This window comes from Takifugu rubripes, chromosome 8 (assembly GCF_901000725.2).
Source record: "Takifugu rubripes chromosome 8, fTakRub1.2, whole genome shotgun sequence".
In the NCBI taxonomy this organism is placed as follows: domain Eukaryota; kingdom Metazoa; phylum Chordata; class Actinopteri; order Tetraodontiformes; family Tetraodontidae; genus Takifugu; species Takifugu rubripes.
The window spans coordinates 11919936-12057184 of record NC_042292.1 but is presented as its reverse complement, the minus strand read 5'-3'; the positions used below and the strand labels follow the sequence as shown (position 1 = coordinate 12057184).

Below are 137249 nucleotides of genomic sequence, written 5' to 3'. Positions count from 1 at the left end.
TCTGTTTGGAAATGGAACCAAGCTGGTGTTTGAGGGTGAGTGTGTTTGAAATCATTTTATTCAAAAGGTTTATACAAGTTGTTAAAGTGCTAAATATTTTTGTGCAGATTATTTTATATATATTGTAGAAATAATTTACATAATATCCAGTTTTTAAAAAAATTAAGCCAGAATCCACTAATTTATTTTATTGTCCATAAAAAGGTTACCCCAGTTAGCTCTGTTCAGTTGGTTTCAAAATATATAGCGATTGATAGAAAAATTAACCTTATGTTTAAACAGATATGGCCTAAATATCCCCTGATTCTCTGTTATATGGAGCTTTTAGTTTCTAAAATGTGGAGGAAATGTAACATTTATAGCCCATTTAAAATTTTACATGGAGATGGAACCAAACAGTAGTGATGGGACGAGCGACACTGGTGCGTCAGCACTGTGCTGAGAGCTCAAGAGTGAAACCCCGTATCGGTGCGTGTATTGCTTTAAGAAAGAATCACGTGACCGATACAGGAATTGTATCATTTGGATGTGCCGCGTCAAAGTGTGTTCATAAGGAAACAAACTGTGTCGACATGTCGTGGGTTTGTTGGATGGAGTTTTGCAGTTGCGCAATTATGGATCGTTCTAAGAAGTTTTCCCCAATGTGGAATAATTTTGATCTTGTGACTCCAAACAAGGGAAATCTTTTTCTCCTTTGAGCATTGTTTACTGTTATATACAATTTTTAACGGTGGTGCATTGCACTCACTTTATCAAGTGAATGACCTGTGATACATATGATAGTCAGTTAAAGAGCCTTACAGTTGCTTTATTCATTTTATCTCATAATAACGAGATCCTGATCTCGAAATCACGAGATAGGGTGTCTATTTTTTTAACAAGTGAATGCAATGCGCCACCTTAGTTTTTACTCTGTTCTGGTAAGAGGTTTGAATTGTTTTCAGATAAATTCACTTTTTATTTTATTGTAGGTGTCTTACATCAAAAAGAGCACTTCATCAATGCTGAGGCATTATAGAACTCGGCATGGCAATGAAGAATTGGCAGATACTCGTGAGAGCACCAGAAAACATATCCACATCTGCATCAACTTGCACTTAAAGCTCTCTGCTCCTCATCGTCATCTGCACCGTGTGAAAGAGTATTTTCTAAGGCTGGGGAGCTGGTGTTTAAGAGGAGAAATCGCCTTGGAGCAAAGACACTCCAAAAACTTTTGTTCCTCAATAAAAATTCATAAGTTTTTTGTCTTTTATTTCATATGATTTAACAGTTAACAAATGTGTGTACATAAGTAAAAAATTGTAACTCAAATTTGCTATATTTTACAGACCAACTCAATTTAGCAAACAAGGAATTCCTTTACCTGCAATCATTTTATAACTACTGCAGGGGTCACTATCAGGTGACCAACACAGTATCAATACAGTGCCGACAGTTTGTGTAGTGTGTCATTACACTCCTTGAGGTATCATCGTCCCATCACTACCAAACAGGTCTTTGTGGGTGAATTACCTTCTATGTTCATGACTCCGGTATTCTGAGTTTCGACTGTTATGACTTGGAAAGAAATGAGCATGGCAAGCCATCTGGCTTTCTCGGTGTGCATGATGAACAGTCACAGCTGCAATTATAAAGGTGTGATTAATTACACTTCTGGGCTTATTTTAGGGAGTAATTTTACATTTCTAACATTCCATTTTATTTTTCAAAATCACAAGTAAGACTCTCACCTCTGTCCAAACCAAAGGTATTTTCTATTAGTCAGAATAAAGTCGTTCATTAAATATTCGAAAGGCACTGAGTTCATTGTTGTCATTTACAGGATCGTCCAGATGCAGATGGTTCTGTTTTGTGGAAGAAGAAGAAGATGAACAGAGAACATACCTGGACTGAATGTGTTTACTTCAGTGTAAAGCAGTAGAATAGAAAAATGACCATTTTCAACAATTTTAGATATCTTGTAGTTTCAGAAAACTCACAAAATAGAAAAAGGCTCTTCTGTGGTTGATTTATAGATATTTGATTCATTGTGTACATTCTACATTGTTCAGGATGATCAGGATCCTTGGTACAATAAAGGAGGAAATAACCAACACACACTTGATTGTCTTGTCCTCCAACAGTCAGTATCTGCCACAGGCTGTATCTGCCAGGGCTTTATTTCCCCAGGTTTTTGATTGGTGCAACAACTGACTGGAGCTAAATGTCACTAAAACCAAAGAGATTGGTGGTGACTTTTCCAACAAGCACTTGCAGCTGTTGCATGTTTCTTATTTAACAAAAAAATATCCTTAAAGTAAAGACTGTAAATAATCCAGAATGTGCAGCTGTTAATTTAGTGTGGCATATAAATTTTAGAACTTGTCTATCTGAATAAGACACACAGGGTATGATGAGAACTTATGTAGACACCCTAGGTGTTAGCTTACACACCCCCACACATGTGACGCTGTGCAGTAGAAACAAAACCACAACATCAGTTACTGCTCGACCTGTTTGCTGTCTGTTTTTGCATTTGCAATCATATTTATTTTCTTTCTTTCTTCTTCTTCTTGGAATGAAACATTACATAATTATATACACATCATGTAAAGAAATACCAAGTAATATACCATACCATTCATACGTTACCATACGTACAGCCATGGTTTTAGACTATGATGCAAAACACTTAAAGTTTTGACATGTTTAAAAATAATCCTGTACTTATATATTTTGTCCTGCAGTCAATCTTCTTCTAAAATAAGATTCAAATAAAGTTGCAGCCCTTTATTGTCTAAAATGTCCAAATGTGTTTTTTGTAACACAATCAGAATCTTTTTTTTTTAATTGTGCTGCAGCTATGACAGCAATACTTGTACATACTTGCATGGTGGGCTTGACTTTTCCCCTTCTGTCTTGGTGGTTTCAAACAGGAAGTCTTTGCTGTGTCTTAACACACAGCAGTCAAACTACATCGCTTCACTGTCTTGACTTTGGCATTCAAATACAAGAACTATTGTAAGGAAAATGACATTGCTGTAATGTTAATGTGATCCCCATTGGAGTAACATCAATACATGTTCTTGTCAATCGTGTTATTTCTGTTTGTATTAAGCACATTTATCCATCGAATTGTCTGTATGCAAACATTTTTAGATTAGATTATATTTTAGATTATAATGACACATTCACTTGAGTACATACATTTTGTTTAATATGTAGGTTAATAAGTGGACTAATTCATGATTTTATAGGCTTACAAAAACACAATATTCCAGTTCCTCTGATATACTCCGTGTTGATTCTATCCATGTGCAACAGAGAGTGCTTACATCTTCATCAGTTCCTCCTCCAGCTTCTCTTGCTGTCTTCTCCTCAGGGCCACTGTCTATGGGCCAGGGCCACCTATGCGGTGTTGCTCTGACTTTCCTGTTTTGAATTGTACCTATCTGGGCATTCATTCAGGGTGTCGTGGCATGATCAACTTTTGGCTCATCACTAGTTCCATATACGCAACATTGCTCAGGCAACATTGCTCAGGCAAATCATCCCATGGTCTCCCATGGTGTTTTATACCACTGCTTTCCACATGGCACCCAGTTCTGCGTCTCATTTTCCCCAGACTAACCCTCAGGCTCAGACTAGATCTCACCATGTCTCTCAGACATATCCGCATGGATGCAGGGCCACCACCTTCAACTTAACCATGGTGAAAATGAGCTCCTTCTTTCCTTGGCAAAACTATCCATTCATCAAAACATAGATCACAAAATTGGCCCCTGCCTGTTATCGAGGCTGTTTGAAACCTTGGAGTCATGATTGTTGACCATCTGAGGTTTTGTGATCATGTAGCATCAGTCTCCCTGTCATCCCGTCACTTTGCCATATCCAACCTCAGAAAAACCAGGCCATTAAACCTACAAATGCTGATACAAGTCATGGTGATCTCCCATATTTCCACTAATTCAGATAGTCCAACGAAAGCAGGCCCATGCCACCTCACTGCTGATAGAGGTCTACTGTACCTGCCCACATTAAGATCATGTCATTCATGCTGACCGACAGACTAATACCTGAATCTGCTCCCTCTTACGTGAACAATCTTGTTTGAGCCCATGCTACCCCTCTTTGCTGCATCATTTTCCAAAAGCTGTCTGTCATAATAATTAGTGAGCATTCACTGGATGCATTACTGCAACATGAAAAAAATAAAAAAGAATGATTGCTGGTTGGTTGGTTGGTTGGTTGTTGTTGATTGGTTAGAAATGATGCACATTATAACTCAACTCAAATTGAATTCTATTTATATATGATGCAAAATCCTATTCTTAAGGTAATCCAAACAATTTTCTTGTGGGTTTTTTTAACCTTTAAATCTTCCTTTGATTTTTCCAACATCAATTTTATCAAGCAAATCTGACATTACAAGTGATCGTGTTTCCTGTATCTCACAGCCTCGATTCATCTCCGGCTGCCCAATCAGATACGAGTGCAGCATTTATCAGTTTAAAAAGGACCAGTCTTCTCTTCACTCAGCCCAAAACTTGGAGCAAGATGACATCTGCAAAGTTGATCTTCTGGCTGATATGTTTGGAGAAATTTGGTGAGGATTTCTTTTTTGTTTGTATTTTGTTTATTTATGGCATCATTTGCAAAATTCTAGATTTAAACATTAAACGGTGTTCATTTCTAATTATATTTTGTTTTTAGCTCAGACAGCTACAATGGAATTTTCTCCATCTTTGAATTGGAAGACCAATTATATCTTAGTCAAACCTGGACAGAACCTGACTTTGCCGTGTCTTCACAGAGATTATTTTTCTACCAGGATCTCTTGGTTTAAAGAAACTCTGGGAGAGAAGCCGATTCTGATCTGTATGTACTGGATATCAAGTAAATTTTGTAGCTGTGCTAATGACTTCAAAACCAATCCACGTTTCCAAATACATCCTGGTAACAATGGAACTAATCTGACAATAACAGATTTGAGGTTATCAGACTCAGCGACGTATTACTGTGTAAATCGGTATTTAAATGTATTTGACTTTACAGAAGGTCATAATGTCATTATAGAGGGTTCAGGGTTGACTATAGATCAGTCAGCATCACAGTCTATCCAAGCAGAAGGTTCTGTGACGCTGAATTGTACAGTCCATACTGGGTGGACTTGTGATGGGGATCACACTGTTTACTGGTTCAGAAACTCTGGACCATCTCAACTGGGACTCATGTACAGCCATACAGGCGGGAATAAGCAGTGTGAGAGGAAAACCAACACCTGTTTCTACAGCTTCTCCATGAAGAACCTGAACACTTCTCAGACTGGGACCTACTATTGTGCTGTTGCAGCATGTGGACACATTCTGTTTGGAAATGGAACCAAGCTGGTGTGTGGGGGTGAGTGCTCTAATTTTGTGCAGATTATTTTCTGTATATTGTAGAAATAATTTACATATTATCTCATTTTAAAAATACTAAGCCAGCATCCAGTAATTTATTTAAATGTCCATGAAAAGGTTATCCTAATTAGCTCTGTTCAGTTGGTTTATATCTAGTGTTTTATCGAAACATTTACCAGTTCAAACAGATATGGCCTAAATAACCCCCAATTCTCTGTTTACACAGAGCTTTCAGTATCTAAAATGAGGAGAAATTGTAACATTTAAAGCCTGGTTTGAATTGTACATGGACACCGTGACAGTCCTTTAAAAACATAATATTTGTAGTCAAAGTATCACTTTAACTCATTACTTTTTATGTCAGTATAGGTTCTGTTTCTATATTGTTACTTTATAAAATAATTTGTGACTGGCGATGTCTATTGTCTCCCTGAATTACACAGTAATGACATCATAACTAGCTTAATATAAGAGAGAGGACAAATTTGTTGAAATACTTAAATGATTGTTTGAAACGGCATCGCGGATATCACAATTTCTGATGCATCTCGTTACAGATGAAGGAAACCATCTTGTTTTGGTGTATTTCCTCAGTGCGGCCTGGATATTTACCATCATCGTGGTTGTTTTATTATCCATTTCAGTTTTTATGACAAAAAGGAAAAACAGTCATCACTCTCTGGGTAACTGATGTAATATATTTTGAAGATTCTTAAAGGTAAACTGGGAAAATTACTTTAAAGAAATCTCTTCCTGTGTTTTAAAACAGACTCTCAATCAAGAGTCCAAGCTTCATCCAGAGCAAATGCAGAGGTGGAGACAATTTTATATGTATAAATAATCCTTATTTACACACACTAACTTACCCTTTATCACATATCTCCAGGGCTACCAAGAGGAAAACAACCTCCATTATGCAGCTTTGAGGAACAACCAGCCCAACAGATCAATGCAGAACAGACAGAATGAATGTGTGTACTCTGCTGTGAGGCTGTAGATGTCTTGTTGTCATTGCAGCTTAACACAGGACCTAATTAAGTATTTTGTATTTACTCATACCGGTTTCTACATTTTCAATTGTATCATTTATCAATCTCGATGAAACAAAGTTTTCCTAATAAAGTTGTTTTTTCTGGCCATGTCGACAAATGATAGATTACCTCCATATATTTATATTCATTTTATGAAGACAAAGCTTGTATCGTGCTGTTGCAGTCCTTAATTTGTGAAGTCAAAAGCTCCAACAATCGTTTTCACAAGCATTCATATCCATCGGACTATTAAGTTGACCAAAACACCCACTGGATGAGACAAATGCTCCATTATGTGATCATGACCATGTAAACAGCAGCAGGCTATGTCTTGGATACATAGAAATGCTAAGGCAGGGGTAGTATTATCCAAAGGGTTGGCGTACTCCTGCTGTGGCCACCGTGGTCTCTCCTTCCCGGAACGATTTTTCCCAGGAACGATTTTTGCTTATTTGGGATCCAATTTGCCAGCAGCTTAGAAAACGTTTAGCTATCTTTGTTGACCTCTTTTTTGTAAAACTTGGGGCATAAAGTCTAAAAAAACAGATAACAAAATTGAACACAATACAAATATTAATTGTTGATTTAATTAAAAATTACTACCTGCTCAAGATTCCCAATACAACTGAAACCTTGACATCTGTCTGCTGCTTTTTGAATCTGCAGACCTTGGTTAGCTTCCTAATTGGTGCATCAGCATTCAGCATGATGAAAAGCAGTCACAGCTGCCATTGTTAAGATATAATCAATTAAAATTTGATTTTGCAACAAAAGACCTTCAGCAGTTTTATTAGAATTATGAAAAAACTGGCCAAGGGATTTTTGTCCATCCCTCTATCAGTCTTCGACTTCTTTATCTCTTTTAGGGGACAGGTGGCCGCTTATCCCACTTCTAACTCACAAAGACAAACAACTGTTCATGCCCTCATTCACTTCTAATGTCAATGCACATGGACACGGGGAGAACAGGCAAACTCTGCACAAAAAACCCCCCTGACTGCAGGAACCTTCTTGCTTTGTGGCAGCCATTTTAGCCCCTACATAACCGTGCCACCCCTGTGTCAGTTCACCTCATGTGTGTCTCACCTTGTGTTGTGCCACTTTCATCATGTTGTGATTACTGATCACAAAGTGCCATAATCATAAAGCAAAATCTTTACAAATATTATGGTTATGGCATAATCATAATCTTTGAAAATATTATGATTATGGCACTTTTGAACTACCGTATTTTCACTGTAATAAAAGGCGCAGTCTCAGTTACGGGTGCTATTTCTGTATTTAAAACATACATAAGGTGCACCGTATTGTTAGGCGTGTGAGAAGAATTATTGTTGTTATTACTATTATCGTTTCAATGCTATAGTAAGTATAGTAAGTAGATTTAGAATGTTTAATCAAAAGGAATGTATGAGTGTTTGACTCAAGTATTGTAGCTGTTATGTTCCCAGCACTGGGAGGTATCATGTTCAAGGACACGAGGAAGTCGTAGAGATAGGAGGAGAAGGAATCATGAAGTTGTTTTGATACCAATGTTGTGTGAACCAAATAAAAGAGGAGAGCGAGCAGCAGACGGACGGAGTTGAGAGAGGAAGCTTGAACTGCTCGTCAGCTCTCCCTTGCAAGGCCACCTGTTGTCTGTGTGGTTGATCTGAGTCTAGTAAACGAACAGCGCGGGTGACCAAACATCACCCTCACAAAAATTGGTCCTTCGAGCCGGATCCCAAGACCTGGAGAGGAGCGCCGTGGGACGACCGAACGCCGAAGTCTGTGCACAGCCGGAGTCAAAAGGACGTCCGAAGTGAAAGACCTTTCATCACGAGTTGACGGAAGGCCGGTCTTCGTCCCTCCCAGGGCGACCATCTCCAGTGACGGGAGGAAGGCACTAAAACAACTCAGAGAGAAACCATAGCGACAACGGAGTGAGTATAAGACACAAAAAGCGCTACACAGAAAATACCGCGGTATTGCCTGCCTGGTCATCGGGAGAGAAGCAGAGGCAAGATACACCCGCCTCCTCGGAGGTAGAAGCCTGGTGTATACTCTCCTGATCGAGAACGATTGACTATAAGGCCACGGCAGGGGGGCTGAACTAGATATCCTGTATGGATTGAGGGTTGTTCAGTCGGGAGATCAGGCGTCTCCATTCAAATACATAAAAACTGATGAAATAAAGTGCAAACATGGGCAACCAACATTCCACAAAAGGTGCTGAATTCAAAAACCCAGCATCATGTAAACACATGGAAGACAAATATCCAGGTTCATGCTCATATGTTCAGCTGTGGATGACTAAGTTCGATTGGGATGGTAACTTAGACAGGCCAGGCAATATTATAAAATTAAAAGAAGTTACCATACTGAAACCCAGCAAGTCCTCATGTGCGTTAATGGCAAGAAATGGGGCACTGTTAGAGGAGATTGGGTCCCAGTGGATCCAGCCACTCAACAACCATGGCAGCCTAACAGCCAAGAACTAAATGACAGACTTGACAGACTGTACGAGCGCATGCGAACTACTTTTACCAGACGAGCTGACTACAGCGCCATTACGGCCACAAGACAAAAGACTGACGAAAGTTTTGAAGACTATAGCATGAGAATGAAAGATGTGTTCCGGAAAAATAGTGGAATTCCGTATGCGGAAGAACCAGAAGGTCCCTACCAACAGCAATTAAAGCAAGCTATACATGGGGGATCAAAATCAGAGATAAAAATCATGGGTAGAGAGACAATTAGTTGATTTCGGAACTAGTAACCTAAACCGCTATGAACAACATGCTATGCATGCTGAAAGACAATGCCAAAAAAGTAAGAATCAATCAACAGGCATGTTTTTCAATGCCAACCCTCTCCCAAGCCGAGGCCGCGGACGTGGGCGAGGCCGAGGCGGAAGGGGAGGAGGAGGCAATTCCCGTGAAAATGATCGGTGTCATTATTGTAAAATTATGGACACTGGGAACGTGATTGCAGAAAGAAACAACGTGACCAGAGATACAATAGAGGACAGCAGCAAGGTTCTAATCCACCTCAACAATGACTAGAACCGGAAAAAGATGTCACAAAAATTAAAACAAATCGGGGCACAAAAATTGACCAATTTGAAAAAGATGACTTAGAAGATGTTTTAGACTTAGAAACCATCTTCCTGTTTGCTGAAGGCAAACCAGAAGTACAACTGACCGTGTTAGGTAATTCTTTAACATTCTTAGTAGACACGGGTGCAGGTAAATCAGTAATTAGAGATCCAATAGCCCTGGCACCAACTTCTACACAGATTTTTGTGAGATCAGCAAATGGTCTCATAACTAAAGAAAGAATGTCAGTTCCTGTAGATGTTTGTGACCCTGTAAGTGGAATCACACTTAAAGCCCCTTTCGTGATCTCCACCACATGTCCCGTAAATCTGTTAGGAAGAGATCTTATCTCTCAGCTTTAGTTGATGATTCGTACCACAGCCGAAGGAGTGTGGTCTGTAGATAGAATGGTTAATCTGTGGGTAAGAGAAGCAGATGATGTCATTCTTAGGACTTGTGAATTTTTGCAGATCATGGATCTTAGATTATGCGAAAATAACTGCCCCTTTACAAGCATTGATGTATGATAATCCCTTAGCAATGACTGATGTGTTAACTTGGACCCCTGAAGCTGAAAAAGCATTTACACACACAAAGCAGGCCCTTGTAGGTGCTGGAGTGTTAAAGCTGCCAGACTATCAGAAGCCTTTTGAGCAGGTCGTAGATTGCAAAAGTAATTTTATGACTTCAGTTTTGTTGCAAAAACACGGAGATAAGAGGCAGCCAGTGGCCTATTACTCCCACAAGCTAGATTCCGTAGCTTGTGCACTCCCACCATGCGTTAAAGCAGTGGTGGCAGCATCTGAGGCAGTAAAAGCCTCCGCAGGAGTGGTGCTATATCATGAGCTAACTTTGCTAGTTCCACATGCAGTGTCAATACTGCTGCTACAAAGTAAGATAGCATTCCTGTCGCCCGCACGTCATCTTTCCTGCATGGCAGTGTTGCTCTCTCAGCCGAATCTGACGATTCGACGCTGTACGACCTTAAACCCAGCGACGCTGCTACCCACCGCAGAAGAGGGACACCAGCACAACTGCTTGGATGAGGTCTCCATTACGGTCCTGCCGCGACCAGATCTCAGTGATGTCGCGTTGACTACAGGACAGACACTCTTTGTGGATGGATCATCGAGAAAGGATGACTGTGGACGCACTAGAACTGCCTATGCAGTAGTCACAGCAACCGAGGTGGTGGAGGCGAAATCACTTCCCTCCTCCTATTCTGCTCAAGCTGCAGAACTCGTCGCACTCACACGTGCCTGTGAACTAAGCAAAGGACAAGATGTTACCATTTATACAGATAGTCAATATGTTTTTTCCACGCTGTTTGTGTTTGCTCAACAATGGAATTTAAGAGGGATGAAAACGTCGACCGGCAAACCGGTCATGCATGCAGAACTGTTAAAAAAGTTATTGGCAGCAGTACAGCAGCCACGTAAAATAGCTGTATGTAAATGCACTGCACACACTAACAACACAGACGCAGTCTCACAAGGCAATGCCTTTGCTGACAGAGCCGCAAAGGCTGCAGCAAATAACAACACACTTCTTGATAATATAGAATCATTTACCTTAGAACCTGCAGATAATGATATTCTAAAAGAAATGCAACAAAGTGCTCCAGAAAAAGAAAAGGCCACGTGGAAGAAGCGAGGAGCCAAACTGGATGATAAAGGACTATTAACCATAGGAAACAAGCCAATCCTTCCCCGGAATATGCATAAATGGGCAGCATTAGTGAGCCATGGGCCATGCCATGTCTCAACAGGAGGGATGGTACAGATGGTTAATGAACATTATTATACTATAGGATTTCATACATACTCAAAAAATTTTGTTCACAATGTGCTATTTGTGTAAAACACAGCCCACAGGGAGCCCTTAAGGCCCCTGCAGGCACTACACCATTACCAAATCATCCATTTCACACAGTTTTTCTAGATTTTATTCAGCTAACACCATGTGAAGGTAAACAATATTGTCTAGTAGTGTTAGATGGATTTACTAGGTGGGTAGAAATTTTCCCCACAGCAAAAGCAGATGCACTGACAGTAGCAAAAGTTTTATGTAGAGAAATCATTCCCAGGTTTGGCATCCCGAAGGTCATCTGGAGCGACAATGGAAGCCATTTTGTAAATGAGATAGTGACTTTGGGCATTGATTTGAAGAATCACTGCGCATACCACCCTCAGAGTGCAGGGTTGGTTGAAAGAGTCAACGGTACTATTAAGAACAGACTGAAGAAATGTATGGACGAGACAGGAAAGAACTGGATGTTTTGTCTCGACCTGGTGAAATTATGGATGCACATAACACCACACAAGAAAACAGGCATCACACCCTTTGAAGCATTATATGGGCAGCCTTATTGCCTACCATACTTTGCAACAACAAATGAGCTAAAACATGTTGAAGAAACAATAGCAGATTATCTGAAAAAAGTGTTACTTAACCGATGTGTGAATACTGTAAATGTTCTGCCTAGTCCTGTGTCTTCCACAGATTCCACCCCCCAGGAACCCATTCAACCGGGCGACTACGTGTGGGTGAAGAAGTTTGTGCGGAAGAGGTGGAACACGCCTAGATGGGAAGGCCCTTATCAAGTACAGCTGACCACAAAGACTGCAGTTCGAGTGGACGGAAAACTGTCGTGGATACACCTTTCCCATTGTAAGAAACAGAAAATTCTTCCAGGTGAAGGCGAGGGAGCAGTGGCGGACTCTCCGTAAACGGCTGACGGCCTGTATAGGTCCAGCAACGGCTGAACCCCGTCGGAACCTGTGAAGAGGATCTAAAAGGAAATGAAGTTGTTCTTCCTAATTGTGGTGAGTGCTGTGACGGCAGGACTTGTGAGTTTTGGTCTTTGGAACTTCCGACAGGAGGGAGGTAATCAGGGACAGAAAGATGCTCTGAGACAGGATGAGAGCTACGCGCGCGCTAAACGCACCGCAGTTAGCCATTTAGAACATTCATGGTTAGAACAAAATCCAGAGTCCTCACACACTTACAGTTTGAATACATGGTGGCGCTATGCTACTTTCACAGCTTGGACACAGAATCATTCAACACAGAGGTGTCCAGAAGGTTATAACTGTACATGTAACTATCCCGCTTTCGCGCCAGGAGACAAAGGCACGCAATTAGTGGATAAGGGATGGTGGTTATGTGGACACAATGCGTATGCAGACCTACCAGCAAACTGGTCAGGAGTGTGTGCTCCAGTACATCTCAAGGATCACACAGTCATAATTTATGCTGCTAATGCTAGATCTGCACCACAGTTGCGTTCCAGGAGAGATTTGAATGACGAGTTCAAACCACATGACTCAGTGTGGGGCACAGATGTACCACGAGAGTTTAAGCATTGGTCAACCGGAAATAAAGTGATCATGACTCTCTTTCCGTGGCTAGGAATAGGAAAGAACATATTGAGATTGGAAACAGTTGATTACAGGTTGAAAGTATTTGCTAATTTGCTCTCACAGGAGTCAAGGAAGAAATGACAGCGCTAAGACTGATGACCATGCAGAATAGGATGGCCTTAGATCTCATAACGGCCCCCCAGGGAGGAGTGTGTGCAATGGTAGGAGATTACTGTTGTACGTTCATCCCAGAGAATGATGCGGACGGTCACCTGATAGATAGCACATTGAAAAATTTAACTAAGCTACAGAGAGCTATGATTGATGATGGTAGTCCCCCACCAGACTGGCTTACAGGAATGTTGTCAAGGTGGAGGGAACTGTTGTTCAAGATAGGAATGATGATAGGGATAGTGCTGCTAGTATTAGCCATACTAGCTTGCTGTGTAGTACCTCTTGTTCGGGGTTGCATTGGCCGGCTCGTGGGATCAGCTGTTACTAGTACTTTGCTGCAGGTGGAAGAACGATCTCTACTGGACAACGATGAAGAGGAATCAGAAGAAGAATGGACAAATGTGATGCACGATGTAAATGAAATGTTTAAGATGTCTTAAGCTGTACACATGTTGAACTCTGAGTGTAAGAAATGTGTTTCTAGGAAAATGACGTAATGCATTTAAATTTCATGAAATGAAATGATGTAATACTGACAATGAGAATCTAGACGCATTTAACGATAAACAGGAGGGAAATGTGAGAAGAATTATTGTTGTTATTACTATTATCGTTTCAATGCTATAGTAAGTATAGTAAGTAGATTTAGAATGTTTAATCAAAAGGAATGTATGAGTGTTTGACTCAAGTATTGTAGCTGTTATGTTCCCAGCACTGGGAGGTATCATGTTCAAGGACACGAGGAAGTCGTAGAGATAGGAGGAGAAGGAATCATGAAGTTGTTTTGATACCAATGTTGTGTGAACCAAATAAAAGAGGAGAGCGAGCAGCAGACGGACGGAGTTGAGAGAGGAAGCTTGAACTGCTCGTCAGCTCTCCCTTGCAAGGCCACCTGTTGTCTGTGTGGTTGATCTGAGTCTAGTAAACGAACAGCGCGGGTGACCAAACATCACCCTCACAGGCGCATGCTAAAACATACAGTAAAAAATGACAACGGAAGTAAAATGGTGAGTTTCGTCACATTTATTGAACAAAATATTCATTCTTCCGCCACAAAACCATCAAAATTTTCATCTTCTATATCTGAATTAAACAGCTGCACTATTTCAATGTCCAACATCCCAAATTCCTCTTCTTCATCATCTGAATCAGACTCACCAACCGGTTCCGCTTCAGCGTTGATTTTGTGAAAGCTCTTCCAATACATGAAGACGGTATCATAGCCCATGTGTCTACAATCCACCCGCATATGGTGGCATAACCTGCCCGCCGCTGCCTCATAGTCTTTGTGAAGGAGTGTTCGCCTACCGTCATCCAGCGCTCTGTCCGTTTCCGTGGCAGCCGAGAACCACGGTGAACGACGACTTCTCGTGCCCCGTTGTGCGTATCGCCACCGTGCTGGTCCCTTTTTCTCCACTTTGTGGGTCAAAGGGATGTCAAAAGTCAGAGGGGTCTCATCCATGTTGGTGATGTGGCTGGGCGCGGTTATCTTGTCGCGGCAGTAGGTGCGGAAGATGGCCACCCTCTCCTGGTAATCCGCGGGCAGCCGCTGCGCAACAGTTGTCCTTGCGTGTATGGAGAGATGCCGCCTCCTCATAAAGCGAAAACACCAAGACGGACCTCCTTGGAAGTGCTCAATGTCCATTTCTTCAGCTATCGCTTTGGCCTTTTGTCGAATGGGCACAGTAGAGACGCCCCTTCCAGCTGTTTGCTGTTCCACAACCAACTGTTTCACTCGGTTTTCCAGCTCGGGCCACCTTGCTTCGTTCCCACAGGACATTAAAATGTCTTGCAGCTGCTCGATTGCCATTTTCAGCCGCGTATTCGATGGCCTACAAATTGCTGCTTTATGTTGTGTCCATTTGATGAAATCCCTTCCACTTCCTTCCAATAAAGCCTCCATGGTCCTTGATGGACTTGTAATCATCTTTAGTATTTTCACCTTTTTGACATCACTTTTATATCCAATGGCTATCAGCTAAAAATCCTCATATTGAACCTCATTTTGGATCACCCATCTAACGTCCTATGTTTGTTCACCAGGATGAATGGCAGGTAGGCCCATAGCAAATTGCAGAAGTAAACTTCAATAATGAAAAATCACCAGGCAGGCAGCAGACAGTGGCCAGGGCTGGGACAGATGTTAAGTTATGCAAATGGAGGTGTGCTGTGCCAGATGCCGGATTGGTCATCCGAAGATCAAGTATCTGCCAATTGGTGGATTGTCCAGGAGGGACTAAATTTAAAGCAGAAGATTGCTGCCACCTGCAAGCTCCTCAACTTCCTCAATAATCCAGTGGGCCTCTGATGTGTTTTGAATCATTGTGATGTGTAAAAGTGCACAGCCACATTTTTTATATTGTTTTCTCCTGTTTTTGAAGTTAGGTAGATTAAGGAATGTATTTTGGTTATTGCCTGTTCGGGAACATTTTGGTTGTTTCTTTTCAATTAGACTGATTCTGATTGTTATTTTGGCTAAAAGTCACTCTGAGGATATTTGTGCTGATAAAACCTTTTGAATTTTGATTTTTGGAATGATCCTTGGTATAAATGATCACCCATGTTAACTTTTGATTAACTTTGTGTCATTGGTCACTTAGACCTTGAGGAAGCTGGGGGTTTGTGTTAGGCTCAGAGTTCCTAGACTGGTTGTAACATGGAACAGTAAGGGTCAGTAAAAGGAAATGAGTCCAGGAATGAGTGCTGGAAAGTCAGGCATGAGGCTGTGGAGAGAGTGACGGGAGTGGCAGCATTGTCCTGCTTATGGCAGAACAGATGGTGACAGGACTCAGTTATTGCTTTGCTTGCAGGATTTATTATTTCTTTTTTAGAACAAAGATACTTTCACTGCTGAAGGGTTTTTCAAATATGGCTTTTAGTTTTCTGAATCACAATGCTCTCGTGACTTGACAGTGACTTTAATTATCCAGCTAATCATATCATAACAAACTTGCATTAATATATTCTGATGTACACATGATTTTTAGTCTCTTTGCATTGCTCTACTGGACAAGCCTGGGAAATATATGAAGTTGAGAAGTAAAAGGATCATTAGAATTATGTTTTGTGAGTTTATGATCTGTGATTTTTGCTAATTATTGCCTGTGAAATGGCTCCTGACCATCCAGTCCTGATACAGATGCATTATGTTTTCCCAAACTGTTACTAAAAATTGACTGTTTAAGTTGCAAGGATCAATGCAAACCCAGATGTGTCATTCTTGGATTCAAACAGAAAGCCCTCGTATGTTTTTTTCATGTAGTTTTCCACAAGTGCGTCTAAAAAAATCAACACGTCACAAGGTCTCAGAGAAATTCATACCCTTGTTTCCTTAATAAGACATACAAAGAAACCGGGTCGGCCAATCACAGTCAGTCAGTAAACTCAGGCTTGAGTGGAGGAAAGGACAAAATTAGTTTCATTCAGCACAGCAACACAATGGTATTTACGTTTGTTTTCTATCTGGCATGTGTGATTGCTGGGAAGATGGGTGAGTGATTTATTATTCTTGTATTATCTATCTAATATGGCGACTCTTAGCACTGGAGCGCTCTCATTTATATTTTTAGTATGGAAAGAAACAAACAACCCTCAAAATAATTCAAAGCTTTGTTTGTTCTGTTTTTTCAGGTGAGATGACTGTTCTGATGGTTGATAAAGACAAAAACTTTACAGCAGCTATTGGTGACAGTGTAACTTTGGGATGTTTCATCAGATCTGATTTTGTAGCAAAGTATTATTGGTATAAAGAAATAATGGGAGACTTTCCAAGGCTTTTATCGAGCTTCTATACCTTTGATGAAAGTGCAAAGTTTTATGATGAATTTGGAAAACAATTCACGTTTTGCACTGGATGCAAAGAAAGAACAAAATCACTTGATGATTGCCAATTTACAGCACTCTGATACAGGAACGTACTACTGCGCTAGTAGCTTTTCAGAAAAACTTGAATTCAAAGATGGAATTACAATCATCATAAAGGGTTCAGGTTTGAACATCCCAGTCTTTATCCAGAGACCAGAATATCACTTGAATCAGTCAGAAGGTGCTGTTAGGTTCAACTGCACTGCACATGGCAGAGCCATTGACCAAGAACACGGTGTTTACCAGCTGAGAACATCTGAAAAATCTGATCCAGGAGCTCTTTACACATGGAAAAACAACACTTGTTTCTACAGTTTGCCAGCAAACAACCTGGCTGTTTCTGCTGTTGTAACATGTGGACACTTTCTAAAGCTACCCCAAAAGCCACCTGGAGCGGAGGGTGAGTCGGTTTCATCTAAGAAATTAAATATGAGACAATGCATCATCTAATCTCTCTGAATCTGCAGATGGTTATCTTAATCTGTATATTCTGAGTGGAGCGTTGGCGTTCACCACCATTCTGGCCAGTTTCATGGCTGTCTTACTGTGCAATATCTACAAGAGCCAAAGCGGCCGCAGTGGAGGTAAAAGTTTTTGTGAACTTAAAGTAAGTAAAACACAATGACATAATGACGGTTTGTTTTGTTTCAGGAAGTATCTTGAGATATTCAGATGATCCTACCACAAATGAAGAGGTACTTGTTATCTATATTAATAAAAACATCCTGATTGCTGTGCATCATATAGGTATTTCCCACTTTCTGTTTCAAGGGCCACACAAATGAGGATGTTCTCCACTATGCTGCCTTACGGACGAGTATGGCCGACAGACCAAAGAGACAGATGGGAGCCATAAACGAAGAATGTGTGTACAGAAGAGTAAAGCATCATCGCTAAACATGTTTCAGCTTTTGGTGAATGATTATGTACATTGTTGTGTGTAAGAGTTTATTACTTTGTTTCTTAATACTGTTCATATTCTTAATCTGTTCAATGTGTATAAAATACAGTAACTTTTTAAGTGATATGTAATGCTTGATCAACCTATACAAACCTGTCAAGATTGTATTTTTTTCTTAAACAAAGGAGAATATCTTTTTTTTAAAAACATGCCAACATAAAGTGATTTCAACTGCCAAGTTTGCATGAATAATATTTTTGCTGTTTAATGTACTTTGGTATACATCACCTGGGCCTGAGTCTCAGCAGCAAACCCGCAAATGTGAGACTCACAAGATAAGATTTCTGAAGAACCTCAGAGCTCTTATCTAAAACACTCGTGAGTGGAAACACATTGTAAGAGCAATTTTAATTTATCGAAACCTCTGAAATATCACTTTTATTTTGGAGACCATGCTACTCTGACTTTTTTTCAGATGATGGGTTTAGGGTTTATTATCTTCTCAACATTACTTGAAATATAAACGAGATGTTCATACAATTAAGATCTGATTCTGCATTCAGGCCTTTAGCTTTAAATGAATGAATCCTGAACAGTCATCATCTCAACAGACATCATCCCACCTGTGTGTGGTACAAATCTGGTAGTCCCATGAAAATGATGTCAGCCATATCTATTACTTAATCGTACACAAATGCAATTGTTAGTGTCTTTGGATATCCTTGTAATATTTGGTCTGTGCAGATTTTTTTTTTTTCAAACTTGGAAAAGGAACCTTTAAACATTCTAAAAGGTTCCTGATTAGTGGTTGAGGTGCATGTGGTGTCACATCACAACACATTTGGTGACTTTGGTGCAGAGCGATGTGAAAAGCAATTATAGAAAGTGGAGGTAAGAGTGTGCACTATTGCAGTTCCCACTTTAAGAAACACAACACACAAAAATGGACAATTTAACTCAAGAAGATTCTGTGATTCCAGCTGAGCTCAATAAAATCAATCAAAAACATACCTAATTAATGTTTTTGTTAAATCTCTTTTCTCTATTTCAAATGAAAAAAATAAAGATGAGTTGTTCCCCACCAACACCTGTGTTGATGTGTAAACATCCTGCAGCCAACTGAGTTGAAAGAAAATCATTTTCTCACTTTGTGTCTGAGCTCCTGCTCTGATCAAGCTCACTCGCATCGAGTTCATCATGGTGGTTTTATCGGCTCTTGTACAGGATGTCAAAACGGGTTTTGACCCAGATGGTCTTTGTTGGCTCTGACGTTTTCATGGCTTTTGTGTGTTACATGTCTCCCACAAAGGAAGAGGGCGGTGCAAGTGTTTGTAAGGTCACCTCATGAGTGTATTTACTTTTTGTATTTTTCTCAGTCTGTACAAAATAAATTAACTGGAAAAGTTCTTGTCTGTCATCGGTTTAGGGTAAGATGTCTCCTCAAATGTTTCTAATTCTGCCTGTAAGAAAATCCCATTTTTCCACAGTTACATGACATTGAATCTCCACCATACAACTTGAGTACAACAAGCAATCGTTGCTGCTGATACCTGCTGCAGTCTCTGTCTATTTAACTAATTTGTGGCTGCAGTAGACAACTGTTCAAACAGCATTTCCTTTGTAATGCAGGTCTTTGTTGCCACAGTTGCATGTCAGCCAACAAATCTGCATAACTGTTCTTTGAAAGGTAGCTAACTGCACACAAATATTGAGCATGTGGGCAAAGAGTGAAAATAATTCTGCAAATAAAGCGTAGAAGTGTACAAAGAAGTTAACAGACTAGTTTAAGCTGATCTCCTTTTCCTTTGTGCGACTAACCTCCTGCTGTCAAGCTGCATGACTCAGGAAGTGTGATCTGAACACATCTTTGACAATTCAAGCACATACAGACCACAATCACGGTGTGCTTCATTTGAACGCAGTAACTTCTCTGCTGGTGCTGCATCCAAAACGTAAACTGACAAATGTAACATATCGCTTCAAATGTGAATGCTGCACATATTCTGATCTTTTTACTGAATTCCCAATTAATTCTCTAGCCCACATATCAAACATGTTCAGAGTGAGCACATGCTCAGGCTGCGTCCTGAGCCCTCCTCTCATCAGTTTCTGCAGGTGCTGACACCACGGTAACTTATCGCTAGACTATTTTGAAAGAATCATATGACCTGGTAAATAAATTAATTATTATTAAACTAACCTTTTCTGCGGTTTTTTACTGTGTTATTAACAGAGCCATGATGGAGGTGACCTCTGTTATGCTGCTGTCGGGTTAAAAAAAAAATCCCATTAATGATGGAACTCAGTATCAATTATAAAACTAAGAGGAAATGTAAACTATATATCAAAGTTAAATCAAAGGAAATCCAGTTAATTTAACTTTTTGGATACATTTTTTCCGAGGATGTGGAAATGGGTCTCTTTAACAAAAACAACTCAGTGTCCATAAAGACAATCTATAAATATTCTGCATGTTGAGCATCAATGTTACGTCTCACATTTACTTTTCACTGCTGCGGTGAAGGTGGCGCAAACCTCAGAGTTAAAGTTTCCATTAGTGGAAAAACAAGTCAGAAGTTGAATACAGGAAGGGCAGCCTGCTCAAGTCTTGCTTGAAAATTGACAGAAATAAAAAAAGGTTTTTCAGTTTAGATCCACATCAAATGTACTCAACTCTAATAAGAGGCAATGTGGTTGTGGTTAGGTGTCGCAAACTACCACAAAGACAGACACTTTATCAGATCTGTACAAGGAAGGTTCAGGAATTTTGGTCTTTGGGAGTGGAGTTCCCGTGTCACCTTTGTTTTTTTCTGGATAGACGACTTTGTCCCACAGTCCAAAGGTTTTATGAGATTAATTTTGATGGGACAAAATTGGGCCTGGTGTCCATAGTTTGGGATCGACGTCAGCAGCTTTGCTATCTAAAGCTAGCAAAGTATGAGATAGTAAAGTATGTCATCAAAGATGGTGATGCTGATATTTCACCTACGCCTGTTATATTTAAATTCAAAAGCAAAGGTTCTACTGTATCCTTTCAACGGAACAGAATGGCTATGATTTCATTTGTGTTAAACAGTTAGTGTGAAATGTTTCCCAATCAGGACAAACAATACTATACTTTACTATATTTTTTAGCTGTTTCTTGTAAATGTACATATTGCATGACACAACCCCATCAGTGTGGCTACCAGTAAAAGATTAGCTCTCAGTCTAACGAGCTTTAACGTGTGCTTTGTCTGTGTGGCTGCTGACAGGAAGTCTATGCAGAGTTTCTGTTCAAAGCTGACCACAAAGAAGTAACAACCAAATATATTCCATTGTAGCGGCGTTCTCTTAAGAAAGGTTCTGTTGTGATCAGTCGAGTTAATTTCACAAGAGAAGAGGATCATGATCAACTACAACATAGCAGGATTCAACTGTTTCATCCAAATTTGTGCAGCAAGAGAGTGGTTTCATGCATGTTGGCTAATGTTGGCAAGATGAAATTTGGAGGATATATTATTATTGTAATGGTTCATGTGGAATTCATTGTTAAGAATATTCAGAGGATCCCATCAACCAGCAATTAAAGCAATGGGGACACAATTTTTTGTTGTAAGAGCAAAATCAACCCCTCTTTCAAACATTTTCCAGTTATGGTGAATAAAGGTGTGCTTATCTCTCTTGTGTTGCTAATTAAGTAGACCCCTCCCCCACTTTTAAGCCAAATTCAAGAACTTTAACCCAGAAGCCAGGTGGTTTAAGAAATTGTTCTTAAGAAATTGCTTTTGACGTAATCTTCATCGTGTGGACTTGAGCTTGTTCGACAAGGTGCGAGCCACTCAGCACGTGTTCATGGTTTCCAAACAAGGGCAGTCAGTGTCACTTCTTGCTAGCCAATCAAATGAACTTTTTTCATGAATCGTGAATATATGGAGGATCTCAGCATTCATCTACACATTTTATCACGATGGAATCACTGAAGTTGGCCTTATATATCCCTTGTTTTTGCTTGTGGAGTTTCGGTAAGATTTATCTTCTTGCGAATGTATTAATACCCTCATGCTAAACATCTACACAGTTTTTTCTAACTTTGTTGGTTTCTTTTTCCTTCAGTCCTAACAGATGAAACATCCTCATTTGTATATCCAGTGAATAGTTTATTATTTGCTAATGTTGGGGAAAATGTGACACTGCAGTGCTCCTGTAAAGACAAGTCTGTAAGCAGGTTGCAATGGTACAAGCAAACGCAGGGAGAGAAACCAAAACCCATCTCTATGTTTAAAGATCATGATAAAAATGTAGTCCTCGGTAAGGAATTCCAGATTCCAGATCGATTTTCAGTGAACATTACAGAGGGTGTCTCTCATTTGAAGATTGTAAATTTGAGGATTTCAGACTCAGGAACTTACTACTGCACAAGTAGTTTGATGTATGAATTTAAATTTGAAAAGATCTATCTCGTCCATGTAAAGAGCTCAGTTTTGAATATACCGGTAGAGGTCCATCAGTCACCATCAGGGTCTTTCCAGTCTGGAGGTTCTGTGACTCTGAACTGCAGAGTACATACTGGGATCTGTGATAAGGAACACACAGTTTACTGGTTCTGGAACTCAGGAGACTCTGCACCAGAGCTCATTTACACCCATGGAGGCAAGAAAGAACAGTGTGAGAGGAGAACCAACACCTGTTTCTACAATTTGTCAATGAAGAACCAAAATATTTCCGATGCTGGGATCTACTATTGTGTTGTTGAATCATGTGGACGCATTCTCTTTGGAGATCCAACCAAGCTGGAAATTGGACAGAGTAAGCCGAACAAAGCTCAATTTTAAAAACATCACTACATAGTGTTGGAAAGAAACTTTTTTTTTTATATTAAACCACCCTCAAGAAATGTTTTATACTGTTTTAAGTAATGTTTTTGTTGTGTTATGCAGACAAAAGCTGGTTTTCTGACCATCTCGTGTATTACTTGACTGGGGCTTTGGTATTCACCACCATGCTGTGTGTTTTACTGGCAATACCAATGTTAAAACAGTGCGGGAGGATCAGCTCCCATCGTACAGGTAAATATCCTTCAGTCAGTTATTTTACATTTTAATTGACAGGTCCTTTTTTGGACAGTAAAAATGTGTTTGATGTTTTTAAACAGACACTCAAAATGATCCATCCTGTGATATGACTGAAAGGGTGAGTTTTCATATTCTGAACTGATTTTTCCCTTTTTGGGGTCACAGGGATGGTGCAAATATGGAATGTTGCACATATGGATAAGTTGCCAGTTCATTGCATGGCCCTATGTGAGCATTTTTGGAATCGTTACCTTGTCCAAGGGTACCTCAGCAGTGGTCTGAAAGTGTTCTGGTCGTAATGGTATTATGTCTGCACCTAACAAGTAACCCTCCGTTTCTCAGTGCAATCCCCCAACACCTTCAATTCAATGATGATGTACAGTGATGTTTTATATGAACTCTTGAAGGATGAGTCTTCTGTGATTAATGATATAAAAAATATATATCCATCTTCTACCCTCGTTCTTTTAACAGGAATTCTGTGGACAAAATACATATATTTCAAAATATAGCCTAATTTTGAGGAAATTAATTATCCTTTGCACTGTGTTTGATGGTTTTCTGAATGATACTGATGTGATTTTGACAATATTATTACTCTATGTCGGTTTATAATTTGATCTTATCAGTTTTTGTGGTCTAAAGTAGAGAGTGATTGTTTTTTTCTGTTTCCTCACCAGGTTCAAGAGGGAAATCTCCATTACGCCACTTTGAAGAAAAAAAAACTTAACAAATCAAGCAATGAAAATGAATGCGTTTACTCTTCTGTTGTTCAGTGATGCTTCAGCTGAAGTTGTTTTTTTGTTTTTTTTACTTTGTCACAATGATGCATACATGGTTTTTCACAAGTTGTTGAAAACAATATTTTTGCCCTCACATCTAGAATACAATGAGACAAAGAATATATTTTATTTGTTTTTACTCTCAAATAAGCTGTAAAACAAAAACACATTTTAAAATAAAACAAAATTAAACTCTACTACCTGCTCTGCCTTCACCATGGCCTGAAACCTTGACCTCTGTCTGCTGTTGTGTGCATCTACAGGCTGGTCTTGGTTGACTTCCTGTGTGGTGCATCAGCATTGGTAATTTCTCTGGTAGTTTGCCTGGCTTTCTCGGCGACCAATTTTACTTCAGTGTAAAACAGTAGAGTACAAACATGACAACAACCTGAATAATCCTGCTGCACTCAACTCTTATAATAAAAAAACAATTTAAAAAGAAATTTTTGAAAATTGTTTGATTTACACACTCTAAACTGCATGGGTTTCCTGTATGAGTTACAGGAAAGTTGGTGCAAAATGTAAAATGTGCTAACGAACGTAACTGAAGAAGCTCAATCTCCGACCTCTTATCTTCATCGAGAGCATCACCTCCTTCTCTATAACCTGCTGATTCCACTCATAAAGCCAAATAATGGGCACACCTCTCTGGGTGAACAGTTACTCCAGGTTTGCTGACTGAATTACCAAAGACTTTGCACTTGCTCTATTGTCTGTATTTGAGTGGCTCCCATTCAAACTCTTCTTTGTCCTGCTTGAAGAACTCAGAGGAAAACAGATACTGTACCAACGTGCCCAGAGATGTCCAGCTGCTCAGTATTTGATCCTTTCACCACTCCCTCCCCACTCACTCACACATGTACCCCCCAAACGATCGCTTCAAACACACTTTTGCCACCCCCATGCCTTTAAATTAAGAATAACCTTTATTGTTCGCTTTGGAAGGACCCGTCAGGTAAATTGGACTTCCAGCAACTCAATGTATCAACAGGAGTCTGTTACAGATTTTAAATGAGTTCAGCCACAGCTCAGTCCTTTCCTGTAATTGGAGTGTGTTGTCCAGTGCAGTTTGCTGTTCAGCCACAACCTGATGTACCGTATTTTCACGACCATAAGGCGCACTGTATTAAAAGGCACAGTCTCGGTTATGGGTGCTATTTCTGTATTTAAAACATACATAAGGCGCACCGTATTATTAGGCGCATGCTGAAACATACAGTAAAAAATGACAACGGAAGTAAAACAGTGAGTTTCGATACATTTATTGAACAAAATATTCATTCTTCTGCCACAAAACCATCAAAGTTTTTATCTTCTGTATCTGAATTAAACAGCTGCACTATTTCAATGTCCAACATCCCAAATTCCTCTTCTTCATCATCTGAATCAGACTCACCAACCGGTTCCGCTTCAGCGTTGATTTTGTGAAAGCTCTTCCAATACATGAAGACGGTATCATAGCCCATGTGTCTACAATCCACCCGCATATGGTGGCATAACTTGCCCACCGCTGCCTCATAGTCTTTGTGAAGTAGTGTTCGCCTACCGTCATCCAGCGCTCTGTCCGTTTCCGTGGCAGCCGAGAACCACGGTGAACGACGACTTCTCATGCCCCGTTGTGCATATCGCCACCGTGCTGGTCCCTTTTTCTCCACTTTGTGGGTCAAAGGGATGTTAAAAGTCAGAGGGATCTCATCCATGTTGGTGATGTGGCTGGGCGCGGTTATCTTGTCGCGGCAGTAGATGAGGAAGATGGCCGCCCTCTCCTGGTAGTCCGCGGGCAGCCGCTGCACAACAGTTGTCCTCGCGCGTATGCAGAGATCGCATATGCTACGCTAATCGATTGCCGGAGCGTTTACTGTAGTGCACTCACCAAAGGCGAACTGCAGATTTTGGAACTCAGTCCACACACAAGGCGCACCATATTATAAGGCGCACCGTCGATTTTTGAGAAAATCTCAGTGTTTTAGGTGCGCCATATAGTCGTGAAAATACGGTACTTGTAGAACTCCACAGCCTCCACCTCAACTCTTTCTCTAAGAGCTAGTCATAGTTTTGGTCTAGACATCCCAAAGTCAGTGACTAGTTACTTTGTCTTTGAGGCGTTGAGGTGTGGATGGTTCATGTGGCTCCAGGCATTCCATGACCAGGCTCCTATACTCCGTCTGATTGTTGTTACTCCATCTCTTTGTTGCCCCTGATGCATCCCACAATGGCTGCGTCATTGACAAACTTCTAAATTTGGCACAGCTCAAAGTTGTAGTAAAAGTCTAATGTGTACAGGGTTAATAGTAGAGGGCCCAGCACTGTGCCCTGGGGTGCTCTTGTGCTGCTAATCACAGTGTCTTTCAGCCTGGTATACCGTGGCCTGTCGGTGAGATACGGTAGCTGGAGAACCAGGAATCCAGGTCCACTACTATCATGCTGAGTTTGTCCCGTGCTGCGGTGTGAGGTGAGTGTCACTGGTCAGAAGACATTCAGCTCCCTGGGAGGATTCTTCTTAAGAACTGGGATGATGCATGTCTTCCACAATGTCTTTACACATTGACATACATATACCTGCATCCCCCCATGCACACAACCTCACAAAACAACAAACATTTGTATACTTGCACATACTCTCCACATACTTGAACAATCATTGTCTGTACCTTCCATTGCACCACATGATCAATTTGCCATTTAAATCTAATTGATCCAGTGGCCATATGTTTAGTCTGTTCCTAATAGACCCCCAGTTTACAACATTCAAAACAAGCAAAAGTTAGGCTTGATATTTAGCTGAAAATTAATTCAAACTGGCCACTCGGCCATGCTCAATTTATAATGTGTGTTCTGCTGTTGTAGTTTTATTTTATAGAGAAATATTTTAAAACTTGTAACAATACGAAAATGTTTTAGAATGTGTGCGTCAGAATAACACTCAAAGGTTATAAGAAATTAATCAGAAACCCAAGGGCTTAACTTGCAAGACCACAGAAGTCTAACACTGAGAAATACTGTATCTTGTATCCATTGGCTACCTCATCAGTATAATCTATACAGCCACATCATCAGACTACGGCATAGGATGTTGCACAACATAAAACTATTTAAGGCACACCTCAAATATTGACATACAGGAATGTGAAGTTATTGATTGATCTTTGTAAAAAATATGTTTCATAGATTAAAGACTTTTTTATTCATGTAGTGACACCAGTCTGAGTTTGGGGTGATGTTAATTTCACATGAAGTCAAACATAACTATACTATTGCAAACAGGTACCTCTATGATACCATCACGTCAGGACCAATGTAATCACTGTGGGTATACCATGCTGTTTATATAAGGTCACACACGAATCACATCGTAATTTAGTGTGAAAAAAGCTTGAAAAGTAAATGACATGTGGTTTTGAACAGGATGTAGAAGTGTCTGCAGAAGCAGGCATTTGAGATACAAAAAAAACAAAGGCACAGCATGGAGAAGGATGTATATATCAAGGCTTTCTACATTAATTTGAAGTAAAAACACAACAGCCCTCCTCCCATGACACAAGCAATTATAAACGCCTAAAGGAAAGTGGTCAAACAAGTGTTTCATGAAACTAATTACTGAGCATTTACTTGAACCACTGGATCTTTGTCTTGCCATGAACTAGTCCAGCGTGCACTTCCTGCCCAAATGTAGCAAGCCTATGCACCAGCACTCGCACCAATTAAGGGAGAAATGACAGAAAATGGATCGCTAAACGTATTAGTTCTCTCAAGCAAATCTTTCACCTTTATCGGCCAGATTACATGTGATCGTGTTTCCTGTATGTCACACCCTCAAGTCATCTCTGGCTGCCCAATCAGACACAAGCTCTGCATTTATCAGTGTACAAAGAACCAGTCTTCTCTTCACTCTGCCCAACACTTGGAGCAAGATGGCGTCTGCAAAGTTTGTTTTCTGTCTGATGTGCTTAGAGAAAATTGGTGAGGTGAATATATGTATATATTATTAATTGCAAATTTCTTAAGTTCCAAAGTTCAAGAATTAATCTTCCTCCTTTTGTGCTTGCTGTTTGATTTTCTCTTAAACAGCTACAAGGGAATTTTCTCCATCTTTGGATTGGAAGACCAATTTTATCTTGGTCAAACCTGGACAGAACCTGACTTTGCCGTGTCTTCACAGAGATGATGTTTCTACCAAGATCTCTTTGTTTAAACAAATTCTGGGAGAGGCCGAGGCTGATCTGTACGTACTGGATATCAAGTAAACATTGGATATTTGTTAATGACTTCAAAACCAATCCACGTTTCCAAATACATCCTGCTAACAAAGGAGCTTATCTGACAATATCAGATTTGGAGTTATCAGACTCAGCCACCTATTACTGTGTAAATCAGTATTTAACAGTATTTGACTTTCTAGAAGGCTATAAAGTCATTGTAGAGGGTTCAGGGTTGACCATAGATCAGTCAGCATCACAGTCTATCCAAGCAGAAGGTTCCGTGATGCTGAATTGTACAGTACATACTGGGTGGACTTGTGATGGGGATCACACTGTTTACTGGTTCAGAAACTCTGGACAATCTCAACTGGGACTCATGTACAGCCATACAGGCAGGAATAAGCAGTGTGAGAGGAAAACCAACACCTGTTTCTACAGCTTCTCCATGAAGAACCTGAACACTTCTCAGACTGGGACCTACTATTGTGCTGTTGCAGCATGTGGACACATTCTGTTTGGAAATGGAACCAAGCTGGTGTTTGAGGGTGAGCCAGTTTGAAATCATTTTATTCAAAATATTTATACAGGCTGTTAAAGTGCTATACAGATTTGAGCAGATTGTTTTGCATACTTTGCAAAATTAGTTACGCTGTCATGTTTCAAAACGCTAAAGCCAACATCCATTGATTGACCTCATTGTTCCAAAAAAAACAAAACACCCAAAGTGTATCTTAATTCCCTCCATTCATTTGGTTTAAACACAAAGTGATTTATAGCAGTGCAGTGATTTATAGTTAATACTGTAATATAATTTATTTCCAGTTTGAATTCTATATAGACACCACGGCAGCACTTCAACAAACATTTGTGGCCAAAGGTCAACTTTAACAAATATTCTTGTTATTTAAGTATCAGTTCTGTTTATATAGTGTTACTTTATAAAATAATCATAACTGGCATGATGTAAAGGGAGATGACAAATTTTTGAAACGACTTGAATAATTATCTGAAACTGCTTTGTGGATATCACAATTTTTGATGCATCTCGTTACAGATAAAGGAAACCATCTTGTTTTGGTGTATTTCCTGAGTGCGGCCTGGATATTTACCATAATCGTCGTTGTTTTCTTGTCCATTTCAGTATTTATGACAAAAGCAAGAAACAGTCATCACTCTCTGGGTAACTGATGTTATAGATTTTAAATATTCTTAAAAGTAAACTGTGAAGATAACTTAAAAATGTCCTTTTCTGTATTTCCAACAGACTCACAATCAAGGTTCCCAGCCTCATCCACAGCAAATGCAGAGGTGGAGACAATTTTGATTTTTTTTAAGAGTATCTTTGTTTGCACACACACACACACACTCACACTCACACTAATTTAATGTTTTCCACCTGTTGCCAGGGCTATCAAGAGGAAGACAACCTCCATTATGCAGCTTTCAGGGTCAACCAGCCCAACAGATTAAGGAAGGAGAACAGACAGAATAAATGTGTGTACTCTGCTTTGAGGCAGTAGATGTTTTCTTGTTCTTGTTGGCCATGTCAGCAAATGCTATCTTTATATTAGTTTCCTATGTATATTTTTTTTATGGAGGAAAGATTGTACTGTGTTGTTTGCAGTACTTAATTTGTACAGTAGAAAGTATCAGAGCCCAGACAGAGGTGGATCCGGTGACTCAATCGAGGCTAGGAGGTAAAGGACCAAAATTAAATTAAAAATGAATAATATACTACCTACATTGCTCTTTTTTCCCTAAAAAAAAACACTGTATATCAGGACATTGTCACAGCCCCTTTTCTCCAGTTCCCTCCTGTCCCAGTACTTTTCCACTGCCCTGCTCACACCACACCCTCTGATCACCACACCTGCTCTCAGTCACTGATCACACACCTGCCCTCACTCATCAATCAGCTCACCTACCAGTGCATATATTCTCCAGCCTCACACTCACTCAGTGCCAGATTGTTCTTCTGCTTTCATGCGAGACTTTCCAGCGTTGTTTCGCTGCCGGATTACCTGTTACCGACCCTGCCTGTTCCCCGGACAACCTACCTGACTTCTGCCTCAGCGTCTCTGGTTCCTGTCTGCTCACCTGGTTTAGACTTCGCTGCTGCTCGTCCCACTCCCCGAGCCTGCAATCCATAGACTTTGTGCGGGCCCAGAGCCTGAAGAACGGACTATTTCCTGTGTTTCCTGGTCTGCCTGAGTTCCTGTTTGCCCGTGTGTTAATAAAAGTCATTACTATGGTCCAGCTTTCCAGAGTGCTGCATTTGGGTCCTAACTGCACCTGTCACAGACATGTTCATTTTAATTTCACATCCACAGACCACTGATGGGTACAAAGTGTAAAATAACCCCAAAAAAAGTAGTTTGCTGCGATTACTGAAGATCAACCAAAAAGCCAACTGGATGAGACAAACACTCCATCATGTGTTAATGTTACGGTTGGGTTTTTACAGGACCTGAAAGCAGGCAAGAACGCAGTGATTAAAAAGTCCAAAAACTAGTCTTTATTTAACTAAACAAATCAAATTGGCAGTCCTCCTGGACCGCAGGGAAGCAGTCGTTCAATCTTCCGGGGAGCACAGACGGCTCCAGCGCAGAGCCAACATGGGAGTCAGGTTCTGCGCATTGAAAAATCCAGCAGGACAGCGTGGAGACCTCAAACAAGCAGGGAAGACACCAAAACACTCCGATACTGGTAGGCAGGTGCTCCCTCCTTAAATAGGTGGCCTGCCTTCATTTATGCGGGTTACTATAAATACATATGTTTTAGCATTTAAACCAAAGATCTTGTGGTGTTTTAATTTCAAAGGTTTCAGTGGCCAACAGACACCTCTCATCTCTGAAACTAATGAGGTTACAGCAGCACATGAGTGTACAGCAGCTCAAAGAGCAGCTCAAAAAGATTTTTTTAAAAAAGACAAAAGATTCACAATCAAAGATTGTTTAAACGCCACTTAATGATGCATTACCACAGATGGTTCTGATGATGTCATGATCCATTGCTGCAAACAGAAATGGAAGAACTTTAGCATTTCAAGTGTGTGGTTGCTTTGTTTGTGGCTTCTGTCTGTTGATCCACAAGGGCTTGCAGAAGCAGCTCTCAGTATACACCTGGCAGCACTAATGAACCAGCCGCTAATCGATGAGGCCCCACTCTGGGTGGTTAATCAAAAGGCCGGTGGGTCCTGATCATGAAGGATCTTCAGAAGGCTACAATTCTATCGAACTACCAGCTGAGTACAAAATGACAATATGGGAAGTGAAAACAACAGTGATCCAATTGAGTGCTCTGACCTGCAATGTCCAATGTCAAAGAGACAGATCCAAAGAAAAGTGTGTGTGTGTGTGTGTGTGTGTGTGTGTGTGTGTGTGTGTGTGTCTCAGTCTCATTACTGCAACAACCTTCTTTGTGCTTTACCAAACAGGTCCACCCATTCAATTTAGGCGGTTCCAAATTCTGCCACCAGCATCATTAACAGAATCCCCTGCACCAGCCACCTCACTAGTGTTCTACAACAAATTCACTTTCCTACAAATATCCTCCGATCATTTTTAATTTTCTGCTTCCAAAGTTTAAATCCAACAACAACCTAGGCACTCAGTATCTTATCCTTCATGCCAAAATACCTGCCTGTAGTCTCATACCCGCCTACTCCAATAAACTCCAACCTGCTCAGTTGACCACCATGGGGTCTACAGACTTCAGCGGAACACACTCCAGCATGACATACAAATTTTCCATGTCTCACCACATTTAAATCCTGCCTCAAAACTCACCTTTTTCCACCAAGCTTATAACATCTAATTGCCATATTTTCATTTGGGACTAAATGATTTCACTGACTTCACTTTATTTCATATCTCCTTCAAAAATGATCTGTTTTGTGCTTTTGTGTTCTTACTATATATTTATTTTTGCTTTATTGTTGTGTCCATTTATTTCTTTATATAGTTCATAATTGTTGAGAGGTGACCTTTGGTGTTCAGAAAAGGTGGTGTTAACTGAGATGGAAATTTTATGCTGCTGGTGTGAAACAACTTCACTCTTAAAGTACTGTCAAGGATGTAAGGTGAGACGTGAGGTTTACCAACTGGAAAATTTGTCACTGCCTTCCTGTCAACCGTGGTCTTAGATACGAGTTGATAAGTTGAACAATTTTTAAGTAGAATAGTTAAAAATGCACTCATGGCAGCATCCTCCAGGCCACATCTTCATCTAGGTCAAGCAGTTTTTGACAGATGGTCGAGTAAAACCCAACATTATTCATTTCCAATAAACATCAAGTTCTTTTTTTGTTTTGTTTTTAAGTAAAACTAGTACTATATGCAAAAATCTGTTCTGTTTAATCATCATATACTAACATCAGTTACAAATATCTTAAGTATGATGTACAACCTTCGTTGCATTAATATGATAATACCCCACCCATTTCCATCAACGGCCCGTTTGTCACTGATAAAAGTGGCCTGGCTGAGCCACAGTTGTAGAATCACAATGAAGAGGTTGGACTTGTTCACAGCTCTACTCTGCAGTCTGAGTGAGTACGGTCTAGCGATTGCAGTGTTAGCTTTTAAAATCAATCTTTATTTTCAACTCATTAATGGGTTTTCATAGATCTGATTTTGAAATATTGCTGCTTAATGTGACAGCCACTCACAATGAGCCTGTTTTCTGTTTCAGGCTGGATTTTCATCTCAGGCTCTGGCCCTGAGACTGTGGAGGTTCGCCAGGGTGAAGATGTCACCCTGGCCTGTTCCAATACTTCTACAGAGCAAAGTCAGAGCATTTGGTTCAGACTGGTCAACAGAACCAAGCCCAATGCCATCGCATCAATGTTCATCCCTACACAGAAAGCTCTAATCTGCCCTGGATTTGATAAAAGTAAATTTAATATGACTTCCAACATCTCAACTCTTTTTGTTCACATCATGCGAGCAGATTTATCTGATTCTGGACTCTATTTCTGTGGAATATACACACACAAATGTATTGAACTCTCTGCGGTGACATTTTTAAATGTTACACAATTTCAAGGTAAGATTATTATCTATTGTCTTAGTTGTTTTTCTAATAAGAGAAGAGAATTTTGATCACATCTTTTTTTGTTAAAGATGGTGAAGATGACAAGTTAAATGATCTCAACGAATCTCAGAGTAAGATTTGTTTTAGAGGTTCTCTTTTCAGATTTCTTTGGAGAAAGTAATTTTACTTGAAAACATTTAAAGGCCTTTTACCTTTTATTTAATTTCAGACCAGTGCAGTGACAGTTCACCAAAACTAAATATTATTTTGAGTGGTCTTTGCATTCTCCTCACAATAATCATCATCGCTCTGGCATTCAAAGTCAAAAACCTCAAGAGTGGTAGGTTACACCCTATAATTGTTTAATCCAAGCTAAAATACTTGCTTTTAAACACATTTTTATCTCTTGCCATAGCTGTGAGAAATGTCCCACAGCAAGAGGCAATCAAGGTAAGCCCATTTATCATTGAAAAACTTGCCATTGAAGTATGCAGTGCATTGGTTTTAAGAATCCACTCGACCTGATTTTGCAGCAAATAGTTTGTTTTTAAATCACCACAATGCAATTTGTTTTTGTTTTTTCCCCCGCTCAATAAGACAACTTCAGCCCATGCTGTTGCTTCTTGTTACAGTTAAATGAGTCCCAAAAAGTTGATATTTTAAACACAATAACTGACCTGCAAGTCAGTCATTGTGTTTAAAAACAGTTCGAGTAAAGTGACTTTATTTGAACACAGCCGTTACTGCACTCATTACTTATGTGTAAATAAAAATCCTGTGATTTACAGGATTTGGGCTTGGATAACATCAACTACGCAGCTCTTACATTTCGGCCAAAGCCGAAGAGAAACCTCACACGTGCATCAAAGAGTGAGCAGGAACCAACTGTCATTTATGCAGCCACCAGATGAACTGTAGCTTCAACTGGGATCAGTTTTCATGTCAATCTGAACATGATTTATAATGTATGTGCAAATGCTGTAGCGAGTCAAAAAGCTACCATGTTTATCTCGTTAGGTATGTTTCTTAGGTGGAATGTTTGTCTTTGCTTCTATAATGGCCGAGGGAGACGCACCACTAGTGTGTCACAGGAAGCGGCCAACTTTCATTTTTCTATTGCGACATTTTGTGTTTTACAATAAGGTCATCAACAAGAAACCTGCAGTGAATTAAATAATGGCATGCATGAGTGGAAAAAATGAACCATCTCATAGGAAGGACAACATGGAACACAAGTGACAGAATGCACCATGAAAACCTGAATAACTTCTAACAGTTATCCAGAGACTAGCCATCTGTGTGCCTAGATCAGGCCTGGCCGAGCCGCATGCGGCTTTTGCCTGGTTTCATGCGGCTCTAACGTTCATATCGAAGTTTGGGTTTGTGTTTTTTTAATGTGCGTGTTCGTTTGGCTTGAGTTCAATACGGTACGTTCGCCAAAAGCGCATGCGCGTTAGATGAAAATACCGCAAAGTTTCTCAGTAGGGACGAGATCTTTTGAGTAAATAATTAGTGTCAAGTTCGCCTTCAAAATGGCAGGAAAAAATGCACAGCCAAACGAGAAAACCTGCACGGAAGCTTCGTGACTCGCTTCCGTGATCTACAATTGAAAAGGGCACCGATTGCATTCCTCGCTGCCCCTTTTAATGTGGAGACGCACGGTTTGAAAGCCCCGCTAGTCACAGGTTAGGCTGCAGCTGAGTTGGAGATGATCAATCTTTGTGAGGAGCACCAACTGAAACCTGCTTTAAGGGAAGGGGCCACTGAGTTCTGGAAAAGTGTGCCAATGGAAAAATACCCCAATGTCAAACGGGCTGCGCTTTAGATACTGTCAATATTTGAGTCAACATACGTCTGCGAGTCTGTGTTTTCTACCCTGAAACACGTGAAATCAAAGCATCGATCTGTTCTGACTGCGTGGCAGCAACTGAATACAAGCCAGATTTGAAGAGGATTGTTCAAAGCAAGGAATGCCAGAAGTCCCACAAAGCAACATGCATAGTAAGAGAAAAAAAGATATTTTAATTATTATATTTTTGTTTGTGGACTTAGTTGAATTGAGAGTTTGTGTGTGTGAGGCAGTGCACACAATGTTCATTGTTGAAAATGACTGGCCCGTGGTCTGTAGAAGTCAAATTCTGTCATTATCATGTTTGTGTGTGACATTTACAATAAATCTGGCTAAGCAGAGGTCTGTGTGTGTGAGGAAGGGATGAGGTGATGTTCATGTGTGCCCACGTGTATGATGTGGCTCTTTGCGGTAACACAGTAAAAAATGACTGGTTGGCCACCCCTGGCCTAGATGTTCATTAGTTTCAGCTCCACTCTCACAATTTCCATGCAAGTGGGGAAAAATGCTTGAAAAACAGGGAGCATTAATTTTCCACAAAATTGGCATAATGATACTTTTCAGGGTGGCTTTAGCCTATATTCTAAGTATCAGTGATAACAGCAACTCAATAACTATAAACCTGAAATACATCTACTTCAATATAAGATAAGATAAAATTAAATTTGAAGAGATAAAAGTTTATTTATCCAATACTGGGAAAATTGTCTCCCCCTCTTCAAGCACGAGTCCCTACCAGAGGCCTGGAAGCTTGTGGGTGCTGCACAATATCTGAGCTGACTATTTGACTTGGTCTTGAAAATTGTATGATCAGAGACAAAGAGACCATAGCGCCTCCTGGAGATCAGCTAAAGGCCTCCATGCTACCATGAATGTTGAAGAACATGCTTGGTTTGCTACCCCACCCATTTCCATCAGCGGCTCCAGTGTCACTGATAAAAGTGGCCTGGCTGAGCCACAGTTGTAGAATCACAATGAAGAGGTTGGACTTGTTCACAGCTCTACTCTGCAGTCTGAGTGAGTACGGTCTAGCGATTGCAGTGTTAGCTTTTAAAATCAATCTTTATTTTCAACTCATTAATGGGTTTTCATAGATCTGATTTTGAAGTATTGCGGCTTAATGTGACAGCCACTCACAATGAGCCTGTTTTCTGTTTCAGGCTGGATTTTCATCTCAGGCTCTGGCCCTGAGACTGTGGAGGTTCGCCAGGGTGAAGATGTCACCCTGGCCTGTTCCAATACTTCTACAGAGCAAGGTCAGAGCATGTGGTTCAGACTGGTCAACAGAACCAAGCCCAATGCCATCGCATCAATGTTCATCCCTACACAGAAAGCTCTAATCTGCCCTGGATTTGATAAAACTAAATTTGAAATGACTTCCAACATCTCAACTCTTTTTGTTCACATCATGCGAGCAGATTTATCTGATTCCGGACTCTATTTCTGTGGAATATACACACACAAATGTATTGAACTCTCTGCGGTGACATTTTTAAATGTTACACAATTTCAAGGTAAGATTATTATCTATTGTCTTACTTGTTTTTGTAATAAGTGAAGAGTATTTTGATCACATCTTTTTTTGTTAAAGATGGTGAAGATGACAAGTTAAACGATCTCAACGAATCTCAGAGTAAGATTTGTTTGAGGTTCACTTTTCAGATTTCTTTGGAGAAAGTAATTTTACTTGAAAACATTTAAAGGCCTTTTACCTTTTATTTAATTTCAGACCAGTGCAGTGACACGTCACCAAAACTAAATATTATTTTGAGTGGTCTTTGCATTCTCCTCACAATAATCATCATCGCTCTGGCATTCAAAGTCAAAAACCCCAAGAGTGGTAGGTTACACCCTATAATTGTTTAATCCAAGCCAAGATACTTGCTTTTAAACACATTTTTATCTCTTGCCATAGCTGTGAGAAATGTCCCACAGCAAGAGGGCAATCAAGGTAAACCCATTATTCATTTAAATTGACTTCCAACATCTCAACTCTTTTTGTTCACATCATGCAAGCAGATTTATCTGATTCTGGACTCTAGACTATTTCTGTGGAATGTACACACACAAATGTATTGAATTCTCTACGGTGACATTTTTAAATGTTACACAATTTCGAGGTAAGATTATTATCTATTGTCTTAGTTGTTGGAGTATATGAAACATATTTTAATCCCATCTTTTTCTTTTCTGAAAGATGGTGAAGATGACAAGTTAAGCAGGACCAGAAGAATGATTCCCACCAAAGTAAGATCTTCTTCTCACTGAACCATTTCAGTTTCATTCATTTACAGTTTCTGCCTCTGCAATATGCTTAAACATTTACTATAGAATTATATCAGTGGCTTCTACAGTATAAATTATTTTTATGGTTGTATTACATTTTACAGAGCTTCTGTACTGTAATTTTGCCTAACTGTGATATCTAAATTGATGTAATGCTGTAAGATAATCAAAATTAAACCTCACTAGTTAACATTTTCTCTACATAGCCTACACCTCTTTCACAGTTACCTTCGACTGATTGTTCCAATTTCTTTTCAAGTCTGTTTAAATATGCAATTCAGCTAGTATCCTCAGTAACATATAATCTTTTAGTAGTCCTCCTTCAAGCCATACAGAACTACTACCGTCAGAGCCTGGCTGGTCTGACTGGGTTTTGGGAGATTTCCATAAGTTTTCTGATTTTGAAGTTATGCAGTTGTAACATGCCATTTCCTGCAGACTTTTACGGGATCTCAACCTTAATGATCTCAACTCTGGAATATCTGTTTTTTTCTGAAGCCTGTAAGGAACAAGACGGCTCTGTGAGACCAGTTGGAAATGCGCATCATTTATTTTCCTGCAAGAAGGGCTGTGAGCTACTGAACAACACCTTCATCATGCTGGTTTGCTGCCAAACTCAATCAAAGCGAAAATACCAAACTACTTCCTGTTTTCAAAGCAAGCGAGTACACTAACTGAGGAGTTGTGAACTTTGAATTGGAGTCATAATTAGTTGGAGACTGATGATGTTTCACAAGATGTTTCAAACCACAAGGCCCAAGAGGTATTCATTTTAAGAAATGGCCTATGTCTGTTTTTCTTGTCTTTCTATTTCCTCTCCTTCCCCAATTGTACTCACCTGTCACCTCCTATCAGCAGGGGTGTAAAAACCCACTTTCCCTTCCTTTTTGTGGAAGATTGTTTTAAAATCTACAAACTATTGCTCTCCAGGGTTATCCTTGATTTGGACTTGCCTGTCTGTTCTGAGTGATTACATGATAACAACCTTTGGCTTAATAAAGTTATTTTACAAACCACTCATTTTTTTCCATTGGAGTCCATCTTATCAGCAGAATTCATTCCTCCTATTAGATTTCACATCTGACCTAGTTTACAAGAGCTTTCTTTTTTCAATATCCCGCATGCCGATTTGGACTTGTCCATCTGTTCCGTCTGATCTCCTCAAAAGAACCTTTGGCTGAATAAAGCTTTTCTTTTCTTGAAATCAGTCATGTTTTCTACACTGCTCAAAAAAAATTAGAGGAACACTTTTTAATCAGAGTATAGCAACCTATCAGTCAAACTTCTGGGATATTGATCTGGTCAGTTAAGTGGCAGAGGGGGTTGTTAATCAGTTTCTGCTGCTTTGTTGTTAATGAAATCAACAACAGGTGCATCAGAGGGGTAACATGGAGACGGCCCCCAAAACAGGAATGGCTTTCCAGGTTGAGGTTGATACTTTTTTTCCCTCCTCATCTCTTTTGGCTGATTTTTTCTGACTCACTTACTACTGCTGTAGTTATTCATTTGGCTTGGATCAACATCTCTGTTGATAGCATGGTGCGGTACCTGGACGCTACAGAGGTTGCACAAGTAGTCCAACTCCTCCAGGGTGGCACATCAATACGTGCCGTTGCAAGAAGGTTTGCTGTGTCTCCCAGCACAGTCTCAAGAGCATGGAGGAGATTCCAGGAGACAGGTAGTTACTCCAGTAGAGCTGGACAGGGCCGTAGAAGGTCCTTAAACCTTCGGCAGGATCGGTATCTGCTCCTTTGTGCAAGGAGGAACAGGATGAACACTGCCAGAGCCCTACAAAATGACCTCCAGCAGGCCACTGGTGCGAATGTTTCTGACCAAACAATCAGAAAAAGGCTTCATGTGGGTGGCCTGAGGGCCCGACGTCCTGTAGTGGGCCCTTTGCTCACTGCCCAGCACCGTGGAACTCGATTGGCATTTGCCATAGACCACCAGAATTGGCAACTACGCCACTGGTGCCCTGTGCTCTTCACCGATGAGAGCAGGTTCAACCTGAGCACATGCAACAGATGTGAAAGCGTCTGCAGATGCCGTGGAGAACATTATGCTGCCTGCAACATCATTCAGCATGACCGGTTTGGTGGTGGGTCAGTGATGCTGGTGCAGTGGGACCTGGGTTCCTCCTGGTCCACGACAATGCCCGACCTCATGTGGCTAGAGTATGCAGGCAGTTCCTGGAGGATGAAGGAATTGATGCCAATGACTGGCCCCCACGTTCACCTGACCTAAACCCAATAGAACACCTCTGGGACATTATGTTTAGGTCCATCCGGCGCCACCAGGTTAATCTTCAGACTGTCCAGGAGCTCAGTGATGCCCTGGGTCAGATCTGGGAGGAGATCCCCCAGGACACCATTTGCCGTCTCATTAGGAGCCCCGACATTGTCAGGCATGCGTACAAGCACGTGGGGGCCACACAAACTACTGAGAATCATTGTGAGTTGCTACAATGACATTTTGGCAAAATGGACCACTCTGCTGCATCATTTTTTCACTTTTATTTTTGGGGTGTCTTTGATTTCCCCCCTCTATAGGGTGATCATTTTCATTTATATCAAATTATGTGGCATCATTTTGTTACTAATACATCACAATACATTACTCCTGCATTGACCTGCACTATTTCTTACTATTTATATATATACTGTATATATGTCTTATTTTATTTATCTTATTCTAGTGTTGTCTTCTTTATGTTGAATGTCGCAGCGTCACACCAAGACAAATTCCTAGCTTGTGTAATACTGTGTATTACATGAACAATGGCAATAAATCTGCTTCTGATTCTGATCTGATCTGACCTACTTTTTTTTTTATTATCAGGAAAGAGATTCAAGATCATTCCCCCATCCTTTAGATCTGATGTGTTTTCAAAGTGTTCCTCTAATTTTGGGAGCAATGTCTCTACCCCCCAGGGGGAGCCCAGACATCCTATGGAGGAAGCTTACAGATAAAAGCGGCGGTTTCACTTTTGATGAACAACTGATCCATAGTATCAGGAATTCATGAGCTAGTTTTTCCAGCTATCAATGTTAGCATGTATGGGTTAGGCAAGGGGCAGTCACCCTTGCATTTGTTCTTTAATAATGTCCTCTTGTGCATTTTGTTAAGCTTCACCTATGACCTGCACCTAAAAAAAACTTAAACGGCAGAGCTCCCAAATGAATTTGACCATGATAACTTCAACGAGAAGGGAGGGGGAAAAAAGCATAATCAAGACAGGCTTCAACTTAGCATGCTGTGCATGCTTGTGGAAAAAAACACAAACACAAATTTCCTCTGCACACTATCCACCACGTATTTTAGATGCATTCAAAAGAAAGTGTGTGTGGCAGTCTGCTTAAAAAAAAGTTGACAGCAACAGAAAATTTCTGATACCGTTTCTAAGCATGCATTGTCTTGGAAAAAGAAGGTGTGAAACTAAAGAGCAACCGATCAGAGACTGGTTTCCTGCTGTATCAGAGAGCTAGCCACCAATACCAATGTGGCTGGAAAAACATTAGCACCTTTCAGTGGTCTCTCTATAGCACCCTTCACTTTATATATACTGACTGCAGGTTTTGAACAAAACTAAACTGAAATTTTAAAGCTCGTTATTTATAATCCAATATGATTTAAATATGACATGGTAGAGCTGTGATTTTTCTGATCAAACTGAATTGCATTCAAAACAGCGATACGCCTAAAGGTGGAACCTTTGCAATCCTGATGTTCTCAGCTCACATGCGCAGTAATGTACAGCCATAGCTGCAGTCATATTGGATTACAGATGGGTTTCCTCAGTTCCTCTGTTAAATCTCTTCACATCTGAGGAGTGAAGCCTTCTGAGAATGCTGATGGTATATTGCAACAGCTTGCCTGGTTGTTATTTATTTAATTGTTATCATTTACGTTAAGTTAATGACTGCATTCTCCATGTTGTTTTTAAAGCAATTTTTATAATACAAGCACAATATCAATTATCTCATTTACGTTGTGGTGGTGGATTTTACTTGTAATGCCACACGATGTATTATTATGCACTGTTCACCTGTGTTCTACTCCCTTCTCTCAGATTAAAGGCAGTCACATGGCTCAACCACACAGCTCCTCCACTGCAGTTGCCTCTGTTCCCTACTCTGCGTGATAATTCTTTCTTTATAATACTGATAATTTTGAGATAGTAGCATGGCCAATGTGCTTCTTTTACTGTCTTGCCATTCTGTTCAACATCCTATATCTGGTTCTACCTACGGGATAAATAGGTTATTTCATTCAGAAAGTTCAAAAATGCATTATTACATGTATTTCAGAGTTGCTTATTTTGTTATTAAGGTCATTTTAAAAGATATGGTATGTGATTTTTTTATTATTTTTTTTAATTTGTATTCAATGTGTTGTATTTGACATGTTTGAAACAACAGCACCGCCTCCTCACACTGAAAGTGCATGAAGGGGCCACAGTTAAGTTGTTGGACATCGTTGAGCAACAGCATGAAGCGCCTGGTCGCCTTACTGAGTATCTGTGCCCTCGGTGAGTATTGATCTTGAATTTTGTTTAGACTATTTACTGATAAACGTGTTTACTGCCTGTGCTCGTGCTCCCGTCACTTCAGCCAGGGTTTCTGTCTCAGCGCTCCGCGTTAAGACCGTGGACTCACAGCCAGGAAAAGAAGCAACGCTAACCTGCTCCAGAATTTGTCAGCAGAGTTGCCTGACTTTCTGGTTCAAATGGGTCAGTGGAACCAATGCTGTCTGCGTCTCTGTCATGATCGAAGATGGGGCCAAACCTGGATACTGCGAAGGCTACAAAAGTGGAAAATTTGTAATGGGAGTTACAAATTCCTCCGTCTTTCTCAACATCACTCAAGTGGATGTGTCTGACTCAGGATCTTACTTCTGTGGGTTTTACACAGAAGGACTTCTGTATTTTACAGGAGTGCAATTGAATATTAAGGGTAAGATGATGTCTAAAGAATTCCCCAACTGATAAATTGGAAGCTGAATGTGTCTTCATTTATTTAAAAGGGGACAACGAATCATATGAAAAGGACAACCACACCCATGGTGGTAAGATTTCCATTAAGAAAAAAATCTTGCTAACGAATGGATTGTCAAGCACATGAATTATCAAATGGAAAGGAAAAGATTAATCATTTATCAACTGTCTTCCAGAAAAACTTGACAGTCTTCCAATGATATGTATGGGCTGTCTCTCCACCTTCCTTCTGATGATCATTATTGGCTTGATTGTGAAACTGAGGAAACTTCAGAGAGGTTTTTTTTTTTTTTGCTCTTGCTGAAAAGCATTTCAAATTCATTTTGCTAGCAATGTGCTAAACTCCAGTTGTGATGCTTCTGTAACAGCTCATAAACCCCAAAAGACTCCTACAACATTGGAGGTAAGTCAGAGTTTATTGTTTTTTTGGGCTCAATCAACCACCCAGAGATAATAATCATCAAGAACTATAACAATCCTCTCTTTTTGTAGAGGAACGATTTTGAGGAGATCGAGGAGTTAAAATATGCAACAGTAGCTTTTCAACCAAAACAAGGAAGACAAAGAAGAGATGCAGAACCAAATGTTATTTATTCGGCTACCAGACTCAACAGGAATTAATGCTGCATCATGTTTGCCTACAGTCTCTCTGACAGACTGGAAATTTCTCAATAAAGATGATTTGTTCATTCATTGAACAACATACTGGAAACATCTTGTCGTCCTGTAGTCCACTTGGCATTTATTGGCAACTTGATTGATCGTCCGGCACACCTTGGGCTGTTAAGGTGTCCTGAGGCCTACCTTACCATCTGAAGTTGGTCATGCTGAATGATGTTGAGACCAAGTTTCCACAAAGTGTCTTCTCTAATCTAACCCCAATGTTTTTCTTAATTTATTTCTCTATGCCTTTAGACCTTGGCTATTGTGTAAGCCAGGGGTGCCCAAACTACGGCCCGTGGGCCAAGTGCGGCCCTTGGTCCATTTTTAATTTTAATTTTTCCGCAAGACATTTTATAAATAGAATAGAATATGGCCCGCACTTCAACTTTTGCTTGTGTGTTGCACTTCTTAGTTTTAACACCAGAGGGAGCTACTGTTGACATCAAGGCAGTTGCTCTACCAGGGACAAACCCTGCTTTAGCGCACCACTTTCTTATTTGTTTTTCTTGCTAACCCAGAGTACACACCGCTGTCCAAAGCACACACACTGTACATGCAAAAGCAGCTCATCTCATCTGATGCAGATTTACTCCTTGATCAAGTGACATTTGTCCGGATTTTTGGCATGACCTGATTATTGAGAATCTACACAGACATCTTAAATAACAAGCTTGAAATTTACCAGTTACATTTTCCCCTTTGTTTTTTTCTCTGGACTGTAAATCCTCTGTCTAAGAAGAAATCTGAGGCCGCTGTTCTGGGAATGAGCTACCAAAGCTTTTTCTGAATAACTCATTAAAGAGCCATTTATGGAAAGCTGTGTTGAAGGCAGTTTTGTCTTTAATTATATTCAACAATAACATATTTGACCACTTTTAATTAATTATTCTAACTTTAGTACACTAAAGTTAAGGCGATATACCTAATTTCTAGTAAGTGGCCTAGCCCCTCTTATATTTTTATGTACTGTATGTGGCACGTTTGGACACCCCTGGTGTAAGCAATGCTTTCTGTCTCATATGTTAGATGCAGCTGCACCAGAAAGTTTTCTATCTGAAATTGTTTAAAATGACCTAAACAGCAAATAGGTATATATTGGGTAGTGCATGATACATTCAATAGACAGCTTCCGGAGTCATCCAGGGTGATGCTTCACTGGAGGTTCCAGAGTGTTTAAAAGTAGAATGGGTGCCTGCTGTGGAACCAGCTCCTTGTCCAAAGACACTGACACCTTCTCTACTTTAGATTAAGATTAAACTTTCCACTCTGATCCCACATGTGAATCTGGTCCTGTTTTTCTTCCTGTTATTATTGCTTGTTTGGGGGTCAGATATACAGGGTTTTTCTGTAAAGCACCGAGAGTCTGTAACAAATTCTGTAAACAAATAAAGCTGAATTGAACTGAAATGAATTGACATTTATGGCAAAAGGTTCCGATTTAGGGTTTGTCCTGCTTTTGGATGGGATTTCTCTCGTTTCACTGTGCAAGAGCGTTGAAAGGAGAGCACACACGGTTGGCAACAGGAAACATGAAAAGATCGCTATCAGTGTGGGATAACACGGTAAATAAAATAAACACAGAAACTAACTACAAAAAAAAAGCACTTGGAGAGGACAGACCTCCACCAAGCAGGTCATTTCCTCATTGCCAACATGTCCTGAAAATTTCATTAAAATGAAACTCTTTAGCAAGACAAACTGCTGCTATCATTTAACCTCCTTAGCAAAGTTAACAAATGGCACTGGGACGTTCACTAAATTATCAATTGCTTAATGAACACACTAAAATAACATGTCCCTGCACAGACCTACGCCTCTTAATTGTCATCACGAGACAAGCTCAACAGGGGGATCTGTTGTACTGCTGCATCAGCTAGTGAATGACCAGCCGGTTCTCTTAAGGCACCGTTGAACAACATCAGTTGAAGGAATAAGAGAGTTCAACAGCTGTTTCTCATTTTCTGACAAAAAAAAAATGACAGCAGCCTTTTCTTTTGCAAGTCATTAGGAAGATCTGCATGTTGTTTGGCTTCTTCTGGATCCTAGATGTCTGGGGAAGAGTGCCCAAAAAGGTAGATGAAACTAAATTAAAACAAAAGGTTAACAGCTTAGCCAGCAAGTGTGGTGGAGGTTGTAACCCAGGTTTTACCAGGATTTTGATGTTGTGATGGGAACCACTCGCCATTCTTTCAATCATGCCTTCCATCATTTCTACTGCTGAAGCTGGCTGAGGTGAAATGCATTGTGGGGTTCTTAGATGTCCCACAAGTCACGTCTGATGCAAACTTGATAATAAAGGGCAGAGCAATTACATTTCCAGGAAATTGTGAGTGTACTTGGCACCTTGCAGACTTAGCAACAGTAGTTTAATGGCTACTGATGGAGTTTTACAGGATTTATCTTGAGAAACAGCAAAAGTTCGAAGGTGGGATTGGCTTAACAGCCATCATGACTAATGGTAGCTACAAAAGATAACCTGCAGATGTTTAGTCCAGTTAAATTGTGCCCCTCTATACGTCAAAGCTGGCAGTGTTCCAAGTTCCAGATTGACTAAAATATAATATCAATAATGTGGTACAATAATAACATTTTCAGGGTTTCATAAAAGCATTTATATTGTCAGTCTGAGCAGATAGAAGAAAAGAACAGCCCAACCTCCTCATGACGCACAACCACTTTTACTGTAGCACCGTTCAGTTCCTGTATCACTTCAGTCCTCCTGGTAGAACAATGACCAACATCACTTTGATAACAGCTTTGATCTCAACATTCAGTAAGTTTAAATATTTGTTCTCTTGAATGTTCATTCTTATCCTTTTCTTTGCTTAATGTGGATCCAGTTGGATTACGGTGTTTTCTTTTCTCAGTGTCTTTCTCAGCCTGTACTTTTCACACTGCATGTGTTGAGGTCGGTGACGACATCAGTCTGCAGTGCACCAACTTCTCCATCGGACCATTAAATATTTTCTGGTTCAAATTGACCGACGGTTCCGACGCCAGCAACGTCGCCTCAATGAGCAGGCCCGATTCTGAAGTCAGACTCTATGAAAGGTTCCAAAATGGAAAATTTAACATGTCGTCCAATTCCACCACCCTTATACTCACGATCAAAGGAGTGGATTTCTCTGACTCGGGGTTGTACTTTTGTGGCTATAGAGAAAATAGATACCCAGTAATTTGCAGTGCAACATCTCTTATGGTTAAAGGTAAGATTGCTTTACATTGATTTTATCTTCCAATAGAATACCACACAGACGTGTGCTTTACAAGAGCTGTCAAAACAATTTTTTAAAAATCATTATATTTAATCACCTCTCGTAGAAAAATCTAATGGAGGAATAATGGTGATACCGCTTATTTTGGGCGCTCTGATAACTGCCCTGATTGGAGTCATCACTGGTCTAGTTGTCAAAATCTGGAAGCTTCAGATAGGTACTTAGGATCTTTTGGGTTGATTTGGTCTGTATTTCCTAATATTTTTTTAACCAATTTTCTGATTTCTTTCATGGTACTTCTAAAGACAGCACTGCCACGACAAATGAGGTAATTTCAGACAATTTAGTAATTTTTAAATGCTATCTGCTTCAATTAGACTACAATTTAAAGCAAAAATGTATTAATTGGTTTAAATGTAAACTTAATCATAAGTATTTCTCTTGGAAGGTAACTAAAAGATAACAAATCATTTGTAATTTTTTACTGATTAAGGTGTTATATTCACCGATTATATTAGTGCAGCTACACAATGTAGCATTGCTCAGATGTATCAGCTTTGGAAGGACTGCAACATCTGAAGATCTACTGTAGAACATTAGTCATTACAAAACTGTTATACAAAACTGTTTTTTGGTGGAAACAGACTTTAGTTACAAATAAACGTAGCCACCTTGTGTTTGTTTGTCTTGTCACGTGTCCCTTTACAACAGTACCAGTGGTTTGTTAAAGTTAGCTGAAACCCTTCAAATGTAAGAAGAAATCCATTTTACCTTGATCAGAGGTACTTCAACAGTGCTCTTAGACTGCACCTTGTCAGTTGACGATCCAAGTCACAGGGGATTTGAACCATAGAACCTCAAACGCCCAGCCTGGTCCCCTACAGTCTGAGCTACTCCTATAGTCCATTCTAAAATATTTTGTTCCATAATTCTGCATCATTTTGACCCCCCTAATTTTTTTTTCGCAGGACATGGGCCCTGATGCTTTGAACTATTCATCAATAGAATTGGGCCCTGACTATTCATCAGTAGAATTCCAGAGAGTGAAAAGACGCAGAAGGACTCCACCAAAAAAGGAGCCGGAGTCACACCCTGTGTACGCTGCCACCAGATAAAGCCTGGGACAATCACGCAACGTGGAGCTCTTTTGGGATATTGTTTTTGACGGTTCACAGCTCAAAACAATTTTGTTGTCTTGCGCGTCCTGAAATCTGTTTCAGCTCTGCTGTAAAGTGATAATTAAAAATGCATTTAAAACGAGTCGTCATTTTCCGTAATGGAGAGTTGCACTGCAACTGAAGTGTCAGCCACAGGAAGTTTGGCTTTTTCTGCTCTGCACTGAAGATCTACAACAAAGACCTTCATGTCAAAAAAAGCACAGCAGGTCACATTCAGATTCAGATTCAGATTCAGATTCAGGTCCTTTATTGTCCCACACAGGGAAATTTACAGTGCAACAACAGCAAGAGCACGCAGAGAAAAATAAGATAAAATCGAATAGACTTTGGAATATACAAAGAGGATGTAAACATAAAGAAATGAATACATGCTCAGAATATAAATGTTATGTACTCTGTCGCTTCAAGAATGATACTATAGTGCTACCATTAAGAACAAAAATGATAACGCATTGTTCTCACAGTTGACCCTCAAATCCCCATGTTACTAACCAGTAATAGTACATGGTAGTTAGAATAAAAATGTATACATCTACGCGTTCATGGCCTGATGGGAGTAGTTGCTCTTTTCTTCAGAAAAGAATCAAGTATTGGAGTTTGGGCACCCCTTGAGGATGCATCAAATTCAACTTCCTTCCTGGAAGTGTTTCTGGTATGATCTAGTTTTCCGAGGCCCCGGGCCTCCTCTCAGTATTTTCTCTTGAACATCGTGGATTACTTTTAAAACATTTCTTTCTCTGGCTCCACCGTTGAGACCAAAAACTCGCAACAACACATCTTTTGGCCAGGCACATAGACTACCTGGCAGACTATTCATTGTGTATTCAAAATAAAAAGAGAAAAAAGATTTTTTACAACCCTCAACTGTTCTCCAAGACTCAGAGCAGTCACATCATGGTTGTTTAAGCAATGCATCTACAGAAAGATTTGAGTTGATGTTTTCCTTCCTGAGAATGTGGTTGATGTGATCAAGTGTCCGTGCCTGATGTGTAGAAATGTAAAGAACAATGAATCAATTTTTAAAATCATTTCCTTTGTTTCAATGTGGAAGTCACACCCAAAGAAGTCTACAACCAGCTTCAGCTCAACTTTATTTCCTGCATTTAAAAGATTATTTTTGAATGATTTCAATTGAGAGCAGCAGACCAGAACCCAGACCACAGTGATGGAAAAGTCTGGCCTTCAGCTTTCTGCATCAACCACACACTGCAGATTCTCACGCTGCGGATGTTTTTTTTAAAAAAGCATCCGAGAGTAGAAAAGGCATAGACATGGTGCCCTATCGCTATAAAGCATGTAAAACAATATCTGTGGTTTTGTTTCATCTCAGTCAGACAGACAGACAAGCAGACAGACAGATGGGTGTTCCAAAGCTCTACTGACATCTTTCAAAAAAACAGGAACATGAGACTTGAGGGTAAATGAACAAGAGCCACACTAGTTGAGCAACGCTCAGTGATATCATCATTACCTGAATGAGGCTCATGATGATGCTAACAGCTTTAGCACACTGTGGGGTGGGTAGGTACTAAAAGTCCAGATTGCAATGAAAATATCAATGAAGAATTTTAATGATGTTCAGATTTAACTGGCGATTATCAAATGTTTGCATTTCAGGTGTGATCTCTGTCTCAGGTCTAAAAGTGAAGCCTGGTAAAAATGTCACAGTAAGTTGTTCCAATTTCTCCAATGCTCCCAGTATGATCAGCTGGTTCAGAATAGATCACCAGCTCAATTGCATGTTCCACTCTGAGGACTCGGTAATGTGGACTCAACACATGTAAATATTCCAGGTAAGATTGTTCATAACAACTAATTCAAATGCAAATCCTTGTTTAATAATCTTCAATGAATCATTCAGCTTTTCAATTCTTCCTTCCTCAAATGTGCCTTGTCAGATATGCAGTCTTCACTCAGTCTTCACTCTGATTTAATGATTTAAGCAATCCATCACAACAACCTGGTCTAGCGCTCAGTGTTTTATTCGGCTACCAGACTCAACAGGAATTAATGCTGCATCATGTTTGCCTACAGTCTCTCTGACAGACTGGAAATTTCTCAATAAAGATGATTTGTTCATTCATTGAACAACATACTGGAAACATCTTGTCGTCCTGTAGTCCACTTGGCATTTATTGGCAACTTGATTGATTGTCCGGCACACTTTGGGCTGTTAAGGTGTCCTGAGGCCTACCTTACCATCTGAAGTTGGTCATACTGAATGATGTTGAGACCAAGTTTCCACAAAGTGTCTTCTCTAATCTAACCCAAATGTTTTTCTTAATTTATTTCTCTATGCCTTTAGACCTTGGCTATTGTGTAAGCCAGGGGTGCCCAAACTATGGCCCGCGGTCCATTTTTAATTTTTCCACAAGACATTTTATAAATAGAATAGAATATGGCCCGCACTTCAACTTTTGCTTGTGTTGCACTTCTTAGTTTTAACACCAGGGGGAGCTACTGTTGACATCAAGGCAGTTGCTCTAACAAAAAGGACAAACCCTGTTTTCTTAGATGCTTTTTTCTTGCTAACCCAGAGTACACACCGCTGTGCAAAGCGCACACACTGTACATGCAAAAGCAGCTCATCTCATCTGATGCAGATTTACTCCTTGATCAAGTGACATTTGTCCAGATTTTTGGCATGACCTGATTATTGAGAATCTACACAGACATCTTAAATAACAAGCTTGAAATTTACCAGTTACATCTTCCCCTTTGTTTTTTTCTCTGTACTGTAAATCCTCTGTCTAAGAAGAAATCTGAGGCCGCTGTTCTGGGAATGAGCTACCAAAGCTTTTTCTGAATAACTCATTAAAGAGCCATTTATGGAAAGCTGTGTTGAAGGTAGTTTTGTCTTTACTTATATTCAAGAATATAACATATTTGACCACTTTTAATTAATTATTCTAACTTTAGTACACTAAAGTTAAGGCGATATACCTAATTTCTAGTAAGTGGCCTAGCCCCTCTTATATTTTTATGTACTGTATGTGGCACGTTTGGACACCCCTGGTGTAAGCAATGCTTTCTGTCTCATATGTTAGATGCAGCTGCACCAGAAAGTTTTCTATCTGAAATTGTTTAAAATGACCTAAACAGCAAATAGGTATATATTGGGTAGTGCATGATACATTCAATAGACAGCTTCCGGAGTCATCCAGGGTGATGCTTCACTGGAGGTTCCAGAGTGTTTAAAAGTAGAATGGGTGCCTGCTGTGGAACCAGCTCCTTGTCCAAAGACACTGACACCTTCTCTACTTTAGATTAAGATGAAAACTTTCCACTCTGATCCCACATGTGAATCTGGTCCTGTTTTTCTTCCTGTTATTATTGCTTGTTTGGGGGTCAGATATACAGGGTTTTTCTGTAAAGCACCGAGAGTCTGTAACAAATTCTGTAAACAAATAAAGCTGAATTGAACTGAAATGAATTGACATTTATGGCAAAAGGTTCCGATTTAGGGTTTGTCCTGCTTTTGGATGGGATTTCTCTCGTTTCACTGTGCAAGAGCGTTGAAAGGAGAGCACACACGGTTGGCAACAGGAAACATGAAAAGATCGCTATCAGTGTGGGATAACACGGTAAATAAAATCAACACAGAAACTAACTACAAAAAAAACCCTTGGAGAGGACAGACCTCCACCAAGCAGGTCATTTCCTCATTTCCAACATGTCCTGAAAATTTCATTAAAATGCAACTCTTTAGCAAGACAAACTGCTGCTATCATTTAACCTCCTTAGCAAAGTTAACAAATGGCACTGGGAAGTTCACTAAATTATCAATTGCTTAATGAACACACTAAAATAACATGTCCCTGCACAGACCTACGCCTCTTAATGGTCATCACGAGACAAGCTCAACAGGGGGATCTGTTGTACTGCTGCATCAGCGAGTGAATGACCAGCCGGTTCTCTTCAGGCACCGTTGAACATCAGGTGAAGGAATAAGAGAGTTAAACAGCTGTTTCTCATTTTCTGACAAAAAAAAAAATAAAAAAAAAATGACAGCAGCCTTTTCTTTTGCAAGTCATTAGGAGGATCTGCATGTTGTTTGGCTTCTTCTGGATCCTAGTTATCTGGGGAAGAGTGGCCAAAAAGGTAGATGAAACTAAATTAAAACAAAAGATTAACAGCTTAGCCAGCAAGTGTGGTGGAGGTTGTAACCCAGGTTTTACCAGGATTCTGATGTTGTGATGGGAACCACTAGCCAGGGTTCTTTCAATCATGCCTTCCATCATTTCTACTGCTGAAGCTGGCTGAGGTGAAATGCATTGTGAGGTTCTTAGATGTCCCACAAGTCACGTCTGATGCAAACTTGATAATAAAGGGCAGAGCAATTACATTTCCAGGAAATTGTGAGTGTACTTGGCACCTTGCAGACTTAGCAACAGTAGTTGAATGGCTACTGATGGAGTTTTACAGGACTCATCTTGAGAAACAGCAAAAGTTCGAAGGTGGGATTGGCTTAACAGCCATCATGACTAATGGTAGCTACAAAAGATAACCTGCAGATGTTTAGTGCAGTTAAATTGTGCCCCTCTATACGTTAAAGCTGGCAGTGTTCCAAGTTCCAGATTGACTAAAATCTAATATCAATAATAATAATGTGGTACAATAACAACATTTTCAGGTTTCATAAAGGCATTTATATTGTCAGTCTGAGCAGATAGAAGAACAGCCCAACCTCCTCATGACGCACAACCACTTTTACTGTAGCACCGTTCAGTTCCTGTATCACTTCAGTCCTCCTGGTAGAACAATGACCAACATCACTTTGATAACAGCTTTGATCTCAACATTCAGTAAGTTTAAATATTTGTTCTCTTGAATGTTAATTCTTATCCTTTTCTTTGCTTAATGTGGATCCAGTTGGATTACGGTGTTTTCTTTTCTCAGTGTCTTTCTCAGCCTGTACTTTTCACACTGCATGTGTTGAGGTCGGTGACGACATCAGTCTGCAGTGCACCAACGTCTCCATCTTACCATTAAATATTTTCTGGTTCAAACTGACCGACGGTTCCAACGCCAGCAACGTCGCCTCAATGAGCAGGCCCAATTCTGATGTCAGACTCTATGAAAGGTTCCAAAATGGAAAATTTAACTTGTCGTCCAATTCCACCACCCTTATACTCACGATCAAAGGAGTGGATTTCTCTGAATCGGGGTTGTACTTTTGTGGCTATAGAGAAAAAAGATACCTAGAAATTTACAGTGCAACATCTCTTATGGTTAAAGGTAAGATTGCTTTACATTTATTTTATCTTCCAATAGAATACCACACAGACGTGTGCTTTACAAGGGCTGTCAAAACAATTTTTAAAAAGAATCATTCTATTTAATCACCTCTCGTAGAAAAATCTAATGGAGGAATAATGGTGATACCGCTTATTTTGGGCGCTCTGATAACTGTCCTGATTGGAGTCATCGCTGGTCTAGTTGTCAAAATCTGGAAGCTTCAGATAGGTACTTAGGATCTTTTGGGTTGATTTGGTCTGTATTTCCTAATATTTTTTTAACTACTTTTCTGATTTCTTTCATGGTACTTCTAAAGACGGCACTGCCACGACAAATGAGGTAATTTCAGACAATCTAGTCATTTTTAAATGCTATCTGTGTTGTGACTCCTACTCTGGCCCCACCTCCTCCTGGGCAATCAGCTCAACCACCACCACCTGGGCCCTCTCCTGCAGCTGCACCCAATCCGCCCAAACGACTCTGCACCCATAAAAGGCCCCTATGCACTCAGGCCAGTGCTTGATCTTACTGATGTTTTTGGCAACACGTCCCGTGGACCCAGCATCTCTCCAGGCTCCCCAGCGACTCCCTGCGTCTTCCAGAGACTCCTCTGCAACCTTCCTAGCCCCTCTTCCTCTGACCTCTTCCCCTTCCTCGGACGGATTTCTCCTATCCTCTGGACACTTGGACTCCCCCACAGACTCTCGCCCCTGGATCTCGAACTTGGTTCGTCTGCCGCATCACGCACCTATAGTTTGTCTCGGCCTCTCTCATTTTGTTTCTTCCCTCCTGGTTGTTTTTGCTTCATTAAACCTTCAGAGTTTATTTTTTTTAATTCCCGTGTCTGTCTGCCTTCTTTGGGGTTCCGCCACACTTGACCGCCAGTCCTCTCGAGCGTAACAGAAAGATCAAGCCAAGATGAGTCAAGGTGGAACCCCGGGGCAGCCGGGCGACCCTAGGACCCCCACGTTACCCTCCCCCCTCGAAAGAAGAGTGGAGGCCCACTCTGCCCAGCTCTCCTCCCTTCAGTCGGAGCAAACCAAGGCCTTCCCCACAATCCAGGGGGAGATTTCCGAGCTCCAGAGCTCCTCCCAGACCACCTCCAGTACCCTGTCCGCCCTCTCCAACCAGATGTCCGCCATGGCAACCGTTTTGGCTTCCATTATTCAGAAGCTAGGCAGCGACCCCGGTGGGGCTGCTCCATCAGAACCATCTCTCCCGCTTTCTCCCCGAGCCGAGCCCAACCTTGCCAGCCCCCGTGTGTTCGGCGGGGATTTCGACCTGGGCAAGGGGTTCCTCCACCAATGTGAGCTGCTCTTCCGCCATCAGCCCTCCAGATTTGTTTCCGACGAGGCCAAGGTTGGATTTATAACCTCCCTCCTGGCCGACAAGGCATTGAGCTGGGCCATAGCTGCCGTCGACCTGGACCCCCGCCTCTCCTCAGACTACAGCGCCTTTCGACGGGAGTTCAAGGCTGTGTTCGAGCACCCCACCTACGGTGAAGACGCCGCGAGTCGTCTGCTCGCTCTCCAGCAGGGGTCACGGTCAGTTGCGGAGTACACCCTTGAGTTCCGCATCCTGGCTGCAGAGAGCCGCTGGGGCGAGACCGCGCTCCGTAGCGTCTATCGACGGGGCCTGAGTGAGGCAATCAAGGACCTGATTGTGAGAGACCACCCCTCGTCACTCAACGAGCTGATCACCCTCTCGCTCCAGATGGATGAACGACTACGGGAGCGCCGCCAGGAGCGCGCCCAACGTGCGGGCGGTTCTACCCGCCAACTCTCCCACCGCACTTCCTCTGTCCCTGACTTCTCCCTTACCAGCACTGCCGCCCCGCCTCCTCACATCCTCTTGCAATCCCCAGCTCACTCCTCCCCCAGAGTCGGAGAGGAACCCATGCAGATCGGCCGGTCCCGTCTCTCACGGCAGGAGCGGGAGCAAAGACTCCGAGACCAGTTGTGCCTGTACTGCGGAAACAACGGCCACTTCATCCAAGCCTGCCCCGTCCGACCAAAAGGGCCTGCTCACCAGTAGGGGGAGTACTGGTGAGCCGAGCTGTGATTCCCCAACCCACCGAGCAACACAACCGCCTCTTCCCCGCAACCCTCTCCTGGGATAAGGAGTCTATTCCGGTGAGTGTTCTCATTGACTCTGGGGCTGATGAGTCCCTGATGGACTTTTCTCTCGCGCGTCAAGCTGGCATTCCCCTGGTTCCTCTCGATCGCTCCCTGTCCCCCCAGGCGATCGATGGCCGCTCTCTGGGTAACATCACGCATCGCACCATCCCACTCACCCTAACACTCTCGGGTAATCACATAGAGAGTACACCTTTCCTGGTTTTGCACGCCCCCACCGCTCCACTCGTGTTAGGAAGACCGTGGTTGGAAAGGCACGACCCCCACATCTCATGGACTTCGGGTCGGATCCTGGGGTGGAGCGTGGCCTGTCACGCCAACTGCCTTCGCTCCGCCCCCTCTCCATCCAGTAATCCCAGGCCCGCGCTCACTCCCCCGGATCTCACTGGTGTTCCCCCTATCTACAATGATTTAGCCCCAGTGTTCAGTAAGGACAATGCTCTGTCCCTTCCCCCTCACCGGCCCTATGATTGCCCCATCGACCTCCTCCCCGGGGCTCCCTACCCCACGGGTCGACTTTACAATCTCTCCATCCCAGAGAAGGAGGTGATGCGCTCCTACATCACTGAATCCCTTGCCTCTGGGATCATAAGACCATCGTCATCCCCCTTAGCTGCAGGTTTCTTCTTTGTAGCCAAGAAGGATGGCGGCCTGAGGCCCTGCATCGACTTCCGCAAACTTAACAACATCACCGTTAAGAACAAGTACCCTCTTCCCCTTATGAGTTCCACGTTCGAGCCTCTCACTCATGCCCGGGTGTTCACTAAGTTAGACCTCCGCAACGCTTACCACTTGGTGCGGATCAGGAAAGGGGACGAATGGAAGACCGCCTTCAACACACACCTCGGGCACTTCGAATACCTGGTCATGCCCTTCGGCCTCTCCAACGCCCCCGCCGTCTTCCAGGAGTTGGTCAACGATGTGCTCCGGGACATGATCAACGTCTTTGTGGTGGTCTACTTGGACGACATCTTGATCTTCTCCCGCACCATGGAGGAGCACCACCAGCATGTTCGCCTGGTCCTACAACGGCTTTTGGAGAACCGACTATTCATCAAAGCCGAGAAGTGCGTCTTCCACTCCGCCTCAGTGGGGTACCTCGGCTACATCGTGGAGGAGGGGCGGGTGCGCGCAGATCCGGCCAAGATCCAGGCTGTGGTGGAGTGGCCACGCCCCACCGACCGCACTCAGCTTCGCCGGTTCCTTGGGTTCGCCGGGTTCATCCGGCGGTTCATCAAAGGGTTCAGTCAAGTGGCTGCCCCTCTCTCCGCTCTCACCTCCACCTCGCGCCCTTTCGCCTGGACACCGGAGGCTGAGACCGCCTTCTCGGCCCTCAAGGACAGGTTCACGACGGCTCCGGTGCTCGCCCATCCAGACCCCGCTCGGCAGTTCATCGTCGAGGTCGATGCTTCGGACGCGGGCATCGGGGCAGTCCTCTCCCAGCGGTCCGAGGCAGACCAGAAGATTCACCCATGTGCCTACTTTTCCCGCCGTTTTGATCCGGCTGAACGAAATTACGATGTGGGCAACAGGGAACTTCTGGCGGTCTATGGAGCCTTGGTGGAGTGGAGACACTGGCTGGAGGGAGCAAAGCACCCGTTCCTTGTGTGGTCGGACCATAAGAACTTGACCTATGTGAGAACGGCCAAGAGACTCAATCCCAGACAGGGCCGCTGGGCTCTCTTCTTCAGTCGGTTTGATTTCACCCTCACTTTCCATCCTGGTTCCAAGAATATCCGGGCTGATGCCCTCTCCCGCCAGTTTCCGGAGGAATTCCCCGGCGCCCCCAGGGACCCTGACACCATCGTTCCCCCGGCCCGGGTCATAGGGGTCATCTCCTGGCCGATCGAGACGGCCGTCGAGCAAGCCCAGAGAGACGAGCCAGATCCTGGGAACGGGCCTCAGGGCCGAATGTTCGTGCCTTCCTCCGTCCGGCCGCAGGTGCTAGAGTGGGGCCACTCCAGTTGTTTCGCCTGCCATCCGGGCGTGCGTCGGACGGCGGAGTTTGTGCAGCGGCGCTTCTGGTGGCCCAACCTCCAAGAGGATGTTCGGGAGTTTGTGGGCGCCTGCACGGTCTGTGCCCGCAGCAAGGCCTCCCATCGCTCGCCAGCAGGCCTTCTGCACCCCCTTCCCGTCCCCAGTCGACCCTGGTCTCACGTAGCCCTGGATTTTGTGACGGGCCTCCCCGTCTCGCAGGGGAACGACACCATCCTGACCATTGTGGACCGCTTCTCCAAGGGGGTCCACTTTGTCGCCCTCCCCAAACTCCCTTCTGCTGCAGAAACAGCTGAACTCCTGGTCTCCCACGTGGTACGTCTCCATGGGATCCCCCTTGACGTGGTCTCTGACCGTGGCCCCCAATTCACTTCTAGGGTGTGGCAGGCCTTCTGCAAGGGGATTGGGGCCACGGTCAGCCTGTCCTCTGGGTACCACCCCCAGTCCAACGGACAAGCCGAACGGGCCAACCAGGCTTTGGAGGCGGCCCTGCGCTGCGTGACCACCAGCAATCCTGCCTCCTGGTCCAAGTTCCTGCCGTGGGTGGAATACTCCCTCAACGCCATGGAGAGCTCTGCTACTGGTATGTCCCCCTTTCAATGTTTCCTGGGCTACCAACCCCCTCTGTTCCCCCAGCAGGAGCTGGAGATCGCAGTGCCGTCTACCAGGGCCCATCTCCGCCGATGTAGGCGCATCTGGAAGACTGCCCGCAAAGCCATCTTGCGGGCCACTGAGCAGTCCCGGCGTTCGGCCAACCGGCGAAGGAGGCCGGCCCCTGCTTACCGGCCTGGCCAGAAGGTCTGGCTGTTGGCCCGGGACCTGCCCCTCCAGACCTCGCAGACTTCCTCCAGAAAGCTGAACCCCCGCTACATTGGTCCATACACCATCTGCAGCATCGTCAACCCCTCTGCTGTCCGTTTGGATCTCCCTGCCGCCCTCAAGGTCCACCCGGTCTTCCACGTCTCGCTCATTAAACCCTTCTCCACCAGCCCCCTGTCCCCTCCTGCTCCGACTCCACCTCCCCCACAGGTCCTGTCGGACGGAGAGCCGGTGTGGAGCGTTAACAAGCTGCTGGCGGTCCGCCGACGGGGAAGGGGCTTCCAGTACCTGGTGGATTGGGTGGGTTACGGCCCCGAAGACCGGAGCTGGGTGCCCCCATCCTATCTCGCTGACCCCTCCCTCCTCGAAGACTTCTACCGGGAGCACCCGGATGCTCCTGGGCGGTCGTCCGGTGCCTCCCGTAAGGGGGGGGGTACTGTTGTGACTCCTACTCTGGCCCCACCTCCTCCTGGGCAATCAGCTCAACCACCACCACCTGGGCCCTCTCCTGCAGCTGCACCCAATCCGCCCAAACGACTCTGCACCCATAAAAGGCCCCTATGCACTCAGGCCAGTGCTTGATCTTACTGATGTTTTTGGCAACACGTCCCGTGGACCCAGCATCTCTCCAGGCTCCCCAGCGACTCCCTGCGTCTTCCAGAGACTCCTCTGCAACCTTCCTAGCCCCTCTTCCTCTGACCTCTTCCTCTTCCCCTTCCTCGGACGGATTTCTCCTATCCTCTGGACACTTGGACTCCCCCACAGACTCTCGCCCCTGGATCTCGAACTTGGTTCGTCTGCCGCATCACGCACCTATAGTTTGTCTCGGCCTCTCTCATTTTGTTTCTTCCCTCCTGGTTGTTTTTGCTTCATTAAACCTTCAGAGTTTATTTTTTTTAATTCCCGTGTCTGTCTGCCTTCTTTGGGGTTCCGCCACACTTGACCGCCAGTCCTCTCGAGCGTAACAATCTGCTTCAATTAGACTACAATTTAAAGCAAAAATGTATTAATTGGTTTAAATGTAAACTTAATCATAAGTATTTCTCTTGGAAGGCAACTAAAAGATAACAAATCATTTGTAATTTTTTACTGATTAAGGTGTTATATTCACCGATTATATTAGTGCAGCTACACAATGTAGCATTGCTCAGATGTATCAGCTTTGGAAGGAATGCAACATCTGAAGATCTACTGTAGAACATTAGTCATTACAAAACTGTTATACAAAACTATTTTTTGGTGGAAACAGACTTTAGTTACAAATAAACGTAGCCACCTTGTGTTTGTTTGTCTTGTCACGTGTCCCTTTACAACAGTACCAGTGGTTTGTTAAAGTTAGCTAAAACCCTTCAAATGTAAGAAGAAATATATTTTACCTTGCTCAGAGGTACTTCAACAGTGCTCTTAGACTGCACCTTGTCAGTTGATGATCCAAGTCACAGGGGATTTGAACCATAGAACCTCAAATGCCCAGCCTGGTCCCCTACAGTCTGAGCTACTCCTATAGTCCATTCTAAAATATTTTGTTCCATAATTCTGCATCATTTTGACACCCCTCTTTTTTTTTTTTCGCAGGACATGAGCCCTGATGATTTGAACTATTCATCAATAGACTTCCAAAGAGTGAAAAGAAGCAGAAGGACTCCACCAAAAAAGGAGCCGGAGTCACACCCTGTGTACGCTGCCACCAGATAAAGCCTGGGACAATCACGCAACGTGGAGCTCTTTTGGGATATTGTTTTTGACGGTTCACAGCTCAAAACAATTTTGTTGTCTCGCGCGTCCTGAAATCTGTTTCAGCTCTGCTGTAAAGTGATAATTAAAAATGCATTTAAAACGAGTCGTCATTTTCCGTAATGGAGAGTTGCACTGCAACTGAAGTGTCAGCCACAGGAAGTTTGGCTTTTTCTGCTCTGCACTGAAGATCTACAACAAAGACCTTCATGTCAAAAAAAGCACTGCAGGTCACATTCAGATTCAGATTCAGATTCAGGTCCTTTATTGTCCCACACAGGGAAATTTACAGTGCAACAACAGCAAGAGCACGCAGAGAAAAATAAGATAAAATCGAATAGAATAGACTTTGGAATATACAAAGAGGATGTAAACATAGAGAAATGAATACATGCTCAGAATATAAATGTTATGTACTCTGTCGCTTCAAGAATGATACTATAGTGCTACCATTAAGAACAAAAATGATAACGCATTGTTCTCACAGTTGACCCTCAAATCCCCATGTTACTAACCAGTAATAGTACATGGTAGTTAGAATAAAAATGTATACATCTACGCGTTTATGGCCTGATGGGAGTAGTTGCTCTTTTCTTCAGAAAAGAATCAAGTATTGGAGTTTGGGCACCCCTTGAGGATGCATCAAATTCAACTTCCTTCCTGGAAGTGTTTCTGGTATGATCTAGTTTTCCGAGGCCCCGGGCCTCCTCTCAGTATTTTCTCTTGAACATCGTGGATTACTTTTAAAACATTTCTTTCTCTGGCTCCACCGTTGAGACCAAAAACTCGCAACAACACATCTTTTGGCCAGGCACATAGACTACCTGGCAGACTATTCATTGTGTATTCAAAATAAAAAGAGAAAAAAGATTTTTTACAACCCTCAACTGCTCTCCAAGACTCAGAGCAGTCACATCATGGTTGTTTAAGCAATGCATCTACAGAAAGATTTGAGTTGATGTTTTCCTTCCTGAGAATGTGGTTGATGTGATCAAGTGTCCGTGCCTGCAGAAATGTAAAGAACAATGAATCAATTTTTAAAATCAATTCCTTTGTTTCAATGTGGAAGTCACACCCAAAGAAGTCTACAACCAGCTTCAGCTCAACTTTATTTCCTGCATTTAAAAGATTATTTTTAAATGATTTCAATTGAGAGCAGCAGACCAGAACCCAGACCACAGTGATGGAAAAGTCTGGCCTTCAGCTTTTTGCATCAACCGCACACTGCAGACTCTCACGCTGCAGATGTTTTTTTTTAAAAGGATCTGAGAGTAGAAAAGGCATAGACATGGTGCCCTATCGCTGTAAAGCATGTAAAACAATATCTGTGGTTTTGTTTCATCTCAGTCAGACAGACAGACAAGGTGACAGACAGATGGGTGTTCCAAAGCGCTACTGACATCTTTAAAAAAAAAAAAGGGGGGGAACATGAGACTTGAGGGTAAATGAACAAGAGCCACACTAGTTGAGCAACTCTCAGTGATATCATCATTACCTGAATGAGGCTCATGATGATGCTAACAGCTTTAGCACACTGTGGGGTCGGTAGGTACTAAAAGTCCAGATTGCAATGAAAATATCAATGAAGAATTTTAATGATGTTCAGATTTAACTGGCGATTATCAAATGTTTGCATTTCAGGTGTGATCTCTGTCTCAGGTCTGAAAGTGAAGTCTGGTAAAAATGTCACAGTAAGTTGTTCCAATTTCTCCAGTGCTCCCAGTATGATCAGCTGGTTCAGAATAGATCACCAGCTCAATTGCATGTTCCACTCTGAGGACTGTGAATTCAATATTCCATTTCATAATTTTACTTACAGATCAGTTGTCTGGACTACCAATAAGGGATATGATCCTTGGCGGGCTGGTCATTTTTTTTTCATGATCATCAATATCTGTCTCACTGTTAGAATCAATATATGAAGACATTTTTAAACTGCAATAACTGCCTATCTATTGTCTTGTAGCCCGGGCTGCTCAAGAACAGTGTGCACAGGATGAGGAACTGAAACCATGTTGTTTTGCAGACTCGGGTCACAGATGCGACTTAGGCGTCACTGTCTTTTCATCCGAAGACAAAAACGTGTCCAGCGTCCTCTGTCAGAAGGGCCAGACATGGATCTTGTCTATTCAAATGTCAGAGTGAATGTGGAGGCTCAGGCTGAAAATGGCAGCATTAGATAACTTCATTTTGTTTGTGTGTATTTGTTTTAATGCTTTAAAATATCATCATGCAGGACAAATGTATTTGGAAATGCAATAGACCAGCCCCTGTCCCGGTGCTTTTTTCAGTTTCTGTGAGCTTTTTAATACATTTTTAATAAATAAAACATTTTTGTGATTTATAGAGCTATAAAAGTCAGTTATACTGTTCAGCGTGTATGATAAGCATATTTTTGGCCTAGATCTCAGGTTTAAAAATGTAGAAATGAAAGACTCATATGAAAAAGAAGAGAGAAGCAATTATGTGATATAAGAGACTTTCTGGTGTTTATCCAGTTTTATGATGAAGCAGAAAAAGAGGAAGTGAAGAGAGGGAATAAAGCCGCATCAACTGCTGTGATCACTCCTGCCAGGATTTTTATTTTACATTGTTTGCAGCCAGGGTGGAGCTCTTGATATATGATTTTTGATGAATACCACAATTTAATGATTTAACATCTAGCTAACTTGGATTTCTCAGCATTTTTGGTAAAAGGCATTCCAAAGAAAACCATATAATTTCTGGAGTAATGGTTTGGAAATATCAAAGACTAGACAGAAAGGACTGCAAGTCTGTTCTTGCATCGCAGGGTATATTAATAAATAGTTTTATTTTAAGCTAACTTTAATTACCCCTATTGTTTTTTGTATTTGATGTGTTAGCCCCTTGTTAATTTACATTTGTTTAGGGCACAGCAGGATATTTTGCCCATATTTGATCAATACATTGTATCTATGTTTATCTGGTATATTTGTTCAGTACACAACTACATAACATGATGTTAAAACATCAGTAACTTTTCTACTACTCTCTTGTAGCTAACAAACTGTGTGCTGGTTAGCGTTAGCATCTTACCTTGGGACAGACACAGTGGATGGATTCGGCTGCAAGTGAGGACTTCCACTCTATTTAATCCACATTTCGGATCTCTCCAGTTTTGGTTTTGGGAAGGAAAAAACAACATCACCCAAACATTTTAGATATCGTTCTGGAAGTCATTTTTCATCAGAAGCTAAGCTTGCCAGGTGCGCCTTAGTTACCGTTGCTAACTTATGATTGGTCAGCGGCGTTTCTAGGCGGGATTTACCAAAGGGTAAAATAAAGATAACCGGTTCTTTCTTTTCTTAGAATCATGAAAAAATTCTCACTTCTGTACATTTTAAATAGTCATCTTTAGGAACATGTACAGGATCAAATATATTTAGGACATTTTTTCGTAGAAATCTGGTTTCGACTCAACGTTTCCACCTACTATACGAAATATATTCAAACCCCATCACTGATCATGATCAGCAATAAATGTAGCGATTCAAGCGTGGATAATTTTTATATTTTCTAGAATAAAAACAAAAGGCAGCAAAATAAGGAAAGTTTTTTTTAATTCATGAAAATTGAAAAATGTGGCAATACAATGCAAATACTAGATTATCTCTGCTGCTACAACTTCCCTTCAGTCATGTGAAAGAAATCATCCCCCTCTGAATTGTAGTTTTATCAGTGTATTTCCATTAGTTGTAATGAATTTAGTGTTTAACCCAAGTCCTACAATCAGGATCACCAATTTCGACAGCAGTGTCTGCAAAGAGCATTTTCTTGTCTCCAGACTATAAAAACACACTTTAAAGAGGGTGCCGTGTTTCATGTGACATTAATTTTTAAAACGTGTCCTTCGCACTTCAGCCTTTATAACCAGTCGACATCTTTACCCACTAAAGTTTTCCAAGCCATCTTTTCATAGCATGTGAACAATTTACAACTCTGCATTGGACAGTCTATACAGTTAAAAAGTAAGTTTCAAGTTATTAGAAAAACATTTGTTGAGCAAATGTTTGAGATAGTGTGTGTGTGTGTTGCCATCTCCTTCAGAAGTTCTGAAAGCCCTTAACTTACCTGACTTTGGAGACCTCCAGCAGTCATCTCCCCCAGACTTTATTCTCCTGAGATTGCAATCTCCCACTGTTTTAGTGGGACTCGAACGCGTCGTCACTCTGATGCAACTGTGCATGTTCCGTGCTTTAAGGAGGGATGGGGAAATATACGCCGGCTAATGTGTCAGGGGAGCCCAATGATCGTAACGTCGAGAAAGATATCGAGGGGGCGGGGGGGTGTTCTCGTATGATACCAGCGGATAACATCATCAATGCAGACGGCACACTGGATGAGGTACTTTAACGAGCGGCATGATTTTTAGTTACATTACTGAACATATCTGTTTATTTAAGGTTCATAATGGAAAACTACATGTGAGCGCGTTGTGTATTCAGTTTTTCCAAGGTTTAACAGTGAATTTTGAGATGAACGCCACGTTTTTTTTTCCTTTTAAACCGGTGGAACCCAACGTGCAGGTTAAATGTAATATCAGTTAAAGGTACATGGGTACAAGTCATCGCCTAGAAGCTAATTATTCAATTCTCTAAAGTCACACACAATATCAGAAGTAGTCCAGCAAAAAAGTCCAAATAAAAAAAATTAGAGTAATGGTCGCCACGACGTCAAGCATTAAAAATACAGCACAGTACAAACTAAAACAATCAGGATGGGGGGGGGGGTTGAGGTAAAAAAATAAGACGGCTGTAAAACAGTGCCAAATGAATAAAAATTGAAGGAGACGTGGACGTCGGCAATTCACGTCGTCCTGTGAACGTCGCAGGGGAACGTAACGCGCTCAGCCAGAGAAGAGGATAGCGTCACGTGCATCAGGAGGCGGCGTGTGGCGACGGAAGCGGGCGACGGTCCTGGAAAAAGAGCAAATGAACACAAATGAACTGTCGGCCATTTTTTAGAAAGCAACGCTGTTCCGTGTTAAGTGAGCCCGTTGCCAGTTCTGCATCACGAGTCCTGCTCTTTCACTAGTGATCGGTCTCTGCGATTTTATCGTTAGGTAAACGTGTTAGAGAGGTCGCGAGCTGCCTCCATCTTCAGTGCGACGAATGGAATTTGAGAAATACGTCCTACCACCTATTCTCACCTTCACGACGGGGGGGGGGCCTTGTTCAATAAGTATAACGTGCAGGCGGCGGCGGAGGCAACCGTTCTGTGAATGGGTCCCTGGCACGTGGAACTCCATACGCCGGGACACGGGAAACAGGTGAGAGTCGGGAGCGCTCGTAGGAATGGCCATTACTGGCAGGGGGCACCGGCGCAGGGGGCGCTCTCCTGAGGGGGCTGCGTTCTCGGGCGTAGTACGACGACGGCGGTGGGGGGATGGGCCGACGATCGTACGGGTCAATCGATGGGGTTATAAGGCGATCTCTGACAACGGCCGGGGGGGGAGGGGGAGGAGGAGGGACACCGGGACGCTGGGCATCGTAGGTCATGCCGTAAGGACGGGCTCTATACTTCTCGTAGTAGTCTACCACGCCATATCTATCCCTCTCGCCATCGTATGGTCGGTCAGGGTAAACAGCCCTTCGAGGAGGAGGGGGCGGCAAAGGAGGGGCAGGGTAACCAGGGGGCATATGGCTAATGCGGCCTCTCATGTAACCAGGTGGGGGGGGCTCTGGTCGGTCCCCTGGGTAATGAGGAGGCCAATAGCCACCGCAGTCTGGGGGAGGAGGAGGAGGAGGATAGGCATCCTGTTCTTCATGTCTGGGACGACTCTTTGAAATCTGGACATGGATACGTTTTCCTAGACACACACACAAACAGAAAAAATGTAATCAAAAGATGTCCATAATCAACATTTCTCATGTGATATCATGACGCGTTACCTTGAAATTCAGTGTTATCCAGTCCCTTAATTGCATCCATGGCCTCATCTGAATTTGACATGTGGACAAAAGCAAAATTCTTAACGACAGCACACTCTGTGACAGAGCCGTACTCTTCGAAGAGTGCGCGGAGCTCATCGTCAGCACCCTTTTCTACATTTGCAACGTGCAACTTGACGGCGCCGGGGTTCTTCCCGTGGCTGGCTTCTACGTTGATTGCTGTTCCGTGAAGCTTGTGCAGGTGGAGGCTCTTTATTGCCTTTGTGGCGGCCTTGCGGTCATCCATGTGAACAAAGGCGTAGTTCTTGATGATGGCACACTCTGTCACTGTGCCATATTCTGTGAAGAGTGCCTTGATTTCCTCCTGGTTTGCCTCTCGGGGCAGATTTCCGACAAAAATCTTCACCATGTTTGCAAATCTGCTCCACAACAAATCACAAAAGCGGATAAAGGTACAGGTGAGAATTGATCCGAAGCATTTTAATTGAATTCCATGCATCTGCCATCTAAACTGAAGACCTGAGGGTTCATTCCATTCATTGTGAAAATGGTCAACGATGGCCTAAATGACGGCTCACCGTGCTGTTCTTTGAGAGAGCTTATTGTGAAGCTCAAGTGTTTCATTTAAATGTAGAAGTGGAATTAACAATACCGAGAAAATAACGCCATTTTAAGCGCCCTTTGACACAATTTTAGCAATTGTGCTAGCGCAAATCACAGCTAGCTTGCTAATAACGCCACGCTCACAATTTACTGTGGTCCATAAAACAATACGTGCCTGCCAATATCATTGTCAATGGATCTCTCGTGTAAATTACTAAAAAAAAACATCGACTGATTTTTTTAAATAACATATAATTACCTTTAAACGTGGGACCACTTTGTCTGAACCAGTCTCGATTCCGCTGTGCCTTTTTTTTGTGTGTTTGTGTGCATGCCAACTTCTTCATGTGAGTGCAGGGTATGGGTAAAGCTGTAAACATCGCCCTCTAGGTGCCAGGCTGTGTAATGACATGCTTTAATTAAAAATAATAATAACTGCAGCGCATTCGTCCCGCTCATAGTATGACCACTTTATGGCCGTAACTTCGTGTTGAATAATTTCAGAACATTCTCGTTTCAAGAGTGTAATAAAAGGCTATGTGAAGAGTAATGTGATGGTAATTTCGAAAATCTCTTCCACTTTCACTTTGTACAACGGCAGCACTTATTAACCAGCGAGGTCATCGTTTTGAAAGACTTGATTATCTTCTTCCTCTAAACTTACGGGAAGGTTTCGACAGAGGAATTTTCGACATGACTCCTTCGTAAATCGACTGCAGGCGACTTCTGAAACTTGCATCATCGGGGAAATTTCGGGGGCAACCATGCTGAGTTCACGTGTTCCCCAACAAATAGTAAAAAAGCATTTTTAACCGCCCCATCTCATCAAAACACTTTGAACAGCACATTGCGTATGATTTTTAAACACAATGTGAGTAAAGATAAATTGTAATGTTTTGTTACTGTGTTTTGCCTTCTTTTATTACAAAAGACTACCTTTTGCATGGTTATTTATTTGTTTGTTTTTCTTTTCCATTATTCTTCTAGTGGAAAATACGCCTCCTATAACCTACTAAGGCCATTATTTTAACCTCCCTCACCGTCGAAGTAGCTAGTTTTAAACACGAAGGTCCGGGTTAATGACATAAACGTAGAGACTTTTGCGTGGACTGTTACTCAAAGACATTTTACGACTGCCAGTGAACGCAGCTGTTTAGTTTTGGTCTCGTGAGAGGAAAGAGCCGTAGCAGTCGGGAGCAGGCGGCGCTGGTTTAAGTAGGATTTGCAGACTTAAAAGACGACCAGTTTTCATAAAAAGTTCGTTTTACACCAGCAGGATTATAGAAATATCTTCCGTACATCTATTTCGATTTTCTGCAGTCCTCCAGAGATTGTTTTCCTTTTGGATCTGCCTCTTTTATCCATCATTTGGAGACTTTGTTTCTATGATGAGCGTGTCCAACACAATGGAGACGGAGGAAGACCTTCTGCCTTGTCTCCACATTAAGCTCTACCACCCACAGCAGCATTGTCAGGCTCTTTACCAGTTGCTTCCCCTTGGGTCCAGGTGCAAACATTCCGCAGACGATCCCCTCAGACTGGGCCGGGATGACCGTGCCTGCACCTTCGCCCTCTTCGACGCCCGGGTGTCCCGCAAACAGCTGTCCCTGCAAGCCTACCGGTCCCCGCACAGCGCGGACATGCTGTTCACCGTCCAAAACTTGAGTCAGAAGTCGCGGATGATCGTCAACGGCTTTGAGCTGGACTACCTGGAGAAGATGGACCTCCCAGACAAGGCGTTGGTTCGGTTCGGCCAGTACCAGCTGCTCATCGTTCGGGAGTCGGGTGAAGCGAAGGGGAGCTTTGAGGTGGAGTTCGAGGTGCTGACGGTGTCTCCAGCCAGAGAGACGTGTGCGCCCGCGGGTGCACCTGTGGTGGACTCAGGATCCTGGGACCCCAAGAGTTACTCGGCTGAGTTTGGATCACACGGACCTCTGGAGACTGACGAGACGCTGATATGTTATTCTTGAGTCTTTTTCTTTTTAAGATATCGTACTGAAGTTCATATTATTTCAGATTTGCATAGACAATATTAGTATTTTGTACTATATATGGACAAAGCTGTGAAAATTATAAATGTAAACAGGTTTTTGTGTGTATTTAATCCTTTATGCATTTCATGCCTACTTATATCATAAATGTGGTTTTATTCCTTAACATTTTTGTATGGTGAAGGTCAGGAATATAACAGATTTAAAAATAAAAACATTCAAACAGCCTTATTCCAGTATCAATAATCTATCACCTATAAACCGATTGTCAGTGAAATGTAACCAGGCAACCATCCCAAATATGAAATGTCACATCAAAGATGTAGTAAAGCACAAGTGGGAGTGTACAGGCAGTTTAAGCGTTATTGAGGCCATAAACAGGACGGTTTAGGATCTCTACGCTTGTAAATGAGCGGAATGTCACGTATGTAGGTTGATTGTGCAACTCCAGCGTGTTCACAAGACCTGATTTCCGAACAACGAAAACTCAAAATGGGAAGGCCGGAAAATGCTTTTAATTTCGAACATTAAAAGGAAATCTCATTTTGCCATAGAAATACAGTAAAACTGCAGAGGATAATCTATGATGCAGTCCATATAAAGTCAGGCCTTTTATATGTCATAAATTCAAGTGTCTCTTGTACAAGTATGTTGCATTATTTTGGCTTAGTGCTGGTTCCTCTGGGCTGGAAGCTCACGCCAGCTCGACAACCTGAAAGAATAGAAAATATATTGACGTAAATTCTGTATGAAATGTCGACTAAACTGAACTTGTGCCCTTTACCTGTCAGGTGGATTCCACCACTTCTGGAGATGATCGGGCCACAAACTGGACTGTAGAGCTGTTACGAAAAAAGACTAGAAGTCAATTTCTGAACCTAAATTCAAGCCTAAGTTCTACATAGAAGTTAGAATATCAATATAAAAATGCCTTTGAGTTTTTTTTTTCCAAATTTAAACAATTACAGAAGCATTAAAATACGAGCCACACAATTAACGCATCAATTTGGTTGGAAAGTAAATTCAACACTGCCAAATGGAGTTTGAAAAGTTTAAAACGACCTACCTGGTCTACACAGGGCGCTGGACATCCTCCAGAAAGACAACTTACCATCAAACTGCATCAGGAGTCTAAACACCTACAAAAAGCACAAATACTAAGAATACCGGTACAGTTTTTACTCAGTGGTGTAATTATGGAAATAACGAAACTGTCTGAATGAGCCGGAACAGAAATGAATGCTAGGGAACAACAAATCACTGACTCGGCACAAAGATGGCGAGCTCAGGGCTGTTGCGATAGGGCCAACACGGAGATGCTGCGGATGGACGCACTGCATTTAAAATTTAGAGCCACAGGACACTGTGGATAAGTGGCCAAAAGACGGGTGCAAATTTTTTTCCCCGATTCGTTCGCCAAATGTGGACGGAGCTGAGGAAAAACAAATAAATAGGTCACCTACCATGTGTCAAGCTTAGCGTGAACACTGAAACTGAAAAAGCAACTTAGTTAAACGGCTCGCAACGTTCAATGATTTCACAGTTAAAAGCGCCGGTTTTGGGTTTGATTCGTTTATTTAAAAGCCTCCAAATGAAAAAGAGAGGAAAAAAAAAAAAAATCAACCTGGAAATAGAAACTCATACATGAGTGGCGGTGTAGGTTCTACTGCCGCAAGAAAAGATCAACACAAAGTATAAAATAGAAAACCACAAACCACTGCGGCTACTGCGAGTCATGCTAATGGGTCGCAAATCGTACTGCAAAAAAAAAACACAAAAAAAACCAGAACTGCCACACGTCGTTTTGCATTTGATGCTTTGATCTGGTTTTTGTCGTCTGAAGCTTTCAAAGGCAATTCCATTCAAATGACTTTCTTTCTTGTGAGGCCGTCTATTTAGATAGCGCTGTGCATTTGGCTTTTACAGGGATGCACCACACTAAAATGGACTACGACCAGCAACGTATCCTGCAATACATCAAAGGACTTTTAACAGATCAGGCAGAGCAAAAAAAATCAGAAACAGCTCAGATTACATTGTTGTCATGTGTTTTTTTTTTTGTTTTTTTATGTACGGGGGGGGGGGCTGTCCGCAATAGAGTATCTTCCAGTAATTCTCAGGCGAACGCAACGCAATCCGCCGTAGACGAAGTGGGGGTGTGTGTATAGCGCCACGTGCATCAGCAGACGACGACGATCTTGTCATATTCTAAACCTGGAAAGAGAGCACACCACAAATGTCAAGGAGCGTGTTTTCCTCTGGATCGGCGCAAGTTTTATCTTTGTTTAGCAGAGTCTGAGTGTTGTTAGCCTAAAACCTTTAGATCAGCAAGATTTAAGCTCTGGTTGATGTTGGTGGTGTGACTGTCAGTGTCTTGTTTTTAGCTAAGGGTGGCATCAACTGCCTCTCTGTTCTCACCTTTTTATTAAACTTTCATAGGTCCTAATAGCCGGGATATCGGGGTGGCGGCGGAGGTGGCGGCAGCTGTACTCTCTCCGTAAAACTGTCCCTGGGGCGTGCGGCTGAATACAACTGTGGCCTAGCGACCGGGGAAAGCCGTGACCGCTCGTAGGAGTACCCATTACCAGTGGACGGAGCAGATGGAGCGGGCGCTCTCCTGATCGGGCTCCGGTCCCTCATCATGGAGGTCGGAGGAGGCGGCGGTGGGAGCGGGCGGCGCTCGTATGGGTCATGGGCTGCCATACCGAGGCGCTCTCTAACCAGCGCCGAGGGTGGCGGCGGCGGAGGGGGGATGGCGCGCCTGTCGTCGTAGCCCATCGGGCCGTACGGGCGGGTTCGGAATCTCTCATAGTAATCGACCACCCCATAGCCGTCCCGCTCGCCATAACCGCGGTCAGGGTACCCTGCCCGTCTTGGCGGAGGCGGCAATGGAGGCGGAGGAGGGTAACCAGGCATGCGGCCCCTAAAGGGAGGCTCGGGCCTCTCCATTGGATAGGGAGGTGGATAATAGCCTCCTCTGCCAGGTGGAGGTGGAGGATATTCCTCCTCCTCTGGTCCCCCTCTGGGCCTACTTTTAGATATCTGAACATGAATGCGCTTTCCTGAGAGGAAACAAAATGTAAAAGGCTGAACAAAAGTTAAACACCACCAAAAATGTCATTTTAAGAGAGGGTTCTCACCTTGAAACTCAGAGTTGTCCAAGCCCTGGATAGCGTCCATGGCCTCTTCAGAATTGGGCATGTGCACAAAGGCAAAATTCTTGACGATCGCACACTCGGAGACGGTGCCATACTCTTCAAAAAGCTCCCGGAGCTCTTTGTCAAAGCCTTTCTCCACGTTGGCGATGTGGATCTTCACGGGACCTTGGTGGCCCTTCCCTCGGCTGAGCTCTACATTAATGGGCCTGCCATTCAGCTTGTGAAGATGTAGCTCCCGTATGGCTTTAGTGGCCGATTTACGGTCTTCCATGTGAACAAAAGCATAGTTTTTGTACTTGGCACATTCCGTGACGGTGCCATACTGGACAAACAGAGCCTCGACTTCGTCTTTTTCCGTCTCTGGAGACAGGTTACCGATGAAAATTTTCACCATTTTGCTTACACGGGACTTTCCTGCAAACATTTGGTGCAATATTAGATTTAACAGACAATTGTGATATAAGGTTAACAACGAAAACTGGTGATTCGTCAGCTAACATGCCAAAGGATAAAGGCCTAGGCCTCATGTCAAACAATTTAAACAACCAAAGGCTTTAATAGTAAGCATAAATATCATTTCATTGTGTTATTACATTTGTGAACACACTTATTGTAATTCCAACTCCAAAACGCGATCAATTAATCGGTATAGATTCTCAATAATCTAGGATTAGCTTCAAACTGTTAGCCATTTTGTTTCTAATGAATAAGGTTATCACAAATCTACTACATAGCAGGTGGTGACTGTGTTGCATCCGGAAAACGTAATAAAACGAGCAAATGAAAATAAAGTCGACCATAAAGAACGGAATAATCACTAAAAGCAAACACTTACAACTTGCTAGATGTTACAGTACTCCCGGTTGTTCTTCTTCTTCGCGACTTCCGGTTTGGCGCTCGCTCGTTATCGCCACCTAACGCTCCGGAATAGGAACTAAACGCTTTCTTAATTTGTGCTTTGATAATACACTATATTAATTAGATACGTTTTCGGTCTCAGTGTTAATTTGAAGTGTGTCCCAGTTTGGCAAGTTTATCATTTAAAAAAAGAAAATTTTCTAGTGGGTCCCAGATAGGTATATTCATATAAATGAAACCCCTTCAGATTGTGCACAATAGGGAGAAGCAAATGGCAATAAAACCTAAACCACTCAAAATAAAAAGATCCCAATTTTCTTTCAAATATCCAAACCAACCAGTGTAAAGAGTTCCTACTTGGAATTAATCGACTAATTTTCAGATTTCCTACAATTTGAAACTTTCCCGTGTACATTTTCCATTAGAAAAGATGGAACCAAGATCACCCGTGCTTTTGTAAACCATGTCGTGTATAATTTTAGTTTGATTGTTTCTTTAATGTGGTCACTGATTATCACAGACTCAAATGTATAATCTAGCTGTCCTAAATTTTTGGAATTTTAGAATATTCTACATTTTACAACAATTTAAGTTGAATAAGAAATACAATCTAATCCCGACAAACCATGAGCACATTCTGTTAAATGCAGATGACCAGAGGGAGCAACAGATAACCCCTGAGTGATGCCTGATCTTTCAAAAAAAACAAAAAAATTAATCTTAGTATAAATGAATTGCTATCGATAATCACGCCTGCCAATCATAAACCCACAGAATTCCGTATTCTGGATAAAGCGTTCCTAGTAAAAAAGAACAAACAGTTCAGGGGGGAAAGTATACCAAACAATGAAAACTCCTTTATTGCCATCAGAACATGAGTGAGAAATCCAGACAAAGTCTGACAGAGCAGAATCGACCACACGCGCACACACACAGGCAACAGTCTTTCTACAAGACGTGAGGGATACAGATACATAAGGAAATACAGTACTCACACGATGAGGTATACAGGTATACACACACGCACACGCACACGCACACGCACACCACCCTCCACTTGCGCCCATGCAGCTGCACCGATGTACAAATAGTCTGTGTTTTATCGTTCACTCGTTTAAAAACGCAACGCACGGGCGAGCCGGAGCGTATAAGAGCAGCATCTGGAACCGTCTTCCACCCGCACACCCAGTCAGTGTTCCTGTCAGGACCTTTGGTCTCACCGACGCCCGCGTGTGACTCCGCCCACACCCACACATGACTCCACCCATGCCCACTCTTAACTCCGCCCACATCTTTTGACTCCGCCCGTGTCCTCTCAACACTGAGATTCTCGCGAAGGAATTAATTTTGGTGTGGGGGGGGTGGGGGTGGGTTTGCACCTGGGCAGGTGATCGTTAGGGGCTGGGTAAGTCACAAAATAGTTCCACTCTTCCCTAGGTTGTTGGGGGGGAGGGGTCCAGGATTACTTGGACATTCAATGTGTACATTAGCAGCAATTCTATTGGATGAAACAATGGAGTCAGATTAATAAACACCCTTATTTCTCCCCCCCTTCTCATGCAGGTCAGGCACCACCCGGCTGCTTGTGAACTAGATGCCATGCAAGTTAGAAAAATAGACTGCAAACCCACAAGACAGAGAAATCAGAGTTCGTCTCCAGAGAAGAGGTTGATTTAAATCGTTTCGTTTTATTATTTTTTTTCTTCGTTTTCTAAGATGTGGAAATAGCAACAGAAAAAAAAAATAATACTTGAGAGCGGTAACCAAGACAACAGTAACAACATGAGCAGAGAGCCACTGAGGTTATGAGGCTCTCCTTCTCTTTGATCCTGACTGCCAGGTACGATTACAGACCCCGATTCTACAATTTCTTGGTGCGGTCCTCCGGTTACCGTGACTACAGTGACCCGGCACGCCTAGTGTACCTATGTCCGCGCTTCTTGTCTCATTTTTTAAGGTGTCCTCAATACTCCCACAGTTGCGCAGTCTCCAGGCCCGCCTGTCCCACAGAGGCGGCCGCGCTCTCTCGTCTGGAGCTACCCGCTGACGCTACCGAGGCCAGAAACTAGCACCACCGACCTCTGCGACGGGACAGGCGTGGTGTGGTTCCCTTATGCTCATGTGTAGGGTGCCACCCTGGACCCTTGTAGGCTAAATGAAAAGATGCGTCACATTTACGACCTCGCCCACCCTTCTGCTAATTTCGTGGTTGCCAAATATCTAACACACGCACACTGCCGCCGTCTCGCACTAAGGACAAGTGCCCTGAAGTTTGGCACTAGACTTCCCCCTCATGTCGGCCAGACACTCTCCTCATCTCTACATCTTCCATATCACAGGTCTGTTCTCTTCTTGGAACCGAAAACAACAAAAAAAAAAAAAACCTGGAAGAAACCCCCTCCTATTTTTTTTTTTTTTTTTTTTTTAATTTTTTTCAAATTCAAGGCACAATGTCTATCAACGCTCCCGTCCGGTTGTCTGTCTCCGTTGTACAAGTGTGTGCCCATCGCATCACATAAGCTATTGGACCGTCTCGCCACCCCCTAACGGTTCGCGACACCTATCCGATGTTTTTTTTTCCCCCGGAAAAAAAAGAAAGAAAAATAAAATCAACCGTATGGGTCGAGTGAGGGCGACCGCCAAGTCCAAAACCAATGCTAAACAATGAACAAAGTAATCGGAACAACAAAAAAAGACAACCATTTCAAAAACAACAAAAAAAAAGAAAGTCTCGTCCTTTTTCTCATATCAGTATTTTTAAAAATCAAGTCATATCCACCAGCTGGTTTTGGCAAGCCAGTTTTTTTTTTTTTTTTTTTAAATAAGCACTAAGTACTGATAGATAGAATAGCATACACCGTTAACGCGTGTTTTAAGTAGATGCATTTGTCGATTTATTCGCTCTCATAGTATGAATTCAGGTATTTTGTCACTCATCTGTTTAATGTTTGTGTTAATGCAAGCAGGGACAGTTTGCCATGGAGTCTTGCTTTGAAAGGGTTTTGCAAGGGGGCGAGGGGTCGTGCCTTTAGGAGACCCCGTTGACCATGGTCAGGTTCTCGCTGGGAGTGGTCACGCCTTTGCTGGGGGAGTGCCTGGAAGGGTTTCGCTCAGCCTTCTGTGTGCCGGTCCCGTTCTCCTGGAGATACAAAACGGTGGCGCGATATAAACGCAAATACGGGAATAAAGGCGAGGCGGGGGCGGGGTTAATGGTTCCCGTCTGTACCTTGGGCTCGGGACCGCTGTGGTTTTCCTTCTGGGGCACGTTCTCCCTGCTCTCAGACTCGGCTCGAGATATGTAGTCGGCAATGGTCACTAAGGAGCATTACAATGTGTTACTGCTGGTGTTTCACCTCAACAATAAAAACTACAAGCGATCAGGCTGCCAAGCGAGGACACAGGTAAGAGGCCAAAATCTTCCTACCCAAAAGAAAAAAGAAATCACACCTTCTCTGTGCCAGGTGGGTGAACCGTCATCCTCATCTTCTTCAGTGCGTTTACCGCGGTTACGGCGGCGGCGACTTCGGTTGCGGCGCGGAGGCTGTGGCTGTTGGGTCTCGGCTAAAGACAAATGAGAAAAGCACGCTTATATTACCGTATTTTCTGGACTACAAGTTGCACCTTTTTTAGTTGGACCGTTGGTCCTGCCACTTGTCTTTTGAAGTGATTTATATATGAAAAATAAACGCCATATCATCTTCGGCCACAAGGTGGCTCCCTCTACACTCCTAACAAGTCGATGCTGCTTGGCACCAATGCAGCCAATATTCCCGCGTAACGTCTAGTCTAGAAAATGTGGTAACTATTTGTGTACATCATTACTTTACACTTGTGATCTATATTTCAGGCCACATAGAGGAAATTAAACAAATATGTCATCCTCACATAGTCCATTCTCACTGGGACCAGCCTGGTTGTCTGACTCAGTAGCAGCATCCATCAAGCTGGGTTCCTGGTCGTTCCGGCGGCGGCGGGATCGTTTACGATTGCGGCCTCCGGCGCCTTCGCTCAGGTCTGCATCGGGCAGCTCTCCCTTCCCCTCCAGCACTGAGTACGGGTTACTGTCTGGATCCCGTAGCACTGGATGAACCGCAGAAAATAAGCAATGTGAGAATGCCAAGCTAATGCTAGCTGTGCTTGAAAAGAAGTAGCCTAATACTCAAAGAATATTTATTAATTATTATTAACTGACAAAATTTCATAAGCTAATCACTGTTTCTGTCTCAGTCATTTCAAAATATTTTAAGAATTAAGGTTTTAGCTACCTGAGCTAATTGAATTTGAAGGCTTGGACCCAGGCCCGCCACGGCCTCGTCCTGTGTTGGCGCCTCGGCCCCTGTTGCCCCTTCGTGCGCCTCTCTCGTCGCCACTTGTGCCCCGGGGCCGCTGCTCTCGCTCGTTCGCGTCTTCGGGCTCAGAAGTATTCGACAGTTCTGAGTTTGTGACTGGATTGGGTAAAAACAAAAGGTAATTGTGAAACCAAGTGTTTCTCGCTTGTGCTAATCATGCATTTACTGTTTATCTCTCATTATCTTTATTTCAACGTGCGTTGTGGGTGAAAGGTGACATCATCATAGACTCTTACCAAATCCAGAGTGTTGGTTGTTAGGTCCCCTGTGCCCTCTGCCTCGGGGGGCGTAGTTGCGAGTGGTGTGGAGCGAGTTGTTGCTGTCGTCCGTCAAGTAGCCTCTGTCTCGTTCCCCACCGGGGCCTCTGCTGGAGGGTGCTCGGTAACCCACCCCGATCTGACGGAGCTGGTCATCGATCTGGAGTCGCTCCATGTAAAGCTGCTCCATCTCCTATAGACCATGACAAAGACACACATGCAAGTGTGTGGATATGCCTGGATGTGCTTGCGATTCCAGCATTCGACCACTGAGCGGCAGCAGAGAGCTTGTTGCCGTTAATAAACGCATAGATGAAAGAGATCTGTTGAAAGTTGATGTGAAAGTACCCCCAGGTCTAGAACCCCTCAGTTGTAAATTTTGGAATAGCAATAAGTCAGTGTCATAACTCTGTTACAGCACTTTGCCCAGATTTCACTTTGGCAACTATATTTCACCCGATAAATTGAAACTATAAAAAGTTTCTTCCGATTTGAAAAATCAGATCAAACTCATTCCCTTTTTAACAAGTGTACTATCGCGTTCTCCTGCCCGCTGCTCTGCTACATAAGGCATCCAGCCCACACGAGGGAGGGGGGGCAACGTCGTCCAATGGCAGTGGTGCATTGACAGCACTTTAAGTTGGGTGGGGGTCTCTCACTTTGTGACCCGACAGCTGCTTCCACAAATGACAGCTGAAACCCAGCAGAGGTGCGAAGGTAGTGGAGTGGATTTGTGAGAGGGTCTTTATTTTTGGAAGCTAAGGGTCCAGATAACTGGTAATCTAAACTCCGATGCTGGTCATCCCAGCCGGCAGTGAGGACCTATATATAAAAGTGCATGAGGTAAGGGCAAAATTATGTGCTCTCAGCAGACACCACCCCTGTGAGTTCAGGCAGAAGGGAGACAGGTGACCCACCATGGAGCCCCTTGGACCGGCTCCTCTGAAACACCGCTATTCTGGCTCAAATGTGAAAACCAGAAACGGAGCTAAAGTTAGCAAGAAACGTAAAGAAAGGACCGACCTGGAGATAAGACATGTGGTACTCCAACAGAGCCCAAGCGGTCTTGATGTTTTCTTTAGTACCCACAAACACAAAGGGAACCATGCCCTAATGAAAGACAAAAAAAGGAGAGATTGTGATTATTCTAAAATAAAGCAAAAATGAGCAACAATTCACCATGAAATGTGCACAAAACAATAATCACATTTCGATGTGGATTACTGAACAATCACAGAATGATGTGAACACTTAGAAACACCAAGCAGAAGTATAACAAAAAAAACCCAAACTCTAGTTTCTCCTACATGCCTGGCGCGGCCCACAAATGCTCCGCTTGTTGAGTGCGGTAAAAGCGACAAACGAAAAAAACAAGACAAGAAGCGGGATGGAACGATGTCAAAGCAGACGGGGTTTTAGTTTTTTTAAAGGAGCTGGGGGGGGGGGAATTGGCGAGTGGGAGACAGGCCGGACTGTCCATTCACCTCTTTGCTGCTGGCAGTGTCGTCCCCGCCTGCCCCCTGCCTGCCTACCTCCACCCGGGGAAGTTTTTTGTCGTTGTCTCCCTCGATCCGGACCCGAACCACACCTGACTTGTCTACGATCTCCTGGATGACTTTGCCGCTCTTGCCGATGACTTTGCCTTTACAGAAGAAAGGAGGCGGTTTAAAAACGGCTTAAATTTCCATAATAAGACAAAGGAGCAGTTAAAAGAAATTAACGATAAAGAAGTGGGACGTGGGAAAAGAGCTCTCTCGGGTAAAGTCACGACGCCAACTCACCGACGAGGTTCCTGGGTACCTGAAAATACTCTTCTCTGAATTCGAGATACTCTCTAGCCTGTCGTACGGCCTCTGGGCTCTGCAACGCAACAAACGACTCAGTTCGGGAAGCCCATCCGTGCACATCTGCGAAGCGCCATCGGCATACCTCTCCGTAGATTCTGAACGTGCAGCTCTCCTCCTCCAGCTCAATTGCCGTGACGCCAGGCACCTTCCTCGCCTGCTGAATGTTGGCACCGTGGGAGCCGATGGCGAGGCCCATCAGGTCCTCGCTGACTTTGACTTCCTCCTGGTACGCCGACGCCAACTGCTTACTTGTCTGGGATTGGCAGAAGCAGATGTGGCTCGTCAGCGATGGCTGCGGACAAGGACTCGGCGCAGCCGTCGAGATGTTGCTCACCTCCAGGTGCTTGGAAGCTTCTTCGTTGCGGGACATTAGCATTAGCTTGGTGCGGATGCTGCGGAAGTGCATGTCGCTCAGCAGAGTTGCGCGTTTTACCGTGGCTCCGTTTGTTGACTGGAGAGAACGTTTTGAGAGGGAGTTTAATCAAAACAACCAAACACAATGAGCTTTTTTAGCGTGTCGTACTGACCAGCACGATGAGCTCGTGGGACTGGGCGCTATACGAGATGCTGTTCGCTCCGATGGCCTTCCTCAAGTCCTTGTGAATGTTGTCATTTGAACAGCTGCGAACACGAAAAACAACCCGCAGTGATATTACAGCAAAGGTCCAACTGTTAAATGCAATTTAAAAACACACTCAAAGGGGTGGAAAAAACCGATCAATGTAAATGTGAGGGACTCACATGTCCCTCAGGTCTTCTGGGACGGGGATCTGGATCTTGTGAAAAGAGTTTGAAGTGCAAGGACAGTTGGGATTTAGGGGCCTGATGCGCTCTGCCGTGACGATCTCGTTGTACGTGGCGTCGCATGCTGCATATTCGATCACATAGAACTGGTGAAGAAGTAAGAAAAGAGACTGGTTCAAAAAATGAGATCATTAATTCTGCAAAGATGTGCTGCGTGCTTTCAGGGTGTGGGGTTAAAAAAAAAAAAACGGTTTGACAAAGAGATGTAGATAGTGGAACCGCGAGCGCGGCGCTGAAACAAGCGCATTCCACGCTCAAAAGGACGGAATTAAAGTCATCAGTCAATGCTAGACATTTCTACACGCTCTTATCGGCCTGCTCCAAATAACAGTGACGCCAGCAGCGGCTTCTGTGGCACGGCGGCGCTCTGAACCTGTCCCTTCTCCACCTCACTGACCCACGATTCCACCTACAGCTCGTGACAAAGTGCGTATGCGTACACAGGCACACACTTATAGCCAATATTGTCCTTTATTGATGTTTGAATTTGCCATGGAAACACATCGCCAAGGCAACCCGGCTTTAAAATAGAGTTTAGTTTTGTAAATGACCCCAGGTAATTTGCGACCGCAGGGTTACCTCTCCTTTGATCATTTTCACACGAGCGAGCCACCAGCCGCATGGTTCCTGTTCGTTGGCTCTGGAGTAAACCTGAAAGACGATAAACGGCACCTTAGGCTGAGTTCCAACTCCCAAGATTCAAATTTATTCGCATTCATATTGACTCACATCAACTATTTTAATTGAATTATTACATCTATACTGAACAGGAAACAGATAGAATTCCCATTTTATCGTCAAAGATGAAGCAAAAATGTCAGAAGTTGTAAACCAGTGATATCTTTAATGATGCAGTTTCAAGGAGTAGATGGTGCCCTGAAATGTCAGGAGGTTAAAGAAGTTTTAGGTGGACGCGCTTCTCACCTCCACCTCCTCTCCTTCGATAATATCCTTGTGGTAGTCGGCTGGAGGGGGCAACCGCACGTCGCTGAAAGGCAACTGTCGCTCTGGCTGCCAGCTGGGACACGGTGGAGGAGACAACTCAAAAGGGTCAATGATCGTGAGAAGAAAAGCTTTCCCCCCCTTTTCCAAAAAGCATAGGCAGCCCAGCCCCATCTCCTCTTTGCCCATTTATAGATAGCATGATGTCAATATTAGTTTAATATTTTCCCTATTTATTCTGTTGAAATTAAAAAAAAAAATACTTAAGATGCTCACATTTACTTTTCACTATTTTATGAAAGCACGGTGAAACTGGGCTCTACCAAGTCGCTTAACTCGGAAGCCTCCCGAGGTGCTAACTTGCTATCGTCTATTAAATAAAGTTGCTTTAGTCAGTAGTTGAACACTTACCTGACTAAACTGGTAATAAAATAATCCCTACAAAAACAACAACAAATAATGCTACACTGGCTGCGGCTAACACAATACTGACATCCGAGTTAAAACCATAATAGGAAACATTTACCAGCTAAGAACCGCTAAGCTCTTTTGCTGGCTCTGAATATGCCCCGACCTTTTATTAATAATCACTTTGCACCATAAGAGCAATATATTTCCCAAAGTTACCGATACTCGTCATGTTTACATCTTGCTTGTATTTGACATTATTTTACTTTTTTATATCCATAATGTATCAAAAGGCCCTTTTTTACAAAGTCTGGGTGGTAGAGAAGGGGTTTCTGAGAAATGTGCACAAAAACAACATAAATCTGGAGAAATATGCTTTATTGTATTTACTTTTAAGAAGATACCAAACTGTAATAGATGCAATCGCTGGTTTTCTTTTAAATTACTTATTTGAAAACCAGCACCTCCTATACTTCCATGTGCCCAGAGAAAGTAAAAAGAGACGAGGGGTTTGGGAGGAAGGGGGGGGGGTGAGGGTGGGGACAATCCCAAAAACGATCCAGGTCACCATTGCCCCCCCCTCCTTGCATACCTTGGGCAGACTATTTTTAGGGGCAGCCCGATTCTACGCAGCGGGCCAGATAAAGATAAGGACCGGAGGGATGGCGGGGTTGACAGGCACAGTTGGGGTTAGAGGAAAGCACGCTATCAAAGGGGATGAGGGGGAGAGCAGGAGGTAAAAAAAGGAGACGGGTGTGGACAGCTGCGTGCCGAGCTAAGGCGCTAACTACGAAGGTTTGCCTGGACGCGTGGTGGAGGTGGACGTACGACACTTACTTGTTTTCAAAAACAATTGTGAGCGAATCTTCGTGGACGTCCTTGATGTAACCCTAAAAGAAAACCAGGGAGCAAACCGTTATCAGCGTGAACACACGAGACGGGACAGATGACCGGTCTGCTCGTGAACGATCTAGCACGCGAAAACCGTGCAAAGTGAGACTGTGACTCTTAAAACAAAAAAGAGCGCGGAGGGCTTTTTGGGAGCTGGGACGTCACATGGATGTCACAACGCTCTGGCTGTGAATCCTGCGCGGGGCGAAGCGGAGGGGGAGGCTGACTTTTTCTGACGTGCCAGACAAGCCGAGAAATGGCTCTGTCTCCCAGACGCGCGCGAAGAATGAAAACGCACGAATGGGACGAGTTGGAAAAGTGGAGTTTTCCAAAGAGAGACGCGCTCATGGGGGGGGGGGTGTCGGGGGAAAACAGCCACCCTGGCCCGTGTGGACAGGTGGCGTTGGTTACAAGACAGCCGTTATGGGCAAACTTAAGCGCCGCGCTTGTCAATCATGTTACAGAAGCTCGGGGTTACCTCACGCCCGTCTGTGAACATTAAGCAATGGCCAGATATTCGGGATTCCTATCGTATTAAGACAGTCTAGGTTGAAGGCAAGGGATGAATCTAAATCCCTGCTAAAGCTAGCATCAACTGCTTCATATACACCTGGGGAAAAGGAAAAGAATCTCTCTGATCTGGAATATCAAATTCAAAGACAGCTTCATGCGTTATGTCACGGTGCACCGACACTGCTACTGGGTCAAGGGGCAGGCAACCCCCCCCCCTAATCACGACATGATAGACGGCGAGGTGGGGGGTCATTTCATCTCGAGACTGGCGGGCACATGTAGATCCACGCGGTGCCCAAAATGGGACGATCTTAGCCTTCTTTTCCCTCTTGGAAACAAACCCAGTGTACGAAATTGGACGGCGCGTGACGATATTGATGTTAGTTGATGAGAAAGATCCCTTAAACATGACCTGAACCTGCAGAGAAATGGGATCATAAAAACACTTTAGGCCCTGTGCCAATCACAAGATGGCAAAATAACGACGCTCTTGGACGCCGCAGTAAATATACATCCCGGAATACGAGATTTCGAACGTCATCTCTCTGGGTAAAACAAGAGCTGTGAGATGATGGGTGTAACGGAGATGAGTGGAAAGCGTCCATTCATGCCAGGGCCAAACTGACACCCTCTAAATCAGCACAACAGGTGAAGCAGCAAGAGGAGTAAATATAGGCTCCCCAAGGAAGCGCCATGTGGCCGGTGGAGCCACCCAACTACACACAGAAAAGAGGAATAAACGGGACATACTGCAAAATGTTAAACCCTTGGAGGGCATAAGAAAGGGGGTTTAACCTCCCAAATCATGGAATGTCTCATTAGCACTATGAATAATAACCGAAAGCAAAAGACAATTAAAAAAAAATGATAGAATCTCCTATAATGCACGTCAACCAATGCACCTGGATGAAATACAACCCCCCAAAATCAGTTTAAAGTTACAAAAAAGAACCCCGAAATCAGGAGGATGCGCATGGACGAGAGGCTTCGCTTTCGTTAGTAAACCAGGCGAAAACGAAACACAAACACTCCGCAGCTTCCTGAAAGCCAAAAGGGAAAAGAAAAACGTGTGATTAAAGGCTCATTGGTCTGGTTGTGGCGTTTGAAGGCAGGGGCTCTCCACAGCCAGTGGGGTAGCGATTCATCCCTGTGCTGCCCACAAAGAAACGCATTAGCATCAAAACGACATGATCGGGTTCCATACAAATGCGATGCATCGTGTGATCTTTTTGACACTTCCTAAATCCCGACGCACAAAGGTGATAACAAGTGGACCTAGCTGGAGGCTAACTGGAGTTAGCTACCCACCCCACAAACCATCCATTTAGGACGCTTAACTGTCCTTGTTTGTCCCAATTGGACCGCGGCTAGCGTTTGTCGCGTGTTTACTAGCTAGGCCGTGGCTAATTATACAGAAGAAGAAAACACTTTTGGAGTAAAATTAACTTTTAACTGGGCGGCCAGGCATTGCGACCGAGACCACCTTACCTTGTAGAAGGCCCCGTTCGAGCCGCGAACTTCCACGGCCAGCCCGTCCATACTTGTCGTTAAATCTCCACGGCTGGTCCCCACGCTAGCTGGTACCGTTACCACCCCCAGCTTCGTCGGCCCCTCGCCGCTCTCCGGCAGCTTGTGGAGTTCCAGTGTTTCGGGTGGTGGGAGAGGGGCAGATAAGGGGTTGGGAAGATGGGTGTGATGGTGTTAACTAATGCGCCGCAGACCTTGTTTCCAGCAGCAGCGAGCCAGGATCCTTCGCTCTCCGCTTTCTGTCTCAATGCTGGCGGCAAGACTTTAGAGGCGTAAGCCACCGCCACGGGTGATGACTAAGTCTCGGCCTACACGAGGGAGAAGAGCAAGCGAGTGTTGCTGTGGATGGAGGATGCCAGCTGATGGGTAATTAGCTGGGACGCTAGCCTCGATCCCCCGTCAGTTTTTTCAGGGATGCTAGCCAAATAGCGCCTGGTAGCCGAGTTGCGTTTGTTGTCTTTGCGTGTGGCGCAGTCGCCGCGTTGAGCGGTTTTCCAAGAAGTCGTTGCCGGGTTCGACTCCGTCAGACCGTGGAACAGTTTTTCAGCGGCGTTGCTTCCCTAAATTGCGTCAGGAGACGTTACACCACCCGGCGACTCCTTCTCCCAACTACACGCCGACGGAGACCAGTCGGAGGTGGATCAAAGAGGGACTGTGTGACGTTAGACGCCACGCCCCTTCCATGGCGAAGACACGCCCACCAGGAATTTCATTCTCAATTTGAAAGCAGAATTCCGAGCCACGTTTTTCCTCATTATTGCGCATATCGCCCTTTGCTGTCTACTAAACCGCATTATTACAAAGCTCACTCTACTGTGTAGTGTACGTATAGCTGTACGTTTATAACGTTCAGCATTACAGGCGCAGGCATCTTATTTTACCATTTACAAAATTGGCTTGAATTTATTTTAACGTCTCTTTTAAACTGATGAAAACAAACCCTATATGAAAAAATCTATCTCATTTTGATAGGATGTACATGAATTTCTGTTGGAAATGCGCGTTCCCGAGAATGCAACGCGAGCAGTTTTCGCCGCGCGCAGGATGGCTCACGTGGGTGTCTTTAGCCAATCGGGACATTTCTGCGACACGCGCGCAACATAACTGAGGAAGTGGGTGTTTTATTTTTGTATTAGCAAACTAAGCTTTCCCACATCTACGAACGATTTAAAAGTAATCCAAATAACAATGTCCACTGGTCTTGAGTCGTCACACGTACCAGTACTTGGGAAATATGACAGCTTACATCAACAAGGTAAACGATTTTACATCCGAAATGGTTATATCTGAAAGTAAACGTGCTAGTTGTGGAAGGCTACCGTAAACGTCTTTGCGACTGGACTTCTGTTGCTTTTCGTCCGCAGTTCTCGCCTCCGTCCCTTTGTGTGACATTACAGACGAGGATCTGACACAGAACCCTCAGTTTTGTAAACTACTGGCCACCTTGTCACAACATGTGGACCGAACCGGGCTGACTGTACCTTTGAAATCAGAGCTGGACAAGGTACCAGCAGACACTACTCACAACTCATTCACGCTATTTTGAATGACTGCTTTCTGCAAAGATTTCTGTGAGGCTTTGTGATGCTTGCAGGCTGAGCAGAAGCTGCAGAACCAGAGGCGCCAGTGGCTGCGTTCTGAGAGCCTCCACAAGTGTCTGCAGGAGATGTTACAAGATCACTGCATCAGAAAGCACCACACCACCGTCTCCCCGGAACAAAACATGGTACGTTCCTCCCTCCCTACTGCACAAACTGCTGGCAGTGGGTCGAGACCAGATATAGCCTTTTTGAGGTTGTTTTTGCATATTCCTGCTCCATAAATCAGCAATGAGATCAAACTTTCCTTATTGTAGAAAAAAATCCTAATGATACTCTTTCATTGTTGCGTATAGTTTTATGACACAATACAAAAGTCCATGCTGGTGTCCCAATGCATCAGACAGCTGGATCCCAGTAGCACTACCGACCAAGATCAGCCATCAATTTTGGGTCTGAATCCCCAACAGGTCATGGAGTTCATGCCATCAGAAAAGGTGAATAATAAAAAGAATGAAAGAAAATGACATTTATTTTAGTCAGTAGTCAGAGATATTTAGGAACTTTGCAGATTTTCTGGTTCAATATCACAAGGATGAACATTTTTACCCCCTCTCAATAACTCTATTTATATCAGAATTCTCAAAGAATGAAACAAGCTCTTCCCAGAGAGGTGGAGAAGCATCTGAAGAAAAAGTGCTTTGGTCTTCTCTCTTACTATCAGCCTGAATGTGGTAAAGTATCTAATTCTTCCATCCTGTGTAACTTAAATCCGACCACCCTGAGATGACATCATTGGACCCTGGTTGTCGCTTTGTTATCCTTTCTAGAGAGCGAGAGCGATGGTCTGAAGAATACCAAGCTGTCTCACCTATCAGCCCAGCTCGATAAAGACAAGAAAAGAGCTGAAAGTCTGAAAGAAGTGTGCCGGGAAAACACAGTTCTCCTGCAGAGACAGACCCGGCTCTACCTCAGTGTAGGAAAACTTTATTTCAACTACATGTTTGTAACATGCATGTAAACGCTCTAATGTTCTTCATTAAAATCAGCATTGATATGAATTCCAGACCTAATTTATTCTGCTTTCCTTCTGGTCTGCTTGTGTTCAGGAGCTGATTAAGTGCATCCAACTTCTCCAGTCTGTCATCTTGGATCACAGACTGAAGACCCAAACCGATTTGGACAGGAAGAAATTGGACTATTTTGAGGGAAAATGCCAATTAGTATTGCAAAAGATCAAGTAAGGCATTCTCCTTTTTTCCCCTTCATCCTATATACAGCACACATTCATATTTGCTTGTTTTAAAGAACAGAGATGGTGGAAATTCAGCTGGAGACGTACACGCCCGAGGCGATATCTGCTCATAGAAAAATAAGGCAGGATATACTTTGTTTATTGGCCTTACAGTATATCATCCACATGGTTTAATTTTGTGTCTCAGATGCCTTACATTAGCCATCTTATAGTTAATATGTACCTTGAGTTCACTTTGCCTAGCGTTTTTCCTAAAATCAACACTTTTTTTTCTCATTTCAGAGAGAAGCTGAATGCTGAGTTAAAGGCCTGTCAGGCAGAGAAGCAGTCCGTTGAGTCAAAACTGTCGTCATTTGAGATTTTGGGTAAAGAGTTTGAGGCCCTGGCAGAAGAGTACTGCAGACTGCGACGAGAGATAGAAATGAAAAAATGGGCTCTGAAGGAGTTCGCTCACTATAGTAACAAGCAAAACTGAAAAATGCAGAACATGTTGCGACGGTGGCACATTGTAGCATACAATTTACAATATATTTGATTCTCTGCTGAAATCCATTTTAGATGGTTGGGTAGTCAATGCTTTATTAAAATGTAGACATTTCATTTCACCTGCCATAAGATGAAGCCCTTGTTAAAAGCATATTCTTTGTAATAATACTTTTCCATAAATTTGGTTGTGAAGGAAATTATTAAAGCATTATAAACCCACAATGTCGTCATCATTCTTTGGAGGAATGTTCAATGTTTTATCCCATCTAATGGTCTAATCACTTGCATTTAAATAATAATCTTTGGCCGCTTTAACTTTGGTTGGGATCCTCACATGTATGTTGCTAGATCTCAGCAACTAAAAAACTTGTTGCTACATCTATAAAAATTAATGCGATGCATTTGAAGTGAAAAACAACCAGTCAAACCTACGCTCCTGCTGATTTTCGCTGGGGGGAAAAGCGGCAATTTTTCCTACAATTCGCTCCATGAGTCACAAGGTGGCGCTGCACGTCAGATTTTTAACGGTTCTCCATTCAAGCAATATAAGATTTATACCTTCAATATTCACCTTCAGAGGCATTTTAAACAAAAAAAAAAGCCACATGGCCGATTGTTTTTATGGTTGTGAAGCTATATGGGTATTTGTTTTTGGTTTTTTGACGACCATGGATTCGTCACAACGTCGAAGCCACCGCGGAGAAACGGAAGTGATTGACACTTATTATCTTGACTCATTAAACCCTCTTCGGTTTCCGCAGCGTAGAAGACACGGAAGTGACTTCGACTGAATCATCTCGCCCCGCCAATCTCTCTCTGGTCTCCTCACCATCATCCTTGCCATCATCACCAGCAGCGGCGGCGGCGGCGGCGGCCCCGCCTCACGACGCGCAACTGCAGAGCTCACGCACAACGCACATCTGGCTGTCACACAACAGCCGGCGCCGCGGCATGTTCGACGCACAGAGTGGATTTTAACCAGCGTGGCAGCATGTCGGAGGTGCGGAAATTCACCAAGAGGTTGAGCAAACCCGGGACGGCCGCGGAGGTCCGGCAGAGCGTGTCGGAGGCTGTGAAGACCACTGTGGACCTTGTGGTGAGTGGGGCTCGCAACGCTGCGGTCTTTCTTTTTTTTTTTTTTGAGCTAACGTGGAAAATGTAAGTTAGCCTGCTAACTCCCCTCACTTCCTTTCCGGGGTGGTGGTGGTGTGTGTATTTCTCCTCACCCCCCTTCCAACTGTGCGTCTTCCATCAACCCAATCGAATTCCACCGCATTGTTCTTCCACTTATCTCTAATTGTATCGGGGCGCCATCGCTGTAGAACATATTTCTGGAATTATTGTTGGCATTTGAAAAAAAAAAAAAAAAATCTACTATGACTTTGTGCGCGGGGACAGATGGGTTTTACTACTGGTGGGGCTCCTTTTGTGTGACGGGGGATGAGGAGCTGTGCCAGTTGGACAGCTGCAAGCATGGTTCCTCTGACCCTTCAGTGTCCAAGGCTCTGTTTCTCCCAGAAATGGCCACGTTGTGCATTCAAACCTCAATGAACGACATAATTAACTAGTGAATTAATTATAATCCACTAGTTAATTATCCTTAGATACAGGGGCAGTAAAGACCAGACTGCACTGATAAAGGATTAGGTGATGAATAACATTGAGAATCCTGCTGATCCAGCTTTGGTGAGGTTTGTGCCTGTGTGTGTGTCCGACCTTTACGCACCGACATGATAAACATCTGTCCTCAAACCTGTGCCGCAGCACCAACGATCCACACACGTTCCTCCTGTCTTGTGACTGTCACCTCGAGGAGGAACATGATGCGAAGAGATCTGGGAAAGCGTGTCATGTGAGGTTTTGATTTTGTGGATGCGAGAAGGGGATCTGGGTGTTTCTCCATGGAGTTCACAAGAGATGTGTGTGTTTTGCCGGGTGGAAGGCTTTTGGCTCCTGCAGTGATGAAGCAAATGAACGACCCGCTAAGCCTAAAAGACAAGCCTGGTTTTGTTGCCTGGCCCGGTTTCTCTCACATGGGGGATTCCCTTGGGCGCGCTGTGACCCTACTTCCTCAGTGGCCGTGTAGCGACTCTTTCTCCTCTTAAATTCTTTTCTTCAAAACGTGCCGACGCTCGAGCGAGATTGTGTGTTTTCAAGCACAACACCGAAGTGAAACTTAGCGGTTGAAAAAAAAAAAAAAAAAAGAAGGAAACGTAACAGTTCAGAAAATTTCTGCTACAGTGACTCAAACATCCGGAGAATGAGTTTTCATAAGAGGGCCTGTCAGCTGACGTACCAGCAATTACAATTCTTTTTTGTACAAGAATCGTCGAAGTTCTCGCCTTTATGGAAACCAGTCAAGCTGTTTATATTGTTAATGACTCCATCATACAGCGTCCCACAGTTCAAGCCTGTTTAAGGAGTTCCACTTGTGTCTCGTTTATGAAAACCATGAAAAGAAAGTGGGGACTCGTTTGCTTTGCGTTGGCTCATCATCCATACGGCGTCTTGGTCTATGATCGTTTGTGGTATCTTACGGATTTCTTTCTTTCCTCGTTTGAGTGAAACCTCATTTGATGACAATCGGTGGGGCGGTGGGGGGAGTAGCTTAACTCAGAGAGTCCCTCCAGGGTGTCTTGGGTATTCTCCAGGACCTCATTTGGGGATGCCAAAATAACCTCGCCAGGAAAATGCCCGAACAATTTTATCTGCTTCCTCCTAAATACACTCAAATTGTGGCAGTTACAGCATTTGCCTGTGTAATAAAGCCCCTCCGGACAGTTTAAAGGTGGTGAAACCCACTCGGATCATTAAGACAAAGGGATCAAGAATGAAAAACAACCTCCTTTTATTTTAATTCCTGACCCACTCAGTTTTAGTCTTACATCCTCTGTGTAATTACTATATATTTACTCTTTCTCTCTCCTGTCCTATCTCCCCTTATTCTCCTCTTTTAACCCTCCTGCCATCACCAGAATGTTCCCCCAAAGATTTTTGAAGGATTTTGATTGTAACAGATGCGGTACAAATTCAAAGTTCAACTGAATATGAAATCACTTTGTTTACCCTTTCTAAAACAAACCCCTGCCATCTTAACATAACTACCAACTAGAAGCAGTGCTGTTGCATGACTTGCACAGTTGACAAGAATTCGCCTCAAGCATTTATTGGAACCTTGCTGACACCGTTAGAAGCCACCAATACACTCCAGAGCGGTGGAGCCTTCTGCCGCAGCCTCGTATTTGGTCATTTATTGAAGCAGCGTTGAGGTGTCCACCAGAACAAATAGTGTCAAAACTAAAAACTGTGCAAGGGCAACTGTCACTGGGCTCTGTTTAGTCCTGTTACTGAGCTGATCTTGATGTTGTGAACGCAGCCTGGAACATTCAAAGGGGTCAGGCAGTTCGATCAAATGCACCCAGTTTGGTGTCCAGAGCGCCTTGCGTGACCCTCCAATGTCTGGAAGCGCACGGTGGGTGTCAACACCGTCAAGGCCTAAAAAAAAAATCACATTTTGTCTTTCTTGTTCAGCGACCGAGCGGTCCGAAAGAAAGTGTGAGACAGTGTAGTGTGGTCACCTCGCGCAGTTCCAACCTGTTGTTTTACCACATCCCTTGTTGATTTTGGTTTTTTTTTCTCTGTGTTTCTCACTCACTGCTCATGATTCGGTCTAATTGTGGTGAAGCAGAACTTATTCCGCACTGTCCCCACCCCCCTCCTCGCGCACAGTCCCCGGTCGAACAGTTGCTTCTGAGTCGTCGCGCTGCGGTCGCGCTCGTTCGCACATGACAGGAAGTGGAGCTGCTGGGTGCGGGGCGCCGACGTGCACACGGGTTCAATGCTTTCGACAGACTCATAGGTGTCAGGTTGAGCTGGTGACTTCCTGCTGGTTATCCATTTCAAAACCTATCATTGTATCATTGTTGAGTGTCAGTTTGGGCACATGTACTCAGTTTGCTTTATGGGCTCATGTTCAGAGAACATAAAGAGTGATAACTTCAGGAGTCCTATATATAGATCAGAAAAGATGGGAAGCTCATTTTCGCACCCCCTGCCCTCCTGGTCCTGCTCAAGGTTTACCTCTGTTAAAAGGGAGTTTCTCCTTGCTGCTGTTCTTTGTTTGGTTGTCAGGCTCTGGGCTTCTGTAAAGGGCCGAGGCGCTATCTTGCTTGTAACAGAGGCTATATTAATAAGTATATATAATATAATAAGTAATAAATGTGAATTGAACTGAATTTTGCCCTCCCTCTATTTGTTTTTAAGAAATTTATCGCTGACCCTGCTATACCATCTGAGGATTTGGGGAGTAGTAGTAGTAGGGGAAGATGCCAGAACACCTTCAGAGCACTGCAGAGGTACCCTTGAGCATGGTACCGAACCCACAAATGCTCATATATGGCCCTGCGATGAACTGGCAACTCATCCAGAAGTGAGCCCTGTCTTCGAGCATTGTGGACCCTCCACGTGACCCCAAAAGGGATAAAGTGGTTGAAGATGAGATGAGACTAACACAACTATATTGAACTTAAATGTGAGGACTGTGTTGAACTGAAAGAAGAAAATATTGACTGAGTACAAAAATGGTTCAATCATCAAGCTAATACCAATAAATTAGCTCAGTTTGTCTCTGGATTGATCTCAAAAATGTCTCAAAAACTGTCTGTGTTCATTGCTAAATCGCTGTTGATCAAAAAAACGGGATTAGCCGGATCGTCCTGAATGTCAGGGCCAGGCCACTTTAAAGGATTAAAGGACATACCTGTGTGGACCGTAGCATTCATTAACATGACTATAAACATTTCACATCTTCAGTAAATGTGGGAATGAAACGGGGGAGGGGAAGCGCAAACCAATGTTGGCGGCTTCCTAGTGCGGTCACAGGCGCACCAGGGGAAAATATGATGACGCGGAACCACATGATACGTAGCGCCACTTTGTAGACAGGAGTTTCCTCTGTGTTTGCCATGTGTATCCTACAAAAGGGTCCAAAAGGGACCAAAAGGTTCGGTGTTGCCCAGCCTCAGCTTATTGACTAAGCTATTCATCTCCCCGCGTTGACTGCTGAGTTTGAGCTTAAAGCAGCACTTTCTTGGACTTAATTCTCAATCTTTCCAAGTGGTTTAGGTTTCCCACTTGTGATCACATGGTGGCCTAGTTATGTCGGCCTGTTATTCCTGTAAAGCTTATATTTTACTGTTTTTGCCCATATCACTCACTTCTCTGTGAAACTGAAAACAGGAAATTTTAAAGTTCATCTTAGCTAGTCTGCTTTCTATTTTTGCATACACATAACCGAGTGTCTGACAACACTTTTTTGTTTCATGACTGATTTGTTCCAACTTCTTTCCTTTTTTCCCCTCTCCCTTATCTTTCACGTTATTTTGAAAGAACAAGGATGTGTTTCCTCACGGACCCGTAGTGAAGGCACAGTCACCAAACCAAGAATTCAAAATATTTTCTCCTTCACAGGAACGAAAAAGGTTTATCAGAATCTATCAGTATTTGAGGTCTTCTCCTTTTTTTCCCCTGCTCTCAGGAGCAGCCAAAGATCATTGAACCACTCGACTATGAGGCCGAGGTGTTCCAGAGAAAGGCTCAGATCCACAATGACCCCCACCGAGACCTGCTGCTCTGCCCGTTGGACGACGTCTCGGTGAGTACGTTCATCCGATCCAGCCGTGACTGTCCCAGAACATCTTTCACATGTGGATGGAGCTGCAGCCAAGGAAGTAGCCTACAATCCCACTGCTGACCTGCTATAAACCAATAAAAATGAGTCTGTTAGGGGTCAAAGACATAACCTACCATTACACTTTAGTGCGACTAGCTAAACTACGACTTGCTTTTGTGTGATTTTTGGACACGTGGTTATGTTTGTGTGTGCGTCATCCCCGGGTGTGGACAGGAGTCGCAGATCTCCCGGCAGAGGAGGACAATTGTTCCCTCGGTGCCTCAGGATGCAGAGAAGGAGGCGAGGAGTCTGTTTGCCAAAGAGGTACCGTCATAATTTAGCAGTCCCGTGTGTGTAATCTTTCCTCTGTGTTTTAGATGTCATGTCATGTAAATATGCAGCAAGATAAAACATGGTAATAAAAGGAGGTGATAAATGCAGGAAGTAGAGGACTAAACACTGGACCAGCGCTCTCTTCTGTTTTCGACTGTTTGCTGGTCCGCTGCCCCTGATTCCACCCTCTGCTGACTTGTGTTTGACAGTGCATCAAGATGTACAACACCGACTGGCATGTGATCAACTACAAATACGAGGCTTACTCCGGGGATTTTCGCCTGTTGCCAAGGTAAAGAAGATTAGCGAAGCGATATTCGGACCGGTGGAAATGATAAACCCAGTTTGTGCATGTAGGAGTAAGGGTTTGAACGCAATCCAAACGAGATTTAGTCCGCTCGCATGGGTCTGGAATAAATCCCTCTCGTAATGGGGCGGATTGCTGCCAGCAGGTTCAGCCCAGTTGTTTAAATCATCCCAACTGTCTTCTGTTTATTTTTAAGCTGAGGTATGTCGGATTTCACCTCCTGTCATCGAGGAGCCGCGATCCAACCGGGTTTTCTGACCTACCAGGTAGAGACCTCTTCTTACCTCAGTGAAAGCCGTATTCTTCCTGGGAGGAGAGAAAACCTGGCTGGATTGCTGCCCTCGAGGACTGGGTTCCAAAAGTGACCCTGCTGACCCCTCCCACCTCCTTAAGCCCCGCCCACCTCCTTCACTAACACACCTCATGCACGTGCCAGACCTCAGTGTACTGACCTTTCTGTGTGGGTACTGTACCCAGCATCCAATTCGGAGTTACGAAAAACTTTTGAGTTAGTAGACGTTTGAGGAGTAGGTTAGTATCATAACCACATTATTGGCTATAGCTGCATAGCCACTATGGGCGACTTAGTAACGAATAACAGACGACTCTTAATTATTGTGCGTTTGAAATCTTTTCAGATCCCAAAGTCTTCTTAACTTGTTCGCTTTTCAGCGAGAATTTGCTTCTTCTTTTTTTCTCCAAGCCAAACAAGGAATTGGAATATGCTCCAAGGTTGTTGGTATCCTCCGTTGCTTCTCAAACTTGGCGGACTTTAGACGCCTACAAGCCAAACACATGGGGAGGGCAGAGTAGGACCCTTAACCAATCAGGAACCCTTGGAGCAGAATAGATTTCATTAGTCAAAGATGTTGGGGAGGGGGGGGCTTTTAAAATGAAGAGATGGCCAGGGCGGTGTGTTCAATGACGTCTGTTTGTTTGCATTTCACAGCAAAGGCCTCAAAACGGACAAGCTGCCGACCCAAGTGTTTGAGATCGACGAAGACGCCAAAGATGAGGTGAGCAGGGCGGCCTTTGATCATTGCAGACGAGCGTTTCAGACTCACTCGTGCGCAGATTTCATCACAACCTGAGTTTGGATTGTTGCTCTGCAGAGGCCCGGGATGCTCTCTGTAATGAATGTCATGTCGCTCCTGCTGGTAGTGACCTCTGGAGAGCAAATCCAGTAGACGGGCTCGTTCTATAAATAGCTCTAATCGATCCTCCTCCCCCAGACCAAGTCCGGATGCAGATAAACGAAGGAGTGAAAGCTTAATTGAAAGACTAATGCTGTTGTGCTGCCAGTGGTGGGAGGGTCTTTCTTGAAATGCCTCTCTTATTAATTCTGCATGATCATTTTCTGGATGTGAAAGGACAAGAACAGACTGTTTTGTTGTGGATGCAAGCAAGTTGCTGGAGGACAACGGCCAGCAAATTCGATTACAGGTTAAAGCTGGAGAGGAGGACGGAGACATGAGGTCAAAAGGTCACTTTTGGACAAATGGACCTGTGTCAGTCGGGCTGTTTTTGTCCCAACTAAGGACGGCAAACGCCCGATTAGCTTATGTCTTATAAGATATAAGATTGTCCTGTGGTCTGAAGTTGTGTTGACAGTCAGTTTGTCCAGATGATTTTAAATGTTAAACTTGTTCAATATTTATGACCAAAAATCTTCACGCGTGTCGGAAAAAGCCGACGACTCCCGAGTCAGGACGCTGTAAACTGTGACGTGGAAAGAAATGTAGCCAATCAAGAAGAGAGCTGAATAAGAACAGTCCCAAGACCCTCTTGTGTCTCCTCTTCTGTGTTGCTTGTTGTGTTTTCCGGTTTTTGTTGTTTCTTCTTGGTTTGTGTTCCATCACTTGCGATTAGTGAGGCTTCTAGCATAGAGGAGCAGGTTCTAGATCGGCGGTGGGACCGAATCTCTATGCATGATGTGTTGGGTTGAGATCATCGGCACACACCACACGCAGCATCAACTGATCAATGTCGCATTTTATTAAATTGCCGGTTTTAAAAGCCTTTTGTGTGAACCCTAATTTCCACACTTCTCACCGCTTTTTTCTCCATTAGAAAAGGTACTTTAGAGCTCCTGCTGCTGCTGGACAGTGGGTTGTGTCTTACTTTTGCTGCCGGTCCGATTGCTATAAGCTGGGAGGGAGGCAGCAGAAAACCACAAAAATCCTCATGATTAATTAATACAGTGTGTGACTCTAAATACTTCTGTTATTTCAACGTCAGCTGATTTTTTTTTTTCACGTCGTCAGCATTGTAGTGCAGAACTTGCAACTTGGTTTAACCCCAGATTTCTCAACTTGTGTGACTTCATCCTACCTGTCAGGACTCGGCATCGCTGTGCTCGCAGAGAGGAGGCATCATGAAGCAGGGCTGGCTTCAGAAAGCTAACATCAACAGCAGCCTGTCCGTCTCCATGAGGGTGAGTCATCCCGGCGCTCGCCCTGTCATTCAATAGTCATTAAAACGGAAGCTGTGCAATACGTGACATCACTTCCTGCCACCGCGCAGCAAATGGGAACGTTTCTCCATTGTGTCCATCATGGTTCTTGGATCCAGGCATCAAATTCTGCATCCCTCGTCAACCACTGACTTGTCGTCCACTGCTGTATATTGCAGGTCTTCAAAAGGAGGTACTTCTATTTGTCTCAGCTCCCCGATGGCTCGTACATCCTCAACTCCTACAAGGACGAAAAGAACTGCAAGGAAACCAAAGGATCCATCTACCTTGACTCCTGCATCGATGTTGTGCAGGTACGGGGGTTGGGGAGACAGAGTTTGGCTCCCAGTTTGATTGATTTTAGGGGAGAAAAATCTCAGGCAAGTGCTAATTGGCGGCTCCTCATTTTGTGTGACTGGCTGGTTACTGACTCAGGTTTTAGGCAGGGGGCCAGGAGGCTTTCAGGCTGATGGAGCCATTTAGGCGATGACTCTCTGGAGAGCTCAGCACAGTGTTTGTAAAGCAAAAGTATGAGTACGAGACCATAATGTCAAAGAGAACATTATCAATTCTGGTGCATCTGTTTTATCACCGAGCATAAGCTCCTTCTACCCACTCTCACTCATTTGCACAGTAAAGAAGTCAACATATGACCGTTTTCCCTCCCTCCAGTGCCCTAAAATGCGCCGTAATGGCTTCGAGCTGAAGATGCAAGACCGCTACAGCCACTTCCTGGTTGCAGATACAGACGCAGAGATGGAGGAGTGGGTGGCCACTCTGAAACAGGCTTTACAGGGCAGCACCGAGGCCAGCCAGGACAGGAGGAACGGCTCTGAAGCGTTGGACTGCGGCCTGGGTGAGTCAACCCCTCGATGACAGTTTGGCAGCGATAATAACATGTTTGGATGTATTCCCTGAGTTCTTCAGATTGTCCGGAGTCAGAGCTCTCCACGTGTGAGGACGTCCTAATGAGTTACATTTCTGGCAATACCTAGGAAACACAGCGGTTTAACATTACACCCATAATCACTGCTGGGAGGGCGGAGGAATTGCTACATTTGCTTCCTCCTTTGCGTCCGTTTATGTCGGTCCCTCCAGGAATGCACCAACGGTTAAAAGCGGTGTCCCTCCATGTGTTATTCCCTTTTATTATTGCAACTCTTTAATTTTCCAGACACCATAGGTGATAAATCCAGTGGATCCCTCTAGTTTAATCCCACAATTTCTCCCAGCAAAAAAGTATATTCACTAAATTCCTGCACTAAATCCAGAATTTAGTGGTATTCCCGCGCTTATCTGTGGGAAACACCTCAAAACCTCTCAGCATTCGGATGCGTCACAGCCAAATGAGGAGTTTTGCCACGACGACGCCAGAAAAGATGCGTCAACGCAAGCTAGCATCTATGCACCCTGGTTTCCTCTCATAAACTGTGGCCTCTGCAGAATGTTCCAGTGAAACCCAATAGTCCTCAAGATTGGTTGCACATCTGCAATAAAGGAGGAGGGGGGTCTCACCTGTGAGTGTGGGGAATGGCTGCTTCCTAATAGCTGGCTGTTAAATATGCATTTAGCTTTGAGAGCCGCGATAAGGAAGCACCGTTGGACCAGAACTTTACTGTCACCTTCCTGCGTCATGTGATCAATGTACTGTTCCATCAGATGACGACGCCGCCAGCCAGGGAAAAGGTGACAGCCTCCCGGAGAGCCTCGGGAGGAGCCTACACCCCGATCCTATGAAGGTATGAAGGATGGTCAGGGGGATATTTGACAGGAGGTTTGCTTTGGTGACACCGTTGAATTCCTTGTATCTGTAAGACTTTGTTATTAAGAAACATCTTGTCCGTGTATATTATCCTTTGTTACCGTGGTTCCTGTCTGAATAAGGCAAAGTCTTTGGGGCTTTTTTTTTTTCCTACACCAGTTCATTCCACAGGGTCTGCGCTGGTTTAATAAGCTTGTAAACCCCGAGCTACAGACAGACAACAAAGCCCTCTGTGCTGCCGTTTCACTCTGTTCTCGGCCTCTCCGGGACACCGTCTCTCTCTTTCTCTCTGTAAAGGCTGCTCGGGGTATGTCTGCAGGCTGGAACAGGCTTGAGCAGTAGGGAGGGGAGGAGAAGCAGGAAGGGGAGAAGATTGATTATGAGCGTGACCTGGAGCCTTTGATTTGTTCTTCTCTGTTACACACCATCGTCTTTTTTTTTTTTTTGTCCGCACCATCTGCGTTGGCGTCCTTTTACCTGCAGAGAAAAACACTTCAGGGCAGCTCAGCCAGCCTAGCGATGTCTGAGATGCTCCGTTTACGTTAAAATCAGTTCTTCTTCCCGTTGTTCCAAGCATTGACATGGCAATAAGAGTTCAATGCTAATGAGCTCAATGCTAAACAGAAAAGTTAAAAGTGAATAGCAGCACGTGTGACAAAAAATAAGCAGTAGAACTTGACTGATGTGGCTTTCTTCGGTGGTGTTTGTGTCCTCAGTACGCCCGGGAGACAGACCAGCTGAATAAGATCAACAGGAATGAGGGCAGACAGAAGCTTTTCTCTCTGGATCCAGAAACCCAGGTGAGTTGATGGTTCATTTTTCGTTTGCCCTTGTTTCCCTTCGCTTTTCGCACTTCCTCCTTTCACCGAACCAGTCTCCATGCTCTGTCTTGTCTCTGTCCGCCGGCACCAGAGGCTGGACTTTTCGGGCATCGAGCCAGACGTGAAGCCGTTCGAGGAGCGCTTCGGACGCCGCATCATGGTCAGCTGCCACGACCTCGCCTTCAGCCTCCAGGGGTGCGTCAGCGAGAAGGGCGATGGCATCCTCACGAACGTACGTTAGCATCTATGTTCTGATTTTACTGCTAGCTGCGTTACCAGGCCATTAAAACATTATGCTCATCAATAATCCACCAGATAAATTAAAAAAAGAAGCCTTGGCAACGATTGTCACAAACACATTGGATGACCCAAAACTCGACCTTTTTTGGCTTCATATTTGACCTTATCTCATGTAGTTCCTTGGTAAAATATTGTGAACATCCTGTTGTGCTGATCAGGTGACAGTCATGTGACTGGGACAGGAAGAAACTCTGTTAAAAAATTAATACATTTTTAAAAAAAAAACTTATTTTCAACACCAAAGATATTGTTCAACACGTTTAACCGTTCTAGAGCTTCATTTAAAATGTCCATTTATCTTGTTTTGACTATATTTTTTACACACATTGATATTAAAGACATATTGATTAAAGTTAAAGGCAAATTCACATATCCAGCACAAATCTTTTGGGTTTTTAAAAAAAAGCATTTCAAATGTCATCCATTTAGTCTTCCATACACCTCTCAAAAATTTCCCTTGAGAATTTAAGGGTTAATATTTTGGCAAAAACCACTCAGTCCTATTTTTATGCTCCGCTGCGCTGCTCTCAATTATGTCCTTCCATAATTCATACCGGCCTCTCTCAGAGTTATGAGAGAACCCAGCTGAACATTTCAGCTTTCGGATGGCTTCATATTGCCGATTTAAAATTTCCATAAGACTGAGGTTTAAGTATAATTTAGGAAGTCTGTCTGTTGCGTATGAAAAGTGTCTTCAGGGCGTTATTAGTCAAGCGCTCCTGCTGACACGAGGCAGCAGATGGGAGAATGTGTGAATGCTGCTTTTGTGCTTTTACTGAATGTAATAAAACATTGAGTTGGACCTCCTCGTGCTGGTGAGTCGTCACACTGTGGTTTTGATAGAGCGCGCTCTCCTGGAACAGGAAATCATTCATTGTTCTCAAATATGTGCCCACATCGGGGCTGCTGATCTAATATTTGTTTTCGATATTTAACTATGATCTTCTTCAGCGGAGATCAGAGATGCAGAGATGTAAGGGTCAGCTGTGCATCCTAGCTCTTGCATCACTTTTCCCTCTTCCCGAACTCCAGGTGGAACCGTTCTTCATCAGCCTGGCGCTCTTCGACGTCTCGAAGAGCTGCAAGATCTCAGCCGACCTCCACGTTGACCTCAACCCGCTGTGCGTCAGGGAGATGCTCACCGAAGCCCCGGGCCAGCTCTCCCCATCCTCAGATTCGGAGGGCGGAGGAGGCGTGGGAAGATTTAGGGAAGGCGGAGGAGGAGGGCTGGTGAATGGAGATTCGGGGACAGGAAACGGCTTGCCGGCTCTTCAGAGGGTCTCGGAGTCTCTCCTCCACTTCCCCACGCAGGTAGACATCGCTTTTAGATCGATGGCCACCTGCCTGTCTCGCCGTTTAAAGATTATATAATTGTTGAATGGATAATTTCCTTTGTTCTGTCACTAATCTAAGAACTCTCACTTAAAAGAAGAAACCATCGAGTAAGGAAACCTTTTTCATCCGACTCATTTCCTTCCAGAGATGCTAAAAAATGAAGATGACTCACTTCTTTGCAGTTGAAAGAACCAAAATTTTAGGAGTCCCCTCTCTTTATGTCAGTGGAAGTGGAACCTTCTGTCCACCTTCTGTAATTAAAAACGCAAACAGGAAGGAGGAACATAGACAATTGTCCGAGCATCAACCCTCAGTGCCACACGTTAGCCGCTTGGGTTGGGACCGTCCTCACGTGGCTCAGTGAAGTGAAAACCTGCCGACGCATTTGCAGTAGGCGGGGTTTATTATCTTGTCAATGTTAGGGAGATTCTGCTGATGTCGTCCCAGTTACCCCAATCACAAAACAAGTGTTTTGCCTATCAATCCCTTTTTAATTTCCGTTCCAGTGGAGCACTTCCAGATGTCCTTTAGAAACGTCAGCATCTGCCCCTGAGCTCAGTTTAGCCCGTTCAGCTAAGTGATAGCAGACGCTCTTCTTAAAGAGTCCCATTCTTTGTGAAATTAGCATTATATTCCAACCCTTTTCTTTTGTGTCATAGCGGTCCTGTTCGACTCGGGCCAAACTCCTACAGTGGCTTCTCCTTCCTGCTGCTGGGCCCATTAATGTGATTAACTCGCTCAGGAAGGCTGGTGCCTGTTGTAAATCAGCAGTACTCTGGTTATAAAAGGTTCCAGCTTCCTATTTCCAGGACGAAGAACAGGGCCTAGCTAGGTATGGCCGCAGCGAGAACAGAAACAAACCTAAATCATTCTAATTTGATATTCAGTAGCAGTCCAGTCTTAAAAGCCCTTAAAACTAAACTGTTCGTTCTGTCTGGCAGCATCTGTAAACAGTGCGCGTCATCTGGACACACAACCCGTTCCTACAAACAGCTGGCGGTACCTCTGTGATTAGAGTGTTATTATAGCTCAGCAGACCGCCGTTTAAATTAGGTGCACTGGGTGCGGTTCGGGGACAGGCCTTCAGTACGCTGCGCCAGCGGGCTTCCGAATCAGCGCGTTACGTCACAATTCATAAATCAAACACATTCTATTCAACTCGAGCTCTCAAATCCGTTAGCAGTGAATTAGCATGTGTGCACCAGTTTAGAAAGGAGACTATTACAGGTGAGGAGGGATGGAGAGAGGCTTATTTCTAGAGTTTCTCCAGCTTCAACAGCTCAGTTCGTGATCATTTGTGATTGTTGGGGTGAGTTGGCACAACCTGCCTTTAAGGCCGCTCCATCTCAGGCCAGAAATAGACGTGGTTTTCCTGTATGGCCGAGCTAACGGTGGCTAAGTAGCTGCTGTCTCAGGGCGGAAGGCAGGATTGATGGCAGCCTGTTCATTTCTTTACTTAGCGGTGGATGGAGTGGTTCCCCTCACTTCCCCGTTTCCATTGATTGCGCATACTTGTGATATTTCAAATGCAGAGATCAGAAGAGGAGACTTTTTTAGTTTCTGAAGTGCAATTTGTCGTCTACTGTCACGAGGCCACTATTTAGCCTCCTTTCCCCATCTATTCTCTCCTTAAGGGTATTTTTTCAGTGACCAACCCCCACGCAGATATCTTCCTGGTGGCACGGGTTGAGAAGGTGCTACAGAATGGCATCACGCACTGCGCCGAGCCGTACATCAAGACCTCTGACGTGAACAAGGTTTGCCGCCGCACCCGTTTTGAATTATTCCGCCCTTCAAGTCACAAGCAGGATTGTCTGAAATGTAGTTTCTTTGTTTGTGGTGTTGCAGACGGCTCAGAAAGTGCTCAAAGCCGCCAAACAGACATGTCAACGCCTGGGTCACTTCAGAATGCCCTTCGCCTGGGCGGCCAAGTAAGACCCAACGCAAGATCTCCAATGATTCCAAAGTGATGCCTGACATATTTGAGCTGACTCTCAGTCATTGGCTTTGTGGGAACCTGTTTCCAGGCAAGTGTTCAAAGATGCTCAGGGAAGCTTGGACATGGATGGCAAGTTTTCTCCACTGTACCGACAGGACAGCAGCAAAATCTCCACCGATGACCTCATCAAGCTGCTGGCTGACATCAGGAAGTGAGTCACGGTCACCCTTCTGCCCTTTGTTATGAGAACTTGGCCCGCCTTTTACACACTATTTGTTTTTGTTTTTCCCCATCAGACCCGAGAAGAGCAAGCTTCAGACCATCCCCGGACAGCTGAATGTCACGATCGAGTGCGTCCCACCTGACTTCTCCAGTATGTTGTGGACGCTCCCCGTGCTAACATTTGTACAACAGACCACCAGCTTTAAGAGTCGTTCAAAGGCTCTGTGTTTGTTCTGCCTACTGTCAAATGTTCCTCCTCTGATGTAATTTAGTGACAATCACACCTACTCTGTATAAACAGTGGGGTATAAATTCAGCAAGTTCTGATCCACTCTGTGATCTAACCGGTAACCGAAGAAGCTAACTTTAGGCAACCCCCTACCCTGTTATCCCCAGATACTGTCACTTCCTCCTACATTCCTGTCAAACCCTTCGAGGACGGCTGCGAGCGCGTGTCGGTGGAGGTCGAGGAGTTTCTCCCTGAGGTTGCAAAGTACAACTACCCGTTCACCACATACAAGAACCAGCTCTACATCTACCCCCAGCAGCTCAAATACGATAACCAGAAGACCTTCACCAAGGTGTGTAACGTAAAGAAACATGAATGATTGAAGGAACTATGAAATCCTGCTTGCTTTAATGCGAGTTTGTTGCTCGAATTTTCCATTCCAGGCTAGAAACATTGCCGTCTGCATCCAATTCCGAGACTCGGATGAGGAAGGAGCCACTCCGTTAAGGGTATGATGTCTTAGCTGTTTAATTTTCCTTCATTTTGGGGTAAATCTGAGCAAACAAGACTGTAAGAATTGGGGTTTTTTGTAGACATTAGACATTAACTAAATTATTCTTTTATTTTGTTTTCTTACCAATGCCGAATTCTAACTGGAGGAAATGTCAGATAGTATGGTCCAAATAAAGTTCGGCCCAAAACTGTGACTGTGATTAATAACATGCGGCTCTTGACTTTTTTTTTTTTTTATTGCTTTTTGCTTAATGGAAGCAAAAGTGCAGTGCAGGGCCAGAAAAGGCAAAAACGGAGCGAAAGCTCACAGAAGATGATGATTATAGTTGGTACAGGAAGAAAATGAACGGTCGCCCTTTTTTCGCCACTCCTCTCCAGCCACACACGTCAAATATTTGCGGGCGGAAAAGTCACATTGGCGCATCGCAGCTCGTCTGGCCTTACGGGACGGGAATCCCTGGCCCTCATCTCTCCCAACAGAGCGGATCCTGACGCATTCTTGGGTGTCGTATCTGAGATCGTATGATCTTAATCACAGGTGGCAGAAGCTGCGGGAAGCTTTGCGCTGTCCTGTAAGACCAACCTGCCAAGTGCTGCCTTCGTGTTGTTACACAAGTTAGGAATAATTGCATTTTTTAGCACAGATCTACCTTCACTAGCGCAGGTTTGATCTATGGTTTCCTCTGACACTGTCTTACTGTAAAGAGGAATAATATGTTAATAGCTATAATAATATGTAATATTATAATAGCTTATTTTTCCCTCATCTCTAAAGGTAGGGGGTCCCCCCGAGTGGGGCTAAAACCACTACAGCAGATCTTTGGTCAAATCTGTAATTGTCACCTTTCCCATGCCATTCCTCCTTCTCCTCCTCCTCCTCCTCCTCCTCCTCCTCCTCCTCCTCCTGCCCTCATCAGTCTCAATCTGTGAGGCTCCAGGACCCCGTCCTTCCTGTGGCCACAGTTTGCTCATTATCGCCCATTAGCAATGACTTCACTTTGCGTTCTCATTATCCATCCGACCATCTGAGCAGATTCTTCCTTTTTATAAAAAAAATTAAATCCAAACCTCCTGACACAGCTTTGTTTTTCCGATCCGAACTATTTCAGTTAGGAAAAAAATTGGCGTCTAAAGCCCAAGAATGTTTTTTTTGAGGTGAGCAAAGGTTCTTTCAGATTCCGTCCCCCAGTTTCTTCATTTTTAATCCGACTCACAACAAGAGGCTTTTCGTGTCTCCAGAATTCGGAATACTTATTTTTAGAATAGACGAATGACTGATGTGCAAACTTGTCTTTCAGTGCATCTATGGCAAGCCAGGGGACTCTCTGTTTACCAGCAGCGCCCATGCGGCCGTGCTGCACCACAACCAGAGCCCAGAGTTCTACGACGAGGTGAGAACCCTGTGTTCTGTTAAATAAATCCAGGCCAGAGCCGTGACGTCGCTCTAGAAAGGAAAAGAAGTGCAGTCAGGGCACGGCCCAGTGGGGTGTCGCGAAGGGGAGTCCATATGGCCCGATTTCAAACAGATTAGGATTTTCAGAGACCCCCTTCTCGCCCACATGCTCGCTCAGCACGGTCGTGCCGAGTCTTGCACGCGTTGTAGTTTATTTGCCACCACAGGCTTCAATTCCACTCATATCTTGATGAAAGTCTCCTCGGAGGACGTTATCTTTCTTCACATTTCGCCGGGATTTTTTTCTTTGTGCATACCCTCGTTGGGTAGTGAAAAGTGTTACATTATTTTTACTTCTACTCATTTATTTTTTTTAAAAATAATAACCACATGTCTCTAATGCACAATGAACATCCAGTAAATACGATATAAATCGGTTATAACTATCGGCATTGCCTGTATGCATTGCAGATTGCTGTTTTTTAATTTATTTATTAAAGGTTTGATACATGAAATCATTTACCGGTACTTGATCATCAAACTAACACGTGGTGGTCAACTGCAAAAATAACAAAAGACCTTTAGGATAGTGTGCGCGGATGTTGCCCCCTACTGGTAGGCTTTCTAAACTGCAAGTCCAATTGGCGTAACCTGATGGGACATTTTTGAGGTACTGACATTTATGTCTTAACTTAATCGTTTTAGAATAAAGCCAAGTTTATTAAATAATCGGCTGCTTTAACCATTTTTGCAGTTGTCAGTATGGTTTTACATCAAAACATCTTTATTACAGTAGCAAATGTGTTTATTAACTATGCGTTCCAGCCCACAACTGTTACAGGTTGTAGGACACAGTCATGTCTTTTCATTCTGCACAGGTTAAGCTCGAGCTGCCGGTCCACATCCACGAGAAACATCACATCCTCTTTGTCTTCTATCACATCAGCTGTGAGTCCAGCAGCAAGGCCAGCAACAAGGGAGTGGAGACACTCGGTGAGGAAACCTGCGACCATATGATTGTAGCCTGTATCAAACACTATTCTGCATAAAGTCCCGCTGATGCTGTAGTTTTGCTCGTGTGTGCAGTGGGATACTCTTGGATACCTTTGCTGAAAGAAGGGAGGATGCAGTCGGTAGAGCTCCAGCTGCCCGTAGCTGCTACTCTGCCTGCTGGATACCTGTGTCAGGACACCAAGAAGGTGCAGTCATGTCCCTATTTGTCTATACCTAGCCATGATTACAAGGATGCAATTATTCGATGAGGGAAAAATTGTGTCGACTGCTGAGCTGGTTTCCAAAACTACAGCCCCTGCTGGGTGTTCCTGGTCTGCAGCAGTCAGTATCCAGCCAAGGTGGACCAAAGAAACACCCGTGGGCAGCCAAGGCTCACCGTGGCCTGGGTGTTCGATCCAACACACCAGCTAGCCCAACGCCCCAAAAAATGTTCACACTGGTTCCGACAGAGAGGTGTCAGAATCCAGTCAGGGTGGTGACAGATGCGTTGTCTTTAACGTCACACGGACGGTCGACGCTTCTCTTACCCGGGGAGAATATGACAGCAGTTCTGCTGGGAACCGTTGGGTCCTGCCATCCATGTGGGGACCACCTATATAAAAAGCAATGGTTGGACATAATAATGAGTTTGGGGTCTTGACCTGACCTCCAGGTCCTCCAAGATGTCAAGTTTCTTACATCCTGGTGTCAGATAACACCTTCAGGGGTCAGGATCAGGGCTGTTTTCACAGCAAAATCGGAGCAAGCATTAGAGAGGAAGCTGATTAATGTAGATGCTTATAGATGCTTCTGTTACTAATGTGTGTGTTTCTCATTCTTTTACCTTAGTTTATTTATTCTTATGTTGTGCTCACTCCCCAGTCGCATCCTGACATCAAGTGGGTGGAAAACGCCAAGACGCTGTTCAAAGTCAGGATTCACGTAGCATCAACCATATATGCACAGGTACAGCAGGTTTATCATTTCTCTTCAAATACTAATGTGGATATACAGCAGGGGGGGGGGGGCACATGCAGCACTGGGGGCCACAGGAGAGCCTGGTTTATGAGAAAATGCTTCCTCAAAGGAACAACGGAACAGAAATTGAAGTGTTTTTTTCTGCTTGGTGGGACAGAAAACCCGGTCTGCTGTGAATTCAAAGACTGGATTTGGCCACTGGATTTCCTGGTTTTATGACACAGAGTGTGTCCTTTTATGATGTAATGTGTCTTCCCCAGGATCTGTATCTACACAAATTCTTCCAGCACTGCCAGTTGATGACCTCAGAAGGCAACCCTGCAGAACTTATCAGATACCTGAAGGTGCCTTTCCTTCTAATACTTTAGACATTTAGATCAGCGACGGGTGACTCCAGTTCCTCATGGACCAGATTCAAGCCAGGTTTTCCATCCTACAGGTAGAAAGCACTTTCACCTGGGACTCCACTTCCCATTGCGGAAGCAGTTTCTTCCTGGTAGGGCACAAAACCTGGCTTGAATCCAGACCCGGAGGGCTGAAGTAGCCTGATTTAGATGTATCCAAATATTCTCAGCAACCTGCTTTATTCTACTGAGCTTGTTTCATTTATTTCCCGCCTCCATTAGTGCCTTCACGCCACAGAGACTCACGTAATCATCAACTTCCTGCCAACAGTGCTCATGCAGCTGTTTGAAGTGCTCACAACAGCAAGCAAAGACACCCAAGAAATTGCTGTCAATTGCCTGCGGTCAGTCCCTGTAGTTTATGTCCCGCCAGTGTTATTTAATAGCGTTGTACTGTACAGCGTTTATGACTGTCTTGTGCCGTGCTTTTCAGTGTGATCATACATATAGTCTCTAGATGTCATGAGGAGGGCCTGGAGCACTACTTGCGTTCTTTTGTCAAGGTAATTTTGAAGACTAAAGATGTCTTTGTGACAAAGTCAGCCTTTGCAAGCCTTGCATGTGTTTTTAAATTGAACATTTCTCCTGTTCATAGTACGTATTTGTGACCAACAACTCTGCATCAGGAAAGTCAGTGACCACTCATGAGGTGCTGGCCGCTGCAATGACAGCCACCTTAAAACACACGGCGGATTTCAACACCAGCAATAAACTGCTCAGGGTAGGCGGTCAGGCTTCATAATGTCGTTCATCCCTGCTTCAGCCCTGCTGTAGTACCAGGATCAAACCGCACGAGGGCGCGCATCAGCCACAATAGCTTCTTGTTCTTGCGCTTTGATGTTCATCTCCCAATGTTTAACAGCGTAATTTCTGATAAAATCAAACCCACAGTACTCCTGGTTCTTCTTTGAAACAATGGCTAAATCCATGGCCCAGTACTTGCAAGAAGGCAGCCGCATGAAGGTACTTTCATATTTATTCAGGCTGTTTTGACACCTCTCAGATAAAATCTAGCGTGATAACTTTGGCTTTCATTGGTTTACATGTTGTTTTCATTTCCACTGTTCCATCACACCCCAGTCAACAAAAGTGACTTCTACTTGACACTGAAAGCAAAGCAAATCATTCACGTATGCGTTTTGTTTATTTTTTTACTCCTGCCAATGAAACCTGTCTGTCCAGATGCCACGCACCCAGCGCTTCCCTGAAAGTTTTCATCAAGCGCTCCAGTCCTTGACGCTGTCGATCATGCCACACATCACCATCCGCCACATGGAGATCCCAGAGGAGGCGCGCAGCATCAACCTAAGCCTGGCTAATTTCATTAAGGTCTGAATTGCCGTCTCTTCTCCGAGAGCTCGGCGCCTCGCAAAAAGTCGTCCGACCTTTGGAGCTTTTTCCACAACATTCCACCAAGCAGAGGCATAAATACAATTTGTTGGGATTTTGCTTGATAAACCAACACTTTCGAAAGAATCAGTCTGAAAATCTGCATTTAGGTCTGGCAGTGGACAAAAGCATCATTGGCTTTACCAGCGTGGAATTACATGTGTAACGCTGCTCTCATTCTCTCTCCCTCTCCCTCCCCAGAGGTGCCTGACTCTCATGAACAGAGGTTTCGCCTTCGGTCTCGTCAACCACTACATGTGCCATTTCGGTCTCAAAGATCCAAAGGTATCTCAAGGGAAGAACATACGGTGGTCCAAACCCAACAAAGGAACACATTATGCTAAAAGTAGCAAATGCTAATTTGCCTCTCCTCATTTGGCTGACAAAGCAAGCCAGAATGCGCAACTTGGCAGTTTTCTTTGATAAGATGCTAATATTTGAATAATGTCGAGTTATTCAAATGTTTGCATGGATAGCGGGGATGTTGGATGTGAATAATCTTGCACAGAGCTCACGCTAGCACTTTTTTTACACAGGTGCTGTCGGAGATAAAGTTCGATTTCCTGGTGGCGGTGTGCAATCACGAGCACTTCATCCCCCTCAACCTACCCATGGCCTTCGGCCGCACCAAGCTGCAGAGGGTCCAAGGTGAGGGTCCGAACTCTCCTGCAGCCTATTTCTTATGCTTCTTACCGCACACGTGACCACATGCTGTCACCCTCCTCCCTTCTTAACCCACCTCACCTTCCGGCCGTCATCCACACCTCTTTTAACCCGATTGTTTGGCCATATTTACGGGCCTCACACAACTGCTGTTGTTGAAAATTTGATCTTGTGAACATTTTAAAGAGCCATAAGATGAGGAAATGCTGCATGGATTGTTTTTGCCCCACTTCCTTTGTTTTTATTCCCTCCCCTCTCTTGTTTTTGTATGTTTGTGTGTGTTTTGCTTGTGGTCAGATTTAATCCCCTATGCGACGGAGCTTTTTGGCCCAGTAGGTAGGTAATGCTCACAGTACCTGTACTCGTACCATCTAAGCCGCCATGTCTGCACCTCTTTGTTCCTACCTGCCATGCTGTCAACACCCCCCCCTTTTTTTCTCCCAGGACATTCATTCATCCAGCAAAATTTTAATGGTAGGGTGGACGAATCACACTATGGACTTTTGTGGGAATTGACTGACCCTCCTTTCCCCATGCTTCCTTTACACTATACTTGTAAACAATAGACATGGCTCTTTTTCTGGCGCTGGACTTCTCTGTGCCACTGAATGTCTCTCTCCTGCTTTGGCTTCACTCAAACACTCAATTTGTGGCTGCCTCGCCTGGTTGTCTATAAATGCACCACCATGACACAGACAGCCTCTCATTTCCTGTAGCCTCCGTCTTGCAAATAGTTCCGTCCATTGCACCGTTTTACCCGCAGCACGCAGTGAGTAATCCCTCTCGCTTGCTGATGCGGTGCTTGGAAGAGATCCCGTGCAGATGAATGCTTCTAGTTTGTTCGATATGCTGGTTTTTGCTATCCACTCAACCATGTTGCACTGACATGTCCTGTGTGGTCCGACAACAGAGCAGAGTCTGGAGTTCAGCCTGACAGAGGAATGCTGCCGGAATCACTTTTTGGTGGGTCTCCTCCTGAGGGAGGTGGCTGCGGCCTTGCAGCAAGCGCCCGAGATAAGGCAGATGGCCGTCAGCGCGCTCAAAAATCTCCTCATCAAACACGCCATGGATGACCGCTACACAGTGTTCAAGGTGAAGGAGGGCGGGGCACCAAATGAGGAAGTAAACACAAGTGACAAAGTTTAAAGAAGTCAAATTAATAGACTAAAAATATCAGTATGCCTTTAAAACACTATTAAATGCCGAGTTTAACCAGACCGGAGGAAAAAATGGGACCGTATTCTTCGGACTATATGTCGCGCCGGAATATTTGTCGCATCTGTCGTCAAGACAAAAACCAGATGGTGAAGTAGCGTCGGAGCAAAGTGGCATTTATTTGGAAGCCTTCAGTTCACGACACAGAATGTTTTGGCTGGAGAAACAATTCATTCGCACAGTAGCCTCAATAAATATATTTGATATAAATGGATATGTTAAATATGATGAGTCAAGAAGTGACCAATTCCTTGAATCCTATCATCCTGGGTGTGTCGGAGTATTTTAGCCATGGGTGATATGGAGTTTAGCTTTTGACTTTTCATCAACCAGCCCACCAAAAAAAAAGAACTCTGTTAAATACGGTAGAGTGAATCCACTGCAGTGCAACAAACATCGATCCAAAATTGTGATGCAGTTGTTTTCCGTGCAGCTATTTTAGAGAGAATCCTCTGAGTGTATCCTCAGTGAGCACGAGGATTAAAAAAACACCATTTCCATATTGAGAAGGCTGATGTGGCACTGCACCCTTAATGATCCATGAATGATACTGTCTAAATAAACTAGATCTAAAAACAAATGGTTGGAGAAAGAGCTTGTTATTACACAGTGCGTACCTTTATAACGCCCTTCTGATGTGAATGTTTTAGAACCAGCAAGCCAGGATCTGTTTGCTTTACCTGCCACTCTTTGAGCTGCTCTACCAGAACCTGAAGCAGCTGTCGGCACAGCAGCACACCAGCAGCCCCGTCCTCGGTCTCAACGTGAGTCTCCTCAGACCCCTTGGGACTGACACCCAGGAGGTCTGCTCTCTCAAATCTGCCTCACGAACATTTTACACCACCAAGTAACCCACCTCCACCCCACCCCCGTCCACCCAGGGGTCAAGGGATGACTTGATATCAGTGGGCTCCACAGACAGCCGGAGAATCAGCACCGCACTGGACAAAGAACACGGTGAGGCTGGATTTCTAATAAATATGCTGAGACTCAAACGTGGCAACTTCAGCAACTTCACAACGATCAGGAGTTTAAATGCCCCCCCCCCCCCCCCACACACACACACTGCAGGCCTGCCGGTGCAGAACGGCCATGTCGTGAGACGTGAGGACTCCAGAGGCTCTCTGTTTACAGACCCAGGAACACCGGACAGCATGGAGGTGAAAACATTGACGCCATTCTGGTTCCGTCAGTTGCCATAAAGGCACTCGTTAAAAAAAACAGAGTATATTCGGGATCCTTTTTTTTCTGTAAACTGTTCCAGTTTATGTTGCTCCCAACTAAAACAAAGACTGGGTACCAGATGTTACTCAAGGAAACGTTTTTGTGGAATTAGTGTGTTTATGCAGTTTACTAATGGAGAATTCTTTTGACCACCTGTATAAATACATGCTTTAGCACAGTGCATTTTGTTTATAGTGTCTTTAATAGGTGTATTTCGCTCGAATCTGCTAAATCCTGTCGTAGATTCTGATGCTAATCCATCACTGATCCTGCGACTTGTGTCGACAGTCGACTTCTTAAATCCTATGGACCGGCTGAAGCCGGAGTTTCTGTATTCAGTTTTTGTTTATTGACTACAGCTGCAGCGACGTGGCTCCACCATCAGCAGCAGCCCCTCGCCTTCCGCCGGCAGACTGGGCCAGTATGAAATCAAAGGACTCCTGCTCTCCTTCCTGCACATTGTCAAGACCTTGTCAGACGGTCAGTGTTATGATATGTGCAGCTATCATGTTGCCCCGCCTCCCGACCCCAGTCTGTAGGGGACTGGAGCCGAGAAGCGGAGGGTTGTTGGTTCAAGACGTGGTTTGGACAAAACTTGGAAGGTGTTTTAGTGTCGGGGAGCTGCCAGGACACCTTCAGAGCAGCACCGTGGTACTCCTGAGCAAGGTTCCAAATGCTCACACAGGGCCTTGGATGGGCTGGCGACTTATTCAGGGTGTACCCTGCTCATGAAAGCACACATAGATGCTCAGATTGGCTTTCCTTTTAAGCCTACTAGTAAAACTGTGGCATCAATGTTGAAGGAAAGCAAGTGAGGCTCAAATAGAGAGCTGTTTACTTTTTAATGCAGCCTGAGTTGATCTGAGAATCAGGATGGCGAGAATGTCCAGGGGGAATTGGTGCTCGCAGCCTTCCCGGCACCGCTGCGAGCACGCAGTGTCTTTGTACTTACCAGTAAGTCTGCATTCAAGGCATATTACACAACATTGTTTTGTAGAGGGTTGGTGTTTAGGTTTTCTCTCATTTCCCTGCCTCAGTACTAAAGTGACACTTGTGTCCAGAAGGTGAATAAATATTCTTTGTCTCCTCATTTTCTCCCAGACACTCTGAATACCTACTGGAACAAGATCAACCCCCAGGACATCATGAACTTCCTCAGCTTGCTGGAGTGAGTTTGGAGCCACGTTGTTGTAGCGCATGACACCTTCCTCTTCTCATTGCACGTTTCCTCTCTCGCAGGATCTGCCTGTTTCAGTTTCGCTATGTTGGAAAAAGAAACATTGGCCGGTAAGCTTGAACCCCCCCCCCCCAATCAAACTGTTAAATCTGTGTGGGAAGGCAGCGATACAATCTGAGCGCTTGTGCGTCAGACAGGTTTTTTTTACTCAGACAAGCCCATGAAGTTGATCTCATCGCGTTAATTGTTTTGTTTTTTACATCAAACCTAACAGAAGAGAGGGGAAGAAGCAAAGAATTATTATATTATTAGTGAAATATCAACAATTTTGTCTGGGGGTAGATAAAAGTACACTGCAAACAAGTACACTAACACATCCACCAGCATTCCAACACAACAGCAAACAGGCCCCAGCAGCCTCCCCACTCTTCACATGCCTGTCCTTGTTGGAGGCCAGCAGGCTTCGAATGGTCCAAAATGCCTTTCATGCCACAGGGTCTACCCACCCCGAACCATGTTGAGTCAAAGAACAGATAATTGGGGACCAGTACGACCAAAATTCCCACAATTTGTTTTTGGAGCGACCGAGCTTATGGGGACACTTGTTCCGTCTCATAAGTGCTGTTCCGGTCCCATATGTCTATTGTTGTGATGCTTTGCGAGAATGATTAGATGTCTGCAAGTGGACTAAAAATAATCCAAGTGGTTTTATGAGAAATCCACAGAGAGGAGAACATCAATAGATAAACATGTATAAACATCGAGCGAAGGAACACAACCCTTTAGAGACTCATTTCGCCTTCACCCAGTTTTCAAATCTGTAAGTTTATATTTTTGTGTTTATCGTATGGCTGTTGTTTTTTGATTACTTTGTACAGGAGTCAGGAGGTATGCACTTCCAAGCTGTTCTCCTCCGACAGGAAGACACAGACGATGCCGCCTATGCGTTGCAACCGGGCCAGCCTGATGCAGACTAAACTACAGCAGTTTAGCACGATGGAAGCCTCCTTCACTCTCAATATAGGTGCACAGATCTTTATTTGCACACCAGCACCAAGCGATTTTACTGTGAAACAAGGGAATCACATTAAAACTAACATTTCTGTAAGATTATCTTGTTTATTAAATGAGCCTGTGTTTGGTGTCTATGTGATGAAGGCACGGGGCCTTCGGAAGCCGAAATCCACCATCAGGCTCTGCTTGAGGGCAACATGTCCACGGAGGTCTGCCTCAGCGTCCTGGACGTCCTCTCTCTGTTCATCCAGTGTTTCAAGGTGACGTATCAACATATTCCCGCTGCTCGCTTGCAGAATAGGGACAGCCAGGAGGCACCCAGATGTTTTTGAGGATGAATCAAATTCTGATTCCTGCCCTAACGTGTCAGCGGCATGTGTGTTTGTTGTGGATTGGCGTTATCACTTGCATGTGCACGAATGAAGAATAATTTATTTGGAGAGGAGAGGCAGCCAAGGCCTAACAGAAACCTGTCAGGTGTCCATTTCAATAAAATATATTTAACAAACACAGAACGACGATGAGCAAGTTTAATAAGGTTTTTCCACACATTTAAAAAGCTTAAAATAGCGTGAAGCTTGTGTAGTGGTTCATCCTTACAACCAAATGCAGTAATACTCCAAATCAAAGGACATGTCTAACATGGTGTGTGTGTGTGTGTGTGTGTGTGTGTGTGTGTGTGTGTGTGTGTGTGTGTGTGTGTGTGTGTGTGTGTGTGTGTGTGTGTGTCCACCCTTCAGACCCAGCTGCTGGACAGCGAAGGTCACAACCCTCTCATGAAGAAAGTGTTTGACGTTTACCTCACCTTGCTTAAAGTGGGGCTGTCTGAATCTGCCCACCGGCACGTGTTTGCGGCGCTCAGAGCCTTCATTAACAAGGTGCACAAATACACAACGAAATGATCCAAATGTCGCAATTTACGATAACTAAAGATCAAGGTAAGGCAGGCATCATCCTGGCTATTTTTAGACAATTAAAATGAGAACAGTGAGAAGCAATGGAGCACAGGAATATTAGTATTTTGGTATTTTTGGTATTAACATATATAATCTACCAGTAATAGGCTGAACTATGTTACATGTTGTCATTTGACGTACTCAGATGATGGTACTTTACCGCAAATATCCACCAACGACAGCATTAGAATGTCAGATTAAAAAATGACAGAAGTGGAACGTGCAAAGCTTTTAGACTCAGTGGCTTTAAAGGTGAACTAGGATTTCAAGGAGTCTGAATTTTTGCATTTGGCCTCCAAATCCAGCATCCAACAACTGGCCCAGAATCCTTTGCAAAAATACTGAAAACCATCTTGCCGTCTTTTGAAATCTTTCATTGAAGCTTCTTCTTCTAATCATTTTCTTTGGATATTGTTCATTCCAATATGTAACTCCCTGCTCATCTCCCCTGCACTAAGTTTATCAGATTGCCCCTCCCGCTCAGAACATACCTTTAACATACTAACACGCTGCCCCGCCAGTTCCCGTCGGTGCTGTTCAAGGGCCGCGTGACGCTGTGCGAGGCTCTCTGCTGTGAAGTGCTCAAGTGCTGCGTTTCCAAGCTGGCGTCCCTCCGGGCTGAGGCGGCGGTTCTGCTCTACCTGCTGATGCGGAACAACTATGAGTACACCAAAAAGAAGACCTTCCTCCGCACCCACCTGCAGGTGACGCCGCGGGACACAGAACAGTAACACGCAGTAACCTCTGCATGCCATATATTCTTTTTCTTGTTCCTTTTCCCGTTTAGATCATCATTGCTGTGAGTCAGCTGATCCCAGATGTGGCGCTGACGGGCAGCTCGCGCTTCCAGGAGTCGCTATCGATCATTAACAACTTCGCTAATAGTGACAAGGCCATGAAGGTACTGCTGTGTTGAGAAAACAACCATAAGACTGAATGTTAGTGAAATGCAACATCCCTGAACATGAAATATGTCCATCTGAACAATCACACGGGTGCAGCAGCATGTAATTAAACTAAGACAGGACTAAAAACTCTGCGCGAAGCCTGAAATCCAACATGTGTGTGATTATTGTCTCTTTCAAGCAGGACTAAACTGACTTAAAATAACAGTATTGAACTATTTACATGTTTTCTCGTCTGTTTAAACAGTCCTCAGTGTTCCCCTCTGAGGTGAAGGGTCTGACCAAGCGCATCCGCACCGTGCTGATGGCCACAGCCCAGATGAAGGAGCACGAGAAAGACCCGGAGATGCTCCTGGACCTCCAGTACAGCCTGGCCCGGTCCTACGCCAGCACCCCCGAGCTGAGACGAACCTGGTTGGACACCATGGCCAGGGCACACCTCAAGAATGGAGATCTCTCTGAGGTAACCAGAGGGTCCCCTATCAGTCCTCTGCTCCCTTTAATCCATCGAAGGCTGAAATAACGTGTGTTCATACCAAGCTAACTGAAACGGTGTGCCTGAGCAAGAACGTATGGAACTTGTCCAGCACCATTTGTTGCATACTCGGGAAAATTGCATATAAAACGTGCACCTCGATCCGGACTGGCAGGGTCTGGTTTTTGTTTGTAAATGCAACGTTTTTTGAGAAATCGCGATTTTTCTTCGACCTCTCTTAGCCAACCCTTTTTCGAGGGTCCACAGATCCCCCATAGTTTCACCCAGAAACACCGTTACGTACTCAAAACCGTACCTGTGGGGGTCTAGGGGGTTCAACCGCAAAAACGTAGGTGAAGGATGGAGGAGGGGCACGAGGGGAGCAAAGGGCCAGAGCAGAGGCACACAGTTACTATTTCTGGAGGATTGTTTATTCTGGTTCCCATCACTGTCTCTTCCTAAAAACAGGGTAAAATAAGCACAGGTGAGTATACCAGCCGAAGGGCAGACATGTAAACAGTTGATTTATAGACTTATTTGGCTGTGTGCTGAAGTCAGTTTGCTTTGTAGGTATGGTTAAACAAACATTATAATGAGATGTGCGGTTCGTTTGTGTGTTTTGTGGAGCTTCGTATTTCAGCATGTTTCTGCTCTTTCTACTCCTCATCGCCTTCGTTAAGGCTGATTTTCTCTGCCGTTTCTCCACAGGCGGCCATGTGCTACGTCCACGTGGCCGCGCTGATCGCAGAGTACTTGCACCGGAAAAGTAAGTCAACACGAAGCTCAATACAGTGATTAGTGTCATTTCTTTTTGCTGTTTTGTTCATTGTAAAAGGGTTTGAATGCCAGTCTTTTGGTCTGTTTGCATTCTGTTTTCTTGGCCACTTTGAAAGAGTCTGTATTTCATCTCGTGAAGAAAGAAAAGTTTTGTAATTTATATGCCGCAACAGCGGTGACTCATGTAACAAGATTGTAAAATCAAAACAGACATAAATGACTAAAAATGTTCCAGACAAATTAGTTCTGTTTGGCAGTGCCCTCATGAAAGTAGACCAACCAGTCGGGGCGGTTGGGCTTCTCCCTGTTAGCACTGAACCAAGACCTAAAAAAACATGAAGACCTGAATATGGAAAATATCCACCCTCTTTGGCTGAATATAATGCATACAGTGGGGCAAAAAAGTATCCAGTTGACAGAGAAAACTACCTTGGATACAATGACCTGGATGACTGAGAATTTACACAGACATCTTGTATGTCTTCCATTTTCTAATAATTGCTCCCACAGTTGATTTCTTCCCACCAAGCTGCTGACCTATTGCAGATTCAGTCTTCCCAGCCTGGTGCAGGTCTACAATTTTGTTTCTGGTGTCCTTTGACAGCTCTTTGGTCTTGGCCATAGTGTTAAACAAACAGGTTCAAACAGGTGCCATTAATACAGGTAACAAGTGGAGGACAGAGGAGCCTCTTAAAGAAGTTACAGGTCTGTGAGAGCCAGAAATCTTGCTTGTTTGTAGGTGACCAAATACTTATTTTACTGAGGAATTTACCAATTAATTCATTAAAAATCCTACAATGTGATTTCCTGGATTCTTTCCCCCCATTTTGTCTCTCATAGTTGAGGTATACCTATGATGAAAATTACTGGCCTCTCTCATCTTTTTAAGTGGGAGAACTTGCACAATTGGTGACTGACTAAATACTTTTTTGCCCACTGTATGTTCTGAACGGGGCACATGTAATCAGTGCCTGTACCTCCTCACTGCCCAGAACGGGTTCATGCCGCTACATCACGCTACATCACCCTTCGGTTCACTCCTCAACCCGTTAGCGTTCGCACCGTAAGGGTCCACTTCAGGTTGACTGGAGTTCCGATGAGCCTCCACACCTTCTCAAACTGCAAATGTCTGTAGTTGTTGTTGCCCTGCTTACATCTGCCGTAATAGCCTTGCTGTTTGGCTGTTATGTGTCCTGAAGAGCTGTTCCCCAGTGGTCTGGTGGCTTTTAAGAAGATTACCTTGAATATCGATGAGGAGGCTGCCATGAGGGAAGATACGGGAATGCAGGATGTTTATTACACTGAGGTACAAGTTGACTGCATATAGTTCCCTCTCTTGCTTCTTACTGTAATAAGCTACTGGGTCAATTTTGATTCCTAATCAGTGCTGTTGTGGTAATCATTAAAACCTCTATAAAAATGTCTCCCTCTCTGCATTTTATAGGAGGTTTTGGTCGAGCATTTGGAGCTATGTGTGGACGTGTTGTGGAAGGCTGAGCGCTATGAGCTCATCACTCACATTGCAAAACTCCTGGTTCCCATTTACGAGAAGCGCCATGAATACACGGTAAAGAACAGAAGCACTTTATTTAGTCATTGTTAGCGTGACTCAATTTTGAGCTTGATTACTTATCGATTCATTCATGTCAATATCAGCTATAGTCATTCTTTTTTCCTCTGCGATCATCACATCTCTTTCAAGTTATCTCACTATAGGTAAAGAACATTTGGGCTTGTTTCTACCCATTTTTGTATTTGTTTTCCAGAAACTGAGCCGACTGTATGATACCCTGCACCGAGCCTACAATAAGATCATTGAAGTGACGCAGACGGGACGCAGGCTCCTCGGGACCTATTTCAGAGTGGCTTTTTATGGACAGGTGACCTCTGCAGCATGACTACAGCAGAACGACTGAGTGCTGTGCCACGTTGTGTCATGTCGTATTACTGTAACAGGGACAGTTGGAAATGAGCTTTTGTGTCAGATGTTTTTAAATTTCAAATGTGTATTTCTTCATGCAAAAGGTCACGCCTAAAGATTTAGCAGTTGTCTCACGTCTGCTGTGACAACAAAATGCACTCAAGCGCGTTCCTGCCAGTTCCTGGATGGGATGACTGTGTGAGTTTGTGTTCATTTTTTTTTTTGCAGAACTTCTTTGAGGAGGAGGACGGGAAGGAGTACATATACAAAGAGCCAAAACTCACCGGTCTTTCTGAGATCTCTCAGCGGCTGCTGACACTTTACGGCGACAAGTTCGGACAGGAAAACGTCAGGATCGTTCAGGACTCAAACAAGGTGTTGTTGGAAAAGAGGGAGGAAAGAATGATGGAGGTTGTGGGTCAGACCATGCTTTTGCAAATAGAGAGAATTTATTTTTCATTATCTGGCTACTGTCAAGATCCCTTAGGAATTTTTAACAAGGACCTTCATTCTAAATCCATGTCATCCCAATGTCAGCTAGTCACACACTCTATGTAGGTTCTCCTCAAAAGGGTGGAGCACTCCCTCCGGGGCAGGCATGCCCCCCCTGCCCCAAGCGGAGGGGTTCAAGTGTCTCAGTTTCCTGTCCGGGAGGCCGGGAAGAACTTATCGGAAGAGGGGGAGGGTGCGTTGTGATCCGGACTTTGCATTGGTCTCTTGTGGTAAATAAGGAACTGAGCCAAAAGCTAAAACTCTAGATTTACCAGTTGATCTGGTTTAGGCTGAGATGCTCAGTCATCTAGGTGAGGCTCAGAGTAGAGCTGCTTCGAATTGAGAGGAGCCAGATAAAGTGACCCTCGTACCTGGTCAGGGCAAACCCAGGACACCTCCCTGATGAGGGGTTCCGATAACGGCCCACCTGGAGGAGGTGCTGGGGCGGCTCAGGATGCATAGTATGTCTCCCAGCTGGCCTGGCAGCACCACAGGATTCCCTTGGAATAGCTGGACAAAATGGCTGGGAAGCGGGAAGCTTGAATTGCTTTGCTCAGGCTAAGGCCCATGTCCCCTGACCCCGAAAGGAGGATCCATGTTGTTCCTTTGGTGGATTTAGTACAACTTGTAGGATTTCCTGACCGATTTTTTAAATTCCCGAGCCAATCACGGTTTTGTTTATATTGGGCATGTTTCCTCCTCAGTCAGATCCCATCAGGTACTATTGAAAGTACTTTGCATTCTGATGAAAGAAGAACTGGCTTGAACTATTTTAAAGTCTGATTTCTAAATTAAATGACCCGTTATTTACTTCTGCCACAGGTGAACCCTAAAGACCTGGACCCCAAGTTCGCCTACTTCCAGGTGACCTTTGTCAAGCCGTACTTCGAGGAGAAGGAGGCGCCGGAGAAGAAGACCGACTTCGAGAAGTGCCACAACATCAGCCGCTTCGTGTTCGAGACGCCTTACACGCTGTCGGGCAAGAAGCACGGTGGTGTGGAAGAGCAGTGCAAGAGGAGGACCGTGCTCACAAGTGCGTAACACTGCTCACCAACAGCTGTTGAAAAAAGCAACACCTTTAAAAGATTTTGGCTAACATTGTCGCGCACTCTCCCCCCTTAGCTGCCAGCACCTTCCCCTACATGAAGAAGCGCGTGGAGGTGGTGAGCGAGAAGCACGTGGAGCTCAAGCCGGTCGACGTGGCCATAGACGAGATGAAGGCACGGACGGCGGAGCTGACCAAACTCTGCTCCAGTCAGGAGGTGGACATGATCCAGCTGCAGCTCAAGCTGCAGGGCTGCGTGTCTGTACAGGTGCGGGTGGGGGCGGGACATACGTCGCAATCAATGCAAGATTTTTATACAACGTCAGCCAATGTAAATGACTCCCAAGTCTTGGCTGTGTGTTACCCGCAGGTAAATGCGGGACCCATGGCCTATGCCAGGGCCTTCCTTGATGACAGCAGGTGCAACAAGTACGGCAACAAAAAAGTGAAAGACCTCAAAGACATTTTTAGGTGACCTTTTTTAAGCCGTCTGCGCATTTGTTACACCAAATCTTCCTTCCGAAGCCTTAAACGCTCTCCAAATAATGTCGCGGCAGGAATTTCGTCCAGGCCTGCAGCATGGCGCTGGACATTAACGAGCGTCTGATCAAAGAGGACCAGTTTGAATATCACGAGGGCCTCAAGACCAACTTTAAAGAGATGGTGAAGGAGTTATCGGACATCATCCACGAACAGGTGGGCACCTGGAATCAGAAAATATAGGTATTCAGTGTTGGGGTTTATGTCTCATCTGAGCCAAGGTCAAGTCTTTTTTTTTAAACCATCAGGACAGTAAACAAGGAGGAAGCTTCCAGATTAGTTGGGACATTAATTGACATGCAGAGATCCATTATGGCTTCTCTGTCTGCCCCACCCTGTCGTCCCGCCAGCTCTTACAGTCGCTTACTGTAATGCAGTGGGTCTGACCAGAAGCTTCTTGTTGCGGTGCAATTGTTAATGTGTAACTATGGTGATGGCCTGAGTGGGAATTTATCACAATTCTTTGCCCGATACAAAACCGCATTTCCTCTCCATCATTTTCTCAGAATAATTACTCCCACTATCCCGTTCCCATTAGCATTATCCCATTCCCTTTCAGCCTTTGTCATCTTTTACTGTAAGAAACATGCAGAGCCTTGAAACTGCTGGATGAATCACCGTCTCAATGAACAGTAATATTTTGACTGTCACTCGGCTAATTACCAAACTAACTAGTCTGACTTTCTCTCTCCAATGTGCTGGCACGTAGCTTTAAAGGACCATCAGGTAATATTAATGTGTTCGACCTCACCTTGTGTTTTTGCCATTTTTTAAGCACGACATTTATTCATCATATTCCCTCCAGTGTAAACATGCCCCTAGCATTAGTCTTCTGGTGGCCCCTGGGTTGTTTTAGGTCATCTAGATTCATGCAAATTGATCAAATAGGTTTCATTTTGCTCAGTAGCCCCTTTTCCATTGCAAAAACTTTTATCATTTATCCTGAGTTTTGAAAAACCTCAGCACGTTGCCACCAAAAGTAGCCGGGGCAAGAAACCTTTGACTTAAAAGGACAGTCTATGAAAGAGTAGCCGACAAGCTAGCTGAGCGACGTGTGGAACACACGCTAAAACAAATTTGTGAATGGTTTAAAATCTTAGCATAATGATAAAAGCTGAACCACAGTGAATTGCAGTGGAAATGCAAACCGCAGATGTTATAGTAGTTATAGTTCCCTGTTGTTGGAGTAGGAGCTATGCTGAATTATTTTACACCAAATGTATCTTAGGTGATATGCAGCCTAGTGACTTATAAATAAATAGTCACAGCAAGTAGGTCACAAATAAATGACGGCTTCCTTCAAAGTTATCCATCCAGAACTAATAAATGCTCTCCACCAAACATGAAATGGGAAATGCTGCATTTCTTTAGCATGTGTGGCTGTGTGGCGGCCCTTTTTAAGGAGCTAAATTCTTTCCAAAACAAACTCAACATGTTGATGCAAAGGCAAGGCCATTTGGGAGCTTTCGTGGAGATTCAGGTAACAGTGTTCAGTCCTGAGACATAAGCTAGCTAACACCTTAGCATCTTATGAACCTCAATACACATTTTTATACTTGTATGACATTTTCTTTGCACTTGTGAGATAAGCTATATAATTTTCTGAAGCACATTTTTATTACACATACGTATTTGATTGATAGGACTGTTTTGCATATGAAATACAAACACACCCGTGTAGACGTGTTGGAGTTGCAGACCTCACTTTTATTTTTTTATGACTCGTGAGGCATTTGTAAAAGGTGTGGAGTTTGGCACGACTTCAGCTCAAACAGTATTTTTTTCTTTTTTCTTTGGCTCCAGATTTATCAGGAGGACATGATGCGTTCGCTGTTACAAAACTCCCTCCATGTGTTTCGAGCAATCAGCGGGACCTCCACTGAGTTGGGCTGACTTCATATTTCCACAAAATTCATCACTGTTGACATCATGTCTTTGTCACTGGGGACTCTCAGCAATCACAATTGTTTAAGCCTTAATCAGTGTTACTGAGAATGTAGCAAGTTTTGTGCGTTTTCTTTTTCTCCGCGATTGACTGTTAATCTGTTTCAGCATGTAATACATTTTTGATACTCTTTTATCTGCAAAGGCATATCCCAGATCTATGCAGAACATTATAGCCGTACTTTGCACCCCGTTGTGTTTTGTCAAGAGATTTCAACCAGGCGAGTCTTTGGCCCGGCTCCAAGAGTTGTGTCCCAACAAGCAGGAAAAGTAAGAAACGCTCCTCCACAGTGAGGGGCTTCCAAAAGGATTTTTGTCACAACGTAAAAGTCACGCTCCGCAAACTGTCGACGCTCCAACACTAACCCAAACCACATATTCCACAACTTTCAAAATGGGATTCAAGATCAGAAATTCCTGGAGTAGGAGAGGTAAACTAAGTGAAGCTTGCCTCTGGGGGGGGTGTGGATGAGATCCAGTGCCTTTCTGCTCTACCATTTTTAGTTTCATCATGTCATGCCAGTTCCTCACAGTAATTCCCAAGTGCTACACTGTAATGTACAAGTATACTATTTAATATGTACATAATTTGTCATTGTGCTGTAAAGTAAACATGTTTGTACCTACTGTATATATGTTTGAATCCAAATCTGAGTCCCCTTATCATTTTTTTTCTGCAGTAGATACATAGATGCAGCTGCTTGTAAGTTTATTATCATTATTTTTTAAATAAAACTTGAATAAAACAAACTGGGAGTAACGTGCAATATCACAATGATCAGGAGTTTCACTTTGACCTCGACCAAGGTTTGCGCTGAGTCCATTTCCAATCCGAGATTAATGATTCATTGACGCAGGCGGCTTCCGGGAAGACACTGCTGGCTTTGTTTTGTGCTTTCTTTATTTTAATTGGACAGAGATTAAGAGTTTAGAAAAGAAACAAGTTATGAAAACTCCAAAGTCCCGCGAGAAAGGCGGATGAATACCTGGCATTGCACTCCCAAATAAATAGCTCGGTTCACCTCAGGCGTTTTACGGTTGACACGTCCGGATTGTGGGGTGAGGTTTTGTGAGGACTCCGCCTCGACAGCCTCGGTGACTCAGCTCAGAGGGAGCTCCATTCTTTGCTCCCTTTCAAGGTGTTAAAACCGAGACTTTCCCTTTGCGTCGGCGACTTTATCAAACCCTATCTGAGCGCCCCGCCTGTCCCGCAGAATCCACCGCAGATATCACGCATTCGCAGTTGTTTTTTCTTTCTAATTGGGATTTTAATCCAACGCCGGGAAGAGGAGCAGAGTTCCAGTCACTTCCAGAAGACATGACTTCGCTCGTGCTGTTTCACTTCGCCTTATTCTCAATGGGAATAATGGCGACATTTAAAGACCAAACAGGTGAAACTCCCTTCAATGATTTGACTTAAGATTAAAATAAAAAGATTTGCTTCTTTTCTTTAATATATGTGTATTCGGACCTGTTTTACTGTGCGCGGTGCGTTCGCTGTACAGTCGGTGAAACACACCGCGCATATTTAAAAATGTGATTTTGGAATCAGTGCAAATGACCTCTTATCATGAGTGTGAGGGAATGCCATTCTTTTACTACAATTGCGTCCTGAAATAGGTTAAAATATAGTTTGCTCCCACATAAAAGTGGCTTAAATATGTCAGAATGTTCTCTTTTGCAGAACGGTGTACGTTTATATGTTACAGTTTACAGTTTTTCCTGGATACATTGTCTCATACTGTGTTTTTTGTTGTTGTTGTTTATTTTTAAGAAACATGACAAATCATTTTCATTTTTTTTTTTTTTAAATAAGAAAGAAAACGTTAAATATTTGGGTTAGTAAATAGATGCGCCCCAGTATAAAAGAAGCGTCTGTTTTTGATATGGCGACACAGGAAGTGGATGCCTTCTATGTTGTTGATTGTTCCTTTTTGTTTATGCCAGTAAAACCTAATCATCGTTCCTTTTGTTTTCATTAAATCTTGCCCAATATAGAAGAAACGCAACACTGCTGTGCATGAAAATACCAACAAACCTTTTAAGAAATTATTATAATTATGCTTTTATGGCACTGTATTAAGTATAGGCCATATTTTAAAAAGAAACAGAAATAAAAGGAAACAGGCAATTATTGGAACCTAAAATAAACAGAATCCCCCCCCCATCCTCCTTCCACAGTTATATGGTTAGCCACTCACTTTCCTTAAGGTTTTATTTGTGTTTTTAGGTAAATGTCTGTTGGTTGAAGGCTTATTTGGGAATAAACAGTGGTAAGAGCTGAAAGATATGCAAATATTGAACGAGCCTTTAAATTGAATTGATGCACACTGAATTGACAGAGGTGACCGCTCTGTCAGTGCTTTTTAACTATATTTAACAGAGTTTTCTTTGCATAGTTTCTTTCATGTTACTGAGCTCGGGTTATTCCAATGTCCTGGGAAAGGAAAGATTAATGGGAGGCGCTTAAAAAAAACATCTAAATGAGATTCCTCCTTCTTGCAGAGAGTGCAGGACCTCCAACAGAACTAAAACGAAAGTGGCTGGATCCAATTACAGTGGAACTATCCTGGATGAAGCCAGGCGGTCTATCACATAATGGTGATGTCAACTACGAATTCACTGTCGATAAAGAGGTTTGTCAAGCATTTGATGGGGAACCTTGTCTAAAAGCATGTGGTAACTGGTCTGTTATGTAAATCAAACGATCTCAATACAGTACACATGAACATTTTACCTCAGAAACTGGAAATAACATCTGTGTATATATATATATATACAGTATATATATATATATAATATTTTTTTTACAAAACCATTTATGCTTATTGATTCAAAATGTGAACTGCTATATAAACATAGAGGACAATTACTAAATCAAATTAATATTTAATTAGCTTTAGGATAACTCCTTGAATATGCAGCACCGCTCAATGATGTTGTTGCAATAAGAACAAACAAAATTCCTCAGCTGAGATTGTGAGCGAAACATCTTCATATAACATTATTCCTACAGATCAGGAAATCCAAAAATGACCCTATTTGAGGCAGTCTGAGGCGCTCTGACGGTATAAGGATTAAAACAACGCGTTTCAACTCACATCGCCTTCATCAGGATAACATTGTTTAGAGTACGTGTGTTCATTTTAATTAAGCAGCAGTCATGTGACAAAAGGCGTCGAAATAAAAATGCAATATTTTGACACTTCAGAGCAGGAGAAACTTCAAAAGCCAGCATCCTCACAATGAAGACCAGGCTGTTTTCGGATTTCCACGCTTCCTGCCAGTTCCTTTGTTTTGGTTATTTCTTCTTTAGAGGACCGTCTCAAGTCTCACACATTTTCTACCATTCTCCATAATCTGATTCGCAGGTGGGAAAACTGCGTTCACAAGAAAATACTGGAATTTATATAACAAATTTGTTCACTCGGGAGATGGATTCTAAAAACTGGACGTTCCAAGTTTGGATTTCTAATGCAAAGCGTGCAACTTTAAATTTCCCTCCCGTGAAACCAAAAGGTGTGTAGCCAATCGATGGATGACAATTTTATATCGATTGCATTTTATGGATCCATTATGTTGTCCTCAACTGTTCACAGCCGAGCTGGTGAAAAACTTCAAATGTTTCTTGAACGACAGAAAGCTGAACTGTTCTTGGGTCCCGGTAGATCCGTCTCTAAACCTGACAGTCCGTTATAGGTGAGTATTCAAAAGACGGTGGATGCACCCTGTCTTTCTTTGTGGTAGTTCGTAACCATCTAGCTTTTGTGGACTCTTGGTGGCCACTACAGGAGTTGCAGGCTGCCGTAGTTGTGTTCATAATGGTGAGATGAAGTCTTTATGGTCCAGTCAGAGGGATTATTCCAATTTGATTATGAGTGAGCCCCCGTAGACAATTATGAATTTAAAAGTACTATAAATTCCACTATTTTTTCCTCTCGCTTTGACCCCTGCAGTTTATAGAATTATATGGCTTATTTATGGATTTTTATGATTTCCTCAATCACCCCAGTGGGATAAATAGTTTTCTGAATGGATATTTAGGTCCACCATTTAATAATTAAGCATTTAAAATAATCTTTCTATGTACCATAAAGATCTCATTTTCAAAGTGGCCACCTGTGGCTTATAGTCAGGTGCAGCCTATGAGTAATTTTTCGTAAATTTCATGAAATTTGGGTGGTACGGATTATAGCCAGGTGTACTCAGTGGCAGAGCATCCCATAGTCTGGGGGCCACTGATTGAAAGTTCCCTTGTGGTTGTGAAGTGAGTGAGTGGGGTGACAAGCAGGCTTTGACTAGAGACTCTTAGACAACGTGTGGGGGGTTAGAAAACTTCAGAAACTCTGAAATGTCAACTGGAGCTGACAATTAAAAGCTCTAAAAGTGAGACCAAAATTTTACAATGAACCCTGAGATTAACTAGGAGCCAGTCTAGTTCTGATAAGACTGGGGTGATACCTACCCTGTTTTGTAACTGCCTTGATTTATAAAGCTCTCAGTACAGTTCTGAAGAGCCTGGAGGTGTTCGAGTTCTTTCTGGCTCAGAAATGTTAAAGACAAACTACTTGAGATCAAAGCGTGTATACGCATCTTCTTTTGAAACCGATTATTTCACCACACAGATACCCAAAGTCTCAACTCATGGACATGCACCTAAGCTACACTTGATGGGACATGTAATGCCTAATTAGGGGCAATTGATTTTCAGGAGCAACCGTCAATGTCTCTGTCTTGTCCAAGTTTAGTCATAAAAAATTCCATCTTTGATTCTGGTCAGGTGGCTGATTGAGGAAGAATGTCATCTGCATATAGATGATGGGAGACTGATTGCTTATCTGTCCCACATGAAGGAGAGGCAATCAAAATAAAATTAGTCCTACCACTGAACCTTGCGGTATCCCAAAAGTCAGGAGTTGCTTTTTATCTTGAAACCAGACTGATATTTAGTCACAGCTATGAGCTGCATGGCTGGGAATTCCGTTTGGCGGAAAATCACTCAAACTATGACGACCCTAACCTACACTGAAATTGAGCAGTTTTTGCAAAACGCAGTGAAGCACGATGAAAACACCGAGACCCCGTCATGGGTCCTACATCTGTCAGCCAGACCGCCTTCCACTCATTAGCATGTTAGCCGGTCAATTTGGGTGGCGCATTCTAGGACGTTGCCAAATCCCACCAGTGGAGAGAGGCGGAATGACCTTAAGTTTCTCTCATCACTCCAGTCCAGTCTCTGAAAGACTGGAATGATCATATTGTTGCTGCCCTGAGTCCCATTTTTCATTTTTTGTGCTTGCAGATGAGATAAAATATCAATGCCTGTCATATTTTAGACCAGGAATTGTTAATTCTTACATATGAACATGTGGCAGGACTTTGACAATTATTTTTTTAAGTCTGGTCACCATGGTTACCTGAGTGCAATATCACGGTTTGAGTGAAGCGTGTGATGGCCGTGTCAACATCATTTCTGTTCTCCCATCACCTTTTTGTCAATAAGGCAGTGTGGTAAAACGGACGAGCTAATAAAGAGCGTGAAAACGTGCGAAAAGCCTCTCAGCACAGGGAATCCAGAGAGGCATCAGTGCATCATGACATGTAACAAGTCAGAAGACCGGACCTGCATCTTTGTAGAGACTGACAATGCAGTGAGCTCCTTCAAAGCTCCGCTTGGTTGGTATTCATTAAATGCTCTCAGATGTTGGTCTGTAATTATTTTTTTTGCCCTTTGAGAACAAATTAAACAATGATTTTTGTCTCCCCTGTGCAGCAATAGATCCACCTCTTCTGAATGTCACAGTATTTGATGATGATATGCTCATATTGACTTTAACCCCACCACTGCAAAAACTCGATTGCATGACATTTGAAGTCTGCCACAGCCGTTGCAATGTGCACAAAGTAAGTTGTGAAATTTAACTCATTATTCCTTTTTTAAATGATTCCCTTTTTTAAACCCTCTTTTTTAAAGGTTGGACTATTCAAGCAGATTGTTAACAGATCTAAACCTTCGTTTCTTTGATTCCCCCATTGTGATTTTGTGTTTGTCATATTATAGGAATGTCGCAATACGAGCCAAGGATTTGACACGATGAATTTCACATATGACAAAGCTTGTCGCTATGAGTTCCAGGCCAAAACCAACTTTCTGAAACACTGTCTCGACCCTGCTCTTGTCAGCGAAATGAGTGCCACTATATCCTATGGTAAGTGCCTCAGTCGTATGCATATCAGAGTACACCTTTGTCATGGAAATAAATAAGTGATGTGAAATATATTTTTTAATTAAATTTTTAATTGAAACAATCCTGATCTTGTTTCCTCAGGCGTCAATGCGGATCCTTACAGGATACTGACCATTGCCGCCGTATTCATGTCCATCATTCTCTCCGTCTGCATCATCCTGCTATGCTACTGTTTTAGAAAGTAAATTTTTCCCTGAGTTAATTTAATCAAGCAATGGTCTTTTTTTAATGTGTTCATTACATATGACGCAATCTCTCTTCTTAAGGCACAGGGAGATTTTTTGGCCCAGCATACCGGATCCCTCTGTAATATTCAAGCCAATGATGAATGGAAACAATGACCCTCTGGTATATTACACAGGGATTGAAAATAAGGATATGGGTTTACCTGCACTCTCTACTCATTGCTCTTTCTTTTTCAGACACCAGGAGGGAATCTGTACACGCCAGTCCCAGAACCGATCGATGCTTGTAAAATCAGACTCATATCTGAAAACTGCATTAACCAGTATACCTCCTGACAAGCGAAACTCCAGGCAGATGTGATGTCAAAACCAAATCAGCTGGTTTGTCTTCTTGCAGGAATGAGGGCATTAATGAAGAGGGGATTCTGTTTAGCCTGAGCCCTTAGCTGATCAGGTCGTGAAGCTTCTTGATCTTCAACCTCAACTTCTTTCTTCTTGCAGAAACAGCAGCTGTCCGTTTTAAGTCTTCTCTGCTATAGTGTTGTAAAATATTATGTGAATAAGATTCTATAAAGGATGACTCCCCATAAGCACTTTTGATTTTCAGAAGGGCTTTGTTTTACCTTCTTTTTTTTGTTTTTTAAATTTTACTGTAACACTGCTATTACACTTTAAAGAAGCACTTATTTATTTATATTTTTGGCTTTTAAGGTGGTGGGGGGGGGGGGGGGGGGTGCTCTCAGTCTGTTGGGGACTGGGCTGAGAAGCAGAAGGTTCTCAGTTCAAGCCACAGTGCAGACAAAACAGAAGTAGGGAAAGGTCTCAGAACACCCTCAGAGCACTGCCAAGGTACTGCCGAGCAAGGCTCCATACCCAAAACCACCCACATGGGGCCCTGCAATGACCTGGCAACTCCTCTAGGGGTGTAAACTGCCTTCTCCCATATGTGTACCCTCGTTATGGCCCCAAAAGGGATAAAGCAGTCACTAAGGCAAAGGCGTTTATGGGTGAGGTGTATGCAGTTTCATGATTGTGACTCTTATGTTTTTTATTCATGTAATAACGAATGCGGAAATAAAAAAAAAATCTGTCTCCATAGAAAATTGAATGGAAGCAGGCTCCGGGAATGAACGGTTGCCTATGGCTCCACCTGCTGGAGGTGAGGCGCCGCTATATGTAAAATAAAACCAAAACCGATTATAAAATAAAGCTGCCTTCCTAACTGGTGTCGCTGTGTGGCTTTTAAAATATCATCAAATACCAACGAAACAATGGAGAGCTTTATAGATTGAATGATTAAATGCGTCATAGACTTCATAAACGCGTGTGGAAGCTGTGTGGAGGTTTTCTGCGTGAGGTTTCGCACGACCTTAAATTCGGGGGAAGTTCTCCGCCCAATTGCTACCAAGCAGAGGTTTAACTGGCTGTCCAGTTGGGAAATCTAAAGTTAGACAACTGGAGTCGGAGAAAAACTGAGACGTGGACATTGTTCTTTCTTTTGCGCGGTGGAAAAGCAAGAAGCCTGGCGGAGTGGGGACAAACTAAAAATTCGGGGAATTCAGAAAAGTGGGAAACGATGATTCGGATCCTCGGCCTTTTAAACCTTTTTGTTTTATGGTGCCTTCTTTTAGAGACCAAATGTGCCGCAGGTAAAACAAACACACACACACACCTGACTTATTTCGTATATATATATACTTTTTATTTATTTATTTTTTTTTAGTGCGTGTAGAGGTTTTGCCCGTATCTGTTAACTGGTTTCCCGGTAATGACGTCTATGGAGTCATTGCTGAGTGGGACATCTTCAAGGTTTACAAGTTGGGTGGAACAGACATGACGCACTTTCTTGAATTATATACCTTTTCCCCTCTTTACGTTCTTTTAAGGTCATATAGTCACTCAAAAGAACATCTCCCTACAGTGGATCAATGACTTTTTACTCCAGCTGTCATCGTCAACATGTCACCATTATACAGTTAGCGCAGGAGATGCAACCGACGTGAGTATAAATTTTTGACCATATTAAATGGATGGAAACCGTTCGTCTCATTTCAGAGCATCCGTGTCTATCATTACAATTTTGGTATTATTCATTCTCTTTATTTTGTATTAAATAAAGGTAGAGGAGGTACTCTGAAACCTAGGAGAAATTTACAATCTTAAATATGTTTCATCACTGGTTTATCTCCATTAATCTTTAGGACTGTGTGGATGACTGGAGACAACTTGTTGGCATTTGGATTTTGTTCTTTTTTTATTGATAGCCTTTATTATTATTATTATTATTATTATTATTATTAAGTCACGTCAAAAATGAACAATGGCAGGGTACATTTAAGACACGTACAAGGTGTTTTTCATGAGGATGGATGTCATGGACCAATGTGTTTTTAGGATGAGAGAGAGTAGGGTGGAATCTATTGCACTCACCTTCCACAAATTTTACCCATTTTACATCTGATTGCATGTTTTTCCTTCTATTTAATATGTATGTTTTTCTTTTTTTTGGTTCAGGGGCAGGTCCCGTTTCCTTATGATAGAAGCACAGTGATGGAGGGAAACTTTGTGAACCTGACTCTAACTGAATGTAATGGCAGAAGAAGTCCTCCAGTTCACATCTCTTTACATTATCCAGGTAGCCACATCTCTCTCTCTCACACACACACACACATATACATTTTTAATTGATAGGTCACACATAATAATCAGTGTATTTAACTGCACATGTACCTCTTATTCTCAGAACTGGTGAAGGAGGTGGATTGTTATCGAACTTCCCGTCGGGATGCCGTTTGCTCTTGGATTCCAAACACCCACATTCAAGAGTTGCAGTTTTTCTTTGTGTACGTCTGATCTCTCTGCACCTCGCACCAGTTTTCTCATTGGCTGTTTACTAATGACGCATTATGATTGCACAATCAAACGTGTTTGAACCAGAAGAATTCATGTTACCTTAGATTAAAGTTCTTAAGTCACTGGATAACTGGCAGGTTAGCCCAGATATGGTCAAACTACGGCCCTGTTAGTCTTTTTAATGTTACATAACTTGTTAAGACTATATTAGAAAATATGATCCATGATCTAGACCTAGCCTGCGTCAACTCCAAGCTTTTTTCCCCCAAAGTTTCCATTTGCACAGGAATGCAGCTTTACTTTCAAATTCACTGACAACTGATCTAGGGCAATACGTCTTTTATGCCGAGAAACTTTCAGTTTGTAAAGCATGCCCCATCTGCTGCCACTCTGCAACGAAGCGTGCTGGTACCCATGGTAGCAAGCAATAAATTGAAAATGTAATACAAATTTGTTCACCCCTGGCGCAGACTAATTAAACAAATGTGTGATACTTGAAAACTTGACAGTTAGCAATAATATGTAGCGCTGAAGTAAATCACCTTGTGACTGTCTTTTCAGGTTCGTAAATGAATCCAAAATCACGGACGAAATGGATTTTATTCAGAATATCAAGATGACGGAGTGTCAATCATACAACGAAACCGATGGCGTCAGGACTGGGTGCGATCTGCAGTTGGGAGGCACACACATTTTAATTTCATTCCGAGAAAGGAGGAATCACTCATCTTTCAACACCTTTCGAAAAGTAGTGACATCAAATGGTATTATGGCGCAATATGTATTGAGTTTGTCAACAATTAATTGTAGAAAAAATGTGTTTGCAAAATTGGTGAAGTTGCACGACTATGGCACCCAAATAGCAGGGAGGGCCTTTAACATTCTGGCCTTAGCAGCCAGCTGTGAGACCCATCAGCAGGTATCTGTCAGCTTTAGTAGCAGCTAATACAATAAAATCCGATAATCTTCAAATCACAACAAAAGGATGAAAGCTCAAAGCTGTACTCGTGAAGCATTGTGGAAGTAGCAGGATTAGAATCTTCTTTTTCATTTACACGATACAACTCGTCTGTTTTCCTGTGTAAACAGAAGCTACATGTCTCAACTCATCAAACTTGGTCTGATGAGTTTTAACTTGGGAGATTTGGCTAATAGGCTCAGAAGGTGGCTGGGAAACATACCCCAAAAAGTCTCTGTAGTTGCATCAGTCATATTACATTATAGCCTGCCAGAGTATTGTTTCTGAATATTTACGCCTGACTGATGCAAGGAGTCGCTTCTTATTTCTTAAACAACTATGTTGAAAGACACATTCTGTGGTCGTGCGAATGTCGCAGCCTGTTAGAGATCGGACGAATCATTGGCTGCAACAATTAGAAACATTTCTAAGAAGACTGCAGAAACTACGTGAATTGGGTTAAGGACTGTGCAACTGTCCATTCTCAAAACCTGGAAGTGGGGAACCACTGTCTTCAAGGAAGAAATGTGGTCAGAAAAAGAACTCGGAATTATCCTGTTCAACGATTACCTAAACATTCAACTCGAAATCAACTTGTAGTAAAGCAAGGGTAGAAATCAGGGTGATGACTAAAGGAAGAGCCTTTCCATAGGCACAATGCAACGGGAACTCAAGGGACTAAACAGCTGTGTAGCCTTAGGAATATTAATTATCAGTGAGGCTAATCGGGGGAGAAAAGCTTCAGTTTGCTTGGGAGCATAAAGATTGGATTCTGGAACAATGGCTTGAAGGAAATGTGTTCTGATGAGTTCAGATTTTAGAGAGTGGTTCAGGAAGCATTAGGCCTCTTTTTCTCATGTGCATCCAGATCTTAAGACCAATAAGAATATTTGGGATAGGCATGGGGAAGGCTTTTTAGCCAGGCAGTGAATATATAGGGCTAACTTCAAATGTGTCTTCTATGTTGTGCAAAAAAGTACAAATATATTAAGATGTTCACATTTATTGAACCATCCTTTGTCTAAACATTATGAACAGCTACTTCTAATTTAAAGGTATGCCCAGAGTGGACAAATAAAATCTCCAGTTAATGGCTTACATACATTTCTCATGTTTAATAGACCCCTGGGCTGAATTGAACCCGTAGGTGGGCCGATTCTGGCCCACGGGTCATAGGTTTGACAACCCTGTTGCAGATTCATTCCAAGATTTTTGTGTGTGAACCAGCCATTGTGACAGAATGATGTTTTCTCCTGTGCAGTAAGGCTTCCAGCTTTAAAGTGGAACGTCACCAAAACCGACTACAAATTCCATATTAGCTGGGAAACCCCAGACATCCCCACTGATTGGACAATAACGATAAACTACACGACGTGCGGTGATCCAAAGGTAAGTGCCACAACAGAGCAGTGTTTGACTGTAAATGTCTTTGAATAAATGGTTTTTACATGTAGTACTGATCAGTGTTTCCTGAACAAGCATCCTTGAATCTGACTCTTTGTTTGTTTGTTCAGTCTAAAAGTGTATCAGCCAGCCAACACAGTGAGGTTCTCAACAGGGTCCCACACTGTCCGTACCGCCTGGCCATTCAAGCAATATCACTCAAAGGAAAGTCATTGTGGTCTGAATACAAATATTTTGGTAATGTCGTTATTTCATTATTACTTTTATATCATTTTAATTGATCCAGATTGTATTTTACCTTTATTTTTTATTTTGTACAGAGGCAGATCCTCCCCTCTTGACATATGCTGCCATTTTCTTCTCACTGGTGTTTACTGGCCTGGCAACCACTCTTCTTATTTGCTTTAGGAGGTGTGTGGAAGATTTTCCTCATCTCCTTTTGCCATTCACACTTGTCTCATGTGTGGAAATTTTTTTCTGCAGGAAAAGGGAAGCAATATTTCCAAAAATACCAGAACCAAGGGACCTCCTCAGCAGTATTCCCGACAACAACTTCAAGGTAAGTTTTTTAAAAATCTAATATTTCTTGATTTACATGAACTGATGTGGGATATCTTTCATTTAGGGAAGCAAAACCGCAAAAAAAGTCAGGAGTTATGTGTATCAAACTCCCTTTATCAAATAATATCTGACATTTTTCAAAGCAAAATTTTGAAACCTTTTTTTTTTTTTTCCAGTGCACGCTTGACAGTCTTTACGGCAATTCAAAGGAAGAGCTCTGCATAATTAGTCTCGTGACAGAGCCCATATACAGCAACATAAAACCCCTGAAACACCCCCTGCTGTGAGGTCAACTGAAGCTCAATACCTCGTCCTGCACTTGATTGGTGGATCAGTAGACACTGTATAACTGCTTTGTGTCCCGAAGAAAGGGACCCACTGATTATTTGACATGTTAACAGTTTTTTTTAATGAAATAGCTTAATAAATAAGGAAATAAAGGAAGGCCAAGTACGGTGAGGGAAGCGTGACCTCAACCAATGCAGCTGAACTGAACACCCACAGAACTGTCCTGATGTCAGAAAACCTACCTGCTGTTATTGTGTGACTGTTTATTACTCATTATCGTAACGAGCAAATGCTGTTTAGTTACAGCTACTGTTGATGGATTCAACTTTAAAAAAAAAAAAAGTTTAGTTCATTTTCTGTGTGGTTGATATTCTAATGCTGGTTATACATTTTTTTTAAGTGTCTGTGTGTGTGTGTGTGTGTGTGTGTGTGTGTGTGTGTGTGTGTGTGTGTGTGTGTGTGTGTAAATAACACATGCACATGGTGTTCCTCAAGGTTCCATCGAAGGGCCACTTTTATTTCTTTGTAATCTTAAATTAATTTTCTTGAACTCTTATTATTTTCTTTAACTCTTATCAATTTAAAAATGCTTTGCATACAAACAAGTTATAGCTACTTTTACAGTAAAAAGGTTTTGAGATTTGTACATATTCGTAGTCAGCTTAAGCCCATTTTCATTTCTTCTAATGCTCTTTAATCATATTTAAAATTAAAAACAGTACAAGATTTTCACCATTCTGCAAAAATGTGCAGAATAGGGGGAAAACCAGGTTTCAATGGGGGGATTTAAGAGAGAATCTGCAGATTTCGACATTTCCTACATATAAATGCAACTTTCAGATGGAGCAATCTCTACCAGATAAGGAAGTTTTGAAATGTGTCTCAGACTGTTTGCGTAAACTCTGTGTGACTCCAGATAACCAGGCATCGTGAAGCCATACATTGTACTGCAACAAATGTAAAACAATTTGGAATTTATATCTTCAAGTACAAATGATGATGCATTTTAAAATTGTCCTGAAAAACATCTTGACTTGGTCGTCTTGTTATTTAAAAAAAGTATCCAGCAATTGTATTCATTCTGGAGTCAAATCATTTGTTTTCTGATGCAATCGGGTGAAATCTAGTTACCCAACACCATATAGTTATGTGGCATTTATGCAACTACTATGGAAAGCAAAAAGACCAACATTACCAGAAAACGTAAAACTTCAACAAACAACGAATTATTCGGAAAGACGGTTAAATATTCCGCGAACTGTCTTTTTGTCCCGATGATTATCGTTTTCGATAGCAATAAAATCTCACTGCGCTTTATACCCAAATTAATGTGCACATTTACAAATTCAAAAAACAAAATAAACTAAAATAAATGGCGTCATATGGTCACGGATTGTTTTATTATAGATTTTGAACGTGTTGTTCGGCGATAACATTACGCTATTATAAATATAATGTGCGTCCGGTAATATAATTTCAAACTAAAACGTTTCGAGAGCTTTCAGATTGGACGACTTTTAATTTGTAATATGTGAGCTCTCTATTTGCGGTTACGAAGCTGCAAACTTTACACTTCCGCACTCCGCGTCAGCTCAATGACGGGAAACAGCGCCCCCGTGTGGTCAGAAGTGGTGGCCGGCCCGGATTGGTCCTGATGTTGCAGGGATGCAGAAAGAGGCGATACGGAGAGATATGGATGGAAAAATGTACCAGACCTTTACTGTGCTGGCGTAGTCTCTGTGGCGCAATGGAATAGCGCGCTGGACTTCTAATCCAGAGGCTCCGGGTTCGAGTCCCGGCAGAGATGTGCCGTGCTGCATGGAATTTAGCAGAAAACCTTTTGTCTTTTTTTTTTTCTACGGACATGTTAGCGATGCTGATGCTTTGGTCCTGTATTTAAGCGGTGTTGTATTCACAACAACCTCAATCGTACTCTAATAAAGCTTCAGCAATTGTAATTCCTTTCTTTCTATTTTATGAAACAATACATAAAATGTCAGTTTATTTGATAAAATGTCTGTTTCTTCGTGGTTAACATCTCCATATAATGCTACTATTGCCACGACACCGTACAATAAACTATTACTCCAACTGATGGTGCAGCTTTAGATGAGGCTGCCTTGGATAAAAGCCTGAGTAACGCGTAATAATAAAAACAAACATTATGTACCTAACATTTCGTGATTTTTCCTCATTCACTTAAAAATAAACGGAGCCATAACAAATCCATTGAATCCTTTGAGGTATTTAAAACCCGAGATCACAACTCAAACCGCCTCAATAACGCCAAACACCAAGGACGTCTCTAAACATAAATGGGCATTTATCCTAACATGATAACACATCAACATGTTATTTCATATATTTCCTCTAAACCCAAATCTAAATCCACTTGTAAAATTTACCGACCCGGCGAACAAAGACTTGCACAGACAGTTTTACATTGTGGACGCAAAAGGGCGCTCCAGCACCGAGATAAGCGTCCGCCCCCTCCGCCGCCGCCGCAGGTCTGTTGTGGAGGGGCACCAACTCCCTGTGGTGGAAACTACTGAACTGTGACAGCAGCAGTATCAGGGGGAGCAGGAATGAGGACATGGACTGTTTATTCATCAGAGTGACATCCATGCTGTATCCCATCAAAATGTCAAGCTCATCGGAAAGCGCCTGGATTCTCCTGCAGCGGTTATTACTCAGAACACACGTCAGCCGCCCCCCCCCCCCCCCCCCCCCTCTACTGGGGACGTGTCTAATTCTCATTACAATTTACTCATCTCTGTATTCAATAACACCCCAGAAACATGTGTGTAACATTTTTTAAGATTTGAAAGGGAAACCAAACCAAAGCAACCCAAGTCCCGACTTTCACGGCGTGGTTTTGGAAATGTTGGCCTGCGCAGTACAAGAGCCAAACAAGAAACAGAACAAAAAAAAATGAGGGAAGAGAAAGGAATAAAAAGGCAGTGCTGAGATGCTGCTGACGTGAGGGAGAGAAAGAGAGCGAGAGAGATAGGAATGCCCCGTTAATAAAAAGCTGACGTCAAGCTAGACAGATTGCAGTAA

At 43.3% G+C, this 137249-nt stretch overlaps 14 protein-coding genes, 3 long non-coding RNA genes, 1 other non-coding gene and 2 pseudogenes across 31 annotated transcripts; 16 read left to right on the top strand and 4 right to left on the bottom strand.

Annotated features, from left to right (window-relative positions):
* Positions 1-1375: 1375 nt before the first annotated feature.
* Positions 1376-1840, top strand: LOC115250753 (uncharacterized). The gene is made up of 3 exons (XR_003889336.1): positions 1376-1635; positions 1719-1747; positions 1823-1840. It is a non-coding gene; the product is annotated as an uncharacterized lncRNA (long non-coding RNA).
* A 2696-nt stretch (positions 1841-4536) lies between these two features.
* Positions 4537-15333, top strand: LOC115250835 (uncharacterized). The gene is made up of 7 exons (XM_029841064.1): positions 4537-4585; positions 4693-5379; positions 5939-6064; positions 6151-6194; positions 6268-6366; positions 15069-15080; positions 15202-15333. Exons 1-7 carry the CDS (start codon positions 4537-4539, stop codon positions 15331-15333), a joined length of 1149 nt encoding a protein of 382 aa, XP_029696924.1.
* Positions 15334-16399: 1066 nt separating this feature from the next.
* Positions 16400-19144, top strand: LOC115250787 (uncharacterized; annotated as a pseudogene).
* Positions 19145-21739: 2595 nt separating this feature from the next.
* LOC101061391 (uncharacterized) lies at positions 21740-24065 on the top strand. Its single transcript, XM_029841060.1, has 5 exons — positions 21740-21794; positions 21886-22578; positions 22710-22838; positions 22925-22962; positions 23525-24065. The coding sequence occupies exons 1-5, from the start codon at positions 21740-21742 to the stop codon at positions 23621-23623; spliced, it is 1014 nt and encodes a 337-aa protein (XP_029696920.1). The 3' UTR covers positions 23624-24065.
* A 3472-nt stretch (positions 24066-27537) lies between these two features.
* Positions 27538-29652, top strand: LOC101072752 (uncharacterized; annotated as a pseudogene).
* A 2641-nt stretch (positions 29653-32293) lies between these two features.
* LOC101072975 (uncharacterized) lies at positions 32294-34671 on the top strand. The gene is made up of 6 exons (XM_003979576.3): positions 32294-32374; positions 32518-32871; positions 32949-32990; positions 33089-33199; positions 33275-33309; positions 33648-34671. The coding sequence occupies exons 1-6, from the start codon at positions 32332-32334 to the stop codon at positions 33768-33770; spliced, it is 708 nt and encodes a 235-aa protein (XP_003979625.2). The 5' UTR covers positions 32294-32331; the 3' UTR covers positions 33771-34671.
* Positions 34672-34808: 137 nt separating this feature from the next.
* Positions 34809-38010, top strand: LOC105419087 (uncharacterized). Of its 6 annotated transcripts, XM_029840821.1 has the most exons (9): positions 34809-34860; positions 35523-35725; positions 35869-36222; positions 36300-36341; positions 36438-36548; positions 36624-36659; positions 36751-36828; positions 36906-36955; positions 37493-38010. In XM_029840821.1, exons 2-9 carry the CDS (start codon positions 35581-35583, stop codon positions 37517-37519), a joined length of 843 nt encoding a protein of 280 aa, XP_029696681.1. In that variant the 5' UTR covers positions 34809-34860; positions 35523-35580; the 3' UTR covers positions 37520-38010. The 6 variants fall into 6 exon arrangements, 5 of the variants coding, with proteins under 5 accessions (XP_029696681.1, XP_029696683.1, XP_029696680.1 ...); XM_029840823.1 differs by lacking the exon at positions 35523-35725 and having other exon boundaries at positions 34817-34860; XR_003889358.1 differs by lacking the exon at positions 34809-34860 and having other exon boundaries at positions 35036-35725; positions 36728-36828; positions 37493-37512.
* A 3455-nt stretch (positions 38011-41465) lies between these two features.
* On the top strand, positions 41466-42699 carry LOC101067077 (uncharacterized). The gene is made up of 6 exons (XM_029840405.1): positions 41466-41522; positions 41605-41946; positions 42017-42058; positions 42164-42265; positions 42356-42390; positions 42480-42699. Exons 1-6 carry the CDS (start codon positions 41483-41485, stop codon positions 42606-42608), a joined length of 690 nt encoding a protein of 229 aa, XP_029696265.1. The 5' UTR covers positions 41466-41482; the 3' UTR covers positions 42609-42699.
* A 1898-nt stretch (positions 42700-44597) lies between these two features.
* LOC101076419 (uncharacterized) lies at positions 44598-47125 on the top strand. The gene is made up of 6 exons (XM_029840404.1): positions 44598-44722; positions 45274-45423; positions 45518-45856; positions 45972-46082; positions 46171-46193; positions 46834-47125. Exons 2-6 carry the CDS (start codon positions 45312-45314, stop codon positions 46978-46980), a joined length of 732 nt encoding a protein of 243 aa, XP_029696264.1. The 5' UTR covers positions 44598-44722; positions 45274-45311; the 3' UTR covers positions 46981-47125.
* A 12929-nt stretch (positions 47126-60054) lies between these two features.
* Positions 60055-62024, top strand: LOC115250700 (uncharacterized). The gene is made up of 3 exons (XR_003889272.1): positions 60055-60509; positions 60606-60655; positions 60784-62024. It is a non-coding gene; the product is annotated as an uncharacterized lncRNA (long non-coding RNA).
* A 1113-nt stretch (positions 62025-63137) lies between these two features.
* On the bottom strand, positions 63138-66226 carry LOC101073295 (RNA-binding protein 4.1-like). The gene is made up of 4 exons (XM_003966784.3): positions 65739-66226; positions 64877-65295; positions 64135-64794; positions 63138-63901 (listed from the first exon to the last, which is right to left on the bottom strand). Exons 2-3 carry the CDS (start codon positions 65283-65285, stop codon positions 64160-64162), a joined length of 1044 nt encoding a protein of 347 aa, XP_003966833.1. The 5' UTR covers positions 65286-65295; positions 65739-66226; the 3' UTR covers positions 63138-63901; positions 64135-64159.
* Positions 66227-66632: 406 nt separating this feature from the next.
* tifa (TRAF interacting protein with forkhead associated domain) lies at positions 66633-67701 on the top strand. Its single transcript, XM_003966799.3, has one exon. The coding sequence runs from the start codon at positions 66865-66867 to the stop codon at positions 67447-67449; it is 585 nt and encodes a 194-aa protein (XP_003966848.2). The 5' UTR covers positions 66633-66864; the 3' UTR covers positions 67450-67701.
* A 262-nt stretch (positions 67702-67963) lies between these two features.
* Positions 67964-71565, bottom strand: LOC101076881 (RNA-binding protein 4.1-like). 4 transcript variants are annotated; one of them, XM_011606532.2, is made up of 7 exons: positions 71464-71565; positions 70611-71042; positions 69889-70532; positions 68934-69684; positions 68537-68609; positions 68255-68312; positions 67964-68182 (listed from the first exon to the last, which is right to left on the bottom strand). In XM_011606532.2, the coding sequence occupies exons 2-3, from the start codon at positions 71020-71022 to the stop codon at positions 69913-69915; spliced, it is 1032 nt and encodes a 343-aa protein (XP_011604834.1). In that variant the 5' UTR covers positions 71023-71042; positions 71464-71565; the 3' UTR covers positions 67964-68182; positions 68255-68312; positions 68537-68609; positions 68934-69684; positions 69889-69912. The 4 variants fall into 4 exon arrangements, with proteins under 4 accessions (XP_011604834.1, XP_029695435.1, XP_003966849.1 ...); XM_029839575.1 differs by having other exon boundaries at positions 68255-68609; XM_003966800.2 differs by lacking the exon at positions 68934-69684.
* Positions 71566-72323: 758 nt separating this feature from the next.
* fxr2 (FMR1 autosomal homolog 2) lies at positions 72324-83675 on the bottom strand. 2 transcript variants are annotated; one of them, XM_011606535.2, is made up of 17 exons: positions 82986-83675; positions 80931-80983; positions 79668-79761; positions 79323-79394; positions 78681-78829; positions 78467-78560; positions 78274-78390; positions 78022-78192; positions 77874-77952; positions 77625-77734; positions 77116-77202; positions 76072-76285; positions 75752-75931; positions 75372-75566; positions 74934-75047; positions 74713-74801; positions 72324-74625 (listed from the first exon to the last, which is right to left on the bottom strand). In XM_011606535.2, the coding sequence occupies exons 1-17, from the start codon at positions 83034-83036 to the stop codon at positions 74515-74517; spliced, it is 1980 nt and encodes a 659-aa protein (XP_011604837.1). In that variant the 5' UTR covers positions 83037-83675; the 3' UTR covers positions 72324-74514. The 2 variants fall into 2 exon arrangements, with proteins under 2 accessions (XP_011604837.1, XP_003966850.1); XM_003966801.3 differs by having other exon boundaries at positions 77577-77734; positions 82986-83674.
* Positions 83676-84085: 410 nt separating this feature from the next.
* Positions 84086-86522, top strand: haus4 (HAUS augmin-like complex, subunit 4). The gene is made up of 9 exons (XM_003966802.3): positions 84086-84279; positions 84389-84528; positions 84619-84750; positions 84919-85059; positions 85200-85296; positions 85393-85538; positions 85672-85802; positions 85871-85939; positions 86100-86522. Exons 1-9 carry the CDS (start codon positions 84213-84215, stop codon positions 86290-86292), a joined length of 1116 nt encoding a protein of 371 aa, XP_003966851.2. The 5' UTR covers positions 84086-84212; the 3' UTR covers positions 86293-86522.
* A 588-nt stretch (positions 86523-87110) lies between these two features.
* dock11 (dedicator of cytokinesis 11) lies at positions 87111-122442 on the top strand. 5 transcript variants are annotated; one of them, XM_029839572.1, is made up of 56 exons: positions 87111-87399; positions 91840-91956; positions 92209-92298; positions 92517-92599; positions 93564-93630; positions 94953-95048; positions 95246-95380; positions 95739-95922; positions 96726-96805; positions 97545-97628; positions 97741-97881; positions 98982-99260; positions 100919-101041; positions 101133-101215; positions 101312-101434; positions 101520-101596; positions 101842-102026; positions 102118-102183; positions 103486-103578; positions 104459-104573; positions 104667-104779; positions 105456-105539; positions 105812-105895; positions 106178-106299; positions 106389-106458; positions 106551-106676; positions 106847-106918; positions 107138-107284; positions 107546-107629; positions 107881-107992; positions 108305-108343; positions 108452-108481; positions 108918-109099; positions 109873-109986; positions 110104-110179; positions 110294-110382; positions 110806-110926; positions 111548-111614; positions 111686-111733; positions 112502-112647; positions 112782-112897; positions 113378-113515; positions 114115-114297; positions 114381-114494; positions 114746-114961; positions 115682-115739; positions 116950-117056; positions 117195-117317; positions 117517-117630; positions 117900-118046; positions 118986-119196; positions 119286-119476; positions 119579-119679; positions 119766-119904; positions 120458-120474; positions 121552-122442. In XM_029839572.1, the coding sequence occupies exons 1-55, from the start codon at positions 87295-87297 to the stop codon at positions 120461-120463; spliced, it is 6216 nt and encodes a 2071-aa protein (XP_029695432.1). In that variant the 5' UTR covers positions 87111-87294; the 3' UTR covers positions 120464-120474; positions 121552-122442. The 5 variants fall into 5 exon arrangements, with proteins under 5 accessions (XP_029695432.1, XP_011604840.1, XP_011604842.1 ...); XM_011606538.2 differs by lacking the exon at positions 120458-120474 and having other exon boundaries at positions 121552-122438; XM_011606540.2 differs by lacking the exons at positions 108305-108343; positions 120458-120474 and having other exon boundaries at positions 121552-122438.
* On the bottom strand, positions 122209-123051 carry LOC115250591 (uncharacterized). Its single transcript, XR_003889152.1, has 2 exons — positions 122679-123051; positions 122209-122590 (listed from the first exon to the last, which is right to left on the bottom strand). It is a non-coding gene; the product is annotated as an uncharacterized lncRNA (long non-coding RNA).
* A 2240-nt stretch (positions 123052-125291) lies between these two features.
* On the top strand, positions 125292-129351 carry il13ra1 (interleukin 13 receptor, alpha 1). The gene is made up of 7 exons (XM_029839573.1): positions 125292-125391; positions 127200-127368; positions 127466-127596; positions 127754-127901; positions 128022-128121; positions 128207-128288; positions 128363-129351. Exons 2-7 carry the CDS (start codon positions 127287-127289, stop codon positions 128459-128461), a joined length of 642 nt encoding a protein of 213 aa, XP_029695433.1. The 5' UTR covers positions 125292-125391; positions 127200-127286; the 3' UTR covers positions 128462-129351.
* Positions 129352-129492: 141 nt separating this feature from the next.
* On the top strand, positions 129493-135214 carry LOC105416818 (uncharacterized). Its single transcript, XM_011606536.2, has 10 exons — positions 129493-129774; positions 130012-130124; positions 130640-130760; positions 130869-130968; positions 131540-131742; positions 133198-133325; positions 133451-133577; positions 133661-133751; positions 133824-133899; positions 134078-135214. Exons 1-10 carry the CDS (start codon positions 129702-129704, stop codon positions 134186-134188), a joined length of 1143 nt encoding a protein of 380 aa, XP_011604838.2. The 5' UTR covers positions 129493-129701; the 3' UTR covers positions 134189-135214.
* A 708-nt stretch (positions 135215-135922) lies between these two features.
* Positions 135923-135996, top strand: trnar-ucu (transfer RNA arginine (anticodon UCU)). The gene has a single exon. It is a non-coding gene; the product is annotated as a tRNA-Arg (tRNA).
* The last annotated feature ends 1253 nt before the right edge of the window (positions 135997-137249 follow it).

Bases quoted from the DNA above. Each gene is read 5' to 3' on its own strand.
- tifa (XM_003966799.3), top strand. From the start codon at position 66,865: ATGATGAGCGTGTCCAACACAATGGAGACGGAGGAAGACCTTCTGCCT.
- fxr2 (XM_003966801.3), bottom strand. From the start codon at position 83,036: ATGGACGGGCTGGCCGTGGAAGTTCGCGGCTCGAACGGGGCCTTCTAC. The intron at 76,286-77,115 runs GTCGGTCCTTTC...CATGGTCTATAG, and splicing joins ACCACATGTCTTATCTCCAG to GAGATGGAGCAGCTTTACAT. The intron at 75,567-75,751 runs GTAGCTAAAACC...CGGTTCATCCAG, and splicing joins TTCAAATTCAATTAGCTCAG to TGCTACGGGATCCAGACAGT.
- haus4 (XM_003966802.3), top strand. From the start codon at position 84,213: ATGTCCACTGGTCTTGAGTCGTCACACGTACCAGTACTTGGGAAATAT. The intron at 84,751-84,918 runs GTACGTTCCTCC...TGTTGCGTATAG, and splicing joins TCTCCCCGGAACAAAACATG to TTTTATGACACAATACAAAA. The intron at 85,803-85,870 runs GTAAGGCATTCT...CTTGTTTTAAAG, and splicing joins TTAGTATTGCAAAAGATCAA to AACAGAGATGGTGGAAATTC.
- LOC115250835 (XM_029841064.1), top strand. From the start codon at position 4,537: ATGACATCTGCAAAGTTGATCTTCTGGCTGATATGTTTGGAGAAATTT. The intron at 6,065-6,150 runs GTAACTGATGTA...GTTTTAAAACAG, and splicing joins AAACAGTCATCACTCTCTGG to ACTCTCAATCAAGAGTCCAA. The intron at 6,195-6,267 runs GTGGAGACAATT...ACATATCTCCAG, and splicing joins CATCCAGAGCAAATGCAGAG to GGCTACCAAGAGGAAAACAA.
- LOC101076419 (XM_029840404.1), top strand. From the start codon at position 45,312: ATGACGCACAACCACTTTTACTGTAGCACCGTTCAGTTCCTGTATCAC. The intron at 45,424-45,517 runs GTAAGTTTAAAT...TTCTTTTCTCAG, and splicing joins AGCTTTGATCTCAACATTCA to TGTCTTTCTCAGCCTGTACT. The intron at 46,194-46,833 runs GTAATTTCAGAC...TTTTTTTCGCAG, and splicing joins GCACTGCCACGACAAATGAG to GACATGGGCCCTGATGCTTT.
- LOC101073295 (XM_003966784.3), bottom strand. From the start codon at position 65,285: ATGGTGAAGATTTTTGTCGGAAATCTGCCCCGAGAGGCAAACCAGGAG. The intron at 64,795-64,876 runs GTAACGCGTCAT...GTGTGTGTCTAG, and splicing joins GGATAACACTGAATTTCAAG to GAAAACGTATCCATGTCCAG.
- LOC101076881 (XM_029839575.1), bottom strand. From the start codon at position 71,022: ATGGTGAAAATTTTCATCGGTAACCTGTCTCCAGAGACGGAAAAAGAC. The intron at 70,533-70,610 runs GTGAGAACCCTC...GTTTCCTCTCAG, and splicing joins GGACAACTCTGAGTTTCAAG to GAAAGCGCATTCATGTTCAG.
- LOC101072975 (XM_003979576.3), top strand. From the start codon at position 32,332: ATGAAGAGGTTGGACTTGTTCACAGCTCTACTCTGCAGTCTGA. The intron at 32,991-33,088 runs GTAAGATTTGTT...ATTTAATTTCAG, and splicing joins TGATCTCAACGAATCTCAGA to ACCAGTGCAGTGACAGTTCA. The intron at 33,310-33,647 runs GTAAGCCCATTT...TGTGATTTACAG, and splicing joins CACAGCAAGAGGCAATCAAG to GATTTGGGCTTGGATAACAT.
- LOC101061391 (XM_029841060.1), top strand. From the start codon at position 21,740: ATGGAATCACTGAAGTTGGCCTTATATATCCCTTGTTTTTGCTTGTGG. The intron at 22,839-22,924 runs GTAAATATCCTT...GTTTTTAAACAG, and splicing joins GATCAGCTCCCATCGTACAG to ACACTCAAAATGATCCATCC. The intron at 22,963-23,524 runs GTGAGTTTTCAT...TTTCCTCACCAG, and splicing joins CCTGTGATATGACTGAAAGG to GTTCAAGAGGGAAATCTCCA.
- dock11 (XM_011606538.2), top strand. From the start codon at position 87,295: ATGTCGGAGGTGCGGAAATTCACCAAGAGGTTGAGCAAACCCGGGACG. The intron at 117,631-117,899 runs GTGACCTCTGCA...TTTTTTTTGCAG, and splicing joins GAGTGGCTTTTTATGGACAG to AACTTCTTTGAGGAGGAGGA. The intron at 119,905-121,551 runs GTGGGCACCTGG...CTTTGGCTCCAG, and splicing joins CGGACATCATCCACGAACAG to ATTTATCAGGAGGACATGAT.
- il13ra1 (XM_029839573.1), top strand. From the start codon at position 127,287: ATGACATGTAACAAGTCAGAAGACCGGACCTGCATCTTTGTAGAGACT. The intron at 128,122-128,206 runs GTAAATTTTTCC...TCTCTTCTTAAG, and splicing joins CTATGCTACTGTTTTAGAAA to GCACAGGGAGATTTTTTGGC. The intron at 128,289-128,362 runs GTATATTACACA...TTTCTTTTTCAG, and splicing joins ATGGAAACAATGACCCTCTG to ACACCAGGAGGGAATCTGTA.
- LOC105416818 (XM_011606536.2), top strand. From the start codon at position 129,702: ATGATTCGGATCCTCGGCCTTTTAAACCTTTTTGTTTTATGGTGCCTT. The intron at 130,125-130,639 runs GTGAGTATAAAT...TTTTTGGTTCAG, and splicing joins GCGCAGGAGATGCAACCGAC to GGGCAGGTCCCGTTTCCTTA. The intron at 131,743-133,197 runs GTATTATGGCGC...TCTCCTGTGCAG, and splicing joins AAAAGTAGTGACATCAAATG to TAAGGCTTCCAGCTTTAAAG.
- LOC101067077 (XM_029840405.1), top strand. From the start codon at position 41,483: ATGAAGCGCCTGGTCGCCTTACTGAGTATCTGTGCCCTCG. The intron at 41,523-41,604 runs GTGAGTATTGAT...CCGTCACTTCAG, and splicing joins ACTGAGTATCTGTGCCCTCG to CCAGGGTTTCTGTCTCAGCG. The intron at 42,059-42,163 runs GTAAGATTTCCA...ACTGTCTTCCAG, and splicing joins GGACAACCACACCCATGGTG to AAAAACTTGACAGTCTTCCA.
- LOC105419087 (XM_029840821.1), top strand. From the start codon at position 35,581: ATGTTGAAGAACATGCTTGGTTTGCTACCCCACCCATTTCCATCAGCG. The intron at 35,726-35,868 runs GTGAGTACGGTC...TTTCTGTTTCAG, and splicing joins AGCTCTACTCTGCAGTCTGA to GCTGGATTTTCATCTCAGGC. The intron at 36,660-36,750 runs GTAAACCCATTA...TCTGGACTCTAG, and splicing joins ACAGCAAGAGGGCAATCAAG to ACTATTTCTGTGGAATGTAC.